We start from the raw sequence: 144,179 nt of genomic DNA on the forward strand, positions 1-144,179 counted from the left end.
TTTAACTATTTTAGATGAAGAGAGGGAGAGGGAGACACAGGGAGAAGGTAAAGAGAGAGGGGGATGGAGACAGTAAGAGAAGGTGATTGGAATGTAAAATTGGAATAATATGTATTTAAAAATAACAATTATCTTATTTTTTTAATGTAACCACTTAATTTTTTTTAAATATTATTTCCATTTTATTTTTTATATAACATTTTGAATAAATTACGTTTGTAGGGGATTTGGTCCTACAAGAAATGTGTTGTGTTTAATACCTATAAACAGAGAATGTGATATAATAATCTAAGTGAAGATCAAAAAGTACATAAAACCGGGCAGATCCAATGCATGTAATGATAGTATGTGGGTTTGGCACACAGTTTAAAGAAAGCTCTGATCTTTAACCACTTGCTTACTGGGCACTTAAACACCCTTCCTGCCCAGACCAATTTTCAGCTTTCGGTGCTCTCACAATTTGAATGACAATTACTCAGTCATGCAACACTGTACCCAAATGAATTTTGTGTCCTTTTTTTCCCAAAATAGAGCTTTCTTTTGGTGGTATTTGATCACCTCTGGGGTTTTTATTTTTTGCGCTATAAATGAAAAAAGACCGAAAATTTGGAAAAAAAAACGCATATTTCTTTGTTTCTGTGATAAAATTTTGCAAATTATTAATTTTTTTTTCATTAATTTTGGTAACAATTTATACTGCTACATATCTTTGGTAAAAATAACCCAAATTAGTGGATATTATTTGGTCTTGCGACCAGAACAAGCCAGGAAAGTACAAATACCCCCCAAATGACCCCTTTTTTGAAAGTAGACATTCCAAGGTATTTACTAAGATGCATGGTGAGGTTTTTGATGTTGTCATCTTTATGCCACAATTCTTTGCAAAATGAAGATTTTTTTTTTTTCCTCACAAAATTTTCAATGTAATAGGTTATTTCTCTCACATGGCATGTGTATACCACAAATGACACCCCAAAATACGTTCTGCTACTCCTTCTGAGTATTACAATAGCAAATGTGTGAGACTTTTACACAGCCTGGCCACATACAGAGGCCCAATATTGAAATAGCACCATCAGGCGTTCTAGGAGCATAAATTACACATTTCATTTCTCAACCACCTATTACACTTTTGAAGGCCCTGGAGCACCAGGACAATGGAAATGCCCACAAAGTGACCCCATTTTGTAAAGCTAACACCCCAACGTATAATCTATGAGGCATAATGAGTCGTTTGAATGGTTTATTTTTTTCCAGAAGTTTCGGGAAAATGTGGAAAAAAATTAAAACACATTTTTTTTAAGCGAAGTTGTCCATTTATAAGATATTTCCAACACATAGCATGTACATAGCAAAAATGACACCCCAAAATACGTTCTGCTACTCCTCTTGAGTATGGCAATACCAAATGTGTGAGACTTTTACACAGCTTGGCCACATACAGAGGCCCAACATGCAAGGAACACCATCAGGTGTTCCAGGGGCACATAGCATGCACATACCAAGAATTACACCCCAAAATACATTCTGCTGAGAAAAGAGTAAACAAAAGATTACCTGTGGTTTTAGCAGCGCAGTTGTCCACAGGATGATAGCACTGGTCCAGGCAGCAGGCAGGGACTTGGTCAGCAAAAGTGAACACAATTTTCCAGGCAACAGGCAGGTATACTGTCCATAGTCAATATAGGCAGCAGGCAGGGATACTGTCCATATACAGTCCAAGGTCAGTGAAGGCAGAGATCGTCAGCAGTGCCAAAATATTGGTCCTGGTAGTCGGCAGGAACATGGTCCATCCATGTGGTGTGGTCAGTTCATGCGACAGGCAGAGGCATGATGGTATAGGTCCTACAGGCAGCAGGCAGAAGTAGGGCCTCGTTCAGGACAGAATGGGGATAGGGGTAGAGGCTTCTCCCACCCAAATCTCTTTGAAGCCTCCGAGTCTCCAGACCCTAATCTAGAAATGAGAAAACAAATGAAATTGTCTTCTACATCCAAAAAAACTATTCTGGAGCCCCTCACATATGTGAGACCCCTGTTATGAATCCCACTAGTCCACTGATAGGGTACAAGATCAGTCCAAGAGTCAGGCAAGAGTCATGGTCAAACAGTCCAGGGTCAGTTCCAGATCAGGCAAAGGTATGTACAGAATCAGTAGGCAGAAGCGTGGTCGAATAACAGTCCAGGGTCAGTTCCAGATCAGGCAGAGGCATAAACAGAATCAGTAGGCAGAAGCGTGGTAGAATAGCAAGCCTGGGTCAGTTACAGAGCAAGCAGAGGCATAAGGGGTGTGAAGGTAAATGGCAGGAAGTGAGGGTTATGGTTACCATACTTCACTAATAATTCACTGAAGTATGGTAACGGTGGAAACAGTCACCTATGCAGAGGCCTGGTTGGGAAGGGCATTGGGCACAATGATAAGTGGTGTCTCTTCTCAATCCTCGTTTGCTGCACACCCGAAATTTTTTCTGATGTCTTCGGCCTGTTGGTATGGGAGGGATTTTATCAGGAAAGTGGCGTTCAGAGAGTCTGCTAATTACATCGGATCGAATGTTTTCTGGTGGGCCGTTGGGGTATAGATTTCCTCCTGGAAGCCAAGGAAGGGTATGGGTCTTTCTGTGGATTTACGATAGATTACATACGTGTTGTATATGGCCAAATTAAAGAAATAAATTGAAATTTTTTTATACCACTTGTATGTTCTTCTCGTGGCAAGGTAGGGTTCGAGCATCTGGTCGTTCAAGTCGACACCCCCCATGAACATGTTGTACTCATGGATACAAGTGGGTTTTTGTATTGGGCCATCCCTCCTGGTGATCTCAACAAAAGTGTTGTTGTGGATCGAAGAAAGCATGTACACATCCCTTCTGTCCCTCAACTTCACAGCCAAAATTTCCTTGTTCCGTAAACTCGCTGCTTCGCCTTTTCTTAACCTTTTGTTGACGAGGCTTTGAGGAAAGCCCTTCCGGTTAGTCCTTACGGTGCCACATGCTGGAGTTTGCTTTCTATGGAGGTTGCGGAACAGGGGTAAACTTGTGTAAAAATTATACACATAAAGATGGTAGCCTTTCTCCAGGAGTGGGTTTATGAGTTCCCAAACAACTTTCCCACTCGATCCGATGTATTCGGGGCAATTAGGGGGATGTAGCTGGGTGTCCTTCCCTTCGTATACCATGAAGGAATATGTATACCCTGTGGCTCGATCACACAATTTATACATTTTCACCCCATAGCAGGCCCTTTTGGAGGGAATAAATTGTTTTAGGCCCAGCCTGGCAGAAAATTTGATCAGGGACTCATCCACACATATGTGTTGGTCTGGGGTAAACAACTGGGGGAAGATCTCAGAAAAATAATTTATTAGCGGCCGAATTTTGTAAAGTTTATCAAAATTTGGGTCATTCCGGGGAAGGCACTGGGTATTGTTGTTAAAGTGTAGGAATCTCATTATCATGAGATATCTGGTCCGGGGCATTATTGAGGAAAAGATGGGCATGTGATAGATGGGGCGGGATGACCAATATTCACGTATTTCATTTTTATTGTTTAGTCCCATACAAAATGTGAGGCCCAAAAATTTTTTAAACTCCTCCACTGTTAGGGCTCTCCACTCATAGGGACGGGCATAAGAGGACGTTGGGTTGCTTTCAATAAATTGTTGGGCATATCGGTTGGACTGGACCACAATCGATGCAAGCATGTCCTCTGTAAAAATTAAGTGGAAAAAGTCCATCAGGGAAAAACTGTGTGTTTCCACCTGGACTCCTGGGTTGGCAGTGAAAGGGGGAACGTTAGCTTCTCCTGAGTTAGGAGGAAGCCACAAGGGGTTCTGGAGGGAATAGGGAAGGCTGGCATGGGACCTAACCCTTTGGGGCCGAGTTGACACACTGCTCCTTGGCCTTTGCCGAGGTACTGTGGTGCCGGTGGATGGCACTGGGTTGCCGGTGGATGGCTCTGCGGTGCTGGTGGATGGTACCGCCTCCTCACCAGTACGCCTTCGTCTGACGGGCGGACTATCATCTTCCTCCTCTGAGGCTGTTATTGTACCGCTGCTTAGGACAGGCTCGTAGTCCACGTCAGACTCACAATCTGAATATGAGGAGGAATCCGAAGCAGAGACCTCCCCGTTGCTCTCGTCGGCTGCAAGAATATCATATGCCTCCTCAGCTGAATATAATCTTTGTGACATTTTTATTGATCACAAATGGCACTGACAGGTGAAGCTGATCTGGCAGATGACACTGACAGGTGACGCTAACAGCACTGATCACAGGTGACACTGACGTGGCAGGTGGCACTGACGTGGCAGGTGGCGCTGATGTGGCAGGTGACACTAACAGCACTGATCACAGGTGACACTGACGTGGCAGGTGGCACTGACGACAGGTGGCACTGACAACACTTGGCACTGACAAATGGCACTGGAGGCAGATGGCGCTGACAGATGGCGCTGAAAGATGGCGCTGACAGATGGGGCTGGCAGATGTCGCTGGCAGATGTCGCTGACAGATGACGCTGACAGATGGGGCTGGCAGATGTCGCTGGCAGATGTCGCTGACAGATGGCACTGGGGCTGGCACTGGCAGATGGCGCTGGCTATTTGCTCTGGCTAATTGCTCTGGCAGATGGGGCTGGCAGATGGCACTGGCAGATGGCACTGGCAGGTGGCACTGGCAGGTGGCACTGGCGGCACTGGCAGATGGCACTGGGGCTGACGGCACTGGCAGATGGCACTGGGGCTGACTGTAATTGATACACTGTATCGCTTTCCTACTCACAGATCCTCTCTCTCCTCACACGCTGTCTCTGTGTGAGGAGAGAGAGACAGGGCAATGGGAGATGATCTCATTTGTTTACATTTGAGATCATCTCCCATTGGCAGCTGCGATCGCGCTGTAAACGGCCGCTTTTATTGGCCGTTCACGGCGATCTGTGTTTGCCTGTCTCTGGGAGACACGGGGAACACAAAACTTCCCCGATGCGTGCCCGCGGTGGTGCGCATTGCGGAAGTAAACACAAGGACGTCCAGGGACGGCCACCTAGACGAAAGCACCCGCTCTACGGCCGTCATTCGGCTATAGGGCGGGCGGGAACAGGTTAACATCCTAGTTTTTTTTTTTTCATTCTTTTGAACTTCCACTGCTGACAATTAACTGTGTACCTCTATTTGGTATACTCAGTATTTTCCTTGTCACTTAAGACTTTGACAGTCACTGTAAAGAAGTGGGGTAGTCAGTCAGTATGACATGGGGTGGGGGATGGGATGGACTCAGCTTTTCATTTGAAAAGAAATTGTAGCTAATGTTTGCCCTGCTTGAAAAAAATTGACTGCTTATTTGCATCAGGACATTTGTGTGCATCCTTTGCTTGTTTTTTTATTGTTTTGAAGAGTTGTGCTGATGGATACAGAATATTTCCAACACAAAGGGATTAACTTTGCTTCAGTGATTTACTCAAAAGAAAGACTTGAGTATCTGGAGAATGAATTTCAAGTTCTGGATGATGATGTCTATATTGTTACCTTTCCCAGATCAGGTAAGGTCTTATCTTATCCTATGTTTCCATTGTAGAGGAGTTTCGGTAAACTATTGTTTGCCAGGTTAGCTGGGTATATTATTTCCATTCAACCTGTGTGCTAACCAAAAATAATCTAACAGATCTCTCCATCCATGGTAAACAGTGAGGGTTGTCCAGACTTTGTAAGTGAAGCTCCCTCATCAGCTTCAGCAGCAAATTGTCACTCCATTGGTGTTGGAAACATTGCAAAACCTATGTGGATGGCAAGAAAGCATTGCCTCGCTACTCCAGCCAACCAGGGAGCGACATATGCAAGCAGGTAAGAGTTTTGCTGCCTTCATATGTCCTCCTAAAGCAAGGTTTCTCAACTCCAGTCCTAAAGTACCCCCAACAGGTCATGTTCTCAGGCTCTCCATTATTTTTGCACAGGTGATTTGATAAGTTTCCCTGCCTTAGTAATTACCACAGCTGTTTCAACTGAGGGAGATCCTAAAAACTGACCTGTTGGGGGTCCTCGAGGACTGGAGTTGAGAAACATTGCTCTAAACTAAAGCGATCCTGTTACTAGTATGTGATTGCCAGTGGCAATAGAGTGTGGCATTGCCCCTATAGCTTTAACAAATGACCCATATTGTGGTTCTTCTGAAAATGCTAGTTGCCTGGCTATTATACTGACCCACTTGGTTTAGTAATTTCTTAATCATGTATGCATACTTACTAGGAAACGCAAAGAAAAGTGAAAATATCTTATCGTCTTAAGCTGGCCATATACCTATAGATTATCTGCAGATTTTTTATGGTTAGATGGAAAAAGTGCAACAGATTTCTCCATGTTGTAAACTGTGTGGATGGAGGAATCTCCCACTTTTTCCATCTAACCATAGATAATCTATAGGTGTATGGCCAGCATATCTTTCCAGAATGAGAAATGAGCAAGAGCAATTTACATTTTTCTCTCAGGCTGGGTTCACACTATTGTGAATTGTATACAGATTCCCCACATCCGATTCACAATAGCAGGATATTTTGACCGGCGCTCTACATTTCTCTGCTGTGGCTCCAGCGCTAATTTGCACAGGAGCCCTGTGCGTCTTTTGTTCTGTTTCATGTCCGAATTCAGCCCAAAATTTGGGCTGAAATCGGACCTGAAATAGTGAACCAGATGCACCGGACCCCTACTGTGAGCCGCATGCGGCGATATTGTGAACCCAGCCTCAGGAAAGGCTTCCTTCAAGTTCCCCTCCCCCCATTCAGGAAGGAATGATAAACTTGGTGCCATAAATGATTTGCAAAGCAGTATCAAGAACAATCTTAAATATTGTCCTTTTTAAAAAAAGTTCTCATCTGAGGAGACGATATGTCACATACTCACCTCCTGTTTTAACCCTGTAAATGCCGCACCACCAACTTTTTGCTTGAATGGGTAGTGTTCCATGGCAGTACTGCCCATTGCATGCTACAGAAGTATAGATTTTGCCATGGCTGCAAAGGAAAGAACTGCAGTTACACCATACATATTCCCCTTCTGACTGCCTTTGCAGCTTAAGTGGAATGGTTGGGGGTAGTAAAAACATGGCTTAACAACCTGTTTTTACTGCTCCCCAACTGCTAGTGTAAACAAGCCCTAAGGAACTTACTCATTTAACTGTAAGGTTCAAATTAAAATAGTTATAATTTTTTATTTTTAATCACTTGCTGAGTGCAATACATACGTATATACGTTGTGGATTGCAAGTGGTTTACCAGGATTATGGTATTATTTTTTTCAACGGCTGGCTTTCTCTTGAGTGCCGTTCCTGCCGAAGAAGAGATTTGGGGTCATCCTTATTTGTAATACAAGGGATGTTTATATTCCTTGTACTATGAATCGTGAAAAAATAAAGAAAAATGAATAAACGCATATGTAAATGTTGTTCGCACCACACATGTGAGGTATCACCGCGAACGTTAAAGCGAGAGCAATAGTTCAAGTGCTAGACCTCCTCTGTAACTCTAAACAGGTAGACATTTAAAACATTGCAAAAGCCATTTTAAAGTGTGACATGTTATGTATTTGTTTACTCAGTGTAACGTCATCTTTTACATTATACAAAAAATTGGGGTATATATATATATATATTGTGGTTTTTTTATTTTTTTAATACAATGAATGTAAAATGTATTTTTTCCCACAAAAAAAAAAAAAAAAATGTTGTGCAAATACCGTTTTACATAAAAAAAAATTGCAAAGATCGCCATTTTATTCCCTAGGGTCTCTGCTAAAAAAATATATAATGCTTGGGGGTTCTAAGTAATTTTCTAGTAAAAAATACTGATTTAAATTTAAACAAAAAGTGCCAGAAAAGACTTTGTCTTCAAGTTGTTAATTAACCTATTTATCCTGGTGTGCATTTTTGTTTTCTTTAGACTTTTAAAGTGGTTCTGAGTGCTGAAATTTCTTTTTTTAATCTTAATGCATTCTCTGCACTAAGGTAAAAAACCTTCTGAGTTCAGTTCACCCCCTAAGCCCCCCCCCCCCATATACTTACCTGAGCCCCATCTTGTGCCAGCTCTGTAAACGCTGTATACAGTGGCTTTCATCCTCCTCATTGGCTCAGAGACAGCCACAGGAGCCATTGAGCAGAGAGCAGGGGGCAGCCTGAACCATGCTCTGTGTCAATAGACATAAAGCGCACGGCTTTATGTCTACGCAAATGTAAGTAAGTGGCTTGCGATGGTGGGCACTCATCACAGTGGGGAGGGGGGAGGAGCCAGGAGCACCAGCAGGGGACCCAAGAAGAAGAGGATCAGGGCTACTCTATGCAAAACTACCATCTGTCTTAACTATGCTGATTGGCCCTGTGTTGATCACATGCACTCTTCCAAGAACGAAAAAAAAAACTCTCTAGCAATACACACCAAACTGAGCATGTGCAGACTGACTCCAAAGGCTCTGACTTATCAAGAGATTGATTGGGGACAGTGGAAGTAGGGGAGGACCAGAGAAGACAGGATAAAACAGCCTTTATACACAATGCAGAGGATTAACTCCTTAGATTCTGCAGCGAGTATAACAAGCATGCTTTACTGCAAATACAGACTGATTTTTACTGTTGTAGGTTTAGTAACACTTTAAGCACAATTCGTTCTTGGTTCTCTCCTTAGCATTCTTTACTTGTAATCTTTTATATTTTTGTGCATTTTGTTTGCTTGGAAAAAACATATACATTAAAAAACAAACATATAAAAGACTTATATAAAAGAACCGACTTATATAAAAGAACAATATGAAACAAAATGTATACTTTTGTAAGAGAAGGCCCCTTTTAAGCAATTTTACATCGCAGTTAAAGAGAATTTGATTCTGTTAATACAAGATTTCTGTATGATTATAAATTACACTGGTTTAACCAGATATATGTCACTGAAAAGTACAGAAAAACTGATGCAGTACATCTCTACACAATCCTGCAAGTTCAGAAAAATATCCATTGATCATCTGCCAGAAATGCACTCAGCTAAGTCTTATTTTGTGCCGACAACACACACTTTGTTGATGGAGTGGTGTCAGCCCTCCCCAGATGTCTTTTGTTAAACTACTCAAACTCTTCCCTTATCTTATTCTCCACAACGTATGGACTAACTATTCAGTGGTCCAAAACCAGAACTGTGAGGGAGATGACACAGGACAGTTCTAAATTTCTGATATGGCCAGCAGTAGAGATGGCCTTGCGGTTCGCCCGGCGGTCGGTTCGCGGCAAACTTTGCTAGTTTGCGATTCGCCAAACTGGCGGACTTCTGGCACTGTTCGCGGCGGACATATTTGTTTACATTGTGAAGAACTTTGACCCATGACACATCCATCATGTGGTACAGGACAGCCAATTGAGAAATTTCAGCACATGGACATATCCCCTACCTTTATAAATAGACCTGATCTGGCGGCCATTTTACATTCTGTCTTTTGTCAGTGTAGGGAAAGGACACTGTGTGGAGCAGGGACAGTCAGTCTAATCCAGTGTTTCTCAATTCCAGTCCTCCTGGCCCACTAACAGGTCATGTTTTCAGGCTTTCCATTATTTTGCACAGGTGATTTGATCAGTTTCACTGCCTTAGTAATTACCCCAGCTGTTTCATCTGAGGGAAATCCTGAAAACATGACCTGTTAGTGGGCCATGAGGACTGGAATTGAGAAACACTGGTCTAATCACTAGCTATTACTATTAGGTCCACAAAAGTCCTTTTAAGGACTGGTATAGGTGAACAGTATGTATATAAGGTTGTAATACACTTATAATATACTTTCAAATATAGAAAGCATATTATAGTGCACTGCTGTGCTGCTGAGTGCTGACTGATTCTGCAGCTGTCTTTTCTCAGTGTAGGGAGGGACAGTTTGGTGTTCGAAGCAGGGACAGTCTGCAATTCACTAGCTACTAGGTCCACAAAGGTCCTTTTAAGGACTGGTATAGGTGTACAGTATATAGGGTTGTAATACACGTATAATATATTTTCTTTCAAATATAGAAAGCATATTATAGTGCACTGCATGCAGTGCTGCTGACCAATTCTGCAGCTGTCATTTCTCAGTGTAGGGAGGGACAGTTTGGTTTTTGGAGCAGGGACAGTCTTCAATTCACTAGCTACTAGCTAGCTACTACTAGGTCCACAAAGGTCCTTTTAAGGACTGGTATAGCTGTACTATTTGGTGTGCAGTATATAGGGGTGTAATAGATGTATAAAATAATTTCAAATATAGAAAGCATAGTATAGTGCATTTCCACTGTGCAGCATTGACTGCTGAGCGGTTTTGCAGCGATACTACAAAGAGTGACAAACGCAATTAGAAAAAAGTATTATAACTGGTGTGCTAGACCAGTGGCCCCCCAAAACGACAGATTGAAGCGGGGTGTTATATACCTTCTTCCACATATACTGCACTTCTCTAGAGGCTTTTGTCACAGGGTCATTTAAAAAATGACAGGCAGAGAAAGAGGCAGGCCCTTCCACAGGGGTGGTAGGGGTAGGGCAGGAACAACAGGCTTGAGCAAAAGTGGCAAATTGCAGAAGGGGTGTTCGATTACGTCAAAGGACGCACCTGACTTGGCTGAGTGGCTCACTCAGCCTTACTCTTCTGCACCCTCCTCATCCTCTCGATCTGCACTCTCTTCACTCTCTGCTGTGTGCACCCCCAAAGACACTACCACCAACACCACCACCACCATATACCCTCCGCTTGAGTCACATGAATTATTTTCCGATCTTTCACAAGACATTGCGGATGCGCAGCCATTCTTGGCATTGGACCAAGAAAAGGAGGTAGCAACAACCTCCACTCAGCAGTCTGACGAAAGTACCCAGATCAGCCCAAGGAGGTTGGTCCCCAGTGTTGCTGCCTACTCCGAGATCTCTAATTATAGAGGTGGGGAAGGTGACGTCGATGATGACGTGCCTAGTGATGTCACGTGGGTGCCCACAAGAGAGGAAGAGGAGGGGAGTTCAGAGGGATATATGGAACAGCAGATAGGGAGGAGAAGCAGGCGAAACTTAGATTACACAGGAGGGACAAACCAGACTGCTAATGTATCAAGAGCGAGGCATCAACCATGTATGGTCACATCTGGCGCTCCCAGGACGCCGGCACATGGCTCTGCAGTGTGGGCTTTTTTTTAACGTGTCCGCTGCTGACAATAGTGTTGCCATCTGCAGCGTTTGCAGTCAACGCATAAGTCATGGTAAGCCCAACACTCACCTAGGGATGACCGCCTTAAGAAGGCACATGAGCTGCCATCACCGAGCCTGGTGGGAGCAACAGAACCCACAAAGCCACACTCCAGGCTCTCACCATCCAGCTTCGTCTTCTACTTCTCCTTCTCCTCTCTCCTCAGAATTGTCCTCCACTCCACCTTCCATCATGCCATCCTCACGTTTTTCTGGAAAAAGGCAGGCTTCCGTAGGCCAAATGTTTGAGCATAAAAAAATGATGATGCCGGATAACCCTCTTGCCCAACGGTTGATGGCTGGCTTGTCAGAACTGATAGCCCACCAACTACTGCCATATAAACTGGTGGACTCTGAGGCCTTTTGAAAATTTGTGGCCATTGGAACACCACAATGGAAGGTCGCAGGAAGCAAGTATTTCTCACAGAAGGGCATCCCAGAGCTATATGGCTATGTTCAGCGGCAAGTGAATGTATCTCTGACACACAGTGTCGGTGCCAAGATACATCTGACCACGGACACGTGGTCTAGCAAACATGAGCAGGGAAGCTATATAACTTTTACTGCCCACTGGGTGAACCTTCTGACGGCCTTCAAGCATGTAACCTGTGGCACCCGTTTAGATTTGGTTTTACCGCCACAGATTGCATACAGGTCTGCCTCTTCTTCTCTTCTTCTCCTCCTCCTATTCCATCCTCCCTCTCCTACTCAGTTGACTCCTCCTTTTCCGCTGCTAGCGTCTCTTCCGCTGCGCCGCCCAAGATCACCAAAACCTATTCGGCATGCCAGGTGAGACGTTGCCATGCTGTGCTGCGTCTGTTGTACCTGGAAGCCAAGAGCCACACTGGCCCTGCACTCCTTTCAGCTTTGCATTCACAGGCAGATCAGTGGCTAACACCACTCAATTTTACAGTTGGTAAAATGGTGTGTGACAATGGTGCCAATCTGCTTAGCGTATTGAAACAGGGCAAAATTACACATGTGCTATGCATGGCACACGTCTTAAACTTGGTCATGCAGCGTTTCCTTGTCAAATACCCTGGGGTCCTGGACATCTTGTGGCAGGCAAGGAAAATCTCGGCCCATTTCAGAAGATCTTACACGGCCATGGCTCGACATTCAGCGGCGACACAATTTGCCGGTCAGTCGTCATTTGTGATTGCTCGACGCGATGGAACTCAACCTTCTATATGCTTGATAGGCTGCTCCAGCAGAAACGTGCAGTTAACGACTACCTGTATGAACTCTGTGGCAGAACAGGTTCTGGGGAGCTTGTTTTTTTTTCACTGCACCAGTGGCTGCTCATGCGCAATACATGCAGACTTCTGCGGCCATTTGATGAGATCACCAAACTGGTTAGTCGCAGCCATGGCGCCATCATGAACATCGAACCTTATGCCTTCTTTATGGAGCGTGCATTGCGTCGTGTCATTGATCAAGCCGTGGAGGAGCAGGAGCAGAAAGATGAGGAAGTCGCAATGCTGGATTAATTCCCAGAGGGGGCTACTCTATCTGAGACAAGTCAACAACAGGAGTCTGAAGAGGAGTCTGAAGAGGGGCCCAAAATTCAGGTGTTGGAGTGCTCAGACTTGAGTAGAAAACACAATACTGGGTGTAAGTGGCCAAGCTGTATCCTAAAAATAGGTGTCTCTGTCCCTTTAAGCAGTGGCCAGGAATTTGTGACCAATGACCTTTCACTACCAAGCAATCTGGGATTACTCCTCCTCTCATTCTCTGTCTGGATCTGGCGATGTCAGCTTTGGCTCAGGCATCCACCATGACAATATTCTACTGACCCAGTAAAATGACTAGAGGCACAGGATGACAATCCCCTATGAATCTGATGATGTCTCTGGGTATTACATTTGTTAGGCAGTTCCCAGCAGTCCTCTGTCCTCCCAGGCTGCCTAGCAGGCAATCAAAGTGCCTTCTGCAACATAGGGGAGTGGGTAGGCTCTACTCTGGCACTGTGTGGCTGTAAACAGCCTTAACAGAGTCCTGTCTGTCCTGTCCCCTCTCTCTCTTCATAGACAGGCAGCCAAGGAGAGGGAGAAATACTTGCGTTGGCAGCTGCAGAGGCAATGAAAGCCTCTGGTACAGTCCAGTCCATGCAGTGGTGGGCAGAAATGCTGTACATTGGCGCTACATAGACAACATCTGAAAATGTATATTGTGCCTAAACAGTACCCTGAAAATGTACTTTATGCCAGCATATCCTCCTAAAAATGGCAGTCCACTTCCTGTGCCTAGGCACTCCAGTGTCTACAGCCTCATTTCTGTACATTTTTATTCTAAGGCGGTGTGTGTCTGACTGAAAATCTCACAAAATGTGTACTTTGATATGTCACTATTTTGCTGCTCGCTGTTTTCCTTGCTGGAGAGGAATCTGTATACGAGGAACACAGTGCAAGGGTCTCCCTGCTTCTGCTTTAATCATTCTGTGTTACTTCACATCTGTTGCTATTTTTTGAATATTCACTCAGTACTCCTCATCGAATCACCAGACATCAGGGTGGCAGATTAAACATGATGAAGCAAATGCCTCTACCAAAAGGGCCACCTCTGCACTTGCAGAACAAGTAAAGTAGAGAAAAGGAAGACCATTGGAATATTTGGTGTCTTGTGGTTTGTTACTAGAAGAGGATGGAGATTTTTAGGTAGCCTTTAAGTCCGAGGGACCAATTTTGGGGCAGTCTCTGTGAAATCATGGAAAGAATTTGGAACATAAAGGCTCAGTTGTCCCTATTCTACACCAGCTTAATAGCCCAGTACACAATTATTCTATAATGTTGACAGCTATTTATTTTGTTTTGTATTTATTTTTAGGTACTAATTGGATGATGGAAATACTGAGTCTTATCCACAGTAATGGTGACATTTCCTGGTGCCATAAAGTCCCTAACTACATAAGAATCCCCTGGCTTGATGTCTGTGGCCCTGGAGTAAAGCTAGTGGATGAATACCAATCCCCTCGATTATTCTCTTCTCATTTGCCCATACAGTTTTTTCCAAAGTCTTTCTTTTCTTCAAAAGCTAAGGTAAGCATTTTGTATACAAAGTATTTTCTGGGTTTCCAAATAGTTTCAGTCAACACAAGAGATGTCATGAAATAAAATGTAATTTGTATGGGGTGTTTATGGCAGCAAATTCAATATTATTTTTTTATTTTCTATGGCAAAATGGAAAAGCAATGGTGTAAATTTTATTGGCTAAAATGGGTAATACAAGCACTTTAATGTCTCATTTATACTTGTGGTTGAACTGCCTTTTACCCCCCAAATTATCCCCCTTAAGCTGAAAAGGCAGTGGATGGGGGTGTTTTCATGGCAAAAATGCTTGTCATATGAGACTTATTCAACTGAATGCTGTGTGAATGATGATGACCTCCATCTCTGTTTTACAATTGTTACTTTGAAATTTAAACCAACATTCCCTAATGGACAGAGAATTTGAGAACCGTGATAAGAACATACTATCCAATAGCTTTCAGAGAAATAGTGATGGCTATTTACTTGAATCACATCTATTAGTAAATGGAAACAATTAAATAGTTTGGACCAGTTTGGCCCAAATTAACTTTTTAAAGTGAAAGAAAACCTGGAGTTAAGCTTTAAATTAAAAGTGGTTCAATGGTGCCATTTTTATATCATTCTACAGTTAAAGTGGTTCTAAAGCGTAAACATGTTTTACCTTGCATTAGGGTACCAAAAGTTTAGACATCAGTTTTTTCTCAGTCCCCCTTTTACTTACCTGAGACCTCATTCGATCCAGCACTGTGCACATCTGCAGAATTTCTCTACCCTCACTTCCATGTGTCACTGGCTTTGCTGGAGCATCGGGAACCATTTTCTCCTGTTGCTGTCAATCAAGGCCAGTGACGGGGACTGGGCTGAGTCCCATTGTCTGTGTCAATAGATGCAGCACCAGAGCTCAAGAGTGAGCATGCATGAGTTCCTTCCCATGGGGGCACTGGACAGAGAGGAGGGGCCAGGAGCAGGGTTCTATGAGCTATGTACAGAATGCAGGGATCTGGGGTGAGCTATGGACAGAGTGCAGGGATCTGGGGTGAGCTATGTACAGAGTGCAGGGATCTGGGATGAGCTATGCACAGAGTGCAGGGATCTGGGATGAGCTATGTACAGAGTGCAGGGATCAGGGATGAGGGATGAGCTATGTACAGAGTGCAAGGATCTGGGATGAGCTATGTACAGAGTGCAGGGATCTGGGATGAGCTATGTACAGAGTGCAGGGTTCTGGAATGAGCTATGCACAGAGTACAGGGTTCTGGGATGAGCTATGTACAGGGTCCAGGGTCAGAGATGAGCTATATACAGGGTCCAGGGTTCTGGGATGAACTGTGTACAGAGTGCAGGGTTCTGGGATGCGCTGCGTACAGAGTGCAGGGTTCTGGGATGCGCTGCGTACAGAGTGCAGGGTTCTGGGATGCGCTGCGTACAGAGTGCAGGGTTCTGGGATGCGCTGCGTACAGAGTGCAGGGTTCTGGGATGAGCTATATACAGGATGCTGGGTCCTGGGATGAGCTATATACAGGGTGCAGGGTTCTGGGATGAGCTATATACAAACTATATATGTATGCTGCATATAAAGTTGGCATGGCTTAAAGTATATGTAAAGCTTAACAACAAACGTCTCCGTCTCTTATTTGCTCCCTTTGGGTCTATTCAATATACCATTGGAAGCATGTTGTCATATCTGTTCTATAAGTGCAAAAAAAATACCTGCTGGCCATATAAAAAATTCAGAACTGTTCGGTGTCATCTCCCTCCCAGTTCTTGTCTTGGACCACTGAATAGTTAGTCCATAGTTGTGGAGAATAAGAGAATAAGATAAGAGAAGAGTTTGAGTAGTTTAGCAAAAGACATGGGGGCGGGGGGGGGGGGGGGGGGGTCTGACACCACTCCATCAACAAAGTGTGTGTTAAATAAGACTTAGCTGAGTGCATTTCTGGCAGATCAATGGATATTTTTCTGAACTTGCAGGACTGTGTAGAGCTGTACTGCATCAGTTTTTCTGTACTTTTCAGTGACATATACCTGGTTAAACCAGTGTCATGTATAATCATACAGAAATCTTGTATTAACAGAGTAAATTTTCTTTAATATTATGATAACATATTTCTAAAGAACCACAAACATTAACTGCAATATATACACACCAATATCTATTAAACATGTGACCCAAACCTATGAATAAATTAATCTAATTAGAGTTAGTTGATAGGTGAAGTGGGTTGATTAAGATATAGCTAAAATGTGTGGTTAAATGTGAGCGCACCACTAAGTATTCTAAAAAATAAAAAACAAAGAGACACAAAAATGTGTAAAAGTGGATGTGCATAAAAATATATATGAATATTATGGTAAAATATATATTTTTGGAAGATGCTCTCTGCAAAGACCTAAAAATTTAATGAAACATCCATTGCATATAATCAAAAAATTAAAAATACCTAATGTTGGATATTGAACCAAAGTGTATATGTGTTGGAATAAAAATACTAGATGTAAAACATATCCATATGGACATTTATATAGTGTAGAATGTGAAAATGAGGATATGTATTATAGAGACTACCATGAAAATAATATTAAAAAAGGTGAAAAATGTGAAATGGAATGATGTAATGGTAAACGAACATCCGTGTCCATATAAACATGCATATCTCCAGGTAAAGAACAGTAAGCATGTGAGCATGAACATACATGTGCGTGACTATATAACATAAAAATATGAGAGCATGAAAATGCCAATGACCACACATCAGAGACTTGTATTAAACAAAGGATGCAAATTCATTCAAGAAGTTGTCTTATGTCTGTAGCCTATATATAAATATGGAGACTTAATTAGTAAAACTATTACTGAAAATGAGTATGGTTCATATATATAAGTGGCTTCTAGATGTAGATTATTCAGAAAATGGCTACTAAATATAAAATTCTTATACTATTTCATACATAATTGAATGTACATAAACAGGCATATAATTACTAAAACATTAAATATTATAAACAAATATCACAAATATATGCACTAGCTTTAAATGTGTCTGTGTCTATTTATTTATCTAAGTGTCCGTATTTTTAAAAATCAAAAGTTTGTGTATGTGTACTTGAAATGGACAACTATAGAAAGACACGGAGAAAAATTAGGTAGAATTGAATGTTATATTCACTAAGAAATATATATTGATATACTAATGCCGCATACACACGACCAAAATTTTCGACGAACTAAGTCCGACGGTCATCCAGATGGACTTTTGGCGGAGGTCCGACGGACTTTCTGAACGAACGCACTTGGCCACACACGACCGGACTAAGTCCGCTCAAAAGTCCATTCGTTTCAAATGTGATGATGTAAACAGGACTAAACAAGGACGTTCAATAGCCAGTAGCCAATAGCTGCCCTTGCGTCGTATTTGGTCTGTCAGACTAGCACACAGACTAACGGTTTTCCCAATATTTAGTCCGTCGGACAGATTTGAAACATGTTCTATTTCTAGGTCTGTCTGATTTTTTTTTATATATATAAAAAATGGTCGGACTAGCCCGCACACGATCGGATTGTCCGATGGACTGATCCTGTCGGACCTAGTCTGCTGGAAAGTCCAGTCGTGTGTACGCAGCATTAGAAATATAGCATATTAACATCTACCCCAGACAAAATTGTATGTAAAATCGCATAAAAAAATCGCATATAGACAAAAAAAACCCCATAATTAATACCAGTAACCTGCATGAAAAATACACGCATATTACATGGGAACAACCCACAACAACCAAAAGTTGTAAAAAGCCTGTTATGTATGAACAATATTGTAAACAGCAAACTGATGGGAAATAGGTGCAAAAAGGAGGAAGGAAAGCAGCATCTCCATTTTCCGTGTTCTGTCCAAAAGAAGAGACAGGAAGACGTAAAGCAGGATTGGAGGCATGAGGATAAACACTATGAACAATATATAAACATATGTGTCATTTACTTAAACATGTCCTCATGTGTCCAAACAAAACTGTGCATTAGGGATGAGCTTCGTGTTCGAGTCGAATATACGTTCGACTCAAACATCGGCTGTTCGTCCGTTTGGCGAATACCGAACGTTATGGGCCGTTCGCGCCAAATTCGTGTGGTGCTCACGGCCCACAATGCACTGCGCCATCGCAGTGCATTGCTGGCTCATGATTGGCCAAGCATGCACTGTGACCCCGCATGCTTGGTCAATCACAGTGCTGGCAGCGAGGAAAGCCATGATTGGCCACAGGCAGGATGCCTGTGGCTAGGGATGAGCCGAACACCCCCCTGTTCGGTTCGCACCAGAACCTGCGAACAGACCTAAACTTCGTGTGAACTTTAGAACCCTATTAAAGTCTATGGGACTCGAACGTTCACAATCGAAAGTGCTAATTTTAAAGGGTAATATGCAAGTTACTGTCTTAAAAAGTGTTTGGGGACCTGGGTCCTGCCCCAGGGGACATGGATGAATGCAAAAAAAAGTTTTAAAAATGGCCGTTTTTTCAGGAGCAGTGATTTTAATAATGATTAAAGTGAAACAATAAAAGTGTAATATTCCTTTAAATTTCGTAGCTGGGGGGTATCTATAGTATGCCTGTGAAGGGGCACATGTTTCTGGTGCTTAGAACTGTCCCTGCACAAAGTGTCATTTGTGCAGGAAAAAAAGTCTTTTAAAATCACTTGCGGCTAAATTGTCGGCTCCCCGTAATACAGAGAACACTCCAATGAGTGTTCTCTGTATTAGCCGACAATTCATTCATTCATTGATAAAAAAAAGCGTGGGGGTTCCCCTAAATTCAATTACCAGGCCCTTCAGGTCTAACATGGATATTAAGGGGAACCCCGTGTCAAATTAAAAAAAAAAATTGACGTGAGGGTCCCCCTAAATATCCATACCAGACCCTTCAGGTCTGATATGGATATTAAGGGGAACCCCACATCAAATTTAAAAAAAAATTGACGTGGGGGTCCCCCTAAAAATCCATACCAGACCCTTTATCCGAGCACACAACCTGGCAGGCCGCAGGAAAAGAGGGGGGACGAGAGAGCGGCCCCCCCTCCCTCCTGAACCGTACCAGACCACATACCCTCAACATTGGGAGGATGCTTTGGGGGTCTGTGACCCCTCAAAGCACCTTGTCCCCATGTTGATGAGGACAAGGGCCTCATCCTCACAACCCTGGCCGGTGGTTGTGAGGGTCTGCAGGCGGGGGGCTTATCAGAATCTGGAAGCCCCCTTTAACAAGGGGACCCCCAGATCCCGCCCCCCCCTGTTTGAAATGGTAAGGGGGTACTTACCCCTACCATTTCACAAAGAAAGTGTCAAAATGGTTAAATAAGACATATCCATATATCCTGAAGGGTCTGGTATGGATATTTAGGGGGACCCCCACGTCAATTATTTTTTTAATTTGACACGGGGTTCCCCTTATATCCATGTCAGACCTGAAGGGCCTGGTAATTGAATTTAGGGGAACCCCCACGCTTTTTTTTTTTTTAATCAATGAATGAATGAATTGTCGGCTAATACAGAGAACACTCATTGGGTGTTCTCTGTATTACGGGGAGCCGACAATTTAGCCGCAAGTGATTTTAAAAGACTTTTTTTCCTGCACAAATGACACTTTGTGCAGGGACAGTTCTAAGCACCAAAAACATGCGCCCCTTCACAGGCATACTATAGATACTCCCCAGCTACGAAATTTAAAGGAATATTACACTTTTATTGTTTCACTTTAATCATTATTAAAATCACTGCTCCTGAAAAAGCGGCCATTTTTAAAACGTTTTTTTGCATTGATCCATGTCCCCTGGGGCAGGACCCGGGTCCCCAAACACTTTTTAGGACAGTAACCTGCATATTATCCTTTAAAATGAGCACTTTAGATTTCTCCCATAGACTTGTATAGGGTGTTCCGGCTTTTCGAATTTGCTGCGAACAGCCCAAATTGTTCACTGTTCGCTGAACAGGCGAACAGGCAATGTTCGAGTAGAACATGAGTTCGACTCGAACTCAAAGCTCATCCCTACCTGTGGCCAATCATAGCTCAGGCTGTGTAGTACACGCCCCACACTATATAAGGCCTCCAGCACGGTGGCCTTGTGTAGTGTGTTGGCATCTGTAGGAGTTAGTGGGTGTTCTGTGTACCTTCAACACAGTATACACCGTTCATTATCGGACGATTTTGCTTTCTTGCTCTTCTGTAGTGGTTGTTGTCTGCGTGCCCTGACCGCAGTATACACCATTATATCCACCTATATAATTAGCTATCTTGCTCTTTTTAAATAGAGCTTGCAGCCAGTTGTAGGAGATTGTGCCTGCTGTCTGCGTGCCCTGACCGCAGTATACACCGCTATATCCACCTATATAGCTAGCTATCTTGCTCTTTTTAAATAGAGCTTGCAGTCAGTTGTAGGAGATTGTGCATGCTGTCTGCGTGCCCTGACCGCAGAATACACCGTTATATCCACCTATATAGCTAGCTATCTTGCTCTTTTTAAATAGAGCTTGCAGCCAGTTGTAGGAGATTGTGCGTGCTGTCTGCGTGCCCTGACCGCAGTATACACCGCTATATCCACCTATATAGCTAGCTATCTTGCTCTTTTTAAATAGAGCTTGCAGTCAGTTGTAGGAGATTGTGCATGCTATCTGCGTGCCCTGACCACAGTATACAGTGCTGGTCGTGGATGCGGTGCATCGTCATCATCAGCACGTGGCCATGGGACACGCTTGTCCTTCTTTCCGGCAGCTGGAAATGTTGAGTCGCAACATGCCGGAGACTTGGTAGAGTAGATGACCAAGCCCTCTTCATCCTCCTCATCCTCTCTCACCCAGGCTCAGGGTACTAGCAAAGCAGCTGCCAATGCATCGTCTTCCCTCCTCTCAATGTCATCATCAGTGACTCCTTCCCTAGACCCACCACGTCCTCCTGAGGAGTCATCCTGAACTCTTTGAGCACCGTGTTGGGTACATGCTCCAGGAGGATGCCCAGTGTTTTGTAGGCTCTGATAATGATACTCAGCTAGAGGAAGGCAGTAGCGTGAGCGCAGAGAGAGGGGATGCTCAAGAAGGACAGCAATCAGGCAGTCATGTTCCACAAGCTGCAGCATACTGCCAGGTTTGCTCCAGCGATGAAGAGGGAGGGGATGATGAGGGCACTGACTCCACGTGGGTGCCTGGTAGGAGAGAGGAGGAGGAGGAGGCACATGTCCAATAAAGGGCAGGATGCCCTCCGGGGGCCAGCTTAGGGGCAGCATACCGACTGAATAACACCCCAGAGCTCCGCCTGTGCAGGGCGCTGCCTCTGTGCGTTATTCTAAAAGTTCTTTGGTGTGGGCCTTTTTTGAGACGAGTGCATCAGATCGCACCACTGCTATTTGCAACTTATGTCTCAAGCGTATCTCGCGTGGCCAAAACATCAGCCACTTGGGCACCACATGCTTGACCAGACATATGTTGACCTGCCATGCAGCTCGTTGGCAAGCGTACCTCAAAGACCCACACCAAAGAACAAAGCGGACCTCTCCTTGCTCCTCATCAGCTGGGATCTCCAACCCCACTAGACCTTCAGTCCTCTCTGAAACCTGCTATGAGAGGAATGAAGGTGTAGAATTAGGTGTGTCACAGCCAAGTGCTTCCGGGCACTCTGCTAGCAGTACACCCACGTCCGATTATAGCAGGCAAATGTCCCTGCCCCAGCTGTTGGACCGCCGAAAGAAGTTCACTCCCAGCCATCCACATGCCCAGCGGTTGAATGCTAGCTTGGCTAAATTGCTAGCACTTCAACTGCTGCCTTTTCAGTTGGTAGACTCGGCCCCCTTTCGTGAGTTTGTACAATGTGCGGTTCCTCAGTGGCAGGTCCCCAAACGCCACTTTTTCTCACGGAAGGTGATTCCGGCTCTCTACCGGCATGTGGAAGGCAATGTCCTTGCCTCGCTGGACAGGGCGGTCAGCGGTAAGGTGCATATTACCGCTGACTCATGGTCCAGCAGGCATGGACAGGGACATTACCTGTCTTTCACGGCCCATTGGGTCACTCTTCTGGCAGCTGGAAAGGATGCAGGACAAGGTGCAGTAGTGTTGAAGGTTGTTCCGCCACCACGCCTCCAAAATGCTACTATTGGTTGTGACACACCTCTCTCCTCCAACCCCTCTTCTTCTTCTTCCTCCATGGCCTCTTCCAGTGCTCTGTTCTCAGAACCAGCGGTGCTTCGTAGGCGTTCCAGGGGCTACGCAAGTACGCAGGCAAAACAATGCCATGCCGTGCTTGCGCTGGTTTGTTTGGGGAACAGGAGCCACACTGGGGCAGATGTTTTGTCAGCTCTGCAGGGGCAGGCCGAGAGGTGGTTGACGCCACACCAGCTTAAGCCAGGAATGGTGGTTTGCGACAATGGCACCAACCTCCTCTCCGCCCTCCGACAGGGACAACTGACCCATGTGCCCTGTGTGGCTCACATCCTTAACCTGGTGGTGCAGCGGTTCTTGGGCAGGTACCCGGGCTTACAGGATGTCCTGAAGCAGGCCAGGAAAGTCTGTGTGCATTTCTGCCGAACATTTAATGCCTGTGCTCGGCTGGCCGAGCTCCAAAAGGAGTTGAACCTGCCCAAGAACCGCCTTATATGTGACATGCCCACCAGGTGGAACTCAACGTTGGCCATGCTGACGCGGCTGCACACGCAGCAGAGGGCCATCAATGAGTACCTGTGCGACTACGGCACCAGGACAGGGTCAGGGGAGCTCGGTTTTTTCTCACCGCGCCAATGGGGCATGATCAGGGATGCATGCACTGTCCTGTCACCAATTGAGGAGGGCACAAGGATGGTGAGCAGTGACAGTGCATGCATCAGTGACACTGTACCTCTTGTCCACCTCTTGGAGCATATGCTGCATGGAATAATAGACAGGGCACTTGAGGCAGAACAGAGGCAGGAAAAGGAGGACTTCCTTGCCTCTCAAGGCCCCCTTTATCCAGACAGTGTTCCTGCTGTGCCACCCATCACCCAGGAAGAGGATGAGGAGGAGGAGGAGGATGATTGTGTCAGCATGGAGGTGGAGGCTGGCACTCAGCCTCAGCAGCAGCAGCAGTCTTGTAGGGATGATTTACAGTCCCAAGAAACCCGTGGACTTGTACGTGGCTGGGAGGAGGTAGCTGCGGATCATGTTGCCCTTAGTGACCAAGAGGATGACGGTCCGAATGCTTCAGCTAACCTACGCTGCATGGCCTCCCTGATCCTGCAATGCCTGCAGAAGGATCCTCGTATTTTTCGGATCAAGGAGAGGGACCATTACTGGCTGGCCACTCTCCTTGATCCACGGTACAAGGGTAAGGTTGCCGACCTTATCTTGCCGTCGCAGAGGGAGCAGAGGATGAGACATCTCTGGGAGGCCTCGCAGAAAGGTCTGTGCAATGCGTTCCCAGAGACTGGGAGGTTACAAACTCCTGGTCCTGGACAACGTGTTGCTGACGCATCGGTCAGAAGGAGCTATAGAGTAGGTGGCTGTCTGACCGATGCATTCAGACAATTTTTTAGTCCGCAGCCTCAAGGTATGATCGGTTCCAGCAACCATCGCCAGCGTCTGATTTACATGGTGCAGGAATACCTAGGGGCAAGGTCAGACTTGGACACCTTTCCCACCGAAAATCCTCTGGCTTACTGGGTGTTGAGGATGGATCACTGGCCAGAGCTTGCACAGTATGCAATTGAGCTACTGGCCTGTCCTGCATCCAGCGTTCTTTCGGAACGCACCTTCAGTGCTGCTGGTGGCTTTGTTACCGATCATAGGGTGCACCTGTCCACCGACTCAGTTGATCGACTGAACTTCATCAAGATGAATCAGTCTTGGATCACCCACAGCTACCAAGCACCTGAAGCTGATGTAACTGAATATTTTTTTTTTAAATATCACATCCCTTCAAGACTGCCTATGCTGATGCTGAGTGACTGTCCTGTTATGTTGATTGTCTATCCTCTTCCTCCTCCGCTGATATGTTGGAAGAACATTTTTGGTTCTGGGTGATGCCACCAGCCCAATTTTTCTGCCCCTGTTTAACAAGGGCGTTTAATTACAATTTTTGATGCAATGCTTTGCAGCAGGGCTCATTCCTGCACCACAACTAGAGTATATGGGAGAGGTTGCAGTGTCATGGCACCAGCACCAGTGCCTAAGGTCCAATTTTTCAGCCCCTGTTTAACAGGGGCATGTAATTAGAATTCTTGATATAATAGTTCACAGGAGGGCCCGTTCCTGTGCCCATCCAGAGTAACTGTGAGGACTTATAGTGTTGTGGCACCAGCACCACAACCACCAAAGATCAATTTTTCTACCACTGTTCAACAATGGCATGTAATTACAATTCTTGATATAATCGTTCAGAGCAGGGCGCTCCAGCGCCCACCAAGAGTCACTTTGAGGGCTTACAATGTTGTGGCAAAACCAACACCTTGTTCCGTCATTTCAGCAGAGCATATAGGGCAGGCCCCTACTTTCAAACATCCAACTTACAAACCTCTCCTACTTGCAAACGGAAGGAGACAACAGCAAGTGAGATGAAAAAAGACGGACGGCAAAACAAATTATACAGGGGTGATAACCCTTCCCTATGTTTTCCAAAAAGCTTAAAAATAGATTTTTTGACTGGAGCTACACTTTAAAAATGTACCAGTTGAAAATTACAAACAGAATCTATTTAAAGCGGGAGTCCGCCGGGAGTCCGCCGGGACTCCGCGTTTTTTTTTTTTTTTAAAAGCTAGCAGCTACAAATACTGCAGCTGCTGACTTTTAAAATAGTGACACTTACCTGTCCAGCGCGCCCGCGATGTCGGCACCCGAAGCCGATCTCTAGATCGTCACTCGGGTGCTGCCGCCGCCATCTTGGGTATGGGAATCAGGAAATGGAGCCTTTCGGCTTCATTTCCCGGTTCCCTACTGCGCATGCGCGAGTCGCGCTGCGCAATAAGGACGGTCCCCGCTGCCTCTGGGATCTGTGTGTTTCCCAGCAGGCAGCGGGGCACTTGCGGAAGGGGGCAGGCACTTGCGGAAAAGGGCATAATCTACGCCCCTTTCCGCAGAGAGCTATCCCGGAAGTGGGTGCAAGTACCTGGATTATCCAGGTAACTGCACCCCCCCTCCCCCCTGAAAGGTGCCAATTGTGGCGCCGGAGGGGGGGAGGATTCCGATGAGCGGAAGGTCCAATTTAGGGTGGACCTCCGCTTTAACACAACAAACTTACACAGTCCCTGTCTTGTTTGCACTGCCTGTATACTGCTGTTCTGATTATATAGGGCCTGAGTACAGGGTTCCCCTTAATATCCGTACAAGACCCAAAGGGGCTGGTAATGGGCAGGGGGGGGGGGGGGCTACCCATGCCATTTTTCTCAATGATTTTCATCCATATTGCCAGAACCATATATAACATTAAAACCGCAAGCAGTTTTAAATGACGTTATTCCCGTTAAATGTCATTTTGTGCAGGGACTGTTCTAAACACGGGAAACACGTGGCACTTCACAGGCCTCTGGGGCAGGAGCCAGGTCCCCAAACCCTTTTTAGGACAGTATCTTGCATATTGGCCATTAAAATTAGCACTTTTTATTTCGAACGTTCGAGTCCCATAGACTTCAATTGGGTTCTAAAGTTCGTACAAATTTTTGGTCCGTTCCAAAGCTCTGGTGCGAACCGAACCGGGGGGTGTTCGGCTCATCCCTACTGTGCATCCTGAAGCTGTCTACAGAACAGGTACACATATTGAAGGGCATATCAATATCAATGTTAAGCCAGCACACATCCATATGTAGAAAGGAGAAGAGAACTCAATCTTAAACCCATTGAAAAATGTAAAAAAAACAAAGAACCGGTATGTCAATGGTGATCTCAGATGGAATAAACAAAACTACTATATGGACGTGTGGTGACAGGACAAAAATGGATCTAAGCCCTGGAGCGAGATAGACAAATGTGAGGCAGAAAGCGTACCAAGGAATTAGGAGTGTAAAATTTATTTTTCTAAATAACTTCATCAATCATAATAGTGGGAAACATCCCACTCAAAATGTAACCCTATAAGAATTCTGGTAAGTTGTAAAAAGCCTGTTTTATATATGAACAATATTGCAAACAGCAAACTGATGGGGAAAATGTGCAAAAAGGAGGAAGGAGAGCAGCATCTCCATTTTCTATGTCCTGTCCAAAAGAAAAGACAGGAAAACTTAAAGCAGGATTGGAGGCACGAGGATAAATATTATAAACCCTATATAAACACATGTATGATATACTTAAACATGCCCTCACGTGTCCAAACAAAACTGTGCATCCTAAAGCTATCTATGAAACAGGTACACATATTAACCCCTTCCCGCCGAGCGTACACAGATATGCAGCCTCGGCTTTCTGGGGTTATACCAGGATGATGCCCACAGCTGCAGCCATCATCCCGGTACCGTTTTTTAGAGCGGGCAATCAGCTATCCAGGGATAACAACCAATGTGGCAAAAAGCCGCTCAATTGTTATCACCCCGCCGCCTTCTGCCACTCTGACCGGGCCTCCCATCCCACCGGGAGACCCGATCCTCGATACACCACTTCTGGTAACGGCTTTGTTCCAGTCTCCTGAATGTAAACATGGAAGCAATGTCACAACATCAGTTGCTGTTTGCTCAGCTTGCAATGGCGCTGGATTTAAAAAAAATATACAGTATTCAGATGGCCGTTTTTGGTCTTAGTGAATATAACATTTAGTTCTGCCTCATTTTTCTCTGTCTTTCTATGGTTGTCCATTTCAAGTACACTTACACAAACTTTTTATTTTAAAAAATATGGACACTTAGATAGATAAATAGACACGGAGGCACATTTAAATCTAGTGCATATATTTGTGATATTTGTTTATAATATCTAATGTTTTAAATTAAAGGTTTTAGTAATGATATGTCTGTTTATGTACATTCAATTATGTATGAAATAGTATAAGAATTTTACATGTAGTAGCCATTTTCTGAATAATCTACATCTAGAAGCCACTTCTATTCAGTTTAAACACTTTGTGGAATCCCTTCCCCAGCCGATCAGGTCAGAAGACAGCTTGCGTCCACTAGAGCAGCTGTGCGTGGCGACTGACCGTAGGAGAGGGATCTCGAAGATATATAACATTTTGAATGGATTAAAAATTTTGGAGCCCCCGCCATTTATTAAAAAATGGGATGAAGAGATCGGGACAGGAAGTACGGAGGCAGAGGTTTATAAAATACTAAGGATGACGCATGCGATTTCACCGGATTGTAGCTCACTGGAAATGAATTATAAGTGCATGGCACAGTGGTACATAACTGATAGATTACATCAATTTCAAAAAGAGGCAGGCCTCTAACCTATGCTGGAGGGGATGTGCAGAAATAGGATCCATGTTTCACATCTGGTGGACATGCCCTAAAATAAAAATATATTGGAAAGAGTTATTACTAGCAATTGAAGAAATTACCGGTTTCAAAATACCAGAAGAGCCAAGGGTTTGTCTGCTTCACGGGGTCAGCATGTCTATTACACAATATAGGAGAATATTGATACCTCGTCTCCTAAATTCAGCAAAAAATGTAATCCCCCACCAGTGGAAAGATCCTGAGAGACCCTCTTTAAAAAGCTGGTTATGTAAAATTAACAAAATCTATAACCTAGACCTAGAGCATTTAAAGTTTAGCGGTGAAATAGGAGAAGCAGGGTTCGAAAAAAGATGGAAAGACTGGGTAAAATATAAGCAATCACCAAGATACGATGAAAGGACGGCAGAAGTATTGTAGCACGAGTAAGGGCCAAATGGGTAGGACTTTAGTTATTTGGAGAGACCTAAGGGTGGGGTGGATGGGGTTGGGGGGGGATAATATTTTGCAAACACGTGTATATTGCGAACTGTGTTGTATGAAGTCTAGAGGAAAAAAAATATATATACATAAGCAAAAGATAAATGCTACAATGATGTTGAAACGAGATGGTTCAAGTCTCTCTACAGAGTTCACTGAAGTGGCAAAAAATAATAATAATAATAATAATAATAATAATAATAATATATATATATATATATATAATATGAACCATACTCGTTTTCAGTGATAGTTTTACTAATTAAGTCTCCATATTTATATATAGGCTACAGACACAAGACAACTTCTTGAATGCATTTGCATCCTTTGTTTAATACATGTCTCTGTAGATGTGTGGTCATTGGCAAGTAGTTTTTGTTATATAATCACGCACATGTATGTCCATGCTCACATGCTTAGTGTTCCTTACCTGGAGATATGCATGTTTATATGGGCATGGATGTTCGTTCACCATTACATAATTCCACTTCACATTTTTAACCTTTTTTTTCATATTATTTTCATGGTAGTTAGCGTCTCTATTTATAATACATATCCTCATTTTCACATTCTTCACTATCTAAATGTCCATATGGATATGTTTTACATCTAGTATTTTTATTCCAACACATATGCACTTTGGTTCAATATCCAATAGGGATGGCCGAACGGTTCGCCCGGCGGTCGTTTCGCGGTGAATTTCGGCTGTTCGCCGTCCGCCCGATCGGCGGACTATTGCCGCCGTTCGCCCAGGGGACTTCCGTGTTTACTGTGTAAAAGAACTTTGACCTATGATGACACATCCATCATGGGGTACAGGACAGCCAATTGAGACATTACAGCACATGGACACTTGGACATTCCCCCTAACTTATAAATAGACCCGATCCGGCGGCCATTTTACATTCTTTCTACTGTCACTATAGGGAGAGGTTGCTGTGTGGAGCAGGGAGAGACTTCAGTGACCCAAATCGCTAGCTATTAGATCCACAAAAGTTCTTTTAAGGACTGGTATCATGGTATAGGTGTTAGGTGTAGTTCAGGATATAGGTTTGAGGCAGTGCTGTGCTAGTGATTGTTGCAGCAGCCTGAGTGTCTTTTGTCAGTGTAGAGAAAGGGACAGGACGCTGTGTGCTGCAGGGACAGTCAGTTTAATCATTAGCTGTTACTATTAGGTCCACAAAAGTGCTGTTCAAGTTATTGTTCCAGCAGCCTCTGTTTTGTCAGTTTAAATAGGGACAGGCAGGAAGCTGTGTGTGAGGTAGTGAGGGACAGTCAGTTTAATCAGTAGCTGTTACTATTAGGTCCACAAAGGTTCTTTTCAGGACTGGTATGGTAATAGGCTTGTACATGTATAATATTCTTTCTTCCAAATATAGAAAGAATATTATACTAAACTGCTGCCCTTCTGCTGCAGCAATCCTTTATCAGTATAGGGACTGAGGTACAGTCTGCTAATCATTCACAACCTACTTGTTCCACAAAGGTCCTTATAAGGACTGGTAAGGTCTAGGGTACTACAGTACATAGGGTTGAGTGAGGTAGTCTGCTATTCCTTAAGGACTGGTATAGGTCCACAATACATAGGGTTGAGGTGCACTACTGCTGACTGTTGCCCTACTGCTGCAGTAGTCCTTTGTGAATGATTAGCAGACTGTACCACAGTCCCTATACTGATAAAGGACTACTGCAGCAGTAGGGCAGCAGTTAGCAGTAGTGCACCTCAACCCTATGTATTGTGGACCTATACCACTCCTTAAGGAATAGCAGACTGTACCTTACTCAACCCTATGTACTGTAGTACCCTATACCTTACCAGTCCTTATAAGGACCTTTGTGTTACAAGTAGGTTGTGAATGATTAGCAGACTGCTACTGGACTACTGGGTGGGTAGGCTTGACCTCTGGCCAGAGCTTGCCCAATTTGCAATCGAACTGTTGGCTTGCCCCTCGTCCAGTGTCCTGTCCGAAAGGACGTTCAGCGCAGCAGGGGGGATTGTGACCGATAAGCGTACTCGCCTAGCTCACGACAGTGTTAACTACCTCACATTTCTAAAAATGAATGAGACATGGATCTCGGAGGCATTCAACACATGTGACCAGTAGACCATGTATGTCTATAAACGATTTTTTTAATCGAGCACACAGACCTTCTTTCTTCATTTGGCTCACTTCCTTGTCCAAAAAAAGCACACCGTACTATATGCCGGTACCCTCCTGTTTGAAGAGGTTCAGCGGTGTCATATTTCTACTGGGGCTGCTTATTATGAGGGGCTCCCACCATCCCTGTGCTATGCTGACATTCTCCTAGGGCTGCTTATTATGAGGGGCTCCCACCATCCCTGTGCTGTGCTGACTTCCTCCTGGGGCTGTACCTCTGCTGTGCATATTATGAGGGGCTCCCACCATCCCTGTGCTATGCTGACTTCCTCCTGGGGCTGCTTATGGTGCAGGTGTCAGTGCTGTATATCACGGTGCTGGTGTCAGTGCTGTATATCATGGTGCTGGTGTCAGTGCTGTATATCACGGTGCTGGTGTGAGTGCTTTATGTCACGCTGCTGATGTCAGTGCTCTCTATCACGGTGCTGGTGTCAGTGCTGTATATCATGGCGCTGGTGTCAGTGCTTTATGTCACACTGCTGATGTCAGTGCTCTCTATCACGGTGCTGGTGTCAGATCACTCTATCACGGTGCAAGTGTCATTGCTGTATGTCAGGCTGCTGATGTCAGTGCTCTCTATCACGGTGCTGCGGTCAGTGCTGTATATCACGGTGCTGGTGTTAGTGCTTTATGTCACGCTGCTGATGTCAGTGCTCTCTATCACGGTGCTGGTGTCAGATCACTCCATCACGGTGCAGGTGTCATTGCTGTATGTCACGGTGCTGCTGTCAGTGCTGTATATCACGGTGCTGGTTTTAGTGCTTTATGTCACGCTGCTGATGTCAGTGCTCTCTATCACGGTGCTGGTGTCAGATCACTCCATCACGGTGCAGGTGTCATTGCTGTATGTCACTCTGCTGATGTCAGTGCTCTCTATCACGGTGCTGGTGTCAGATCACTCTATCACGGTGCTGGTGTCATTGTTGTATGTCATGCTGCTGGTGATCATCTCCTGCACCCTCTTCTTTGCCTACCCTGACCTTCCCTCTCCTCCATTGCCTTCATGCACTCCACAGTCCTGAATTGTCACAACAATTTCACATATAAAAAAAGAATGCTTGTAGTTGTCGATTCCAGATTCACCTCATACATGTGTTATGTCATTGGCCATGTGGTGGGACTATGTTTGCACAGCTAGTAATTATTTTGTGGCTGCAAATTTGACCTGTAGGTTTGCAAAGTTCTCCTCCCATTGAAGTCAATGGGGCCCGCCGCGAACGTTTCGGTTCGCAAACTATCAGCCGCGTTCGCGGTCCGCGTTCGCGAAACGTCCCGTCGGAAGTTTGTCCATCACTAATATCCAACATTAAGTATTCTTTAATTTTTTCATTATATTCAGTGGATGTTTCATTAAATGTTTTTAGGTCTTTGCAAATTGCATTTTCCAAACATATATATTTTTTTGCACATACACTTTTACATATTTTTGTGTCTCTTTGTTTTTTATCTTTTATGCTAAGGCCGGGTTCACACTATACTACACAACAGTAGTACAACTTTCATCCTACTTCGCTCTACGACATCAGTCCTACATTGGTCCTACTTTCATGAACAGAATACTACTTTTATCTGACTTTTCAGATAGTACAACTTGTCCTTTGACCAATCAAAACTAACACACAATGGGAGGGGCTACAACAGGGGGCAGGAAATAACACAATGTCGGATTGCCAAAGTTGGATGATTAGGACAAGGATCTGACTTTGATCCTACTTCAATGATATAAACAAAGGATTTGTTGCGCTCAATTGGAAACAAAAAAAAACAAAAACATAACAAGCTGCTCAAACAGTATTGCTGGATACAATATACATAATATGGGTTAAAGATGTGGTGCTCAAGAATAGATAGTGCAAATGCAATCAATAAAATAAAACCATCCAAATAAAAATTTAAAATTAAAATAAATAATAAATGTGAACAGTCCATGGGAAAGAAATTCCACCAAACAGGAACAAATCACCATCCACCATGTTAAATAGGAAAGTAGTAATGGGATCCCATCACCTTCACCCAATAAGACTGACCCTTACTGTCAGTGCATGGGTAATGCACATATAATAAAAATGACTCAGTTAGATGTAAGCCTCCTCACAACATAGGGCAAAGTCAGAAACCTCTAGACATGGCTCAGTAATCATGAAAATATAAAAAGACACCACTCATTGCGCAAACATCTTTAAGTAAGTTCAACGTTTTATTAAAGGTAAAAAAATACATTCACATTTTGTAGGACAGAATATGTGACCAGTGCTTCTAACCACAAGGTGGCCGCTGAGCTGTAGTCCCTTTGCATCCCGCGTCATACGTAGCTCCACCCAACGTTTTGTCATTAGAATGCGTCATCAGGGACCCTGATGAAGACACGTCGTGTGTCGTAATGCATAGGAGGAAATAACTGAAACACTGTGAGAACCAGAAGTGCTGTAAGAGGCGTTTGCACACCGCTATTATTACAAGCTCTGCTATTCATTTTATTGTTGTAAGCGTCCACTTGGCTGTTTGTTTTTATTAATAAATTCATCTGTTCATACATAATACGCAATAAGAAATTCTGCTTTATCCTCTATTCACATGTGCTATGTGTGAACGTCCATATTGAAAGGCAATTTTGGGCATATAAGATTAAAAAGAGAAGCCTACCATCACCATTAGAATTTGGGTAGACCCCACCACCGCTATACCTCTAAAGTTCATTACCATCCATTTAGAGGTAAGAGCATAGTGAGCACAGTGTGGCATGCACGAAGAACGCACATTGGAGAACCCACATTGAGGACAGTGATTGAAGCACTTTATGCACATTTTGCACAACTTCAAAATTTTGGCTATTTTGCATGTTTTGATGAACTGTTAATATTCATCACCTTGTTTATGATTTGATTTTTTATTTTCTATACTGCAAGTGACATGTTTACTTTGAATATTGCAAGTGATTGATTTATAGTAATGCAAGTGATTTATTTATATTATTGAGCACTAGTCACTTTAATTTGTACCACTCACTATAGTGGTTTTGGTTTACACTATTTCGTATTATTGGCACTTCAATTGCACAGAGATACGTATACTTATATGGTCATATCTGTTTGAGCCTGCTGCATATGTTTATTGTTTACAGTATCGCAGAGATCATTTGCACATAGATTTTTTTGCACAGTATATATATATTAGGATATATAATGGATTTCTCTTACATCTGTATAGAGATTTGCCCAGTTCTATATTGATATACCTCTTTAATTTAGCTTTATCAACAGCACTGATCATCCTCATTATTTATTTATCATTGGTGCATTGTATACACTATAGATCAAGCGGCAGTTGAGTGATACATTTTAGTTACTAGATTCACTTTGATAGCACAAGGCACCATCTATTACATATATAAAATAATGTCATCTGCGTATAGTCCTATAGTATCTACTCTCTCACCCATAGTGATGCCTTTAAAGAGAGGAGACTGACAAAATCTCAGTGCCAGCATCTCGATAGCGACTGCAAACCACAGCGGAGACAGAGGACACCCTGCCTGGTACCTCTTCGAAGCCTGTATAGATGGGAATAGGAGAAGATTATATTTAATGGTTGCTTTTCCATAATTTCTGTTTTTGTTCTATTTTAGGTTATATATACAGCGAGAAATCCAAAAGATGTTCTGGTATCTCTGTATCATTATGCCCATATGTCTTTTGTCATTAAGAAACCTAATAGCTTTGATGAATTCATGGAGGATTTCTTGGAAGGCAGAGGTACATGCAAGTGTGACACTCAAAAAAGAAAAATGATTACTAAACTATTGTATGTTAACTTGGTAGACAAAATAAAATTGTGAGGTACCATTTACTCGCTTCTGCCCCACAGAGCCTGTGTCTAAACGAGGATACTTGTATTGCCTCATGCCAGTTGGTCCTGTTAATGTGATGCAGTCTGGGGCAGACTGGAACACTGGGGCTCACTGGAGAAAATTATGCATTGCAACTCCGCTGGCCAAACCAGTGAAATTTTTCAATCCAACCACAGTGTTCGTCCAACAACATGGGATTCATTTGCAGCCAAAAGCTCTACTCTCCTTGTTATATCCTTAGTGCCCGAAAAAAGGCCTGTTTAGAAAACACTATCTGATTCAATTAATAGACCCTGAAATAAATGTTTTAATTCCCAGACAGTCCCAAGATAGAATTAAGTTTTAATCTGTAATTTAATTAGATAAGGATTAGTTATTAAAGTGGTTGTAAACTTCAGACATGGAATTTAAACCAATCATATCCCTCTATTGTGTGTACTCGCCTCAATCCAGAGCACTAACTGTAATTTCTGTCTGCTGACTCATTCCTCTACTATAATCATTGCTCACTTCTGACAAGTTTTCTTGACACCAAGAGAAAAATGGTGACAGAGGAGGGTCCTCCAGCATATTGTCAGCCTCAGTTGTGTTCCTGTATGATGTGTCCCTTCCCTGCACTCAGCTCTGAAACATCTCCTCATTGAGCTCTGCAGAGTGTAACTTCAGCTCTTTGCCCCCAATTTTCTGACCACTCAGACAAGCTTTATAAATTCTGCACTTTAAATGGATGTAGAGAAGAGAAGGCTGCTGATAAACAGGTATAACTTACGTAGGAGGATTTGTTTCATCCCTATGAATCACCTGAGGCCAGCTACTTCAGTGGGTATATGGAAGCGTTTACAACCACTTTAACTTACAAAAGAAGATGGTCACTGTCACATGTATTTTCCTGGATTCATTTGACAAGTTGAAGCTTAGTTAGTAACCTAAAAAAGATGATGGCCACCCCCTTCCCACAAATCCCATTATCAAATAAATGATCCAGTTCTCACACAGTGATATCATTTTTTAGGTTTTAGTAACTTGGTTAAATAATTTTAGGATTTGTTCTTAATTTATAAAAGATGCTGCCATATGTCCTTTCTTGAATGCCAAGCCCACACAACCGATCTACCAGCTCAGCAGGGCGCTCTACAGCAGCTTTCAGGGTTCACCTGTGAGGGAGGTTTTTATGCAGTTGATAGTGAGTGCTGCTGGGAAGAGAAGTGTCTAAACAGTGGTCCTTATGGAATTACGTAAACACAAAGAACAGGGAGAAGGTGCGCCAGACTAAGTGCAGTATAAAAGATAAAGTATTTATTAAAATAAAAAACATACGGCCAAATGGCTACTCACAAAGGTCAGAGTGATTTAGGCATGTAAATTAAATAGGGATGTATCCATGTCTCAATCCGGTCCACGGGGTTTGCAGAGCTGATGGAGTATTAAAGCAGACAGGGGGGGCGACAATAGGCTTGCCTCTGTGTTCCAAAAGCTGATTTGGAGCAGCACCTCTGTATTTCTAATGGTTTTCATCGGTTTCCAGCTTTGTTAAGCGTCCGGATGGTCGGATGGCCGGAACCAGAAGTGCGTTCCAGCGTGGAACGCAAGCTCTGGGATCCGGAAGTGACGCGTGGGCCAATCAGAAGACGCGTTTCACAACTTCAGTTGTTTCCTCAGTTCTAGTATTCTAAACAGGAAGTGATGCATATATATATACACAGAAGGAGGGGCTGACCTGTGTTACTATTGGACAACGGACTTGTATAGATATATTACCAAGCAAATAACTGAATGAAATCAGAATAAATAAAATTGACTGTAGCATCTCAAAATAATATTGAAACATTATACATATAAAAATATGTATAATATAATATATACATATAATATATGTATAATGTTTCAATATTATTTTGAGATGCTACAGTCAATTTTATTTATTCTCATTTCATTCAGTTATTTGCTTGGTAATATATCTATACAAGTCCGTTGTCCAATAGTAACACAGGTCAGCCCCTCCTTCTGTGTATATATGCATCACTTCCTGTTTAGAATACTAGAACTGAGGAAACAACTGAAGTTGTGAAACGCGTCTTCTGATTGGCCCACACATCACTTCCGGATCCCAGAGCTTGCGTTCCACGCTGGAACGCACTTCCGGTTCCGGCCATCCGACCATCCGGACGCTTAACAAAGCTGGAAACCGATGAAAACCATTAGAAATACAGAGGTGCTGCTCCAAATCAGCTTTTGGAACACAGAGGCAAGCCTATTGTCATCCCCCCTGTCTGCTTTTATACTCCATCAGCTCTGCAAACCCCGTGGACCGGATTGAGACATGGATACATCCCTATTTAATTTACATGCCTAAATCACTCTGACCTTTGTGAGTAGCCATTTGGCCGTATATTTTTTATTTAAATAAATACTTTATCTTTTATACTGCACTTAGTCTGGCGCACCTTCTCCCTGTTCTTTGTGTTTTCGAATTCTTTAGAGAGCCCTGCTTCTCCTCTCAAGACTGTTGCTGCCGACGGTGCTTCCCCTATATTATTACAAATGCTATTGTTATTGACATTTTAAAATACTCATACTCAAATAGAGACTATACAGTGACTGATTCTTTGCGCCATCTGATCCCAAATATCTCTCTATTCTTATGGAATTACGTTACCAGCACCTAGCAATGCAGATGCAACTGAAAAGGTAGAGAGTGGGTGCTTTGAAGTCAGACTAAATTGAGAAAATATCCTCTTTTGTTGGGATATGTGCTGAAATGAAACATGTGGATACCTTCTGTTCTAAGAAGGCTCTACTGTCCTAGTCATAAAACATTAAAAAGGACAAGTCTTTTGATATATTATGAATAGATAAACTTAATGGTCTCCTGTGTGTACCTTTCTGATTAGGTGGAGAGTTTCTAAAGGCTGGTACACTCTGGCCAATGTGTACAGCAGCCTATCCAAAACATGCCACCCTAATGTCTGGCTTCCATTTTTGAACGGGCATGTTGGAAAACCAGCAGCCGACTGGCATCTGATCAGCGCTTGAAGCCAATGGCTCAAGTTCTGATCAGTTGGTCCTGGCTGGCGGGGGGTGGGAGTGTCAGAACACAATAGCGCAGCAGAGGAGATCTGTAGTTTTTTGACATTCAACCTGCTGGGCTTATAGTGTGTACCCCGCATTAGCCATGCCATGGCCTAGAGCTGCCAGGAATAGTACATGGCCACCCGTGCATTGTGTTACAGAATATTAGAGACTTTCCAGTTTATACCAAAGAGGTTCTAGACTGCTTCCTTGCCTGCCAGTACAGGCTGACTCTTACTGTCTCTTTACAATGTGTATATTTTTTGGAGGCGGAAAATAAGGTATGTGCTTATAGTTCACCCACTATTTCTTGGAACTGAACTTGTAGTAGAGAGAGACAACAATTTCCCTACTCATATAGTGATCATTTTAGGCATTCTGGCAAAAGAGATGCATCTCCTTCATCCGTTCTGCCCCTAGTCTTTGTGTATTTGTTTAGCTATGTTGTATGATCCTATCACTGATTAAGACTTGTATTGTATTAAGACTAGCCAGTGAACTTTAGTATAAGCCAGGCACTGACGCAGCACTGTAAGCAAGTAGGAAAAAAGCCAGGATATATAGTTTAATGTGTGAATAAAATTAATTATAAGCGCTAACGTTCGAATATAATTTTTTACATAAGCTGATCTATTAAATTAGCAAAGTCCATGTGGCAGCTGCTTTTGCGGGGGTGCCAAAAGGGAGCCTGGAACCCATTTTCTCAAGAATTTTTTTTCAAACCTTATCTGCCATTAGAGCAATGAATCGGTATAGATTTGATGAAGGGGACATGGTTATAAAAAAATTCCCTGGACAATAAAAACAGATTTGTCCCTAAACACCATAAAAATGGTTATAAATAGTTCATGGTTACCAGCGACTATCAGCAAATGTGGCGTGACTGATTAGTAACATAGTGTTTGGAAATAATTGGGCACTATTGGAGCAAATGCAAGAGGATACTCCTTTGAGGATACTCCTTTAAGGAGACCAGCATCTATACCAATGACTCTTTATCGTTAAATGTTCAATGTATGACTTATTCATGTGCCTTCTTTTAGGAATTATGGAAATACATTTTCTTACCGACACAAGTACGTTGCATTTTTGGAATATTGCCTTGCTGTGTAAATTTGGTTATGCTAAGATCATAATTATGCTAAAAAAACAACCAAAGCTTGCATACGTTTTTCACTAATTTCTAAATCTTTTCTTCTAATGATATCTTGCAGTACCCTTTGGATCCTGGTTTGATCACATCAAAGGTTGGATTCCGTTGAAAGATAAGAGTAACTTCTTTTTTGTCACTTATGAAGATCTGAAAAGGGTAACTAAGTGTTGTGTGTATCCACTTTAATGTCCATTTCCTGTAAATACTAATAATGCACAGAAAAGATTGCAGTACTGTAAACTCAAAGTTTAAAGGTTATTTAAAAGATCTCAATGCAAAAAAACTATTGGGTTGACCAATGCGTCAGAGATGGCCACTGGGCAGTTTAACATAAATCACAAAACGGGGGTTACAAAACAGAGTAAAAATGAGGAAACAATAGCTTTTGGGCAATAGGGCTTGGGGAGCAAAGAGAAAACATAGTCCAACAGATTATGGCTAGGCGAGCTCCACCTACTATACCAAAATGGGGAAAAATTACCATATTTTTGTGAGTTGTGATGGAATGAGAGAAGTAAATACCTTTTGCTATAAGAATGCTCTGCTGTGCTTCACACTGGTTCAGTGATGGTTTTCTTGGTTTCTTTTGGGCCTATTCACCATAACCTGTTAATGATAAATTCTCTGCTGCTCCCCAAACCCTGTGCTGCAGATGCTATGGTTTCCATATACTGATGTTGGCTGACAAGCTAGAAGCAGTTTGCAATAAATGGTGCTATAATATTAGGCTGTATCTGTACTAAAAAACAGTGGTTCTGGATATAGAGGAATAAGTGAATGATTTGCATGGCTCCACCCACTAGGATCAAATGAGGAATAAACCAATTATTTTGTGGATTTGTAAGGGACTGAGACATGTGAATACCCTTTGTTCTAAATATACTCGACTCTACTTTCCAAAAAAAAAAAAAAAAAACATATAAAACCAAGAATATCCACTAAAAAAAATGAAGACACTAAGCATTTTTAAGGCTCCTTTCTACCTCTTCTACTATTTAACAATTTATTATAATTGTATTGTTTTAGGATCACAAAGGAACTGTAAAAAAGATATGTACATTCCTTGGACATGAGTTGGAAGAACAAACCATTGACTTGGTGGTGGAACAGTCTAGCTTTAATATGATGAAAAGCAACAGCATGTCCAATAATAGCTTAGTTCCAGATTACATCATGGTTCCAAAAAACAACAATTTTATGAGGAAAGGTAAAATTTTGTGTTTAATTATCATTATATATAGATTCATTATGAAAAATATATATATATTTTTTTTTTGTTTGGCATCTTGTCTTGCTGATCAGGCACATGGTATTTCACAGGCACTCGAGTCAGAGAACAGGCTGCACATGTTTTTTTTTGTTTTTTTTGTAATACCTTTATTGAACCATAAGTTGCATTATACATACCATACAAAGAGTATTGCAAAAATACAGTTGCATAGTTATGCTGGTAACATACACAGCATCAGAGCTACACCAGTAGTTTGACAAAAGAATGAGGTCTAAATTGCGTGGATGGGAATATATCAGAGAAGAAAAAACACACACAAACATCTCCAAGGTTCCCAATATATATATATAGGATAGCCCCAACTTAATGAAGCAATCTTATGGAAAATACAATGAGAAAAAAACGGGGTGGTAAAGGGGCCCCCGGTGGCCATTATATCCCAATGGAAACATGAAATGTAATAGCATACGGTAATCAGATACATAATAGCAGCAAAAAACTGCATGGAAAAGATTCCAGACTGACTGAAAGAGCATATAAAGGGAAGAAACAGAGAAAGAGAAGGGAATAAGAGGAAAAAAAAAATTGCGGAAAAGGAACTACAACATAGAGGGCCTGGGCTTATGCACAGAGCAGAGGGGAAAAGGACATTAAAGTGGTTCTGCACCTTTAAAAAATATATTAAATGCCAGCAGCTACAAATATTGCAGCTGCTGACTTTTAATAAATTGACACTTACCTGTCCCAGGGTCCAGCGATGTCGGCGGCAGATGATGAGCAATCGCTCGTCTCTCTGCTGCCCCCGCCGCTATCCTCTGTCAGGGAATTGGGAAGTGAAGCATTGCGGCTTCACTGCCCAGTTCCCTACTGCGCATGCGCGAGTCACGCTGCGCGTCTCTGCTGGTCCCCGCTGTGTCCTGGGAACTGTGTGTTTCCCAGAACACAACTGGGGGGGGGGGCATCTGCGGCGGTCTGTCCCGGAAGTGGGTGCAGATACCTGGATTATCCAGGTAATGGCACCCCCCTCCCCCTTGAAAGGTGCCGATTGTGGCACCGGAGGGGGGGGATCAGATGAGCGGAACTTCCACTTCAGGGTGGAGGACCACTTTAAGGAAACAACAAAAGCAGATTCTCTCACCCGGGGCCTCATAACATGTCCCAGAGGAAATTAACCAGGGTCCGAAACTTCCTGTAAATGGGCATCCTTAAAGACAAAGTGTTGCCAAGGCCTCCAAGTATCACCAAAGGACTACTCCCTGTTGTTGAGTGTAGCCGTAAGGTTTTCCATGTCCCTGAGTTCATTGATTTTGGTAAACCAGAGAGACCTCGAGGGCGGGTTCACAGACCTCCAACACAAGGGAATGCATGTCTTGGATGAATAGTAAGAAAGGTCTTGTATTTTATAATGGGCCTTCGAGAGAGTTGCAGCAACCACGCTGCAGGGTCGTCCGCCAGATCGACATTAGTCAAGTGTTTGATAGTACTGACCATGTCTTGCCAGAACAGTCTAAGCTTTGAGCACTCCCAGAAAATATGTATCATTGTTCCACAGAACTAGAAAGAGATTCCCCTAATGGTGGACTTTAGAGGCATGTACACCAGTGAATATAATAAAATATAAACATTTATTAATTGAATGAATAAAATTGTATCATGAAAACATTGGACTAAATATATACGATACAAACCATTGATGAATTATCCATACACAATCCAATTAATCATAGCATTTGTTTTCCTTACGCGTTTCGAAGCGTTGAGGATCCCCTTCTTCAGGGGAAGGTATATAGTATGGAGTGCAATTCTAATGAAATATAAACAGCAGAACATTAGGGCTATGGAATAGATTACAGAGAGGGAATATTATTCTCTATAATGATATACTTAGATATCAACAACTAATATTGTATACAGATGACATGATGTTAATTAAAAACAAATAGGACAGGTCACAAAATGTAAATAGTTCTCCAAATTCCAGGGCTTCCACTGCTTCAAGGTATTGAATAGAGGTTTTAAATTATAAGTTATCTGCAACCCATAGATATTAAAGGCCCCAAAAGGAAAGAGCCCGCTGACGTGTGTACGAGAGAGGCACTGAGGTGAAATGTCCGCCCCCAACCTTGAAAAGAAAAAAGATTAGTGGAATATAATGGGGAATTGATAAAAATATAATAAATGTAATCATATTAAAATATTGTCCATCACTGCTTGAAAGTCAGAGCAGCTCAATACAAAGATGTGTCTATACTGAGGGAAAAAAAAAAAAAAAAAAAGATTCCAGCGGTGGTAATCCACTCTTGCTATCCAGCGATGGCTGATCTCTTCTCCAGGGTCCAGCGATGGGTGATCTGATCTCTTCTCCGGGGTCCAGCGATGGGTGATCTCTCCCGATGGTCCAGCGCAGCGCATCCTGTCTCCACCGGAGACACTGCGGGAATCCCGGCTGCCTGACAGGTCTTAGCTGAGGAGGACGGACTACCCGTCACCTGACCCCGCCCCCTCTGACACAAGGGGAAACCCAGGCTTCCCCAGTGATGTGCCGGTGATCCCGCCCCCTCTGATGTAATGGGAACCTGTGTTACATAAGAGGGGGACGGGGTCACCCGTACATCACTGGGGAAGCCCGGGGGTTTCCCCTTGCATCAGAGGGCTGTGAGCTGGCCTCGTCCTCCTCAGCTAAGACCTGTCAGGCTGCTGGGATTCCCACAGTGTCTCCGGTGGAGACAGGATGCGCTGCGCTTGACCATCGGGATAGATCACCCATCGCTGGACCCTGGAGAAGAGATCAGATTACCGATCGCTGGACCCTGGAGAAGAGATCAGCCATCGCTGGATAGCAAGAGTGGATTACTACCGCTGGAATCTTTTTTTTTTTTTTTAATAAAGGACTTTTCCCAAGTCATTTTTGTATAGCCGTCATTATAGCCGCGAGTGCTTTTAAATAACTTTTTTTCCTGCAGAAATGGTACTTTGTGCAGGGACAGTTCTAAGCACGGGAAACATGCGCCCCTTTACAGTCACACTATAGACACCCTCCAGGTACGAAATTTAAAGGAATATTACACTTGTATTGTTTCACTTTAAGCATTATTAAAATCACTACTCCTGACAAAACTGCAGTTTTTTGCATTGATACTTGTCCCCTGAGGCAGGACCCATGTCCCCAAACACTTTTTTAGGACAATAAGGGCCGGTTCACACAGGGGGCGACACGAGGCGACACTACTTGTGAAGCCAAGTCGGATACGACTTGTATCCGACTTAACAGCGCGACTTGGGGCGACTTACAAGTCGCCTCCAGGACAGGGAACTGTACAAGTGAGCTTTCACCCCTTGTGACATCATTCCTGTTCCTGTCTTCTTCCTTGTTCCTGTTTTTGCCAGTTGTTCTGTGTCCAAAATGCTCTCTGTGCGTTACCTTATGTCAGCTGTCCTAACAGCTGGTTTGGCAGTACTGATGGAAGAGGAAGAAGAAGAAATGAAGCGGAGGAGGAGGATGGGAAGAAGACGTCGCTACTGGATCCATCCAATCATTGCCAATCGACATAACAGAGGGCAGTTCTGGGCTATGTATGAGAACTTGCGTAGTTTTGATGACAAGTTTTTCAAGTATACACGGATGTCGATCACAAGGCAAGTACATATGCTGTATGTCATTGTCCACTTTCCACGTCACTTGCCATACAGACTTGGCATACAGACACCTTCTCTCCCGAACAAAGCGTATGAGGGACTCATTGTCCACTGGTTCTCTCCTGTTCATAGCAGACATTTTGCAGGACTGAGCTCTTGGTCTGTGTGAGTTCAAGATAACCAGGAAAACGAAACTAATGTGTATGGAAAGGAGGGGCTGCCTGCAGTGGGGGCTGGGTGACTTCCTGTCAAGTAGCCTGCAAGTAGCCTACAGATGAACAGGAGAGGCGACTTACATTGACATGAATGGGTACAAGTCGCCTAGAAGTCGTTTCCAAGTAGTACAGGAACCTTTTTTAAAAGTCGGAGCTACTGCAGTAGTGTATATTAAGACAGCTCCATTGACTATCATTGTTTTTAATGCAGCGCGACCTGGAGGCGACTTGAGGCGACCTAGACCGACCTGAAGTCGGATCGCAGTCGCCCGCAGTGTGAACCGGCCCTAACTTGCATATTAGCCTTTAAAATTAGCACTTTTGATTTTGAACGTTCGAGTCCCATAGACTTTAATAAGGTTCTAAAGTTCACGTGAATTTTAAGGTCTATTCGCAGGTTCTGTTGTGAACTGAACAAGGGGGTGTTTGGCTCATCCTTAGCCAAAATTATAGAGGCTGTGATAGAAGGTGCAGAATTCTGCTTCTGTCCAGCAGGAGTCAGGATGTGAGGAATGTAGGTTCTGGTTCGGGGGCCCACATAATGCCAGGGCCAGCAATGTGCCTGGCTTGTTTGAAAATGAATACATGGCACGTCGGGCCCACAACCAATTTCTGGTTAGTCTTATGCAAAAGGAGAGCCTGAAGTTCTTCCCTCACCTTAAGGAGGTCCTGATAAGTGGAGTGTGCGAGACTCGCTTTGTGGGAGCATTCAAAACTATGCAGCTTCGACAACAGCTCATCTGTTTGTCTGGTATGTTCCCTCTTGAGGCGGGATCCAATTCTAATTAGAACACCCCTAACAACTGGCTTATGGGCTTCCCAGACCACTAAAGGATTATCAACCGAGTCAAGATCAATGGAAAAATACTCCATCAAGGTAGTCCGTAGCTCAATAATCCAGTCGGCTGATTGTAGCAGTGCTTCATTCAAACTCCAAGACGGAGGACTCTGGGTAACGAGGCCCAAATGAAGCATGATGAGAGAGGGAGACGACATCAATGTATGCAGAAACAACTCTGGAAAGGTCTTTATGTGTGACCATAAGGTAGTCCAGGCGAGAGTATGTATGGTGTACTGGAGAGAAATAGGACTAATCTCTCTCTTGGGGGTGTAGAAGCCTTCAAGGGTCTACCAAGTGCAGGAGTTGTAAGTCTGCCTTAAGACACTTCAGACGAGTGTAAGAAAGGTGGGAGGCACCGTGCAACACATCTAACAAAGGATTCATGGCACAATTGAGATCTCCACCTAAGACTAGGAGTCCCTCCGAGAATTCCAGCAACACCGGAAAGGTGGTCCCGCAAAAATTGAGATTGGTCCACATTGGGGAAATAGACGTTGACAAAAGTGACCTGTATATCCTAAATTTTCCCTTTTTAAGCAGAAGAAATCGACCCTGAGCATCCTGCCACAACGCATTAAAGGACCATGGCACTGACTTAGCAATGAGGATGCTGATCCTTTCGATTTTTTAAAAGGTGAGGTACTGTGGTACGCCAATGGAAAGTCTCTGTTGGTCAGTTTAGGGACACTGTCATTCCTAAAATGCGTTTCTTGCAGAAAAGCAACTTGAGTCTTACTTTTCCGTATGTTGGCAAACAGCTGAGAGCATTTCTCTGGGATATTCAGACCATGGACATTGGCGGAGTATGATGAGGTTGGAGAGATGAAGAGCCAAAAGATAAGGACTCCACCGCTCAGCCCTAGGTGAGAGAGAGACAAAGACCACAAAAAAACACAGAGAACGAGGGGGCGGAGGAGAAAGAGAAGAGGAGTACAGGGGGAAGAAAAGGGGTAATCTAGAAAACACATGTATCACTTGGGTCCCTAACAGAGCACACTAGTTACCCAGGCAGGGAAGAGTCCTATCGGGGGGTGTCTAAAATGCAGAGTAAACAAGAAAATGGAAATGCACAGAGCAGGGATACTGCAAGAACACAATAATAATCAAACGCATAAAAACCGCAAAATGTAAAGTAACCAGGGCAGTAGAGTTAAAACAATGTTGGTGCTCCAGGCGGAAATAGAGGCTGGGTGTGGCCCAGAGTAAATGGGACAGAAAAATGTAGAAGAGAGCTCAACTGCTGCCTCTCACATCCAACCCAATAGCACCAAAATCAGAGAACGCAATGGCCCAGCCAGAAGCGCAGGTAGAACACTAGTAAATCCCCTAAAAGCTCATGCTAGTTAGAGGTATAAGGTCATAGGGTGGGCCCCATAACCCCACCAGATAGGCCATCACCCCAACCGTGGAGAACTAAGAAAAAAACAATATAACAATAACATAAAAATCGAAAATCTCTCCCATGGAACCTGTGGTGAATAAGGGCACGAAAACAAAGGGAAGGGGATCCATCCATGACCTTTCACGATAATAGAGATCTAGTATGGGCATTGGTTGCCCACCCCCACCAAACAAGAAGGGATGGAAGAAGGCAAGCAAACATAACCTGACTCCTTCTGACCGCAAAAGCTCGGGTTTTCCAGAGCAATAAATTGTATTGAAGCAAAGCAAACCGGGCTGGTCTCCCCCAGTCCCCAAGGCAGAGGCAGAAAAGCCAAAAGACATGGCTTAGGGTCCTCTAGCAAGGCCACCAGACAAAACTATTAATCAACCAAAGGAGTTTGGGGACCAGCCGGGTCCCAAAAACACAACAATCAGGGTGACAAAAAATGCTAACCCAGGGGTGTCGCAGGCAGAAGATATTAATGCTAACAGATCAATTGCATACATAACACAAATGACAAAGTGAAAAGTATCAAAAATAGAGCCAGCAGACCAGGGGTATTTCTATAAAAAATAGATATATAACTGATCCAAGCTTAACGAGTCAATTAGAAGAACAAGGAAAACTTGTAGTCAGTCTTCAGATTCAGCTGGTGCGGATCTGCGAGTCTCTCTACTGGAGGCTCGGGAGCGGGAGCGACTAATCCGTTGTGGCCTTGGCAGGGAAAAAGAGAAGGCCACTGGGCACAGCAAAAAGAGAGCAGGTAACTGGTCGGGGGTGCGCAGATAATATTCAGACCCATGTTTCCAAATGATCAGGTGGAAGAAATGACCCCAGCGGTAGGTTGCATCTGCCTCACGAATTACCTCCAACAAGGGCTGGAGCATCGTTCGATTGGCTCGGGTTTGCCTGGAGACATCTGGATAGACACGATCAAGGGAACCATCAAAGTCAATGGAACCCGTGTCCCAAGCTTACGGAGGATCTTCTCTTTTACAGTGAAGAAATTGTCCCTGCAGAGAACATCACGCAGTAGTGTAGTGGGGCCATGAGCCACCTGAGATAATGGCGTGGCACGAGGACCCAGCACTCGGTGGACATGATCTAGCTCCAACTCAGCAGTTTCCCCAGAAATTGGTTAAGAATTGCCATGACTGTGATTCACAGTTCCAGGCCCATGGTGGCCTCTGGAATCCCTCTCAGGAACAAGTTGTTCCATCTGTTACGATTCTCACCATTGTCCAGCCGCAGCTGGACATCAATGAGATGATGGCGGAGGGCATGTTAATCAGACTCCAGAGGGGTGAGCTGAGTATCCCTGGAAGTGGAAGCTGACTCAAGGACCGTCACCTTCTCCTCCACAGTGTCCACTTGCTTACGGAGTTCATGCAGCTCCTTGGAAAGTGCATTAACAATATAGGCCATAGCTTGCAGGTCCTGCTTAGTGGGAAAATCTGCCATGATCTCCCTGAAGGCTTTCTCAGTACAGCTACCCAGCCCCTGTGGTAATGCAGAGCCAGACGGGGACTCTGTCTGTGGGAGGGCAGGGGAGATGATAGGTGAATCTGGCCGTGACTGAACCGCTCGGGTATCCCTAGTAGCAGTATCGGGCATTTGTGGGAGCTTCTTTGTGGAAGCTGTACCTGCGGGGTTGGTGCGTGGCGGCACCATTTTAGTGGAGGCTGAGAGAGAAGGAACCGGGTGTTGGAGGGGAAAGTAGTGAGTGATCCTCGATTCCAATGCAGTCTGTGTCAGCCACCTGTCTCCCGACATGTGAAAGGATCAGCGCAACGCGGCTCTAATATAGGTTCCCTGTCCTGGTCTGTGCAGAGCTCCGGAGTATGCGACTCTACTCCGCCATTGCCAAGCCACGCCCCCTGCACATGTTTTTTTTGTGGTTTTTATTTTGTTAGCGAACTGGGATAGGGTGAGGGTGAGACTAGGGACACTCCAATAAACTTCAACAACTTGCAGTAGGGGACACTAAATCTGAACTATTCCTTCTTGGTGAAGGATCCCCTTTAAAGTGAAGGAAAACTGGTACTAAAGAGGGACTCCTCAACAGGAGTATAGTTCTAGATGTACAAAAACAAAGCTCTCCCAAACTAGGTCAAAGAAAGTCTCTAAGTCCAGAAGGCTGGTGCTCACTGTTGAAATAAAATCAGTGCAGCGCTAAACAAAATGTGACTAGATATGCAAGAACATCTGAAACTCACTCATAAATAAAAACAACAGTACACTCTGTCTCATGAACATTACTGAACCACAGTGCAAGAGCTAATGAAACGTGAGAAACACACTATGATACAGTATGTGAAAAGTGAAAATATGAAAACAACACAAATACAAAATAAATACTGTATCAGAAACCATGAATCAGACCGAGACAGAAGTGCAATTAAATCACACTTGTTTATTAATAAAAAATAAAAAGGAAAATGGAGTAAGCGTAGTCAAAGCATAGCCAGAGTCCAGTAACCGGGTTGAGTAGTCAGCCAGGCCAGAGTTCAGTAACCAAATCGGGTAATCAGCCGGGCCAAAAGTCAGAGATCCAAGTAGGAACAGCAAGCGGGATAAGGAGCCAGAAGGGATGTCAGCAAGCCAGTCTTTAAACAGGAGCGCAGGAGATGGTTTGTGATGTGACCAAGGTGAAGGCAGAGATGAAGTGAGCTGGACAGCTTTAAGTAGGCAGGTCAGACGAGCAGGATCAGGAACAGCTGGGTAACTGTGGAGAGAGATGAGAGCTGGCAATTAGCCGACAGCTGAGCAAGCAGCCCAGAGAAGGAAGGGCTAAGCCAGCCCTGTAATACTGTTGTTCCAATACTCAAAATGGTGTAATAAAAATAAGTGTTCAGCCAACCAAGTGCAGTGAAGGGGAACAGCCTCAAGATGAAATTTGGAACATAGAATCCAGATGAGTCAGTTGGATGTCAGAAATTTCACTTGAATGTGGTATAAATGAAAGGTTGGGTACTCTTACTGAATACGGTGGACACACATACCATGCGGCAGTGGGTCAAATAGGCTCATAACACCTCAATGCCTGGTGTTGTAGGCAGTGATCCTACGACTCCAACCATGCGTTTATATCATACGTCAGGATGACAATGAGACCCACTGTCTGACATTCACACTGTTTGTAGTTGTTCCGTGACTCCAACCGTACGTCTCCAGACCATAGGACGTAATGGCAGTACAACCAGCAGCACAATAGACCAGGAACGTGGTATCATGGGAGGAACAAGGGGAACGTTATGCTCCAGTTGAAGACCCATAGAGTTGAACCACACCAGGTCAGCATTCTTTTGCTTCTCACATTGCTTTTATTTACATTTTTTATCCTGTGATCACTTTTTTTGTATCCTACATTTCTTTGTATGATATATATTTTTATTAAAATCTTTTGGTTGGCCTGCACCATATGGAGCCTATTTTTTTGCTCTTTTTCACGTTTGGATGACGGTGATTCCCCTTGTTCCTCCCATAGTACCACGTACCTGGTAGTAATACACAAGCTGGGCATTTTGATTGACATCTGAGTTTGATGTCACTTCCTGTTTTCTCTCTCCAATTGCACCCAGGAGAGAGGAAACAGGAAGTATGAGAGGAGCGGACCTCTCCATCCTTGCTGCGTAAAGATACCGCTGGAGAGGACAACACACAGCAAGGTAAGTAAAGGGGGAGGGGGTTTGATGTGACACAGGCAGGCTGCTGCATTTGGTGGTGACACATGCTGCTGCAATTGGTGGTGACACAGGCTGCTGAAATTTGGTGGTGACACATGCTGCTGCAATTTGGTGGTGACACATGCTGCTGCAATTTGGTGGTGATACATGCTGCTGCAATTGATGGTGACACAAGCTGCTACAGTTTGGTGGTGACACAGGCTGCTGCAGTTTGGTGGTGACACAGGCAGGTGAAATTTGGTGGTGGCTCAGGCTGCTGCAATTGGTGGTGGCACAGGCTGCTGCAATTTGGTGACACATGCTGCTGCAATTTGGTGGTGACACATGCTGCTGCAATTTGGTGGTGACACACGCTGCTGCAATTTGGTGGTGACACACGCTGCTGCAATTGGTGACACAGGCTGCTGCATTTTGGTGGTGACACAGGCAGCTGCAATTTGGTGGTGACACAGGCAGCTGCAATTTGGTGACACATGCTGCTGCAATTTGGTGGTGACACATGCTGCTGCAATTTGGTGGTGACACACGCTGCTGCAATTTGGTGGTGACGCATGCTGCTGCAATTGGTAACACAGGCTGCTGCATTTTGGTGGTGACACAGGCTGCTGCATTTTGGTGGTGACACAGGCTGCTGCAATTTGGTGGTGACACAGGCTGCTGCAATTTGATGGTGACACAGGCTGCTACAGTTTGGTGGTGACACAGGCTGCTGCAGTTTGGTGGTGACACAGGCAGCTGCAATTTGGTGGTGACACAGGCTGCTGCAATTTGGTGACACATGCTGCTGCAATTTGGTGGTGACACACGCTGCTGCAATTTGGTGGGGACACATGCTGCTGCAATTGGTGACACAGGCTGCTGCATTTTGGTGGTGACACAGGCTGCTGCAATTTGGTGGTGACACAGGCTGCTGCAATTTGGTGGTGACACAGGCTGCTGCATTTGGTGGTGACACAGGCAGCTGCGTTTGGTGGGATATAGGCTGCATTTTATGTGACACAGGCTACATGTAAGGAGGGACTCCGCTGGGGTATCTGATGTAAGAACGGACTCCGCTGGGGACACCTGATGGCATCTGGTGGTAAGTGACATGGCTAGTGACATGCTCAGGGCTCCCACTGATTCTGCATTATGGTGAGTTGAATGATTTAATTTTATATTACAGTGTAATGATAGAAATAATGCGCTTCAATCATCCTGACACCATAACAACAATGGTACCGGGATGATTAAAGTGCTAACACCAGGTGTTTGGAATATCTTTATCTGCTCATTGTTAAATTTTCTAGAATACTTTATCTGCTCATTGTTAAATTTTCTAGAATACACATATTTCTATTGTTGTGTAGGATCTGGGCCTGCTGTCCCTCCATCCCTCTCTTCCTCCATCCCTCGTTCATCTCAGACACTAACCACATCACCTTAGAGCCATGCCCACTATTTCGCTGAAACCATGCCCATTTTCACCAAGTGGGAGGGGTCAAAGAGGAAGGGCTAGGTCTTGCGCCCCTCCATCCTAAAACTTCACCATCTGCCACTGCATTGCATAATTTCACCATGCAGGAACTGGTTTGACCTTCCTACGTCAAGTACACCATGGCAACCATATTAATACTACTTTTACTTTCAGACCGTGCAAGAGGAATTTTATTTGCCACAGCATGCTTTCTTCCCCTCCTTCCAGTTGAGACATGCTATACAGTCTCAAATGCACATCCCCTGAAAGGGCCTGCTGATTTGTCACAGGTTCCTCTCCCCGCTAGTGCAGCAGCAACCAGGCACACCACAACATTCACTCTTCTGGCTCAATGAACAGTCTAGGGGTTGCCTTTTTTATATCTATTGCTGAACAAACATGGATGGGCCACAAGGAGCTGTGGGATACCAAAGAAACACTGAATTTAAAAGGAGGGCACTCTTCACTCAGCAGCTACTTCATTATTCAATACGATATGTATATTATGTCTGTGCTTATTTTGGGCGTACTATTGATATAAATTGTAATCATGTTGTACATTGTTTATTATGCTATGAATTTTATTATGATATGAATTATCAATCATGTTTTACCTACTTTGTATCATAAATATTGATTTATTAAAATGTATATCATTTACTGAACTATGCCAAATGTTGTCACTATTAAATATCATGTATAACTTATTGAATGTTTCATCCCACCCGAGTGGTGTGTTTCATATAAAGTCCCAATGCCCCTTCTGTCCCCAATTTCCCCTTTCTTATTCAACATAAAAACTCACTTGACTGTTTATTAGCTGGCATTTAATTAGGGGCACGGGGCGTGGCCAGCGACGGACATGTAGACAGAGTGTTTTGAGAGCTCCTCCGGCACCGAAGTATCGCGAATAGCATCCGAATGCAGCGATCTGTCTCTGTCCTCGCAGACACCTCCGGTAAAGTCCCCGCCACCATCGGGAATCGACAGAGTAGGTCGGAACGGCCTGGCCGGCCATAAAACCGCGTCGGAGCAGGCGGCATCACAGGCCACGAGCAAGACCAAAGATGGCGGTGGTGCGTCCTCCTCCAGTGGCAAGCTGCCGAAGAACAAGCCACACCTGAGGGGTGAGTCTGGTTCTCAGGCCTGCACACAGACATCCTCGGGCACCACCGCTAAGGCCAAACCACGACCACTATCAAGGAACATTTCGCGGATTCCCCGCACAGCCAGCGCACACCACCGCCAGTGGTGCCACATGCGGTGGAGGGCACAGAGCCCTGGGAGGAAACGGGTGCCTGGGCGGAGGATAGTGAACTGGGTGATCTATCACAGAGTGCAGGCCAGGAGGCAGTGGCTGAGGGGATGGTGAAGGGAGAGGAAGAGCTCACTTTAAAACATGTGATGGAGGCTATACATCGATGCCAGACTACATTAACAACGCAGATTGAATCAGTCAGACTGGATTTATCTATTGTTAAACATGACATGCAGAAGATCCGCTCTAGGATCTCTAATGCAGAACAACGAATCAGTGATATGGAGGACAGTATACAGCCTATGTCTGCAACAGGAGATTAAAGAGCATGCCACAAAATTAGGAGACCTAGAAAACCGCACGCGCAGGATTAAGACCTATAAGACACACCTCTGACATCCTGGCCGGGTGGAAGAATTGGCGGTGGGTCCATGTGCACGTTACTCCTCCGGGATGGAGGACTGCCCTGGAGCAGCTCCCCCCCTCCCTCCCCTTAGCAGGGAGGGGGGAATTTGGGTGTTTGAGTATGAGTTTCTTTCTCTATTTTTATTGCACGTACATTGCACGGAGGAGGGTAAGATTACGGAACAGATGTGGTCAGTATTTGGTTCATGTAAGAATTATCCAAAGTGTATTAATAACCAAGGTGGTGTGGAGACCTGTTTTTTACCAGGTGGTGTGGAGACCTCCCACCCCTTGTTGGTCCATAGACTCTCCATCCAACCGATGAGTTTTAATTGTATCACCAGGAATGTTAGAGGCCTAAATTCAAAGATTAAGAGATCTCTCATCTTTGATTATTTAAAATGCACTAAAGTGCAAATATTTATGCTCCAAGAAACTCATCTGGTGGGATCCCGGGTCATGGCCCTAAAGAAGCAGTACATTGCACATGCCTTTCATGCGACTTACTCTAGTTACTCTAGAGGTGTTTCTATACTTATACTAAGATCTTTGCTGGTCCAAATATTGGAGGTCAAGACTGACCCACAGGGTTGTTATATTGTGGTGGTTTTACAATGCCAGGGAGCATTATATACATTAGTGAACCTATATACGCCGCCACCCTTTGACCTACAAAGGCTACGGGATTGTATGTCTATAGTACTCCCCATGGTACAAGGTCACCTCCTTTGTAGGAGGTGACTTTAACAAGGTTATGAACGCTGATCAGGATAGGCTCCGATGCACTGGACCATCATCCCCGGTGTTAAGAGAATGAGCAACGTCCTATGATTTGACGGACATATGGCGATGGAAACATCCAGATCAGAGGGAGTTCTCTTGTGCATCGGCGTCCTATAGGTCTCTATCTAGGCTGGATATGTTCTTCCTCTCCAGGGATGTGTTGCAAGGAGTGGGGGGGATTTCCTATCTACCAAGAGCAATCTCATACCACTCTCCCTGCAGTTGACTATGAGAATATCTAAAGATTTGGGCAACCAGATATGGCGGATGAGTCCCTATTGGTTGCAGGAACCCATGGTGACATACACCTGTAAAGATGCAGTGACTACCTTCTGGCAGGAAAACAGGGAAGAGGCTCCGGAATTAATCACTTGGGATGCTTTTAAGGCGGTCTCCAGAGCAGCTTACATGAAAGGGGTTCTGGATCTGCGGAAAGCGAATGGGGAGCGAATACAAGAGTTGGCCTCTAACTTAAAGGAGGCGGAGGATCGCTATGTTAGGGATCCTTCCCCTCTTTGTTATCAAAACCTGCAAGGAGTCAGTAAGGAATATTAGCTGGCACTTCTTTTGAAAACTCAGAAAAAAACCCTGTACCAACGCCAGAGGATTTTTGACATGGGTGATAGGAGCGGAAAACTGCTGGCATTTTTGGCTGCACCGCTTCCTGACCCCATAATTGTCCTTTGCATTCATGATGCTTCTAACACACTTATAGACACGCGGGAGGAGATCCTGGAGACCTTCCAGAAATTCTATACAAACCTATATTTATCGCAGGCCCACTATACCATCCCAGAACTGTACGAATATATTGATACGATTTGAATTCCCTGTGTTATCCCTAGAACAAAAAATGTCACTGGAATCGCACATCTCTGTAGAGGAGATAATGCTAACTATTAGAAACTTTGCTAAACACAAAACCCCGGGCCCAGACGGTTTTCCCATTGAATGGTACTTAGAATACCAAGAAGTCCTGGTCCCTAGACTATGTAAACTTTTCTCCACCATTTTTACACAGCGATGTCTACCCCCATCGATGAAAGAAGCACTCATTGTATTAATCCCTCAAGCCCAATAAGGACCCTCTTTATTGCAAATCCTACAGGCCAATATCCCGGATTTGAAGATTCTATCAAAAATTTTAGCCACCCATATAAACGCTGTAATTACCACTCTAATAAATTCGGATCAAACCGGATTCATCCCGGGAGATCTACTTATAGCAACATACGCAGATTATTTACCAATCTCCAGGCCCCAAACGTACTAACAGTCCCTAGAGCAATAGTGTCTCTAGACGCCCATAAGGCGTTTGATTCCGTGGAATGGCCTTATCTCCTCTACATTATGGAAAAATTGGGATTCGGAAACAACCTTATTACCTGGATTAAAATATTGTATGATCAACCCATGACCCATGACATTTTAGGATTAATGGTAACATTTATAGACCCTTTAGAATTCATAGAGGCACCAGGCAGGGGTGTCCTCTATCTATTTTATTTGCGTTGGCAGTAGAACCCCTTGCTAGGTTGATCAGAGCTTCTGCGGAGCTACAGGGAATGTGGATAGGCTCGCTGGAAGAGCGTATATCATTATATGCAGACGATATGCTGCTTTACTTGTCAAACCCAAGCTGCTCCATCTAATCACTGATTTTGGTACATACTCCGTGCTGAAAATTAACTGGACTAAGTCCATTGTATTTCCAATAGATTCGGACTCTCCTGCTGATTTACCGCAGAACTGTCCATTGCAGGTTGTCACAAAATTCAAATATCTGGGAGTGATGGTTCAATTACCAATCACAAAGTATACACCAGATAATCTTCTCCCCTGTATAGACTCCCTTAAGATCAAATTTAAATAACTGGGTCAACCTACCTTTAACATTGATGGGGAGAGCTAATATATTTAAAATGGTGTTTCTCCCCAAACTACTAGACATGTGCAGAGTAAAATATTTCGTTTCGGAATTTTGTTTTTGTCCGAAAACTTAATTTAGTTACTCTCGAAATTCGTTTTTATTTATTTAGTTTTTCGTTCAAAAATTGCATTCGTCCGAAAATCCACATGAATTACGGTCGAATCTGTCTTTGAAGGCTTATGGTGTCTGTCGAATGTATAAAGAAGATTCGACAGAGCTAGTATATAGCATACTTTAGAACCCTATTAAAGTCTATGGGACTCCAACGTTCAAAATCTAAAGTGCTAATTTTAAAGGCTAATTTGCAAGTTACTGTCCTAAAAAGTGTTTGGGGACCCGGGTTCTGCCCCAGGGGACATGTATCAATGCAAAAAAATTTTTTAAAAACTGTAGTTTTTTCAGGAGCAGTGATTTTAATAATGATTAAAGTGAAACAATAAAAGTGTAATATTCCTTTAAATTTCGTAGGGGGGGGGGGGGTTGTCTATAGTATGCCTGTGAAGGGGCTCATGTTTCTGGTGCTTAGAACTGTCCCTGCACAAAGTGTCATTTATGCAGGAAAAAAAGTCCTTTAAAATCACTCGCAGCTATTATGAATTTTCGGCTCCCGTAATACAGAGAACACTCATTGAAAGTCATTGATAAAAAAAAAAAAAAATAAATAAAAAAAAAAGCGTGGGGGTCCCCCAAATTCAATTACCAGGCCCTTCAGGTCTGGTATGGATATTAAGGGGAACCCTGCCTCAAATTTAAGAAAAAATTTGACGTGGGGTTCCCCCTAAATATCCATAACCAGACCCTTCAGGTCTGGTATGGATATTAAGGGGAACCCCACGTCAAATAAAAAAAAAATTGACGTGGGGTTCCCCCTAAAAATCCATACCAGACCCTTTATCCGAGCACGCCACCTGGCAGGCCGCAGGAAAAGAGGGGGGGACGAGAGAGCGGCCCCCCCTCCCTCCTGAACCGTACCAGGCCACATGCCCTCAACATTGGGAGGATGCTTTGGGGGTCTGTGACCCCTCAAAGCACCTTGTCCCCATGTTGATGAGGACAAGGGCCTCATCCCCACAACCGTGGCCGGTGGTTGTGGAGGTCTGCGGGTGGGGGGCTTATCAGAATCTGGAAGCCCCCTTTAACAAGGGGACCCCCAGATCCCGGCCCCCCCCTGTTTGAAATGGTAAGGGGGTACAAAAGTACCCCTACCATTTCACAAAGAAAATGTCAAAATGGTTAAATAAGACAAACACACTTTTGAAAAATTCCTTTATTAAAAATAAAAAAATAAAAAAAAGATTAAAGCGGCGGTAATCCACTCTTGCTATCCAGCGACGGACGGTCATCTCATCCAGCGATGGCTCATCTCATCCAGCGCAGCGAATCCATCCTTCTTCTGTCTCCGTGGAGGAGACACTGCAAGGATTCTGGCTACCTGACGTTTCTTATATACGGTGGGCGGGGCCACCCGTCACCTGACCCCGCCCCCCCCTGACGCAAGGGGAAACCCGGGGTTCCCCGTGACGTATGGGTGACCCCGCCCCCCTCTGATGTAACGGAAACCTGCCTGTGTTACATCAGAGGGGTGCGGGGTCACCCAATACGTCACAGGGAACCCCGGGTTTCCCCTTGCGTCAGAGGGGGGCGGGGTCAGGTGACGGGTGGCCCCGCCCTCCGTATATAAGAAACGTCAGGCCGCCGGAATGCCTGCAGTGTCTCCTCCATGGAGACAGAAGAAGGATGGATTCGCTGCGCTGGATGAGATGAGCCATCGCTGGAGAGATGACCGTCCGTCGCTGGATAGCAAGAGTGGATTACCGCCGCTGGAATCTTTTTTTTATGAAGGGTCTGGTTATGGATATTTAGGGGGAACCCCACGTCAAATTTTTTCTTAAATTTGAGGCAGGGTTCCCCTTAATATCCATACCAGACCTGAAGGGCCTGGTAATTGAATTTGGGGGACCCCCACGCTTTTTTATTTATTTATTTATTTATTTTTATTTTTTTATCAATGACTTTCAATGAGTGTTCTCTGTATTACAGAGCCGACAATTCATAATAGCTGTGAGTGATTTTAAAGGACTTTTTTTCCTGCATAAATGACACTTTGTGCAGGGACAGTTCTAAGCACCAGAAACATGAGCCCCTTCACAGGCATACTATAGACAACCCCCCCTACGAAATTTAAAGGGATATTACACTTTTATTGTTTCACTTTAATCATTATTAAAATCACTGCTCCCGAAAAAACGGCCGTTTTTAAAACTTTTTTTTGCATTGATACATGTCCCCTGGGGCAGGACCCGGGTCCCCAAACACTTTTTAGGACAGTAACTTGCAGAATCTTTTCTCTCTGTCAAATCTTTTTTCTCCGTCGAATATTTTCTCTATATAATCTTGGACTAATAGAGGTAAGGTTAGGCACATTCGACCACAGGTTCTATAGACAGATTGTTATTGTAAGAGTCATGTCGAATCTACTATTCTATATCGAACTGTTGTAACAATGAAAACGAAAATAAAGCATTTATTTATGTTGGATCTTTTGTTTTTCGGATTTTGTGCTTTCGTTATCGTTTGTCAAAACGAAAACGAAAATAGCTGAAATTCGGACGAAAATGCATTCGGACGAAAACGAATGCACATGTCTACAAACTACTATATATTCTAGCAAACTGCCTGGTTTATGTGCCAAAGAAGATTTTTCAGGAGATTGATTCCTTAATATCAGCATTCCTCTGGTTCCCTAAGAATCCACGAATAGCGCTGACTACTCTACAATTACCCGTGAACAAGGGAGGACTAGCACTACCGAATTTGAGATTGTATTACTATGCATCACAACTGGTCTACGTCCACTGGTGGCTGTTCCCACAACTAAATAATGCTGCTACTGCAGCAGAAGCAGCCTTACGTTCCTTCTACGAAGCTCTAACTAATGTAATATTCAGGGGAATGGTTAGAGGGGGGGGGGGAGGCACAGACATGATCAAGGTCTCTCTCAAAATCTTTAAATTGTGTCAGATACTGGTTCCTGAGGTCCAACCCACAATCTCACCCAATCAACCCATATGGTATAACCCTTTGTTTCTGCACTTCCATGACTTACCTGATGCCGGTAGATGGGCGAGGAAGGGCTTAAAATATGTGCATCAACTGTATGAGGAAGGTACTTTTAAAACATTCCCCACGCTATGACAGGAGCTGGGAATACCTGAGACCTGGGGATTTAGGTACCTACAACTAAAACATGCCACCAGCTCCCAGCTGGGACTTAGGAATGTCTCCCTTCAGAACTCCACATTAGAAGGGGCATTAGCACGACCAGAACATGTAAAATTGATCTCCACTTACTATAAGGTGCTGAGTGAACCTAGATCTACTTGACTACAAATTTTGAAACAACATTGGACGAGGGATATACCTGACCTCTCGGAGGATAACTGGGAAGAACTCCTTAGTACATACTTTAGCACTGCTATCTCTGCCAGGGATAGAATGATACAGTTACGTATTTTTCACAGGATATATTACACCCCACTTCGACTCTTTCAAATGCGGAAAATACCGGGGGCGTGGCTACCGCGCGGCTGTATGGACGCATGAGACGGTAGCTCCGTTACACCGAGAGAAATACTCACTTTCCGGGGTGCTTTCGAGGTCTCATACTGGCATCATTTGACGACATTTCTCCACCTCATCCCGCCGAGATGACCCGCAAACACAAAAACTTACCGCAACTGAAGAAATTACCACAATTCTTCCCGCGGAATCCTCGAGGCCTACTCCAAGATGGCGCTGATGGCGCCTCGCCTTCGGCTTCCAGCAGCTCCGGATTGGAGGCCCCAAGCCCGGATCTCCACAACCGATCGCCGCATGGGTCTCCAGGGATGTCTACTCCTCTCTCCCGCAGCCCAGCAAAGTCCAAGCCGAGGATGACAGAGAACCCCGACGCAGAACAGGTTAGTGGTGAGGGTGACCAGCTGGAGGACACCAGGGAAATCTCGGATACTATAGACATGTTCCCCACATCCAATCAACCTGTATCCGACACTACTTTGAAGGACATGCTGGTCTCCCTACGTAGCACCCTACATAGTGATATGATGGACTGCATGAGGGGGTTCAAATCGGATATCAATGCAATGGGCGCGCGGGTCGACCATGTGGAGCACAAAATGGGCGAATTCGCAACTACCATTAACTCAGTAGTCGATGCCCAGAACGACCAATCGGAGGAGGTGGCATGGCTAAAAGCAAAAGTCGCAGATTTAGAGGATAGGTCCAGACGCAACAATATTAAATTGAGAGGCGTCCCGGAGCTGATACTACCGGCGCAACTTCTCCAATATGCTCAGGAAATGTTGGGTGCCTTCTTGCTGGACCTACCTATCTCTGATCTAGCGATCGACAGAATACATCGCTTACCAAAGCCATCACATCTCCCGGACAATATTCCGAGAGATGTACTGATGAGGATCCACTTTTTCCAGGTCAAGGAAAAGTTTACTTTGGCCTTCCGAACCAACAAACAACCCCCAGAACGCTATGCTAACCTCCAAGTTTTTGCAGATCTCTCACAGCATACAATGCAAAGGAGGAAAGCATTGCTGCCTATTACCAAAGCTCTTCGGAATCATGCCATTATATATAGATGGGGATTTCCATGCAAACTAACCATCACCAGGGAAGGCCAAACGACGATGATCAACAACTTAGAAGATGGCCTGGACCTACTCAAACTTTGGAATATTCTCCCCTCTCAAGCTGACACTACCCCAGTACCTCTGTCGAAAATTTCGTCTCAAGACTCCTGGCAGGTAGTGGCACGTAAGAAAAGGGCTCGAGTCACACTTACTAGGCCCCCGGATACTTCGATTGACATCGAATAATCTTTCTCATGAATCTCTCGGTACTTGCGGAACTGTGCGAACTTTGTTTTTCCCCCCAATTATATGACGGGCAGGAACACTGCCTACAGATTCACAGTTGAATCGTCCTTTTTACCTGTATGGCTAATGCCAAAGTTTTGGAACTCTCTCTTTGTCTTCATCTGTACTGTCTTCTTCTTCCCTTTTTTCTATGTTTTGTCTCATCCCTGGAACCTACCCTTTACCCTTTTGGGATGGACTCTGTGGTGCTCAGACCATACCATCTGGAGATGTGGAACTAAATCAGCTTGGACGCCTGCGCTTCAGCGGAACTGCTCTACAATCAAGAGAGGTATGCGGATCATCCTACTCACTATCTATTTTTGCTACCAATGCTTAATATAATTTCCTTTAATGTGCATGGGTTAAACCACCCAGCAAAGCGAGCATCGGTCTGGAAAGAAGCTCAGAGATTGGGGGCTCAGGACATGATGCGGATGTGAGAGAGGAGAGGAGGGGGGAGGGGCTTGACTGCGGCGTCCTCGTGGGAGATGGAAGAGGTCCTGAGTCGTAAGCCGGAGATGAGCGCAGTGAGAGAGCGCTCTGCTCCGGCGTGAAGACCGATCATCCGTGCTGACCCCCAACTCCGTCCTCCCCGATCGAGTAACCACCAACAGTGACTCGTGGGTTGCTGGCCGGCCCGTTTGTTTACCTGCCGGCTACTCAGTAGCAGGGCGGGAGCGACTGGAGGGAACAGCGGCACGAACGGCATGAACTAAGAATAACACTAAGGCGGACGGAAAGGAGGAGACTCGTTCGGAGACAGCGGAGCCTCTCCCGGACCCCCCCACGAACCCACCCCGGACCCCCGAGGAGGAGCACCTCCTCTCCGGTGAGGACTCAGAGGAGGGAAGATAAGGTCAGATCTTTTTCATTTGGCAACTGTCTTAATGTGATTGAATGCACTTATAGACAAACACAGTAACGGGACGGACAGTGTGATGAGAGAGGATAAGCAATACTGCTGAGGTCTGGAAGGGAGAAAGTGGTAATCCTGGTAATTCAGAGCCCGGACCCAGGAGGCAATGGTTAAAGCATAGAGGGACTAGGTACGTGCACTCCCCTGATCTTCTATTTCTTTTTGCTTTTTCTATGTACGGCTGTTTTATTTCCCCAAGGACTGCTGAAGTTATTTAAGGGGACAGTACCACATTTCAAGTGAGTTGTTGTAAGTATGGTATAAAAAGCCTGCTAAAACTGAGGAGCGGTGGGGACAGCATAAGAGAAACTCCCAGTCCAGGGACCGTTTAAAATAAGAAATAATAACGCAGAGGACCGGAAGGGAGAAAGTAGTATTGTCTGCAATTGAAAGTCAGGACCCAGGAAGCTGTGATAAAAGCACATTGGGTCTAGGTCTTTGCAATCCCTTTCCCTATTATGGTTGTTTAACCTTCCCGTGGTGGACGAGCGAAGGTAATTAAAGGGACAGTTTTATATTTTATTCAAACTGCTTTAACTACGGCTTAAAAAGACTGCAAATCAGAGGACGGGTGGTGACAGCATAAGAGAAACCCCCAGTCTAGGAATTTCTTAAAATTAAAAGAGAACCCTGGGGAAAAGAAAGTTAAAGGAGAACATGAGGGGAAAAAACCCCAAAACGAACGAGCCCAAAAACTCAAGGGAGAGTTTAAACACCAGTTCGATTCAAAAATATTTAAAAGAAACAAGTCAAAAAAGCCCGGGTCTCAAGAGAAATCAAAGGGGGGCGAGAGAGCGGAAGAAGGAGGTTGGAAAACCAGAGGGGGCAAGGGGAGACTCCTCTGGAGAGGATTTGGATCAGGAGAGTGGAAGAAGGCAGGAAGGGGATGCCCCTCAGATACCCACAAAAGGAGAAATGCAGGAAATGTTCCTGAAACTAGAAAACACAATTAAAGCTGAGATTCTAACAGTAAGGAAGGACATGGGGCATTTGAGGCGAGTGGAGGAAATGGAGGAACAAACAGGAAGACAGGCCAGGGAAATATTAGACCTAAAAACACAAGTAAAGAAATCGCAGGAAGCACACAGAGAGATCCGATATAAGATGGAGGAACAGGAGAATCAAAATCGAAGACAAAATCTGAGGATTAGATCATTACCAGAACAACAGGGAGAAGATCTGGGCGTAAAAATGGGAAAATTATTCAATCCCTTACTGGGAAAAGAAGAAGGGACAGAGCTAAAACTAGAGCGTGCGCTCAGAGTGAGGAAACCTCAGGGGTTGAGGGAAGAGGTCCCGAGAGACGTAATAATAAAGTTTCAGTTATATGAAGACAAAGCTAAGATCTGGAGTAAGCTCAGAGGTATACCTCCAATCCAATATGAAGGATCAACGCTACAGGTCTTCCCAGATCTGGCACCGGGAACTCTGGCGCGGAGAAGAAGATTAAAACCCCTATTGGACCAACTGAGAAGTGCAAATATAAAGTATAGTTGGGGTTTTCCGGCAGCTCTCCTAGTGCAGAAGGAGGGAAGGATGGTTAAGCTCAAACTCCTAGATGAAATAGAGGACTTTTGTAATAAAATAGGAATTCCAACCCCCCTGATCCCGTTAGATCCATGGGAGGTGTAGGGATAGCAGAGGGGTAGGAAGAGGGAAAGTATGAAACTTAGCTGATGTGTAACTGTTCTTCTTTGCTTTCTCTTTTCTGTGGGGTTGGGGGGGGGGGAGGAGGGAGGCGGGGGAGGGGAGGAATGGTTGGAGGGAAAAGAGGGGGATCGGGACCCCTGTGGGGGTAAGAAGAAGGGCCGCAGTCAAGGTCAAACCCCGGGAGAAAGGGCTTGCAGAAGGAGTAAAACTTACTATGCAAAGCAGAGGCCTGGACAGGGCCAGGGGGGGGGGGGAGGAGGGGAGGAAGGGATGGGGGGAAATGTTCCTGGTAGGAGAGGGGAAGAGGGAAGGTAAAGGAAAAAAGGAAGAAGAGAGAGGGGGTTCAAAGGTATGTCATAAGGTGCAGAATAAACTTTCCCAGGGTAGGATCGGATGACAGAGATAAAGTTTGTGACATATAATGTTAAGGGTTTGAATTCTCCAGATAAGAGATTCAAACTTTTAAAAGAATTACAACAATATAAAGCAGAAGTAGTATTTCTACAAGAGACTCCGAAAACTACCCAAATTGGATTTACGGAGATTCGCCAATTAGGAGGGCTAAGGGAGTGGCAATTGGGTTTGAGAAAGGTATAAAATTTAAGGTGTCCGATAGGCTGACTGACCCAGAGGGGCGATATTTGTTCTTGAATGGGAATATAGGGGATAGAAATATCACCCTAGCTAATATATATTGCCCAAATAAAAACCCAGAGAGATATATAATACAAATACTGGGGAGACTCGCGGAGTTTAAAAAAGGAGATGTAATAATGGCAGGGGATATTAATTTCTGTATGGACCCGGCTTATGATAGTACGTCCGGTGCAAAGGGGAAGAGTGGAAGGAGTTTAAAAAATGTTAGGCTCCGGTTGAGGCGATGCCAACTGATAGATGTTTGGAGGATTCAGCATGAAAAAATAAAAGACTACATGTTTTTTTCCCCAGTGCACGGGACGTACTCCAGGCTGGACTATATATTGGTCGAACACAGATTATTAGAGTCTGTTATGGAAACAAAAATAGAAATAGCAACCTTTTCAGACCATTGTCCGGTGGCAATGAAGATGAGGATACCCGGGATACAGAGACGCCCGTTTACATGGAGGCTAAATGAGGATCTGCTTTGGGATAAGAAAACTGCGGAAACGATACAGAAAGAAATAGAATTTTACTTTATGACAAATGGTACAGGCGAGGTGTCGGGTGCCGCCCTCTGGGAGGGCCATAAGGCGTATGTCAGGGGTATCCTCATCTCCATGGGGACTAGAAAAAAAAGGAAAGAAAAGAAGAAAAGGAGAAGCTGATGAGAGAGGTCCACAGACTGGAACAGGAGCATAAAAAGCAAGGGGGCCGACAACAAGAGATCTTCCACCGACTGATTAATAAGAGAGAGGAACTGAAAGATATTTACGACGAGGAAACCAGAAGGGCATTAATAGGGAGAGTTAGAGAAAGGTATTACAGGGAAAACAAGATAGGAAAAAGCCTAGCGAGACAGGTGAAAAGTAAGAGAGGGGTCAATTTCATAGATAAAATAAAGGATAAAAAAGGGAAAAATGGCATATACCTCTAGGGAAATAGCGGAAGTATTCAAACACTACTATGAAGCACTGTATAACGTGGAACAGAAAGGGGAACAGGGTAAAGGGAAAAAGGAGAAAATTAAAGAATTCTTGCAGAAAGCGAAAGTACCCCGAATAAAAGAGGGGGATAGGGAGGATATGGAGAGTCCCATTACTGAAGATGAAATTTATAAGGCTTTAAAAGAGACAGCTTCAGGGAAAAGCCCGGGCCCAGATGGGTTTGTGACCTCGTATTATAAAAAATTTAAGGAAATCTTATTCCCTCAATTATGCAAATATATAAATGGAATAGGTACAGAATATGATATGGGGAGAGAAACATTGCGAGCCGCGATCACGTTGATCCCGAAAGAGGAGAAAGACCAAACACTATGTGGCAATTATAGGCCGATAGCTCTGCTAAACACGGACGTAAAGCTATACGCCAAAGTATTGGCAGCAAGACTAAAAAGAAATATGACAGATTTGATACATCCGGATCAAGTCGGATTTATTCCCGAGAGAGAAGGCAGGGACAATGGAATAAGGGCATTGCTCCTCATACAAGCATTAAAAGATAATGGGTCCCCAGGGCTATTCCTGTCGATGGATGCTGAAAAAGCCTTTGACAGGGTAGACTGGGGACTCATGCTAGAAACATTAAAAGAGATGGGGGTGGGCCCGAGGATGTTATACTGGATCAAGGCACTATATAAGAACCCACAAGCGACGGTAAGGGTTAATGGAGAATCTTCCACACTGTTACAAATGGGAAATGGCACCAGACAGGGGTGCCCATTGTCGCCCCTGCTGTTTGCGATTTCCCTTGAACCTTTGCTGGCTGCAATTCGAAACAACTCAGACATCAAAGGGATTAGGATGGGAGAAGAGGAGCACAAATTAGCCGCATATGCGGACGATGTGCTCTTCTTTATTACAAACCCCAGGACAACGATCCCGAACCTGCTTAAGACACTCGAAGAATTTGGACAAATATCAAATCTGAAAATTAACCTCGAAAAATCAGAAATCTTAAATATAAATATTAGTAATCAGGAAGAGGAGAGATTACGAGCACAATTCTATTTCCCCTGGCGTAAAGAAATTAAATATTTGGGAATTCTTCTATCGAATACCTTAAGAAAAATATACCTGAAAAATTATATCCCTTTATTAGAGGAAATTAAGAGTGAGATAAATAAAATCTCATCCAGTCCCCTCTCGTGGTTAGGTCGGATAAATGTGGTAAAAATTATTTTAGTTCCGAAGATAATATATAAATTTCAAATGATACCCATTGCACTCCCTGCGACCTATTTTGCAGTTTTAAGGAAAATAATATCGAAATTTATTTGGCAAAACAAAAAACTGAGAATCTCGTTTGCGGTACTAAGGAGGGGGAAAAAACAAGGGGGGGGTGGCAGCTCCGGATGTAAAAAGATACTATAATGCAGTGGTTCTTTCATGGGTGGTAGAGTGGGCGAAAGAGGCAAATGAAAAGAGATGGGTAGGTATAGAAAACACGCTTTCTCAAACACAATTAGGGAGAATATGGAATCCGCCACAATATAGGACACTGGGCCCAAAAACACATGAGATAACACGACAAGTATTTAAACTATGGGATCGAATACACACACAAAATAAATGGGGATACAATTCACCTTTGATCTTTTTGAAAGATAACGAATATTTTCCACCAGGACAACAAGAAATAGGGGGAAATTGGATAACAAAAGAGAATGCACAATTAAAAGACATTTTAGTAAAAGATCATTTAAGCACTTACCAAGCACTAAGAGAAGACACAGAGTTGATGAGGATTGATGAATGGCGGTACCTCCAGCTACGTCAGTTTGTCATAAAGTTACCCCATCCATTACGGAGTAAAGAAGAGCTTAGACCTTTTGAACAGATATGTCAGAAGGATAAACCAAAAAAAAAAAGGAAAAACATTGGTTTGATATATAAAATACTCTCAGAGGGGGACGAGCTGGACGAACCGGTGTTTATCAAAAAATGGGAAAAAGAACTGGGGGTACAATGTAATTCCCAAAATAGAAAGAAAATATTTAAATAATTCATTACGCGGGGGGAGGGAATAAATTGATAGAAACAAACTACAAATGCATAGCAAGATGGTACGCCACCCCTGATAAACTTAGTAGGTTCAGAAACGATCAATCTCCGGAGTGCTGGCGAGGGTGTAAGACAACTGGGAGCATGGGCCACATATGGTGGGATTGCCCCACAATTAAAGAATACTGGAAGAGGATAATTGATATAATAAAGGTGGTTACAGGAAAAGAAGTTAGAGAAGACCCATGGATGGTGTTATTCCACGGGACAGAGGAGCCAATAAAACAATATAAATCATCATTAGTCCCCATATTACTTGATACCGCAAAAAGCCTAATTCCGAGAAAATGGCGAGAGAAAGAGAGCCCTAAAATCCAGGAATGGATTTTTCGGGTAACCGAAATTCAACATCTGGAAGGTGGGGAGGGAGGAGAAGAGGAATTAGCCATAAAGGAGGAGAGGGATAGGAAATGGGATCTCTGGGAAAAATTCAAAAAATCATGGCGATACGTAGAGGAAATAACACAATAGTAACAATGGGAAAGGAAATTTGTGATTTGTTGCGTGCTCTGGGTTTCCTTTTTTCCTTTCTTCTACCAGCATAGGAAATAAAAGAGGGGGGGGGGGGATTGGGGGGGTAAAATAACGTGAAGAAGCAGTGCGAGGGTTGGTACGGGCTAAATACTAGGGATAGTATAGGATAACGTGGCTCTATCTTTTTTTTAGTTTATATACATGAATGAATAAAGATTATTGTTGGTAATGATGAGCTACAATGATGTGAAGACGAGGAAAACAAAATGAACGTTAAGTTGATTGGAGCCTCGCAGATAAATTCGCTGATGTAGCAAAAAAAAAAGAAAAGAAAAAAAAAAAAAAAAAAAAGAAGCTCAGAGATTGCGTGCTGATGTACTCTGTTTACAGGAATCGCATTTTCTGGCTAGTGATCCGCCACCTTTTCACAACAAGAACTTCTCTCACGTTTTTTGCGCATCTGCTTCACAAAAACGCAAAGGTGTTGTGATAGCTATTAGAGATTAGATTGCTTTTTCGCATAGCCTCATAGTAACAGACCCTGAGGGCAGATATATAATTTTGGTGGGCTCTCTTAACAATAAGAACTATACCATTGTAAACCTTTATGCTCCCAATACCCACCAACTTCGATTTCTCAAGAGACTGCTCACAAGAATCAATGAAGTACGTCAAGGAGCCCTAGTACTTTGTGGGGACTTTAATTTTACTGTAGACTTCCAAATGGATACTACCACCAGCTCTCGTAGACCTCTTCCCTCTTTACAACGTTTGTTGCGGGAGGAGGGGCTCTACGACGTCTGGAGATGCCAGCACTCTAATGAGAGGGACTATTCATTTCACTCCTCCAGACACAATACGTATTCTAGAATCGACCTGATCCTTGTGGATAGATTTTTGTTGCAAGCAGTGTCCTCCTCCGCCATCCATGGCATCTCTTGGTCCGACCATGCTCCTGTCTCGGTAGAGGTGGCGGAGGGGAACACTCATAATGTGTCTGGGGTCTGGAGAGCGAGTGCTGGCGTATTCGGATCACCTGCACAGGTATTAGAAGTATCCAAAAGTCTTAAAGAACTTTTTGTAACCAACACTGGCTCTGTAACGACCCTATGGTTCTTTGGTGTGCACACAAAGCTTTTGTAAGAGGTATTCTGTTACAGGCTAGTGTAAGACTTAAGAAACAGAGGTCCATCAAATTGGACCAACTCCTGAAAGATATTGACCTACTAGACAAACAGAACAAGACGAATCCCTCCCCCACAGCGGCGCACAAACTGGGCACTCTACGCTCTGAACTCAGACTGCTGCTCTTAGAAGATCACAATAAATTTGTCCAATACCTCAAATTAACACACTACTCGGTAGGGAATAGAGCGGGTAAATACCTAGCCCAGCGATTGAAAGCCCAAAAATCTCGAACTACCATCCCCTATCTAATCAATTCCTCAGATAACAGTAAATTATTTAATCCCAAAGATATTGCTAATTCCTTCGCCCAATACTATTCCTCACTCTATAATCTTACGTCTGACCCCACCACCTCACAACCAACAGAAGCAGACATCCAAGCCTTTTTAGAGAGTATCTCACTGCCCAAACTTTCTGAGGAGCAACTTTCCACACTAAATGCCCCAATCTCACAGGCAGAAATACAAAAAATCATCAGATCATTGCCGTCGGGCAAATCTCCTGGCCCTGATGGCCTCCCCGGCGAATATTACTTAAAATTTGGCGATCTCTTAACCCCAACATTACAAGCAATTTACTCCCAAATGGCTACTACCTCCTCCTTCCCCTCGGAAATGCTAGGCGCATATGTTGTAACCATACCCAAACCAGGAAAATCACCAGATACTCCGGCCAATTTCCGCCCTATTTCACTTCTGAATACAGATGTAAAAATATATGCTAAAATTCTGGCCCAGAGACTGCTCCTCATACTGCCGACACTTATAAGCCCTGACCAAGCAGGATTCACAATGGGACGACAGGCCTCTGATGCGACTAGACGAGTGATTGATGTCGTGTGCCATGCAAGGACTTGTCGGACGCCTTCTCTGCTCCTCTCTTTGGATGCGGAGAAGGTGTTCGACAGGATACATTGGGGGTATATGAATTCTGTCCTTTGTAAACTTGAATTTGAAGGTCCTATCTTATCCGCAATATTAGCCCTATATTCCACCCCCTCCGCAAGGGTATATACTTCTAGCATCCTATCCCAACCTTTTAATATAACGAATGGCACGCGGCAGGAATGTCCATTGTCCCCCTCCATCTTCAACTTACTAATAGAACCCCTAGCTCAAAAAATCAGATCACACCCAGACATCCAAGGCTTTACCTTCAGAGGCAAGAACCACAAAATAAATCTATTCGCTGACGATATTATTCTATTCCTTACTTCCCCAACCCTTTCCTTAAAATACACTCAGACTATATTAGATGAATTCAGTAGCGTCTCTTACTATAAAGTTAATGATACTAAGTCCCTTATCCTCCCCTTGGATGTCCCGCTGCAGTTAAAGCTTAGTTTACAAAAATCTTTTCCTTACTCCTGGAAGGGGGACAGTATAACGTATCTGGGCCTGCAGATTACGGCTGACCCCAATAGATTAGCTGACACCAACTACACCTTGCTACTCCAAAAGTTAGCCACGGAAACCAAACGTATTTCTAAAACAGAATTAACGTGGTCAGGACGCCTAGCCTCTTTTAAAATGCTATTGCTCCCACAGATTCTTTACGTATTTCGTACACTACCTGTACCCATCAAACCCATTCACCTTAAACTACTTAATTCCCTTCTTAATAATTACATTTGGCAAAGGAAGAAACCTAGGTGCTCTAAAAGTTTGCTAATAAAACACAGAAAAGTAGGCAGCATGGGCTACGTGGAGCTACAAGATTATTTCAAGGCAGTTGTACTCACCCAGCTCAGTACTTGGTTTAATGGACAGGCCCCTGCCCCCTGGAAAGACATTGAACAATCCATGTCCCCGACAGGTGACCTCCTTTCTTTGCCTTGGCTTGACCGTCTGAGACCCTTTAACCTACGACGACTACCGTTGACGATCCAGGCCTCTCTTTGGGCATGGAGGGAACTTGGACCGATCGAACAGCTGGAAGGGGGAATGGTTGATGTCCCTATAGATATTGACCTTCAAAGCTATCCCTGACCTTGCTCTTCACAACTGGAAGTCCAAGGGTATCACTATTATTTCTGACTTATTATGTGACAAACAAATCAAGAACTTTAAAACATTAAGGGCTGAATATGGTTTAGGGGAAAGAAGGAAAATAGATGTGGCGCTATACCTTATAAAACTCACTAGAAAATATAATATAAATAAAAATATAAATAAAATTGTACAAATTTTCCAGCTTGCTGGCTAATATTTTAAAAAAAATTTTTAAAATTTTTTGAAAAACAGCAAGAAACCTTAATGGACTGTATAGTAAAATCTATAGTAAAATCAATAAATAATAATAAAGTGCTAGTGGTATGTCCTTATTAATTAGTAAATGCAAAGTGAATGTAAATTTTCCAGCCTGCTGGTTAATAAATGCAATGAAACTGTACGGTTCACTCAAATTAGGTAAAGGTGAATAAATAAATATTTAGATAAATAATAGTGAAACTATCATGAATCGATCAATACTTAGTAGTGAAGGCTACTTAGAGTTACTTGTGACTGTGATTGTAGCACAACTAAATGAATGGACACAAGGGGAACAATCAAACCTATATAAACGTGAATACTGGTGGGGTGGTGGGTGGAAACACACTGTGTCAAATATCAAAACATGCCAAAAAAATTAAGAAAATTCAAAAATAGAAAATTAAAACTAGTGAGGAAATGAAAAATAATAAAAAAATAATAAATAAAAATTAAAAATATTTTAGTCCAGAAAGTAAAAAGTAAAAAATCTAAAAAATCTTGCGGTGACAAGTCTAATATGAAAGTCCAATTGAATAAAGTTTATAGTTGATATTTAAACATGAAATGAATATTTGGTGGTGGAAAAAGTAAGTGAAGAAAGTGACATCGATATTCGTTCGCAGTGAACGTTTGCAGTGAACGTTTATGGATTTTACTCTCACCAGAGATATGACCCCGTCCGGGGTGGATCAGCCTCCACAGTATAAGCCACTGTGTCGCTTCTTGGGCTGTCTCTGCTATGCTGCTGGGGAGATCCTTCGTTCTTCCGTGGGGATGTTGTACCTCGTTTACATGTGATAGAAAAGAGGACTGCCCATGGTGTAGTATGTTTGAAACTCAGTTTATTTGAAACAACCTTAAAAATACTCACATTTAGTACGAAAAAAACGAGTATTGTATTAAAAGCGTTCGGAATATCCACTCGGCTGACACGCCGTTTGTGCTGAAGGTGTACGTATCTGGCCACGCCCTACGCGTTTCGTCATTCAGACGTCATCTGGAGCGGCCATCTTCATACACCTTTCCACTTTTATAGGGTATAGTAACCAATCGCGCATGTGCGGGGTCACAGCCGCCATGTTTGTTAAGGTAATTCTCAATGTTAAGCCTATTATTATGCCGGCCCGGCCGCCATGTTGGTTGGGGGAAATTGTCTATACTAAGCCTGTTGTTATGCCGGCCTAGCAGGCAGTATATCATTGCGCCTGCTGTTGATTGTTAAACGCAGATTGGACACTATTCCTACTTAAGTGGAATATATGCTATTATGACACCTTTATGCACACACATAAAAATTGATGTAACCATAGAACAAAGATAAAGGATAAAAATAACCATTACAATAATTTGACAATATTTACGGGATTACAATAGTTTAGCAATATTTAAAATGAAAAATAAAAATAAAAATAAAAATAAAAATAAAAATTGAATTAAAAATAACCATAAAAATCTATAAAAAGGAAACTGAAAATCAGAGGAGAAATTTGAAGGAAGGACTAGAAGGGGGGGACTAGTCTTATGTGTATATATCTTATTATGGAATCTGAAGGTAAATTAAATCGGTACTGCCTAAATTAAAATTAAAATTAAAATTAAAATTAACCTCAAATTTATATTAGACTTCATCTCAGATATGGAGGAGGCTAGTTGGGTTCCAGAGATTTTTGAATGGGAAAATTTTATATTTGACGTGCTTGGATGTGTTATTTATGAAATATTGGACTATATGCTATGTTGCCCAAGAACTAGAATGCTTGGTACATTTAGAGGAAGGGAAAAAGAACTCTTTCGTCCAAAGCTATCGATATATGAAACATGTTAAAAATTATATATTAAAACCATGTATATTAAAGAACTTTTTTGTTAAAAACTTTTTGTTAAAAAGGTAGAATAGAATGTGGTTAACGATAGAATAGGATAGGAATGTTGCTATTTTTGCATTGGGTAGGAGAATTAAGATGTTAGGGACATTAGGGTAATAGAACATAGAACATAAGTTCTTAAGTTTTTAAGTTTTTCATTAAAGACCTCGTTGATTGTGTGGCATTCGATCTCCACACGATGTGTAAAGACAGGAGTCGATTAAAAATTGGTTAAAAATTGGTTAGAAAGCAATTGAGGTCCAAGTCTATGTTCATTCCATCTGGTTGCATTGTTTCCATATTAAAAATCCATCTGGTTTCGTTTTGGGAAATTTTCTTGGTCATATCTTCTCCCCTCCAATGTCCCTTGATTTTATCTATTGCATAAAAAATCATCTGTTTCGGATCTTGGTTGTGAAAGTCTCTAAAGTGACGTGAGACACTGTGTTTGTCATATCCTTTCCTAATATTCTTGATATGTTCTTTGATTCTCACATGCAATTCTCTTGTGGTTCTACCCACGTATTGTTTATGGCAAGGACATTCTATAATGTATGTAACGTGCGTACTTTTGCATGAAATGAGTTCCTTAATGTTGAATTCTCTCCCGTTGGTAGTTGAAGTAAATTTTGTAATTTTTCTACTGGTTTTCTTACTTGTACGGCAGGGTAGACATTGGCCACATTTAAAAAAGCCTTTAAGATGTTCGGCAATTTTGATTTGTCGTGGGGGGTCTATCGTGTTTTTTACTAAATTATTTCTTAAGTTGGGAGCTTTTTTGTATATGAAAGAGGGATTATTGGGCAAGATTTGTTTTAGTACGTCATCTGTTTTTAAAATAGGCCACCGTTTTTTAATAATCTTTTCTATCTCTTTGTGTTGTCTATTGAAACCTGTCAGGAAGGCGGTTTCCATATTCCTGGTCTTCTTGGTATTTGTTTTGCTCTCTAGCAATTGTTTCCTGTCCATTTTTAATACACTATCTTTGAGAGCCCTTAGTTGGGTTTCTTTATATCCTTTACTGATGAACCTATTAATGATGACCTCGGCCTGTTTGTTAAAATCTTCTTTTTTTGTACAATTCCTGTATAATCTTACAAGTTGTCCTCTAGGAATGTTACTAATCCATCTTGGGTGATGGCAGCTTGAGGTAGGAATGTAGCCATTTTTTATCCGTGGCCTTGAAAAAGGTTCTAGTGCCCAAGGATCCATCCATTTTAAAAATCTGTAAGTCCAGATAGTCCACGCTCTGGTTGTCCCAACTTCCTGTGAACGTAATATCATAAATATTTTGATTTATCTCCTCTAAAAATTGCTGTAGTTCCAAGTTGGTGCCTCCCCAGATGATTAAAATATCATCTATGTACCTTTTGTACATCTTGATATTTTTTCTAGTGACTCCATAAATTTGTTCTTCCTCCCAATGGTCCAGGAAGAGGTTTGCCACGCTGGGTGCGTATTTAGCCCCCATTGCTACTCCTTTAGTTTGGACATAGTGTTTGCCTTTATACCAAAAATGGTTGTGGGACATAGCCAGCTCAAGTCCTTCAAGTATATAATCAATCTGTTCTTGTTTTAGTTTGGATCTATTATGGAGGGCCCACTTTACTCCATTTAGTCCATCTTTCTGCTTAATGTTTGTGTAAAGAGAATTTACGTCAATTGTTACTAATATGTCCTTTTCTTCTATGTTAATGTCCTGGAGTTCCTTTAGGAGTTGTCTGCTGTCTTTCAGATATGACTTGCCTTCCACTACCAGTGGTTGTAGGAATCCATCTACGTAAGCCCCTAGTCTTGAAAATAAGGAATCTATCCCACTCACTATGGGTCTTCCTGGGGGCTGTGTTTGATTTTTATGTATCTTCGGTACATAATATACATAAACAAAGGAATACTCAACAAGAAGGAATCGAGGTATCTCATACCCAAGGCACCGAAAATTCCAGTGATATATTATGTACCGAAGATACATAAAAATCAAACACAGCCCCCAGGAAGACCCATAGTGAGTGGGATAGATTCCTTATTTTCAAGACTAGGGGCTTACGTAGATGGATTCCTACAACCACTGGTAGTGGAAGGCAAGTCATATCTGAAAGACAGCAGACAACTCCTAAAGGAACTCCAGGACATTAACATAGAAGAAAAGGACATATTAGTAACAATTGACGTAAATTCTCTTTACACAAACATTAAGCAGAAAGATGGACTAAATGGAGTAAAGTGGGCCCTCCATAATAGATCCAAACTAAAACAAGAACAGATTGATTATATACTTGAAGGACTTGAGCTGGCTATGTCCCACAACCATTTTTGGTATAAAGGCAAACACTATGTCCAAACTAAAGGAGTAGCAATGGGGGCTAAATACGCACCCAGCGTGGCAAACCTCTTCCTGGACCATTGGGAGGAAGAACAAATTTATGGAGTCACTAGAAAAAATATCAAGATGTACAAAAGGTACATAGATGATATTTTAATCATCTGGGGAGGCACCAACTTGGAACTACAGCAATTTTTAGAGGAGATAAATCAAAATATTTATGATATTACGTTCACAGGAAGTTGGGACAACCAGAGCGTGGACTATCTGGACTTACAGATTTTTAAAATGGATGGATCCTTGGGCACTAGAACCTTTTTCAAGGCCACGGATAGAAATGGCTACATTCCTACCTCAAGCTGCCATCACCCAAGATGGATTAGTAACATTCCTAGAGGACAACTTGTAAGATTATACAGGAATTGTACAAAAAAAGAAGATTTTAACAAACAGGCCGAGGTCATCATTAATAGGTTCATCAGTAAAGGATATAAAGAAACCCAACTAAGGGCTCTCAAAGATAGTGTATTAAAAATGGACAGGAAACAATTGCTAGAGAGCAAAACAAATACCAAGAAGACCAGGAATATGGAAACCGCCTTCCTGACAGGTTTCAATAGACAACACAAAGAGATAGAAAAGATTATTAAAAAACGGTGGCCTATTTTAAAAACAGATGACGTACTAAAACAAATCTTGCCCAATAATCCCTCTTTCATATACAAAAAAGCTCCCAACTTAAGAAATAATTTAGTAAAAAACACGATAGACCCCCCACGACAAATCAAAATTGCCGAACATCTTAAAGGCTTTTTTAAATGTGGCCAATGTCTACCCTGCCGTACAAGTAAGAAAACCAGTAGAAAAATTACAAAATTTACTTCAACTACCAACGGGAGAGAATTCAACATTAAGGAACTCATTTCATGCAAAAGTACGCACGTTACATACATTATAGAATGTCCTTGCCATAAACAATACGTGGGTAGAACCACAAGAGAACTGCATGTGAGAATCAAAGAACATATCAAGAATATTAGGAAAGGATATGACAAACACAGTGTCTCACGTCACTTTAGAGACTTTCACAACCAAGATCCGAAACAGATGATTTTTTATGCAATAGATAAAATCAAGGGACATTGGAGGGGAGAAGATATGACCAAGAAAATTTCCCAAAACGAAACCAGATGGATTTTTAATATGGAAACAATGCAACCAGATGGAATGAACATAGACTTGGACCTCAATTGCTTTCTAACCAATTTTTAATCGACTCCTGTCTTTACACATCGTGTGGAGATCGAATGCCACACAATCAACGAGGTCTTTAATGAAAAACTTAAAAACTTAAGAACTTATGTTCTATGTTCTATTACCCTAATGTCCCTAACATCTTAATTCTCCTACCCAATGCAAAAATAGCAACATTCCTATCCTATTCTATCGTTAACCACATTCTATTCTACCTTTTTAACAAAAAGTTTTTAACAAAAAAGTTCTTTAATATACATGGTTTTAATATATAATTTTTAACATGTTTCATATATCGATAGCTTTGGACGAAAGAGTTCTTTTTCCCTTCCTCTAAATGTACCAAGCATTCTAGTTCTTGGGCAACATAGCATATAGTCCAATATTTCATAAATAACACATCCAAGCACGTCAAATATAAAATTTTCCCATTCAAAAATCTCTGGAACCCAACTAGCCTCCTCCATATCTGAGATGAAGTCTAATATAAATTTGAGGTTAATTTTAATTTTAATTTTAATTTTAATTTAGGCAGTACCGATTTAATTTACCTTCAGATTCCATAATAAGATATATACACATAAGACTAGTCCCCCCCTTCTAGTCCTTCCTTCAAATTTCTCCTCTGATTTTCAGTTTCCTTTTTATAGATTTTTATGGTTATTTTTAATTCAATTTTTATTTTTATTTTTATTTTTATTTTTCATTTTAAATATTGCTAAACTATTGTAATCCCGTAAATATTGTCAAATTATTGTAATGGTTATTTTTATCCTTTATCTTTGTTCTATGGTTACATCAATTTTTATGTGTGTGCATAAAGGTGTCATAATAGCATATATTCCACTTAAGTAGGAATAGTGTCCAATCTGCGTTTAACAATCAACAGCAGGCGCAATGATATACTGCCTGCTAGGCCGGCATAACAACAGGCTTAGTATAGACAATTTCCCCCAACCAACATGGCGGCCGGGCCGGCATAATAATAGGCTTAACATTGAGAATTACCTTAACAAACATGGCGGCTGTGACCCCGCACATGCGCGATTGGTTACTATACCCTATAAAAGTGGAAAGGTGTATGAAGATGGCCGCTCCAGATGACGTCTGAATGACGAAACGCGTAGGGCGTGGCCAGATACGTACACCTTCAGCACAAACGGCGTGTCAGCCGAGTGGATATTCCGAACGCTTTTAATACAATACTCGTTTTTTTCGTACTAAATGTGAGTATTTTTAAGGTTGTTTCAAATAAACTGAGTTTCAAACATACTACACCATGGGCAGTCCTCTTTTCCATCACATGTAAACGAGGTACAACATCCCCACGGAAGAACGAAGGATCTCCCCAGCAGCATAGCAGAGACAGCCCAAGAAGCGACACAGTGGCTTATACTGTGGAGGCTGATCCACCCCGGACGGGGTCATATCTCTGGTGAGAGTAAAATCCATAAACGTTCACTGCAAACGTTCACTGCGAACGAATATCGATGTCACTTTCTTCACTTACTTTTTCCACCACCAAATATTCATTTCATGTTTAAATATCAACTATAAACTTTATTCAATTGGACTTTCATATTAGACTTGTCACCGCAAGATTTTTTAGATTTTTTACTTTTTACTTTCTGGACTAAAATATTTTTAATTTTTATTTATTATTTTTTTATTATTTTTCATTTCCTCACTAGTTTTAATTTTCTATTTTTGAATTTTCTTAATTTTTTTGGCATGTTTTGATATTTGACACAGTGTGTTTACACCCACCACCCCACCAGTATTCACGTTTATATAGGTTTGATTGTTCCCCTTGTGTCCATTCATTTAGTTGTGCTACAATCACAGTCACAAGTAACTCTAAGTAGCCTTCACTACTAAGTATTGATCGATTCATGATAGTTTCACTATTATTTATCTAAATATTTATTTATTCACCTTTACCTAATTTGAGTGAACCGTACAGTTTCATTGCATTTATTAACCAGCAGACTGGAAAATTTACATTCACTTTGCATTTACTAATTAATAAGGACATACCACTAGCACTTTATTATTATTTATTGATTTTACTATAGATTTTACTATACAGTCCATTAAGGTTTCTTGCTGTTTTTCAAAAAATTTTAAAATATTAGCCAGCAAGCTGGAAAATTTGTACAATTTTATTTATATTTTTATTTATATTATATTTTCTAGTGAGTTTTATAAGGTATAGCGCCACATCTATTTTCCTTCTTTCCCCTATTTTACTGTTCCATCCATCTGGATGGAAACATAATAGAGGCTGCTCTTACCTTACATTACACTACAGACTCTCTGTATAACTGATTCCATAGCGCACCCTATCCTTCTGTTTGAATATGGTTTAGAGTTGGATGAGCTGTACAAATATGGTCAAGTATCACACTTTTTGCGCTCACTGCCCACATGCCGAATTTATATGCGGGAAGATGTCTGGAAGTTTTATATGAAGAAACACACGTTAGTAAGGGGAGTCTCATTTTTTTATGGCCTTTTTCAGCACAAAAATGTATTTACTAAATCCTCCCCTTATTTAAAGTGGGAAGGAGACTTGGGGAAAACATACCCACTGAAACAGTGGTACCAAGCCATTAATTCAATTTACAAGGCATCTCGCTGTGTTAACCACTGGGAATTGTACCAAAAAATATCCTTGCGGTGGTACCTTACCCCATATAGGATGTCTAAATTTTCCAGGGAAAACTCTAACTTGTGCTGGAGGGGCTGTGGAGATGTGGGCTCTCTTAAACATATTCTTTGGTCATGTAAGCATTTGACCAGTTTTTGGAACAGCGTATTTAGATTACTAGCTTCCCTCACGGGAATAATTTCTCCCTCTGAACCAGGGCTGGCCTTATTAAATTTGGGTATTGAGAAATATCCTCCCCAGTACCGAACGGTGGTGACACATGTTCTTCTAGCTGCCAGATCACTCATAACCCAGAAATGGAAAACAGCTGTAGTTCCCAATCTCTCTGAAGTAATTACTATTGTGAAAACTAACTGTATATATGAAACTTCACTATCTTACAGGTTAAGTAATGGTATGAAACGTGCGGAGGTTTGGAAAGTATGGAGAGTTAAATACCACTAACCTATCTCTACACTCCTTGTATGTTGAGAGTCATAGGTCCATCCCAAAATCCCTAACCCTTAAAACCTTTCCTTCCCCCCCCCCCCCCCCTTGTCCCCTTCCTCCCCAACCACTATCTTCTGCTTGTCTTAAGGTTAATGCCTTCTCTCTCTTCTTCTATTCTATCCGCTCCTCTTCTGCCTCCTCCCTATTTTTTTTTTTTCTTTTTCTTTTCTTCTTTTGTCTCTTTTCTTTTTCTCCCTCCTCAATATTGTGGCTTTCTATAGTCCCAATTTACCCTTTCTTCACTGAAAGATCGAAAGGATAGCCTACGTATGCTGAAAGGGGTTTAGTTATAGTACATAGAATGATATCCTAAGTTCTCAACACTTAGCTAAATTTACGACTGGATATATCATTATGTTCCTTTTTATTCACTCGGATTGAGTTTGTAAATGGTAGATGTCATTGTCCTATTGTAACTCCTTTCATATACAAGATGTATGTTACTGTCTATTTTCTGTATCTGTGAAAAATCTAATAAAAACTAAATTAAAAAAAAAAAAAAAAATGCGGAAAATACCTAGCCCAGTGTGCCATAAATGTGGTAGAGGGGTGGGGGACTTACTGCATATGCTATGGGACTGTGAGAAAATAAGACCGTTTTGGTCCCAGGTGACCCACTTTATTGTGGTCACTTTTGTTCTGCCCAATATTTGTAGTCCTAAATGGTGTCTCCTCTCAATCTTTGAAGAAGTGTAACTTAGTAGTTATCGCAAACAGCTCCTTCGCTTTCTGTTATACTATGCTAGGAAGTCTATACTTCTACAATGGACACAATCAGCAATGATCTCCTTAAACCACTGATTAATCAGGACATAGATATGTACAAAATTACATATGAGACCAGGGGAAGTGCAGGGAAATTTCTAAAAATATGGGGAGACTGGGTTGAGAAGGTAGCCACATGTGAAATCCCTGAATACTGAACCTGACCACACCAAGAGTAAAGCTATAGAAGATTTTATAGGGCCTGTGGAGATGGGTCTGAGATTATTGGTAATGATAATCTGATTGTCCCAAATATTGTTTGGGGAGTGGGGGGAGGGAGGGGGAAGAAAATACACACTTAATGTATAAATGAAGAGCAGGTATAATAATAGTTAAAGGTACTGTGTTAGAAGAAGAATCTTTAATGGTAACCATTTTACGATATGTGATTGTTCTACAACATGATGTTGATATGTAAAATGTATGTTGTACATTACCTGTCTGAAATGATTGTTAATAATAAAAGAAGTAAAAAAAAAATAGGTGAATACTTCTTCTCCTGACAGTACTAGATGTGACAGAGCTCCGGTTAAAGCTTTTGGGAGGGTTTTTCTGAGTGTCCAATGAGACTACAAGACCCCTGACCTTCTGTCTAGACAGTGCTGATTGGCCCTGTGCTGATCACATGCACCCTCCCAAGAAAAAAACCTCTCTAGCAATACACATCAAACCGAGCATGTGCAGCCTGACTCCATAGACTGTTATCAGGAGCTTATTAGGGGACAGTGGAAAGAGGGGAGGATCAGAGAAGACAGGATCAAACAGGCTTTTTACACAATGCGGAGGATTAACCCGTTAGGTTCCAGAGGGAGTATAACAAGCATGCTTTACGGCATTACAGTAACACTTTAAGTGTGAACTGGGAATTACACAGATCAGTCAACTGTAAGTTTGTGTTTAACTGTACTGTCCATAATATACTCAAAAGGTTAACCCACATGCTCGTGCTTGATATTGGTATTACAAGTATTTTGGAACTTTGACCAACTTGGCATATGTGAGAGTGGACTGGTGTTTTAGGTATACTGTTATTTAAATGTTGGAGTATCTTCCTTTTACAGCTTTGCATCATTTTTCTTTCCTGGAAAGCCACTTTAAAACATTTATAATGTCCAAGAGGTAGGGAGGCCAAGGTGACTATATTCTGTTCAAGATATTATCTATCTTTCTGTTGTGAAAATGCTTTATCACATTCTTGTAATGTGATCTATGTCACTTTCTTCACTCTACTATCTATTTAACAAACAAAGCAATATTTGTCTTTGTTTCAGTAAAAGTTTTAGTCATTAAGGCTCTGTTCAAATCTAATGCAGGTATGACAGAGCGCATGCGTTTTTGAGTGCATTGTGTTTAGGGCAGCCCACTAATTTCAATGGCCTGCCCTACGTATGAAAATGCACAAAAGAAATGCATGACATACAGTGGATATGTGTCTGTTTACAGCTGCTGACATCCGATCCTATCCACTAAAAACAGACAGCTGGGGGATCTACAGTATATCCCATCCTTCTGGCAGATTGGATCGGATGACAGTAGGATGTAAATGGACAGGCGATATGTTTACATTAAGCCATCCATAAAGGTAAGCAGGGTATGTCTGTGTCCACTCTGACTTGTCCGCCTGTTCAGCGGGGTTCAGGGGACAGATTTCCGCTGAGCAGGCAAATCCGCTGGCGGAGTCCACCCATGTGAAGGAGCCCCAAGTGACAGGGATACTGTATTTCTGGCAAGATCAACAGGTATGTACTTGCTGAAAATGTTCTTATGCCGGCCATACACGGTTCGAATTTCAAAAGAATTTTCTTTCGAAAATCGTATCTAAGAATTTTTGTATGAATTTCGCACCATTAGTGGGCTGTAGCAACAGCCAATTTTAGTGTGGAAATTAAATTTGAGAAATTGGACATGTTGGAAATTTTTTGAAAAATAAACGATTTTCTAATCAATGATGGGAGAATCGTGCTATAAATGTAATAAGAAAAGAAAATATACGGAGAGAAAAGAAGATTCCCGGCCACTAAAATTCTTTTCTGTAGCAACATGAGGTGAAATTGAAGGCTTGGTCGGCCGAATTTCGAAAATCAATGGTGGCATTGTTGGATCACAAAAAAAACAAAATTTTCTGATTTTGAAAAGAAAATTCGTTCGAAATTCGACCATGTATGACCTGCATTAGCCACAAAAATAACGAATGCAGCTGCCACACCTGAGGACAGGTAAGCTGCTGTATTTTTTTAGCTTTTTTTTTTTTTTTTAGCATTTTTTATGTTTTTAAGCTTAGATATACTTTAACCCTTTTACTGTAACCGCTGTTTTTCTCACGGCAGTGGCAGTGGGGGTTTTATACAATCGTAAACTCCACAAGATGAATTTAAAAAAATTTTGTGCCCCACTTGCACATTCATGCCCTAAAATTAACTTTAGTCTATTTTTACTGAAACTGTGCGCTTGATAACAATTATAACTAACAACATTTTATTTTCTAGGGTCTGTGATTTCAGAAAATATGTAACATTGGGTTTTAACTAATCTGCAGGCCTAATATGACTTTTTAAACAGTTCTGTTGAATTGGGTCAGACTGCCAGAGTGGAAAGAATTATACAAAGGTAATGATCTAAATGTCTATAATTTTTTTTATTATTTTTTAGGAATTATTGGAGATTGGAAAAACCATTTCTCGCAAAAACAGAAGGAATACATGAATACAGTTTACCAGGACAAAATGAAAGATCTTAATGCTAAATTTACTTGGGATGAGACTGACAGTTTATGACATAAAAAAAAAAAAAATTCACCAACAAATGTATGATAGAACAAATGAGATGAAAAGGTAATAAACAGGTGAAACTTGAAGGATATTGCCTAAGCGCTTATTTTTCAACGCTGTTAATATCTGCAACATTTCTGTAGAATTCATTGTACTTTATACATTTACAGTTTTGTTGATTCCCTGGGATTATAAAGGTAGCCACTGAGTTTCTTTTAATCAAAATAAATACAATATTTTTTTGAATACAACAAAAAAATTTTTTTTTGCGGTTACAGATCAATTAGCCATAAGAAGATGGTCTACTTGTCATACATCCCATAATAGGTCAACCATGATAAATGGTAACAACACCCGTTTCAATATTGCCATGGTATATACTAATGCATAATGTGGTTCAAGTGTCTTTGCTAGTCATCAAACCACATGAATTCGTTTCAAAAAAGCCATTCTGGGAAATATTACCCACTCAGAGCAGCCGGCGCAGAGGAAAAACACTGTCCACTCAGGAAAACTAATGTTGGTAACATTTGAGGGGCTTTGAGCAATATAAAATGCCTGATCTATCTGCTATCTAATCGATCTGGATGGATGTAAGCTGATTGTGCCTTCAAATGAATTATCTATATTGATGTTGGTTCAAGTCCTGGGTTAGGGCACTGTGTGAATGCACAGGGCCGGTGGATGCAGGTTTTATGTTTTTTTTTTTTATACATTTTTATTTAATCAATTGTTGTAATAAATAAAATACATGTTTTTATTACGATAAAACTAAAAAAACTCAGTGGCTACCTTTTATAATCCTAGTGAATCATTACCTCTATAGTTGCATATATATTTAGGGATGATGGTAATGCCCATAGTTACAACAAACACCTCATTTCTAACATAAACCTTTAGGCTGGGTTCACCCTAAAGTACAAGTCTACATAATATATATTATGTAATGATTCAAAAGAGCAGTTAAGAAAGAAACAGATCTCTTGCCAGGCTCTCCTACATAAAAACTGTAGCATTTTATGGTAGCAAATTAAAAATCTCTATTAAAGTGGTTGCAAACCCGCCTCTACAACTTTACATCAATGGAATCTACATAGCACTGGCAGCTAATCGCTGCCTGTGAAAGTGCACTCACATTTGTCTTTGTGATGCAAATCGTGTTTATCGGTCCTGTGATGTTGCCCAAGCTTGCGCACTAGGTTTCTTCATTAACGGCACACAATGGGGTTATTTACAAAAGGAAAATCCACTTTGCACTGCAAGTGCACTTGGAAGTAAAGTTGCTGTAGATCCGAGGGGGACATGCAAGGAAAATAAACAACAGCATTTTAGCTTGCACATGATTGGATGATAAAATCAGCAGAGCTTCCACTCATTTCAGATCTACCCCTTAGATTTAGAGCAACTTCACCTCAAAGTGCACTTTCAGTGCAAAGTGGATTTGCCTTTCGTAAATAACCCCCAATGTGTGCCGTTTCAGATTCCTCTGACTGCTGTGTCATTATCTGACACTCAGAACGGCACAGAGGAAGCCTTGCGATGCTGCAGCATGACCCCCTCCTTCCTGGTTATCCCCCTTCTCATTGAGAATGCTCTGTTGTAGTAGTAGTATGAGATTGAGGCTTGGTTACGCCGATACGGCGCATACGTAAGATTTCGGCAGGGATACGAACTAAGGGCGGAAATGAGGTCTGCATCAGCTTCAGTGAATAGGAGAGAAGATACTAAAAAATCAAACTCATAAAAAAAAGGTACTTCTAATGCTTGTTTAGGACTAATTTATATATCTCTTGCTTGGCACGGAAAAAATAATTTAAATATTGAAAAATAAATAAATATTTTGCGGGGTTTACTTCCTCTTTAAGAGCCTGTTCACTTTAGCATTTTTGGCTGCAGTTTCTGTGCAGCAGGGGGCAGTGTGATTCATGTTTTATCGCATTATACAACTCTTCTTTTTTTTTTGAGTGACACTTCATTCATGTCACTGCAAACAGCTTTGCTTGCTGTAATGCAGTACCAGTCAGGGGAAGTGCAATATTATGAAAACATGTTTCTTAATATTGCACAGCTTCTGAACGCAGACAAAAAACACATTGTGGTGTGAACATGACACACATAAAACTATTGTCTTCTCTGTGTCATTGCAGTTACCTGCATTTATCCATGAGGAAAAATGCAGGTAACTACGCATAGTGTAAACAGCCTCTAAAACACAATTTTTTCCAGGATAACGGTTATACTATTTATCAGTATACATATCTAAAGTCCCTGCAACTAATTCAGAAAGAGTTGCACTGCGCCGTACCTGCGGTGCAGATAAACCACAGCGCATCTGTGTGAAAGCAGCCTTAGGCTTCATGTACATGGGACGTTCAACCTCTCCTGAACGATTTAACTTGACAGCTAGAAACCAGCATCCAAAAACGGTCATTTAACTGCATTTACATGCTGCGTTTAGCCACGTTTACTTGCATTTGCGTCTAGAAGTGTTTGAATTTTTTTTTTTTTAAATGGCCAAAAATGAAAACCGCCGGTAAACGAAACGAGGCTAAACACGAGTTGCCACGTTTAGCGTTTGAAATGCCTCTAAACACAGCTTCTGAACGCATTTTTTTGGGTTCCAAACAAAGCCTCTAAACACAACTGCCTAGAAATTACTATAAACGAACCAGTGTACTGTACATGTACTGATAACATAACATAGAGGAGGGTTCAGAAGCAGTTGAAAAAATGCCCAACTGCTCCTAAACGTCCATTTACCAGCAGCAGTGTGTATGAGGCCTTAGAGGGGGCTCAGAACAGCAAGGGTTCATTTGCATTTGCAGTTTGGGGGGTGGTAAAACCCTATAATTAAGATGTGTTTTTATCACCCCCACCTCAACCGCACCCCTTTTAGTTGCAGTGGAAAGGGGTGCACACATATCACAGACGTGGCAGGAGTTATACACCCTGTCATGGTTGGTGGGTGTAGGATCTGCCAAGCATGACCCATTCAAGTGAATGAGGCTGCTCTGAAAGTGCCCTGTAACCTTGTGCAGTGCAGAAAACAAGGAGTTAAAGCAAGCAGCGTTGTATTGATTTCTAACCACCTGCTTTAACCCCTTGGACCCCGCAGAAGCATGCATCTGCTAGGCTCTTGCAGAAAAATCCCATTTACTTGAATGGGTCACGTTAGGCAGGTGGGAGCACCCACCAAAGGCAACAGGGAGTTTAATTCCTGCTTCAGCATGTGTACACCTTTTGACTGCTGCCTCAGCAGCTAAAGGGGGTAGGGATTGGGGAAGGCAAAACCGTGACTCAACCACAGGATTTTACCACCCCCAAAATTTGTGCGAACGGGCCCTAAGCCCGCCGCTGTCGAATGCAACTAAGGATTCATTCACAGCAGGCACTCCTATTCTTCTGAAAAGCGATCAGAGTGTGTTTTTTTTTTTAAGAAGTTTTTATTGATATTAGTCAAGTATACAATAGCAAAAACATTGTATTAACAACAGTTCTATAACGAAGGCAACTAGTAAAATACATGCTGTTACAGGTAACAAATAACATTGTCGTAGAACATGTAGCTTCTGATTTTAGCCTTGATTCTCGGGCCTTGTCGAACAGCAACGTCAAGTGGCTTGAGCTACTGAGCTTGTTGAACCAAGAGAGATGGTAGGATCAGTTATGAGACCCCTTGAGAGGATGCGGGTGTCACATTAAATATTTTTGAAGCTGTGACACAGATAGGTAAGCAAAGCAGTCTAAAGAATACGACATCCAGTCACCCCTATTGGGATAATGCTGTGACTGGATAAGATATATATACGTATAGGTTTAAACTGCAGGAGAGTTTAATCTCATGTTTAAATTGTAGATAACTTGCTACAACTGCAAGATTATGATTGAAATAAACCGGAGATAAACAGCCCAACATGTGTCGATATCTGGCTGGATCTACCATTCTAATGAAGGTTAAATACTTGTAGTGGGGCCTGTGTGGCCGCCTTATGATAGGGGAGGAGAGGGAAATTGGAGAATGAGTAGTGTGGAAGAAATGAATGAATCAGGAGTGCTGTACACAGGTATGTTCCAATATGTGAGGAGTGGAGAAACATCGCCTGTCAGAATTCGTTGTACAAAAATACCTATATTACTTAACGAGGGGATCTGCAACTCAATGTATTTGAATGTCGAAGGTAGGGAGAATGAGAGAAGGGGGCCAAGTGAGGAAGAAGGGATAGGGACATGGGTTTGTCCCGATAGTTATTTAATAAATTTATTGTAGGTAGGGGGTTAATAGCTCGCATCAATTAAGCAAATATTGATATTCTTGTGTGGTGGTGAAGTGTCGCCAGCAGGACCACGTGTGTAGAAATTTGGAAGGTGTGTCTCTTGCCTGATGGATTAATTCTTCCATATCCGCTGTTTTGTGAATGCGTTCAAACCAATCTCGTATTGTTGGTGGGTAGATAAGCGCCATCTGCTGGGGATGCACATGTTTGCTGCCATGAACATGTGCATAGTTAGTGAATGAAGGTATGTTTGTGTTGGTTTTGCGTGGTAGTGTAGAAGGAATTGAGCCGGCGTATATTCAAGGTGGTACGTGGTAATGCGTTGAATCAAATCGTGGATTTTCTTTCAGAACGGTTGGATCTCATGGCAAGACCACCATATGTGGAGCAAAGAGCCTTGTTCAGATCCACATCGCCAGCATAATGAGGAGATTGATGGATAGATATGGTGAAGTTTAAGGGGCGTTCTATACCATCTGGATATGAGCTTGTAAGCATTTTCCTGTGCTTAAACATTCAGGGACCCCTTGTGGGCAATTGTATATATTGACTCCCATTCGTAAGGTTAATAGATAAATCATTAGACCATTTCTTCGTGGTCCAATCATTCCAGTGCATTGAAGTTGGGAACAATAATGCATAATTGAAGGAAATGAGGTGTCTCTGGGGTTCCGATTTTTGGCATATGTCCTCGAACGGGGTGAGAGCTCTGGACCAATTAGGTTATTGATCATGCGTATTGAGGAAGTGTTTGATTTGGATGTAGGTCCAGTGTGGAAGTATGTGTGGTCGAAGGTGATTTGAAAGATTGGAATGGGAGATTAGGTTGCCATCTTTAAAGAAATGATGGGCCCGGACGTGTTTGTGTGGCCACTGAATCTTTGATAAGGGGGCGTGCATTCCTGGTACAAAGGCTGGATTTAGCGTGATGAGAGTCATCGGGCCCGGGACGAACGAGAGCTTATGTTTGGAGCAGGCCTTTTGAAATGTAGAACGTGTAGGGTGGATCAAGGAATGTGTTTTGCATATGTTAGGGGTGTGAGTAGTCGGTATCCAAGGCGACTGTGCTAGAGGGATGTGAGAAAAAGAGTTTTCCAATCGGACCCAATCTTTGGTGGAGTCATGTAGGTTCCAATCTACGATTCTCGTGAGGTGTGCTGCTTGATGATATTTCTCAATATCTGGGATGCCAAGACCTCCACTGAGTTTGGGAGATGTAAGTTTGAGGTAATTCAGTCTGGGGCGAATTGGACCCCAAATGAATCTGGTGCACAGTGTACGATACGTGGAGAAGAACGTGGATGGGAGTTTGATGGGGATTGTTTGGAGAAGGTATAATACCCTAGGGAGGATGTTCATCTTGAGTATGGTCGATCTCCCAAACCACGAGAAAAGTCCAGAGGACCATTTATTAAGGTCATTGGTAAGGGTACGTAGCAAGGGTCGATAGTTTGTGTCATATAGATCTGTCAGAGAAGTTGGTAGTTGGATACCTAAATAAGTGATGGTATGAGTGTTCCATTTAAACGGGAAGTTGCTCTGGCATTGTGAGCACAGTTCAGGGGGTAAAGTAACATTTAAGGCTTGTGATTTTGAAAGATTAATTTTGAGATGGGACAATTGATTGAAGTGGTTAAGTGTGTTCAACAGATTTGGTAAAGTAGTCAAAGGCTCTGAGAGGAATAGGAGTATATCATCCGCGAAAGCAGCCAATTTGTAGGGATGATTTTGTATGTTGATGCCTTTGATATTCGGGTTATCTCTGATTCATCTAAGGAGAGGTTCTAGGGTGAGTGCAAATATAAGTGGGGACAGGGGGCAGCCCTGTCGTGTGCCGTTGGAAATGGGAAAGGCGTCCGACAGGTGGCCGTTAATGTGTACTTTCGCTGTGGGATTGGAATATAACATGAGGATATAGTTGAGCATACGTTCTGGGAGACCAATGGCTGGTAAGGCTTCCAACATATAATCCCAGGCCACTTTGTCCAACGACAAAAAGAATCCTTTTTGGTAATTTTCGGTGAGCCAATGGTGGATATTGATGGCTTTGAGGGTATTATCCCTCGCCTCTCTGCCCGGTATGAAACCAACTTGGTCGAGGTGAATAAGGTCAGGGAGTAGGGGGAGCAATCTGTTGGCCAGGATTTTAGCGTACCATTTGAGGTCGACGTTTAGTAGGGAGATTGGTCTATAATTCGGGACTAGTAGGGGATCCTTTCCAGGTTTGGGGATAACCGTAACATGTGCCATTAATAAGTCTCTAGGAGGTGAAATAGGTGTGGAGTATGCGGCAAATGTGGTGGTAAAGATAGGTGTCAGCAATTTGTGGAAATATTTATAGTAACTGACGGTCAGCCCCATCGGGTCCTGGACTTTTGCCCGGTTTCAACATCTGTAGAGCTAAGTGAGCTTCTTCCAAATTTATGGGCTTGTTGAGGTCTTCAGCCATGGCGTCCGAAATGGGGGCAGGGCTATATTGTGCTAAAAATTCCTTAATTAAGGATGTTCGGTGAATAGACGTCGCGGGGGTGTCCAAAGAATTCAGGTTATACAATTTTGAATAGTACGTTAAGAACTGTTGAGCTATATCAGGAGTGGAGTGAACTTTACGTCCTTGTGAGATTGAAATGGCATGTACTGTTGTGTTGGCTTTTTGGGAATGTAAGGCTCTCGCTAAGAGTTTGCTAGCTTTATTTCCGTATTCGTAGACGGATTTTTGAGCTAGAATATACCTTTGTCTGATTTGTTTGCCTAGTAAGTGTGTTAATTCCTTCCTGGCAGTTATTAAGGAGTTTAGGGCGTCTATGGCGAGTGTTTGTTTGTGTAGGTTTTCAAGTAGTTTAATTTTATGAATCAGGGTTGCTTAAGTTTTCGTCTCTTGGAAGCTGCAGCAATGAAGATGCCCCTGATCACACATTTATGAGCTTCCCATATGATTTGTGCTGAGGTGTCGTTGATATTGTTTTCAGCAAAGAATTGTCTTATCCCGTTTTCTATGTCTGAGACAATGGTTTGGTCAGTGAGTAAGGAAGGGTCCAACTTCCATGAGTGGGAGCGGGGGTGTATTTCAGGGAGTGTTAGCTTTATTGATATTGGGTGGTGGTCAGAGAGATACATGGGATCAATGGAGGCTTTCTGAAGAAAGGGAAGGGCAGATTGGGATAGGAAAAGGTAATCGATTCTAGAATATTTGGCGTGTGGTGGTGAAATGAAAGTATAATCTTTGCTATCCAGATAGAGTATGCGCCAGGTGTCGTGGAGTAAGTGAGACTGCAGTTTAGTTTTAATTGCTTTGAGGGCGGTGTACGGTAAAGATGAAGCGCCATTCGATGTATCAACCAGGGGTGTCAGTGGGGTGTTGAAGTCACCACCTAGTATAAGTGTGCCCTCTTGAAAATCTATCAGGCGTCGTGTTAGGTCACGGAAGAAGGGGACCTGTCCACTGTTCGGGGCATATATGTTAACCAGGGTAATTTTCCGGTTTTGGCATGTGCCCTTCAGGAAAAGGAATCTGCCTTGGTCGTCCGCTAAAGAGCCAGTAATTTGAAGGGGGGTATGTCTTGCCAGGAGTATAGAAACTCCTTTTGTTTTTGACACTGTATTAGTGGAGTGATAGACTGTAGGGAATTGAAAATTGTGGAGTTTAGGAACAGAGTCCATTCGGAAGTGAGTTTCTTGTAGGAAAATTATGTCCACGTGATTTCGTTTCATATTTAGGAGGAGTTGAGATCTTTTTTCAGGGAGGTTTAGTCCCTTGACATTCAAAGAAATGAGCTTGAGTGGTATCGAGTTTGGTAAAGGTAATTTGGGTGTCATTATACAGTAGGGTGTAGAGTTTAGTAAGGAAGATTATATGTGAGGCGATGGATGGCTAAATATTGTCCTGGGATAGAATTGCAGGGGCGTAAGGTCAGTTATGCTGGACAGTCAGGTTATCAGATCGTATAGCTCTCCTGATTAGGTGTATGGAAGGGGGTTTGTCGGGCACTGGGCTGCCGAGCAGGTAGGTGGTGCGGGATGGGCAGTAGGTGATCCGGCTATAAGTGAGAACCAGCTCACCTATTTAATTGGAAAAGGGGAGAGCCGGAAAAGATCAGTGGTATCGAAAATGTTTGTAATAAGGTGAGGGGTGTCAGAATAGTGTACCACTTTGTGGGAGGTGGTTTAGTCAAGGAGGAGTGGAATCAGAGAGGAATTGTCAGACTGTGTGCCTAGGGGCAGAATGTGTTGGTGCGTTCCGGGAAAAGATAGGGTATGTAGAGTGGGGGGTTAACCCCTTATGATATTTACATGGAAGGGGGAGATATAAAGAGATGTTGGAGTTTGTTCTAGTAAGGGAAATATATAGTATGATACTATGGGAGTTACCGACCCAGAGTTATGGCAATATAATAAAGACAGCATAACATCAAACATTAGAACCAAATGGTGTTATCATGGACATATGACGCTGTCCGCTTTCTGTTAGACGAGCAATAAAGGAACATATATAGGTCGTTGTGAAGGCAAGTTAATCTCAAACAGATATAATAAAAATCTGCAAACCGTAGCATAACCTTAAAACTAGTAACAGAGGCATAAAAATAACTTTAAGGTGTAATCAGACATCATGGCAATGTATAGAAAAGCTACTGGCAGCTTACCAACTGTGATAGCTGAAACTATAGGGGAAGATATCTGTAGTCTCCTAAAACAGATTAAGAGCAGGTAATAGTGCGGATAGCACAAGAAAAAATAAATAAATAAATTGTCGTAGCAGGTAGCATAGGAGCTGGTTAGACCGTTGCTTCAGGACAGGTAAAAGGGTACAGAGGGATAACCTACAGATGTCTTTATAATAGTGAGCCTAGGTGTCATCAGCATATATGGGTCCTCTGCCGAGGAGCTTATGAGCATCTATAGGACCTTCAGTGCAGGTATAGTTCATTCTAGCCCTTGTGTACGGTTACCATACGTAACCTGTTACTGGAAAAAAAAAAAAAAAGGGGGTCAACGCCCGGCTAAATCACAGCACATGCGGCTATCTGTAGTCTTGATAGACAATGGTAAATTCCTTGAAAGTGACATCTAATGTGAAACAGAAGGGAAGAATCAAAAAGGTGAATTGGAGCCATAGGGATAGCTGCCCCATAAGTGTTCAGGGTAGCAGTAGTAAATGGTAAGTGTGACTCCTTGTGGTGTACTACCCAGCCGGTCAGCGCAATCTCAGAATTGGGTTACTAGCTGCAGGCCATATTTGGAGGGAGTCATCGCCAAGGTAAGCAGTTAGAGTAACTTATGGGCATAAGACTAATTAACAGGGAATTAAAATGTCTATATAAATTTCAGCTATATATCCGATCCGTATAAGGGTTATAAGGACAGAGTAGAATAAGATAAGGCTGTCAGCATAAGGAGAGCATAGCATATATGGTCTTACCAGGATGCAGCACATCCCCAGTGGGAATGCTATTTTAATGCAAGGATGTCGTGTTGTGTGCTTACACGACGTCTTGTCCCCCAGAGGATAATAACCTGTATAAATATTTGTGACAGTTAAGTATCATATGCTTATCCTCAGGAACTTTAGTGTGTCCCGAAAGCTCAATGTAGGTCCTCAATGAAATTAGATAAACAGGACAGCATGGGGAAAAAAAAAAAAGGGATACATATATCACCCGCAGTGATAGGTAGATATCAAAGATGACAATAAGGAAGCATCTAATGATCTCTACGTGCTCTTCTTGACAATGGAGCCGAAGTGGGACTGTATTGGTGTAGATGAGAGGCTGCATTTGGGCCTGATCTTATGGCGGAGGGAGAGCGACGTCTGCGGAAGTGTGAGGGCTGCGCATCCATGTGGTCATCACTCTGTGTGTTAGCAGTCGGGCTGGAGTGTGGAATTCCGCATACCAGTTCGAGACTGCAGTAAATGGGATGTCAAGAGCTCGGCAAAAGGAATCTAAATCTTCCGGGACCCTAAGTATAGATGTGCATCCGCGATATGTTGCTGATAAGGCAAATGGAAATTTCCATCGATATGGTATGCCGTTCGCTTGTAATACTTCCAGAAGGGGGGCGCAAATCCTTTCTATGTCGCAGAGTTATGGCCGACAAATCCTGGTAAATAGTTATTTTGCTTCCTTCAAATTCCAGTGGTCCGGTGGTTCTAGCCTGTTTCAGAATATTTTCTTTCAATTTATAATCATTAACAAAGCAGATTATATCCCTAGGGGGGTCGGACTCCTTGCCGCGCGGTCTGAGTGCCCTGTGAATACGATCCATCTCGATAATTTCAGTATCTGGTCTGCCAAGCAGGGAATTGAATAAAGCGGAGACCGTGGGGAGTAATTGAGAGTTATCTACACTTTCAGGCAGACCTCGTACTCTGTGGTTGTGTCTCCTCCCACGGTTATCAAGGTCTTCCACATGCCTTTGCATTTCCCTCAAATGTGCCGTGTGTGTATTCACTACAGTGGTGACCTTCCGCAACGCTGTGTGCTGTATGGCTGATTGTCTCTCTACCTCATGGATTCTTCCCGCCATAGCCTGCAGTTCATGGCGGAGGTCCGAAATTGCTGCAGTAAAGGTGTCTTTTATATCCATCGTGACCGCTCTGAGATCTTGTAAAGTCGGATGCTGGGACGGAGGGGGACCCGTCGAGGTGTCGGTAGGTTGTGCGGAAGCCGGCGCCAAAACTATTTCATCTCGGGCCTGTGAGGAGGCTGAGGTGACGGCCGCCATGTTCGCTCTGTGCGTTCGGAATAGCTCCGGGATGTTATGGGTGGTTTGGCTTCTGCTACCTCTCGGGGATCTCGAGCGTGAAGCAGAGTTAGTGCGGGATGCAGTCCCCATACTCGGTATCGCTGAAGAGAGAGTGAGGTTCCCGTTCTAGCTGAGTTTAGGCCACAGTCTGACAGAACTGATGAGTTATGCTGCCATCTCTCTTCAAGGCTAACCACGCCCCCAGAGTGTTTAACTGGTGGTGAGGAGGTGATATGTTGCCTCCTCACCACCTTATTAAACCCATGATTGCCATGCAATGCACACAATTGTGACATGGTAGTATGGCAATTAGAGGTTTAAATCAGGTGTGAGGAGGCGACACTGTGCCTGGTGATCTTTGACTTCTCCAATGTTGTTCAGGTAGTTCTCCACCTCTTTAAGGCTGACTACCCCTGGTTAAGGATGAGCCGTAAACCCCCCCCCCCCCTGGTTCGGTTTGCACTAGAACCAGCAAACAAACCTAAACTTCATGTGAACTTTAGAACCCTATTAAAGTCTATGGGACTTGAACGTTCAAAATCTAAAGTGCTAATTTTAAAGGCTAATATGCAAGTTATTGTCCTAAAAAGTGTTTGGGGACCTGAGACCTGCCCCAGGGGACATGTATCAATGCTTAAAGTGAAACAATAAAAGTGTAATATTCCTTTAAATTTCATACCTGGGGGGTGTGTATAGTATGCCTATGAATGGGGCACATGTTTCCCGTGCTTAGAACTGTCCCTGCACAAAGTGTAATTTCTGCAGGAAAAAAAGTCATTTAAAATCACTCACGACTATAATGAATTGTCGGCTCCCCGTAATACAGAGAACAGTCGATGAAAGTCATTGATAAAAAAAAAAGTGTGGGGTTCCCCCAAATTCAATTACCAGGCCCTTCAGGTCTGGTACGGATATTAAGGGGAACCCCGTGTCTAATTAAAAAAAAAAATTACGTGGGGTTCCCACTAAAAATCCATACCAGAACCTTTATCCGAGCACGCAACCTGGCAGGCCGCAGGAAAAGAGGGGGGGGGGGACTCAACATTGGGAGGATGCTTTGGGGGTCTGTGACCCCTCAGAGCACCTTGTCCCCATGTTGATGAGGATAAGGGCCTCATCCCCACAACCCTGGCTGGTGGTTGTGGGGGTCTGCGGGCAGGGGCTAATCAGAATCTAGAAGCCCCCTTTAACAAGGGGACCCCCAAATCCCGCCCCCCCTGTTTGAAATGGTAAGGGTTTCCGTTACATCAGAGGGGGCGGGGTCACCAACACGTCATTGAGGAAGCCAGGCTTCCCCACTTGCGTCAGAGGGGGCTGGGTCAGGTGACGAGTGGCCCCGCCCTCCTCATAATAAATGTCAGGCTGCCAGGATCCCCGCTGTGTCTCCACCAGTGGAGACAGAGGATGGATGGACTGCGCTGCACTGGAGGGAGAGATCACCCGTCGCTGGATCAGATCAGCCATCGATGGACCCCGGAGAGATGATTATCTGTCGCTGGATAGCAAGAGTGGATTACCACCACTGGAATCTTTTTAAAAAAAAATTATTTTTAATAAAGGGCTTTTTCAACGGTGTGTGTGTGTCTTTTTTAACATTCTTTTACACTTTCTTTGTGAAATGGTGGGGGTACTCTTACCATTTCAAAGGGGGGGGGGGGCGAGATCTGGGGGTCCCCTTGTTTAAAGGTGGCTTTCAGATTCTGATAAGCCCCCCGCCCGCAAACCCCCACAACTACTGGCCAGGTTGTGGGGATGAGGCTTTTGTCCTCATCAACATGGGGACAAGGTGCTTTGAGGGGTCACAGACCCCCAAAGCATCCTCCCAATGTTGAGGGCATGTGGCCTGATACGGTTCAGGGGGGGCGCTCTCTCATCCCCCCTCTTTTCCTGCGGCCTACCAGGTTGCGTGCTCAGATAAAGGGTCTGGTATGGATTTTTAGGGGAAACCCCACATAATTTTTTTTTAGATTTGACGCAGGGTTCCCCTTAAAATTCATTCCAGACCTGAAGGGTCTGGTATGGATATTTAGGGGGAACCCCACGTCATTTTTTTTTATTTGACTCAGGGTTCCCCTTAATATCCATACCAGACCTGAAGGGCCTGGTAATTGAATTTGGGGGAGCCCCACGCATTTTTTTTTTTAAATCAATGACTGTTCTCTGTATTACGGGGAGCTGACAATTCATTATAGCCGCAAGTGATTTTAAATGACTTTTTTTTCCCTTCAGAAATGACACTTTGTGCAGGGACAGTTCTAAGCACGGGAAACATGCGCCCCTTCACAGGCATACTATACACACCTCCAGGTACGAAATTTAAAGGAATATTACACTTTTATTGTTTCATTGTAAGCATTATTAAAATCACTGCTCCCGAAAAAACTGCAGTTTTTTTTTGCATTGATACATGTCCCCTGAGGCAGGACCCAGGTCCCCAAACACTTTTTAGGACAATAACTTGCATATTAGCCTTTAAAATTAGCACTTTAGATTTCTCCCATTGTACAGGGTGTTCCACGGCTTTTCGATTTTTTTTTTTTTTTAACAACACGGTTGGTTTTATTGAGAAGACAAAACATAACAAGCAATATGCAGACATCTCAGCAGACTGGTACAGCACAGAAGTAATCCAAAAATTAACACAACGTAGCAAACGAGCCAGAACAGCAAATCTACATAAAAAGAGAGTGGTCCCATACAGCAGGCTCACAGATAGACCCATAACATACCCTTACCAACAGTACAAGTACGGAGGAAGGGGGAGAGGGGGAGGTAGGGGGAGGTGGGGGGAGTGGCAAAGGGGGGTGGGGGGGGGAAAGGGGGGGGGGGAGGCCCAACGTCAACATCCCAAGAATTCAAAACTGTTCCACCCAAGGTAACCATACCCGGTCAAACTTCTGCGGGCACCCTCTAACCAAATAAGTCAACTTGTATAGGGGGAGGACAGCATTAACCGCAGCATCCCACAATTCCACCGTAGGGGGCGAGGACGATATCCAGCGCCGGAGAATCTCCCTCCGGGCGTAAAACACCAGGAGGGAAAGCAACAGCTTACTGTACCGTGGGCGCTGTTCATCCTCCTGAATCCCCAGGAGGGCGAACTCAGGCGTCATGGGAACTGTTAGTTGCAGGCGAATGTTTATACAGTCGAAAACGTCCCTCCAGAACTGAGCAATTCGGGGGCAATCCCAAAACATGTGTAGAAAAGTGCCTTCAGGGTAATGACACCTGGGGCATTCCGGGGACCGATGAGGATAAATTCTGTGCAGCCTCTGCGGCGTAAAGTACACGCGGTGTAAAAATTTTGTGTGTATCAGCCGGTCCCTAGAGGAGATCAGCAGCCGGGACCCATCCTCAAAACACTCTTCCCAATCCTGCCTATCCAATCCAGGGATGTCCGCCCGCCATTTGTCCCAGAGGGTGTTCATCCTAGGAGAATCGGAGCGCAACAGAACCTGATACAGCGTGGTAAGGGTCTTTTTTAGAGATTCCTGCGCCAGGGCATCTTCTACCGGGTCCGCACACAGCACAATAGGCCTGAGAAACTGTGCCCTGGCCGCATGGCGCAATTGATAATAACGAAACAGCATGAACCCAGGAAGCCCCGATCTTTCCACTAGACTTCTAAAGGGCAGCAAGGACCCCTCGGCATAAATATCCCTGAGGGTCCGAATATTGTACTGGGCCCACAGCTGCGGGTCCGGAACCGACTGGAAGTGGGGGAGACTCGGGTTACCCCACAACGGAACAAAGGGCGAGTATCGATCCTCCCGAAGGAAGCGCCTTCTAGCCACCGCCCAAGCTCGCAAGGTCGTCGCAGTAGCCAACGGAAGAGAACGATACGCCCTAGGACCCCTGTACACCAGATTCCCGAGCTCTCGCATGGACCCCAAGGCCGCCACCTCTAGGCCCACCGCCGCATTAGCCCCCGACTGTTCAAACCACCATCTCACCGACACTAGAATCGCCGCCCAGTAATACACCTGCAAGTTCGGCAAAGCCAAGCCCCCGCACCGGACCGGCAACTGCAGGGTAGCTCTGGCCAGTCTAGGGGCCCTGCCACTCCACAAAAAAGTGCTCAGGTAACCCTCCAGCTCCCTAAAAAAGGAACTAGGGAGCCACACCGGGCAGTTGCGGAACATATACAAAAAGCGCAGGAGGAACATCATCTTAAAAATATTAATCCGACCCAATAGGGACAGGGGTAAATCTTTCCACTTAACACAATGGTCCTTAAATTTCGCCACCAGGGGTTGAAGATTAAGCCGACAAAACGTCCGAGTCTCCCTCGCGACCCACACTCCCAGATACTTGAACTCGTCTACCCAAATCAGCGGGGACGGTGTCTGCACCGCCCTCGCCTGCGAATCCAGAGGGAATAAGACAGACTTAGACCAATTAATCTGGATGCCCGAATATCTGCCAAATTCAGTGAAAATAGCTAGGGCAGCCTGCAACGAGGCCCCCGCATCCTCTAAATACAACAGGGCATCATCTGCATATAGCGATATTTTCTCCTCCAGAGGGCCCACCCGAAGACCCTTGACCGCCGCCGAGTCCCTAATTAAAATCGCCAAGGGCTCAAGGGCTAACGCAAAAAGGCTGGGTGACAACGGGCACCCCTGCCGGGTGTCCCTCTGGAGGAGAAAAAAAAAAAAAATCGGAGAGGGTGTCGTTCGTACGAATCCTGGCCCTCGGACTCCCATAAAGCAATCATAACCAACCTAAAAAATTTAGGACCCAGCCCAAACCTCCGGAGCACTTCCCAGAGGTAGGCCCACTCCACCGAATCAAAAGCCTTCTCTGCATCCAGAGAGGCTATGACTCTAGTGCCCGTGTTGTCATGAGACATGTCCAAGTTAAGAAAGAGCCTGCGAATGTTGATATCAGTGCCCTTCCCCGGCATGAACCCCGTCTGGTCCCGGTGGACTAGGTCCTCCAGCACCTGCATCAATCGGCATGCTAAGATTTTTGCTAGCAGCTTAGCATCTGCATTAAGCAGCGAGATGGGCCGATAAGCCGCACAGTCCTCAGGATCCTTACCGGGTTTGGGCACCAACACCACCACCGCCTCAGACATGGAATCTGGGAGAGAGCCCAACTCCGCAAACTGGGAAAAAAGGGAGACCAACCTCGGGGCCAATAATTCCTGATGAGCCGAATAAAATTCGATCAGGAGACCATCTGGTCCCGGGGCCTTACCCGCCTGCATACACCCCATCGCCACCTGCACCTCCTCAAGAGAAATATCCCGCTCCAGGTCCTCCCGCCGACCCGGGCTCAGGCATGGGATGTCCACCCCATCCAAGAACCCAGCCAACTCCGCCTCCGAATAACCGACCCTAGAGGAATACAGTCCCCGATAATAGTGCAGAAATCGGTCGTTAATCGCCTCAGGGGTGGTCAGGGGGGCACCCCCGGCATCCCTCAAGCGCCCTATGTGGGTCACCGGACACTGTCCCCTGGCCAGCCAGGCCAAGAGCCGCCCCTTTTTATCTCCATATTCGAACACCCTCTGGGCACTGGATAACATGGACTTCTTGGTCAGGTCAATCCTGAGCAGCGATAACTCCCGAAGGGCACCCTGCCAAAGGGAGTAGTCATTAGGTTGCGGGTTGGCGACAAACCTCTCCTCCAGATCTCGCGCTCGTTCCTCTAATTGCCGCAGAGACTGCACATATTCCCTCTTTCTTTTACCAATCCTTCGCATGTATTTGCCCCTAACCCAGGCCTTGAATGCATCCCAGACACATAAAGGGTCAACCGAACCTTCATTGTGTAACCAGAAGGCGCACAGCGCCTCTGGGATCTCATCCCGGATGCCCACCTCCTCAATCCAGTACTTCGACAGCCTCCACAATCTCGGTCCCGACGCCCTTTCCCTGCCAAATGACACCAACAAGGGAGCATGGTCCGATATACCCCGGGAGAGGATCTCCGCAGAGACCGTCTCCCGAAGCACAGCGGAGGACGCAAAAGCCATGTCCAACCGGGACAGTGTCCGATAGGTGGCGGATAGGCAGGTGAACTGTGCATCAGAAGGGTGGAAGTGCCTCCATAGGTCCGTTAACCCAAATGCAGAGGCCCAGTTGGACAATCCACAACTGGACACAGGGGAGGGATGAAGTCTATCCAAGGTGTTAGACATAACTAAATTGAAATCCCCAACCAGTAACACTCTCTCCACCCCCAACTGGGCCACCACCCTCATCACAGTGTAGAGCAGGGCACTATCCGCCGAGGGGGGGGGGGGGGGCAAATACAGGCCCACGATAACGAAGGGGATGCCGGCAATCAGCGCATGAATCAAAACATAGCGACCCTCCGGATCCGTTTTGATCAGCATAGGCCGAAAGTCCAGTGATTTGTGCACTAACACACTAACACCTCTGGCATAGCTAGAGTAGGAGGCATGGTAATGCGCTCCCACCCATGCCTTCTTCAAACCTAAGATCTTGGAACCAATAAGATGCGTTTCTTGGAAAATGCAGATTTTGGGAGTGTATCTGTGCACAAATTTAAAGACCAGGGAGCGTTTCACGGCGGAATTGAGGCCACGGACGTTCCAAGAAAGAACTGTCAAATCAGCCATGATCTCCGCTCCGCCATCTGATCAGGATCCCCCACCTCTTAGCAGGTAAACAGCCTACATATAAAGCCCACTCATGTCGTCCCAAACCAACCAAACTAATAAAACAGAACTTAAACATTCCCAAACCCAGTAACCCATGGGTCGCAACAGGCGTCCCCTCCCACCCCCCTCCCCGTGCACCTCCCAACAGTGGAGGGCACATACACCCCCGAAAAACAAACATGAACAAGTTCAGATGGGGTTAATGGCAGCGTATTCGCAACCCACTCAGGGTTGCACCAACAGTCTCAACCACAGAACAGTGGAAGAATGTGAAGATTCAGTCAACATCTCCGTCCCGAGATGCTGGAGTACGGAGAAAAAAAATAAGAAAATACAAAAGCATATAAGTGGCATGAAAAATAAAAGAAACCAAAAGAAAATGTCTCAGTATGCCCAAAAAAAAAAAAAAAAAAAGTCCAGAGAGACCCCCAGGAGTAAAACAAAAGCTCCGGGGCGATAAGTCCCAGACAAAAGTACGTAATCAGTGCCACCCCAGGGAGCCCATCACAGCCAGAGTAGGGAGCAAAACAGGAGGGCAGAACACAAAAATAGAAGGCAGTCCGAGAAGGCTGCTAGGCCCCACAACTAAAACATAAGGGGGGAAAAAGGTAAGGCACCCTCCAGAACTGAACGGGGAAAATAAACAAAATGCAAAACATCCCTCCAAGGCAGTCAGTGTCCAGCTCATCCCAAGTGTAGAAAGAAAGCAGATTAAATCCCGACACTCCAGCTACAGCTCACCCACGAGGGAGGGTATCCAGCCAGGCACTAGCATCTTTGGGGCTGGTGAAGTTCCGCACAGTCTCACCGTCAACCACTCGTAGCTTGGCTGGAAACAGGATGCTGTACCGAATGTTCTTGCTCCTCAGGGCGGCCTTGACCGCATCGAACGATCTGCGTTGTCGCTGTGTCTCAAGAGTGTAGTCGGGGAACAGCATAAGCTTGACATTCTGGTAAGAAACGTCGCCCGCCGCTCTGGCCGCACGAAGAAGTTCATCCCTGTCGCGGAAGTTCAGCAGCCTTAGGATCATTGTACGCGGAGGGGCGCCCTCCGGCCCAGGCCTCGGTGAGACCCGGTGTGCTCTCTCCACGGTAAAGTACGGAGACAGTTGCGCGGTCGGAAGAACCGAACGTAACAGGTCCTCAGTAAAGACGGTCGAATTTCTACCTTCGACTCCCTCCGGGAGCCCCACAATACGAAGGTTGTTACGACGGCTTCTGTTCTCGGCGTCCTCCGCTCGGTATTCCAATGCTCTGACCTTCGTTTGAAGCGCTCGTATGGAAGCCTCATGACTGGTCACCGCGTCCTCCGTATCACCAATCCGCTGTTCCGCCGCTGAAATCCGGGATCGGATTTTGTCAATGTCTTGTCGCAGCAGCCCAACGTCAAGCTGCACGGCCTTGATTTTGTTCGTCAGGGCAGCCTGGCACGCCGTAATAGCCGCCATCACCTCCGGGATCCCAGGTGGAGCGTCCTCCACGCGGTCTGTCTGCGACGCCATATTGCTCAGGCACACTGAAGCAGGCCGCTGTGTCGGGTCTTCTAAATGCTCAACGGGCGGGAGGAACTTCAACTTCTTGGCCCTTCGGGGACCCCCCGAGCTTCTTGAAGGCATACACGGGTTTCTGGCAAAAATTAGCACCGCAAACGGATGGTTAAACGGATGATTCTCCTGCAGAGCTCAGGCAGCACGTCTGCTCAGTCCACCATCCCGGCCACGCCCTACGGCTTTTCGAATTTGCTGCGAACATCCCAAATTGTTCACTTTTCGCCGAACAGGCCACAGTGTCGAACAGGCAACATGAGTTCGACTCGAACTCGAAGCTCCTCCCTACCCCTGGCGTATACAATTGTGACACAAGTCATATTGTAATTGGATGTTTATAAAATTACCTTTCATGTTCAATCTGCAGCTCTTTAATTTTCTGTAAACGACAATGCAATATGGCTACATGGAGGCCAGAAGCATGCACTAAGGCTGGATTCACAACTATGCATTTTTTGTGCTTTTTGCATTTTGCATATTTACCGTATATACTCGAGTATAGGCCGACCCGAGTATAAGCCGAGGCCCCCAATTTACCCCCAAAAAACTGGGAAACCTATTGACTCGTGTATAAGCCGAGGGTGAGATATGCCTGTCCATCCCTGTGTGTGTGTCCATCCATCCATCCATCCCTGTGTGTGTGTGTGTCCATCCATCCCTGTGTGTGTGTGTCCATCCATCCATCCCTGTGTGTGTGTCCATCCATCCATCCATCCCTGTGTGTGTGTGTGTCCATCCATCCATCCATCCCTGTGTGTGTGTCCATCCATCCATCCATCCCTGTGTGTGTGTGTGTCCATCCGTGTGTGTGTGTGTGTGTGTGTGTGGCCTTGTGTGTCCAGCCTACCTGTGTCCTGAGCCTCCGTCCGGTCCCGAGCCTCCGTCCGGTCCCGTCCCGTCCCGAGCCTCCGTCCGGTCCCGTCCCGTCCCGAGCCTCCGTCCGGTCCCGTCCCGAGCCTCCGTCCGGTCCCGTCCCGTCCCGTCCCGAGACTCCGTCCGGTCCCGTCCCGTCCCGAGCCGAGCCTCCGTCCCGTCCCGTCCCAGGATCACCGCTCTTCGTCGGCGCCCATTCCCCTGTTCAAATGCCGCGCCTCCCTGTCTGTGATAGGCGGAACACAATTTCCCAGCAGCCTGTGTTCCGCCTATCACGGACATCGTCTCATCCTCGTCCGTAGTACGAGGATGAGACGATGTCGGTGATAGGCGGAACACAGGCTGCTGGGAAATTCAGTGTTCCGCCTATCACAGGCGAAGGCGGAGCCGGAGGCGCGGCTTTTGAATTATAGAATGGCCGCTGTCTGTCTGCTCGACACGCTGATCGAGCAGGCAGACAGCGATGACTCGAGTATAAGCCGAGGGGGGCACTTTCAGCCTCAAAAAAGAGGCTGAAAATCTCGGCTTATACTCGAGTACCGTATATACTCGAGTATAAGCCGAGATTTTCAGCCTCTTTTTTGAGGCTGAAAGTGCCCCCCTCGGCTTATACTCGAGTCATCGCTGTCTGCCCGCTCGATCAGCGTGTCGAGCAGACAGACAGCGGCCATTCTATTCAAAAGCCGCGCCTCCGGCTCCGCCTTCGCCTGTGATAGGCGGAACACTGAATTTCCCAGCAGCCTGTGTTCCGCCTATCACGGACATCGTATCATCCTCGTACTACGGACGAGGATGATACGACGTCTGTGATAGGCGGAACACAGGCTGCTGGGAAATTCAGTGTTCCGCCTATCACAGGCGAAGGCGGCGGCGCAGCTTTTGAACTTTACAATGGCCGCCGACGAAGAGGGCACGGGACGGCACGGCACGGGACGGGACGGGGGCAAGGCAAGGCACGACACGGGACGGATGCAAGGAGGCAAGGCACGGCACGGGACGGAGGCAAGGAGGCAAGGCACGGGACGGAGGCTCGGGACAAAGGTAGGCTGGACACACACACACACACACACACACACACACACACACACACACACGGATGGAGACACACACAGGGATGGATGGATGGATGGATGGAGACACACACACACAGGGATGGATGGATGGATGGATGGAGACACACACACACAGGGATGGATGGATGGATGGATGGAGACACACACACACAGGGATGGATGGATGGATGGACACACACACACACAGGGATGGATGGACGGACACACAGGGATGGACGGACACACAGGGATGGACGGACACACAGGGATGGACGGACACACACACAGGGATGGACAGGCATGTCTCACCCTCGGCTTATACACGAGTCAATAAGTTTGCCAGTTTTTTTGGGGGTAAATTGGGGGCCTCGGCTTATATTCGGGTCGGCCTATACTCGAGTATATACGGTATATACGGTAAGTAAACAGCTATATCTTCAGAATGACAAAAAAGTAAAAATATGCAACAAAGTTACCTGCGATGCACACTGATCAGCCAGAGGAGAATGCTTCTCGCTTAGCAAAAGTGGACTTACTCTTTAAGCAGGTAATTCGAGATGGCCTTGCGGTTCGCCCAGTGGACGGTTTGCGGCGAATTTTGCGTGTTCGCGATTCGCCAAACCGGCGGACTTCTGGCGCTGTTCACCTGGCGGTCATATGCATTTACATTGTGAAAGAACTTTGACCTATGATGACACATCCATCATGGGGTACAGGACAGCCAATTGAGACATTTCAGCACATGGACAATTGGACATTCCCCCTACCTTATAAATAGACCTGATCTGGCGGCCATTTTACATTCTGTCTTATGTCAGTGTAGGGAGAGGTTGCTGTGTGGAGCAGGGACAGACTGTAGTGACACAAATCACTAGCTATTAGGTCCACAAAAGTCCTTTTAAAGTGGTTGTAAACCCATGGGGGGGAAAAAAAAAAAAAAAGCAACCTGCAAGGCAAAGGCATAATGAGCTAGTATGCATAGCATACTAGCTCATTATGAATAACTTAGCTGAGAACGAAGCCCCCGAAGCAGTCCTCCATCTTCATGTCTGCCGCTGCCATGGATCCCGGAGTGACTTCCGGGTCTCGCTGCTCCGGCGCTGTGATTTGCCGGAGCAGCAATGACGTCACTCCCGCACATGCACACGGGAGCCGACATTTGCGGCATATCGCCGCGATCTGCGGCCTGCCCAGTGCGGTGGTTGTCTTTTTGTAAATATCTCCTAAACTGTATAGGTTTAGGAGATATTTCTTGGACCTACAGGTAAGCCTTAATCTAGGCTTACCTATAGGTCAGAGTGGTTTGTAAGGGTTTACAACCACTTTAAGGACTGGTATAGATGTACAGTATATAGGGTTCTGGTGCACTGCTGCTGACTGCTGTGCTGGTGATTGCTGAGTGCACTGCTGACCGATTCTGCAGCTGTCTTTTGTCAGTGTAGGGACAGGACGCTGTGTGGAGCAGGGACAGTCAGTTTAATCACTAGCTATTACTATTAGGTCCACAAAGGTCCTTTTAAGGACTGGTATAGGTGTACAGTATATAGGGTTGTACACGTATAATATACTTTCAAATATAGAAAGCCTATTATACTTCACTGCTGACCGACTCTGCAGCTGTCTTTTATCAGTGTAGGGACTGAGGGACAGTCTGCAAATCACTAGCTACTAGGTCCACAAGGGTCCTTTTAAGACCTGGTATAGGTGTACTATTTGGTGTGCAGTATATAGGTGTGTAATACACGTATAAAATACTTGCACATATAGAAAGCATAGTATAGTGCATTTCCACTGTGCAGCATTGTGACTGCTGAGCGGTTCTGCAATGATACTACAAAGAGTGACAAACGCAATTAAAAAAAAGTATTACAACTGGTGTGATAGACCAGTGGCCCCCAAAAATGACAGATTGAAGCGGGGTGTTATATACCTTCTTCCACATACATACTGCACTTCTCTAGAGACTTTTGTCACAGGGTCATTTAAAAAATGACAGGCAGAGGAAGAGGCAGGCCCTTCCGCAGGGGTGGTAGTGGTAGGGCAGGAACAACAGGCTTGAGCCAAAGTAGAAAATTGCAGAAGGTGAGTGCGATTACGCCAAAGGACGCACCTGACTTGGTTGAGTGGCTCACTCAGCCTTACTCTTCTGCACTCTCCTCATCCTCTCGATCTGCACCCTCTTCACTCTGCTGTGTGCACCCCCAAAGACAATACCACCAACACCATATACCTTCCGCTTAAGTCACAGGAATTATTTTCCGATCCATCACAAGACATTTCCGATGCACAGCCATTCTTGCCATTGGATCAGGAAGAGGAGGTAGCAACAACCGCCACTCAGCAGTCTGATGACAGTACCCAGATCAGCCCAAGGAGGTTGGTCCCCACTGTTGCTGCCTACTCCGAGATCTCTAATTATAGCGGTGGGGAAGGTGACGTCGATGATGACGTGTCTAGTGATGTCACGTGGGTGCCCACAAGAGAGGAAGAGGAGGGGCGTTTAGAGGGAGATATGGACCAGCAGATAGGGAGGAGAAGCAGGCGGAACTTAGATTGCACAGGAGGGACGAGGCAGACTGCTAATGTATCAGGAGCAAGGCATCAACTATGTACGGTCACATTTGGCACTCCCAGGACGCCGGCACATGGCTCCATTGTGTCCGCTGCTGACAATAGTGTTGCCATCTGCAATCTTTGCAGTCAACGCATAAGGCCGCGTACACACGCGCGGACTGTTTGCCCAACCTTGTTCGTCAAACAGTTTGGGCAAACAGTCCGCTCAAAATTTGCATGAGCGGACTTGCCCACACACGAGCGGACTGTTTGACGAACAAGGTTGGGCAAACAGTTCGCTCAACTTTTGAAATGAACGGACTCGCCCACGTAAGGAGGAGGCAAATCCGCCCATTTCGAGCGCGTGTACAGGTAGGCGGGGCCCGCGAAGGAGACGTCGCGGGCTCCGCCGCCTGGAATGGGCTTAAAGGGGAACCCCAACGCCGAAAAAAATCGGCGTGGCGGTTCCCCCCAAGTCCACACCAGACCCTTGTCCGAGCACGCTACCCGGCCGGCCAGGAAAGGGGGGCGAGCGAGCGCGCCCCCCCTCCTGAGCCGTACCAGGCCGCGTGCCCTCAACATGGGGGGGTGCCTTGGGGAAGGGGGGGCCGCGCGGCCCCCCCACCCAAAGCACCTTGTCCCCATGTTGATGAGGACAAGGGCCTCTTCCCGACAACCCTGGCCGTTGGTTGTCGGGGTCTGCGGGCGGGGGGCTTATCGGAATCCGGGAGCCCCCTTTAAGAAGGGGGCCCCCGGATACCGGCCCCCCACCCTATGTGAATGAGTATGGGGTACAATGTACCCCTACCCATTCACCTGTGAAATAAAGTACAAAAAAAAAACACAACACATGGAAAAAGTATTTTATTGCACAGCTCCGGGGGTCTTCCGTCTTCGGGGGTCTTCTCGCCGGACTCCTCCGCTATGTGTGTGTAGCTCTTTTACTAGCGGAGGAGTCCGGCTTTCTTCCTCCCCGCCGCCGGCCTCTTCTCCCGACTTCGGGGGTCTTGTCCCCCTCTTCGGTTCTTCTGCCGGGCCACCGCGCCTGGTCCGGTGGCCCGGTCTTCTGTCGCCGTCTTCCGTTCTTCTGTCGCCGCCTTCGGTTCTTCTGCCGGGCCACCGCGCCTTCTTGTAGCTCTTTTACAGGCGGTGGCCCGGTCTTCTGTCGCCGCTGTCGTCGCCGCCGCCGCCGCCGCCGCCGCCGCCTTCCGTTCTTGTTCTTCTTCTTGTTCTTCTCCTGGAGATGTTGACTCGACGATCTCTCCAGCCGGAATGCCAGAGCCGCGCTGTGCGGTCACTTATATAGTGACAATGGGGCGGTGTCACATGGTATATGTCACATGGGTTGGTCACATGGTGACCCCGCCCCCTTACGATGTCATAGTCCCCATGTGACATCAACCCATGTGACCAACCCATGTGACATATACCATGTGACACCGCCCCATTGTCACTATATAAGTGGCAGCGGAGCGTGTCCCTGGCATTCCGGCCGGAGAGATCGTCGAGTCAACATCTCCAGGAGAAGAAGAAGAAGAACAAGAACAAGAACGGAAGGCGGCGACGGTGACAGAAGACCGGGCCACCGCCTGTAAAAGAGCTACAAGAAGGCGCGGTGGCCCGGCAGAAGAACCGAAGGCGGCGACAGAAGAACGGAAGGCAGCGGCGACAGAAGACCGGGCCACCGGACCAGGCGCGGTGGCCCGGCAGAAGAACCGAAGAGGGGGACAAGACCCCCGAAGTCGGGAGAAGAGGCCGGCGGCGGGGAGGAAGAAAGCCGGACTCCTCCGCTAGTAAAAGAGCTACACACACATAGCGGAGGAGTCCGGCGAGAAGACCCCCGAAGACGGAAGACCCCCGGAGCTGTGCAATAAAATACTTTTTCCATGTGTTGTGTTTTTTTTGTACTTTATTCCACAGGTGAATGGGTAGGGGTACATTGTACCCCATACTCATTCACATAGGGTGGGGGGCCGGTATCCGGGGGCCCCCTTCTTAAAGGGGGCTCCCGGATTCCGATAAGCCCCCCGCCCGCAGACCCCGACAACCAACGGCCAGGGTTGTCGGGAAGAGGCCCTTGTCCTCATCAACATGGGGACAAGGTGCTTTGGGGTGGGGGGGCCGCGCGGCCCCCCCTTCCCCAAGGCACCCCCCCATGTTGAGGGCACGCGGCCTGGTACGGCTCAGGAGGGGGGCACGCTCGCTCGCCCCCCTTTCCTGGCCGGCCGGGTAGCGTGCTCGGACAAGGGTCTGGTGTGGACTTGGGGGGAACCCCCACGCCGATTTTTTTCGGCGTTGGGGTTCCCCTTTAAGCCCATTCCAGGCGGCGGAGCCCGCGACGTCTCCCTCGCGGGCCCCGCCTACCTGTACACGCGCTCGAAATGGGCGGACTTTCCGAGCGGGAACAGTCCGCTCATTTCGAAAGTACAGCGGACAGGCCCACACACGGGCGGACTGTTTGCTCAAACACAGTTTCAGCGGACAGTTTTTCGGAATTTCCGAAAGACTTTGTCCGTCCAACTGTCCGCTGAAACTGTCCGCTGAAAGCCCACACACGAGCGGACTGTCCGCCCAAACACTGTTCAGCGGACAAGGTTGGGCGAACAGTCCGCCCGTGTGTACGCGGCCTAAGTCGCGGTAAGCCCAACACTCACCTAGGAATGACCGCCTTAAGAAGGCACATGAGCTGCCATCACCAAGCCCAGTGGGAGCAACGGAACCCACAAAGCCACACTCCAGGCTCCCATCATCCAGCCTCGTCTTCTACTTCTCCTCTCTCCTCACAATTGTCCTCCACTCCACCTTCCATCATGCCATACTCACATTTTTCTGCAAAAAGGCAGGCTTCTGTGGGCCAAATGTTAGAGTGTAAAAACATTATGACACCGGATAACCCTCTTGCCCAACGGTTGATGGTTGGCTTGTCAGAACTGATAGCCCCCCCAACTACTGCCATATAAACTGGTGGACTCGGAGGCCTTTCGAAAATTTGTGGCTATTGGAACACCACAATGGAAGGTCCCAGGAAGGAAGTATTTTTCACAGAAGGGCATCCCAGAGCTATATGGCCATGTTCAGCGGCAAGTGAATTTATCTCTGGCACACAGTGTCGGTGCCAAGATACATCTGATCACAGACACGTGGTCTAGCAAACACAGGCAGGGAAGGTATATAACATTTACTGCCCACTGGGTGAACCTTCTGACGGCAATGAAGCATTTAACCTGTGGCACCCGGGTAGTTTTGGTTTTACCGCCACGGATTGCATGCAGGCCTGCCTCTTCTTCTCCTCCTCCTACTCCATCCTCCTCCCTCTCCTCCTCAGCTGACTCCTCCTTTTCCGCTGCGCCACCTAAGCTCCCCAGAACCTATTTCAACATGCCAGGTGAGATGCTGCCATGCTGTGCTGCGTCTGTTGTGCCTGGAAGCCAAGAGCCACACTGGCCCTGCACTCCTTTCAGCTTTGCGTTCACAGGCAGATCAGTGGCTAACACCGCTCAATTTGACAGTTGGTAAAGTGGTGTGTGACAATGGTGCCAATCTGCTTAGCGCATTGAAACAGGGCAAAATTACACACGTGCCATGCATGGCACACGTCTTAAACTTGGTTGTGCAGCGATTCGTTGTCCAATACCCTGGGGTCCAGGACATCTTGCGGCAGGCAAGGAAAATCTCGGCCCATTTCAGAAGATCTTACACGGTCATGGCTCGCCTTGCTGACATTCAGAGGCAACAAAATCTGCCTGTCAGATGTCTTATTTGCGATTGCCTGACGCGATGGAACTCAACCTTCTATATGCTTGATAGGCTGCTCCAGCAGAAACGTGCAGTTAACGACTACCTGTACGAACTCTGCGGCAGAACAGGTTCTGGGGAGCTTGGTTTTTTTCACCGTGCCAGTGGCTGCTCATGTGCGACGCATGCAGACTTCTGCGGCCATTTGATGAGATCACCAAACTGGTCAGCTGCAGCCATGGTGCCATCAGCGACATGGTACCTTACACCTTCTTTATGGAGTGTGCATTGTGTCGTGTCATTGATCAAGTCGTGGAGGAGCAGGAGCAGGAAGATGAGGAAGTCGCAATGCTGGATGAATTCCCATGGGGGCTACTCTGAGACAAGTCAACAACAGGAGTCTGAAGAGGAGTCAGAGGAGGAGGAGCAAGAAGAGCATGCTTTAAACCTTTCTGGGATCCCTGTTGTGCATGGATGGGGAGAGGAGAATGAGGGGGGGGCGACATTATCCTGGATGATGAGCAGGAGCCAGGCCACCACACCGCTTCCAGTTTAGTGTAAATGGGGGCCTTCATGCTCCAGTGTTTTAACAGGGACCCCTGTATAAAAAGCATAAATGTCAAGGACCAGTACTGGGTGGCAACGTACTTAGACCCCCCCGGTACTAATACAAAATGGCGGAAATGTTACCACTGTCACAGAGGGCTGTCAGAATGGAGCACTTCCAGGCCTTGCTTCGAGAAATGCTGCATTCTGCTTTTGCGTGCGCTGGCAGAAGAGGAATTCCCACTTCCAGAGAAAGAGTTGCGGGTACCAATCCAACAGTGCCTGCAAGAAGAGGGCGGTTTTAAGATGTGTTGGTGACTTCTGATACGAGGTCATTCTTTCAGCCGACCCATCGACAGGTGTCATCCGGACCCAGCATCAGGGAATGCCTAGACCAACAGGTGTCCGACTACATCAGGTTAACGGCCGATGTGGACGATCTGAGGAGTGATGAACCCCTGGACTACTTGGTTGGCAGGCTTGACCTCTGGCCAGAGCTTGCCCAATTTGCAATGGAACTGTTAGCTTACCTCTCATCCAGTGTCCTGTCCAAAGGGACGTTCAGCACAGCAAGGGGGGTCGTGACCGATAAGCGCACTCGCCTAGCTCACGACAGTGTTGACTACCTGACATTTATAAAAATTAACGAGGCATGGATCTTGGAGGAATTCAACACGTGACCAGTAGACCATGTATATGCATAACAATTTATTTAATCGAGCACACGGACCTTTTTTCTACCTTTGGCTGACTTCCTTGTACAAAGAAAGCACACCGTACTATATGCCCGTACCCTCCTGGTTGAAGAGGTTGCGCGGTGTCATATTTTTGGGTCCCGCAGCAAGTTGCTGGTATCAGTGCTGCTGTCAGTGCTCTCTCTCTATTTTGGTGTTGGTGTGGTGTCAGTGCTTTCTATCTCAGTGCTGGTGTGGTCTCAGTGCTCTCTATCACAAAAGAGAGGTTATGACAGGGTCACGTAAATTTGTTGTGCCACATCCTAAAACATCACAACAAAGAAAAGGGGGTCCCCTGGGGGGTGGACTTTTAAGGCACGTACAAATTATAATAGTATACAAATTATTTTATTACATAAAACCAAACGGTAATTGAATATACAGTATATATTAAAAAAAGTACACCAACAGGTATATATACAACCAGTATTGATGCTATGTCGTATCATTCATTTGAACAGAAAACACCCTACGCGTTTCGGAGCTTGGAAAAGCGTGTCCTTCAGGGGTGTGTGGATACAATGTTTCTGTAGAATCTAATAGATGGCAAGGAACAGGGTAGCACAGTTATATAGTATCTAAACAGGTGGTGACACACGGGTACAAAAAATAGTTAGACACAATTTCAGAATACTTACAATACTGTTAACATATATGACAATAGCCGCTGGGCACCATTTTATAAAAGAACAAACAATTGTACAGGACCATATGGGTATATTTGACTCCGCCAATGCTCGAGGTATATGCCCCAGTCTATTTCTATTCAATAAATTGTTGTAGAGATCCTGCAGGAGTGGTGTGAAAACAGGTCTGCAGTCCCCTGTTGGGGAAGAAGATTTTTTTCATATGAACTGGGACTTTTATAGTTGTTTTACCCAGAATAACACCTGGATAGAAAAAATGAGAAATAAAAAGTAATGATAGTAATTTGAATGGGTTAAACATTAAACAATGCAAAAAAAAAAATATATATATATATATATATAATGAAATAATAAAAAAATAATAAATATAAAATAAAAATAAAAAAGTAAAAAGTTTGACCCCATGGGGTGGGCGGTGCAAGTGGGGAAACACTGGGGCTGACAATTACAGTGCAGGGCAGAAACTAGCACCTCATTTAAAAAGTACAAATAAAAAAATTAATTAAAGTATAGGTTGCATCTGAGTAAATTAAAAGATGACAGCCAGCAATGTAGTAACAAAAGGTTCGGCACTGACAGTGCTGTAAAAGGGGCCGCCCTATATATTATGTGTATCAGAAAAATCTGCTTATTATGTAATGGAGTAAAGAGTAGGGAATGAGCCGAACACCCCCCGGTTCGGTTTGCACCAGAACTTTCGAACGGACTCCAAATTCGTACGAATGTTAGAACCCCATTGAAGTCTATGGGACTCGAACGTTCGAAATTAAAAGTGCTAATTTTAACGGCTAATATGCAAGATACTGTCCTAAAAAGGGTTTGGGGACCTGGCTCCTGCCCCAGGGGACATGAGTCAATGCAAAAAAAAAAGTTTTAAAAACGTCCATTTTGGCAGGAGCACTGATTTTAATGACGATTAAAGTGGAAAAAAAAAAGTGAAATATTCCTTTAAATATGGTGCCTGGGGGGTGTCTGTAGTATGCCTGTGAAGTGCCACGTGTTTCCCGTGTTTAGAACAGTCCCTGCACAAAATGACATTTAACGGAAATAACGTAATTTAAAGCTGCTTGCGGTTTTAATGTTATATCTGGTTCCTGCAATATGGTTGAAAATCATTGAGAAAAATGGCATGGGTAGCCCTCCCTGCCCATTACCAGCCCTTTTGGGTCTTGTACACATATTAAGGGGAACCCCGTACCCATATTAAAAAAAGGAAATGCGTGTGGCCCCCAGGCCCTATATACTCAGAACAGCAGTATACAGGCGGTGCAAACAAGACAGGGACTGTGTAGGTTTGTTGTGTTAAGTTGAATCTGTTTGTAATTTTCAACTGGTACATTTTTAAAGTGTAGCTCCAGTCAAAAAAAAATGTTTTAAGCCTTTTGGAAAACATAGGGAAGGGTTATCACCCCTGTATAATTTGTTTTGTCGTCCATCTTTTTTCATCTCACTTGCTGTTGTCTCCTGTTTGCAAATAGGAGATGTTTGTAAGTTGGATGTTTGAAAGTAGGGGCCTGCCCTATATGCTCTGCAGAAATGGCGGAACAAGGTGTTGGTTTTGCCACAACATTGTAAGCCCTCAAAGTGACTCTTGGTGGGCGCTGGAGCGCCCTGCTGTGAACGATTATATCAAGAATTGTAATTACATGCCATTGTTGAACAGTGGTAGAAAAATTGGCCTTTGGTGATTGTGGTGCTGGTGCCACAACACTATAAGTCCTCACAGTTTGTCAGGCTGGCACTTACCGAACCGGTGAGTCCGCTTGGACAGAGGGTGGTCTCCCCCGTACGTGTCCGACTTACAACCCCTGATAGAGCAGACAGGTGGCTGAGAGTGCGGAGTGGTAAGAGAGCCTGTGGTATGGCTCCAGGAGCAGGAACTTGCAGGAAACTTCCAGCAGCAGGTGTGTAGGTAGGACACAGGCAAACTGGGTACGGAGCAGGAGCAGAGCAGGCAGGTCCGGGTGCAGGCAGGGTATGGTAACAGGCGGGCAGCAGAGGCACAGAAAGAGCAGGCAAAAGAGAGGTCAAACAGGCCGAGGTCAGGTGCAGGCAGAGGTCAGAGGTGTCTAAGGAGAGCCGGGTCGTCAGGAGATCAGCAAACAGGAACACAGGATACGGACAACGGGACAGGAACCGAGAAGCTTTTGATCAGGAAGCACCTGAAAGATGTCAGCAGCAGACCTAAATAGGCCGATTGGCGCCAAGCACCGCGCACGTGCACCCGAACGCCGGCAGACACACCAGCGGTACCCGAAGTGCCCACAACAGTGCGTACCGGCGCGCGCAGACGCGCACCGGCGCCAGCAGGGGCACGCGAGGGCACACACCGACGCGCACCAGCGCCCACAGGAGCGCGCGCAACACCGCGCGCACAGGAACACGCACCCCAGCACGCACCGCAGGACATCGGCGCACACCAACACGGGCAGCACCGCGACCATCCAGGTAACGACCCTGACACAGGAACGGGCCCTCCTGTGAAATATTATATCAAGAATTGTAATTACATGTCCCTGTTAAACAGGGGCAGAAAAATTGGGCCTTAGGCACTGGTGCCACGACACTGCAACCTCTCCCATATACTCTAGTTTTATTGCAGGAATTAGCCCTGCTGCAAAGCATTGCATCAAAAATTGTACTTGAACGTCCCTGTTAAACAGGGGCAGAAAAATTGGGCTGATGGCATCACCCAGAAACAGAAATGTTCTTCCAACATATCATTGGAGGAGGAAGAGGATAGACAATCAACATAACAGGACAGTCACTCAGCATCAGCATAGGCAGTCTTGAAGGGATGTGATATTTAAAAAAACAATTATTCGGTTACATCAGCTTCAGGTGCTTGGTAGCTGTGGGTGATCCAAGACTGATTCATCTTGATGAAGGTCAGTCGATCAACTGATTCGGTAGACAGCCGCACCCTGTGATCGGTAACAAAGCCACCAGCAGCACTGAAGGTGCGTTCCGAAAGAACGCTGGATGCAGGACAGGCCAGTAGCTCAATTGCATACTGTGCAAGCTCTGGCCAGTGATCCATCCTCAAGACCCAGTAAGCCAGAGGATTTTCGGTGGGAAAGGTGTCCAAGTCGGACCTTGCCCCTAGGTATTCCTGCACCATGTAAATCAGACACTGGCGATGGTTGCTGGAACCGATCATACCTTGGGGCTGCGGACTAAAAAATTGTCTGAAAGCATCAGTCAGACGGCCACCTTCTCCACCGCTCCTTCTGACCGATGCCTCAGCAACACGTTGTCCAGGACCAGGAGTTTGTAACCTCCCAGTCTCTGGGAACGCGTTGCACAGACCTTTCTGCAAGGCCTCCCGGAGATGTGTCATCCTCTGCTCCCTCTGCGATGGCAAGATAAGGTCGGCAACCTTACCCTTGTACCGTGGATCAAGGAGAGTGGCCAGCCAGTAATGGTCCCTCTCCTTGATCCGAAGAATACGAGGATCCTTCCGCAGGCTTTGCAGGATCAGGGAGGCCATGCAGCGTAGGTTAGCTGAGGCATTTGGTCAGGAGTCCTCTGGGTCACTAAGGACAACATGATCCGCAGCTACCTCCTCCCAGCCACGTACAAGTCCACGTGTTTCTTGGGACTGTAAATCATCCCTACAAGACTGCTGCTGATGCTGAGTGCCAGCCTCCACCTCCATGCTGACACAATCATCCTCCTCCTCCTCTTCCTGTGTGATGGGTGGCACAGCAGGAACACTGTCTGGATAAAGGGGGCCTTGAGAGGCAAGGAAGTCCTCCTCTTCCTGCCTCTGTTCTGCCTCAAGTACCCTGTCCATTATTCCACGCAGCATATGCTCCAAGAGGTGGACAAGAGGTACAGTGTCACTGATGCATGCACTGTCACTGCTCACCATCCTTGTGGCCTCCTCAAACGGTGACAGGACAGTGCATGCATCCCTGATCATGCCCCACTGGCGTGGTGAGAAAAAAACCGAGCTCCCCTGACCCTGTCCTGGTGCCGTAGTCGCACAGGTACGCATTGATGGCCCTCTTCTGCGTGTGCAGCCGCTGCAGCATGGCCAACGTTGAGTTCCACCTGGTGGGCATGTCACATATAAGGTGGTTCTTGGGCAGGTTCAACTCCTTTTGGAGCTCGGCCAGCCGAGCACAGGCATTAAATGATTGGCAGAAATGCACACAGACTTTCCTGGCCTGCTTCAGGACATCCTGTAAGCCGGGGTACCTGCCCAAGAACCGCTGCACCACCAGGTTAAGGACGTGAGCTACACAGGGCACATGGGTCAGTTGTCCCTGTCGGAGGGCGGAGAGGAGGTTGGTGCCATTGTCACAAACCACCATTCCTGGCTTAAGCTGGCGTGGCGTCAACCACCTCTCGGCCTGCCCCTGCAGAGCTGACAAAACATCCGCCCCAGTGTGGCTCCTGTCCCCCAAACAAACCAGCGCAAGCACGGCATGGCATCGTTTTGCCTGCGTACTTGCGTAGCCCCCTGGAACGTCTACGGAGCACCGCTGGTTCTGAGGACAGAGCACTGGAAGAGGCCATGGAGGAAGAAGAAGAGGAGGGGGTGGAGGAGAGAGGTGTGTCACAACCAATAGTAGCATTTTGGAGGTGTGGTGGCGGAACAACCTCCAACACTACTGCACCTTGTCCTGCATCCTTCCCAGCTGCCAGAAGAGTGACCCAATGGGCCGTGAAAGACAGGTAACGTCCCTGTCCATGCCTGCTGGACCATGAGTCAGCGGTAATATGCACCTTACCGCTGACCGCCCTGTCAAGCGAGGCAAGGACATTGCCTTCCACATGCCGGTAGAGAGCCGGAATCGCCTTCCGTGAGAAAAAGTGGCGTTTGGGGACCTGCCACTGGGGAACCGCACATTGTACAAACTTACGGAAGGGGGCCGAGTCTACCAACTGAAAAGGCAGCAGTTGAAGTGCTAGCAATTTAGCCAAGCTAGCATTCAACCGCTGGGCATGTGGATGGCTGGGAGTGAACTTCTTTCGCCGGTCCAGCAGCTGGGGCAGGGACATTTGCCTGCTATAATCGGACGTTGGTGTACTGCTAGCAGAGTGCCCGGAAACACTTGGCTGTGACACACCTAATTCTACACCTTCATTCCTCTCAGAGCAGGTTTCAGAGAGAACTGAAGGTCTAGTGGGGTTGGAGATGCCAGCTGATGAGGAGCAAGGAGAGGGCCGCTTTGTTCTTTGGTGTGGGTCTTTGAGGTACGCTTGCCAACGAGCTGCATGGCAGGTTAACATATGTCTGGTCAAGCATGTGGTGCCCAAGCGGCTGATGTTTTGGCCACGCGAGATACGCTTGAGACATATGTTGCAAATAGCAGCGGTGCGATCTGATGCACTCGTCTCGAAAAAGGCCCACACCAAAGAACTTTTAGAATAACGTGCAGATGCAGCGCCCTGCACAGGCGGAGCTCTGCGGTGTGATTCAGTCGGTGTGCTGCCCCTAAGCTGGCCCCCGGAGGGCATGCTGCCTCGTTGGACATGTGCCTCCTCCTCCTCCTCCTCCTCCTCCTCCTCCTCCTCCTCCTCCTCCTCCTCCTCCTCCTCCTCCTCCTCCTCTCTCCTACCAGGCACCCACGTGGAGTCAGTGCCCTCATCATCCCCTCCCTCTTCATCGCTGTAGCAAACCTGGCAGTATGCTGCAGCTTGTGGAACATGACTGCCAGATTGCTGTCCTTCTTGAGCATCCCCTCTCTCTGTATTCACGCTACTGCCTTCCTCTAGCTGAGTGTCATCATCAGAGCCTACAAAACACTGGGCATCCTCCTGGAGCACGTACTCAACACTGTGCTCAAAGAGTTCAGGAGACTCCTCAGGAGGACGTGGTGGGTCTAGGGAAGGAGTCACTGATGATGACATTGAGAGGAGGGAAGACGATGCGTTGGCAGCTGCTTTGCTAGTACCCTGAGACTGGGAGAGAGAGGATGAGGATGAAGAGGGCTTGGTCATCCACTACCAAGTGAAAAGAAGGACAAGCGTGTCCCATGGCCATGTGCTGATGACAATGCACCGCGTCCACGACCAGCACTGTTGTCTCTAGACACAGAGCCCTCTTTTATCGGCTCGCGCCTGTCTGCCTCTCCTTGCTGGCCTTCCAGACATGGTAATGGCCTGAAGGGAGTTGGGTAAGAAAGCAGTTGGGTAGTGTATATTGTGCTACAGGCACACAACACCCACTAACTCCTGCAGATGCCTTTATTATAGAACACCAGAGATAAAGGGGTATATACAGATGTGTGCTGTGCTGGAGGCAAACACAACTTCCAATAACTCCTTCAGATGGCAAGTGGGCTCAAATAGAGAAGAGCTATGTAGGTGGATATAGCGGTATGTACTGGGTACAGAGCACGCAGACACCACACACAAGCTCCTAACACTACTGACTGCAAGCTCTATTATAAAAGATAGATCACTAGCTATATAGGTGAGGTGAATATAGCGGTGTATACTGCGGTCAGGGCACGCAGACAACCACCACTACACAACAGCAAGATCGAAAATCGTCCGAAAACGATCGGTGTGTACTGTGTTGAAGGTACACAGAACAACCACTGCTTCAGACGCCAACACACTACACAAGGCTGCCGCGCTGGCGGCCTTATATAGTGTGGGGCGTGCACTACACAGCCTGAGCTATGATTGGCCACAGGCATCCTGCCTGTGGCCAATCATGGCTCTCCTCGCTGGCGCTGCGATTGGGTCACAGTGCATGCTTGGCCAATCATGAGCCAGCAATGCACTGCGCCATTGCAGTGCATTGTGGGCCGTGAGCGCCACACGAATTTGGCGCGAACGGACCAAAACGTTCGGACTTCGCCGAACGGGTGAACAGCCGATGTTCGAGTCGAACGTATGTTCGACTCGAACACGAAGCTCATCCCTAGTAAAGAGTATTGGGATATCAGATATCATCTGTGTAAATAAACAAATATACACTGAATAGCACAAGCAGAATTCCTTAGAAGTATAGAACAGGGAAAAACTATACCTGCTGTGATCAATATTACATAGGAGTAAAAAACGCAGGGTGGACCACACTTTGATAACTTACTTCACCATATGGAGTTATGGGAGAGGATGAGAGGTCCGTCCAGCAAATAAGGTCTGCAGACACCGGTCAGGGCGGCTCTGATAATAAAGGCCCCTTTAACTATCAACAGCTGATGCTGATTGCAGTGCATCAGCTGTTGGTGAGCACGTATCTCCCTGCTACAGGTCAGCCCCCTGGGCGGTGTGCGCGGGGCCACGCCCCCCACACCAATCCACAATCAGCGCCGGGCCGGGGACCCGCCCCCCGCGCCACTGAAATGCCAATCCTGGGGACGAGACAAGTTCCCCCGGGAGTGGCAAAACGGCGCCGGGCTAAGGACAAGCCCACCACACCCAGCGCCATCAGAGCATCCATCCCGGGGACAGCGCATGTGCCCCGGGAGTAGCAAGATGGCGCCGGGCCGGGGACACGCCCACCACACCCGGCGCCATCAAGACACCACCCCCGGTGGACAGCGCATGCCCCCAGGGAGTAGCAAGATGGCCCGTAAGCGTCGGAGCGAGGCTCCGTCCACTCCCCCCCCACCGGCACAGAAACTCCAGCGGGCAGGGGTGTCTGCAGGAGAGACAAGATAGGCGATAGGCAGCCCAAGAGCACAGGCAACCCCATCACCATCTTTTCGGCCGCCCGTAGGAAAAAATTCCCGGGCGGCCGGATGTGCCGGGCGAACCCCACCCGCAACCGCACAACCACCATGGAGCGAAAAAAAAAACATTTTTTAATTAAAGTATGGGTTGCATCTGAGTAAATTAAAAGATGACAGCCAGCAATGTAGTAACAAAAGGTTTGGCACTGACAGTGCTGCAAAAAGGGGGGCTCCCTATATATTATGTGTATCAGACAAATCTGCTTATTGTGTAATAGAGTAAAGAGTATTGGGATATCAGATATCATCTGTATAAATAAACAGATATACACTGAATAGCACAAGCAGAATTTACCTTAGAAGTATAGAACAGGGAAAAATTATACCTGCTGTGATCAATATTGCATAGGAGTAAAAAACGCAGGGTGAACCACACTTTGATAACTTACTTCACCATATGGAGTTGTGGGAGAGGATGAGCGGTCCGTCCAGCCAGCGTCCTGCCAATAAGGTCTGCAGACACCGGTCAGGGCGGCTCTGATAATAAAGGCCCCTTTAACTATCAACAGCTGATGCTGATTGCACAACCACCATGAAAAAAAAAAAAAAAAAGTTAAACTTTACTGATGGTAATGGTAATATTTATGAAAGCTAGTATAATAGCTTAAGACAAGGGGTAGTAACTAGACATGTGCATTCGTTTTCGTCCGAATGCATTTTTGTCCGAATTTCAGCTATTTTCATTTTCGTTTTGACAAACGATAACGAAAGCACAAAATCCGAAAAACGAAAGATCCGACATAAATAAATACTTTATTTTCGTTTTCATTGTTACAACAGTTCGATATAGAATAGGAGATTCGACATGACTCTGACAACAATCTGTGTCTATAGAACCTGTGTTCGAATGTGCCTAACCTTACCTCTATTAGTCCAAGATTATATAGAGAAAATATTCGACAGAGAAAAAAGATTTGACAGAGAGAAAAGATTCTGCAAGATACTGTCCTAAAAAGTGTTTGGGGACCCGGGTCCTGCCCCAGGGGACATGTATCAATGCAAAAAAAAGTTTTAAAAACGGGCGTTTTTTCGGGAGCAGTGATTTTAATAATGATTAAAGTGAAACAATAAAAGTGTAATATTCCTTTAAATTTCGTAAGGGGGGGGGGGGGGGGGGGTTGTCTATAGTATGCCTGTGAAGGGGCGCATGTTTCCCGTGCTTAGAATTGTCCCTGCACAAAGTGTCATTTATGCAGGAAAAAAAGTCCTTTAAAATCACTCGCAGCTATAATGAATTGTCGGCTCCCGTAATACAGAGAACACTCATTGAAAGTCATTGATAAAAAAATAAATAAATAAATTAAAAAAAAAACGTGGGGGTCCCCCAAATTCAATTACCAGGCCCTTCAGGTCTGGTATGGATATTAAGGGGAACCCTGCCTCAAATTTAAGAAAAAATTTGACGTGGGGTTCCCCCTAAATATCCATAACCAGACCCTTCAGGTCTGGTATGGATATTAAGGGGAACCCCGCGTCAAATTTAAAAAACAATTGACGTGGGGTTCCCCCTAAAAATCCATACCAGACCCTTTATCCGAGCACGCAACCTGGCAGGCCGCAGGAAAAGAGGGGGGACGAGAGAGCGGCCCCCCCTCCCTCCTGAACCGTACCAGGCCACATGCCCTCAACATTGGGAGGATGCTTTGGGGGTCTGTGACCCCTCAAAGCACCTTGTCCCCATGTTGATGAAGACAAGGGCCTCATCCCCACAACCCTGGCCGGTGGTTGTGGAGGTCTGCGGGCAGGGGGCTTATCAGAATCTGGAAGCCCCCTTTAACAAGGGGACCCCCAAGATCCCGCCCCCCCCCTGTTTGAAATGGTAAGGGGGTACAAAAGTACCCCTACCATTTCACAAAGAAAGTGTAAAAAATGGTTAAATAAAACAAACACACTTTTGAAAAATTCCTTTATTAAAAATAAAAAAATAAAAAAAAGATTCCAGCGGCGGTAATCCACTCTTGCTATCCAGCGACGGACGATCAACTCTCCAGCGATGTCTCATGTCATCCAGCGCAGCGAATCCTCCGTCCTTCTTCTGTCTCCGTGGAGGAGACACTGCAGGCATTCCGGCGGCTGGCGTTTCTTATATACGGAGGGCGGGGCCACCCGTCACCTGACCCCGCCCCCCTCTGACGCAAGGGGAAACCCGGGGTTCCCTGTGACGTATGGGTGACCCCGCACCCCTCTGATGTAACACAGGCAGGTTTCCGTTACATCAGAGGGGGGCGGGGTCACCTATACGTCACGGGGAACCCCGGGTTTCCCCTTGCGTCAGAGGGGGGCGGGGTCAGGTGACGGGTGGCCCCGCCCTCCGTATATAAGAAACGTCAGCCGCCGGAATCCTTGCAGTGTCTCCTCCACGGAGACAGAAGAAGGGTGGATCGCTGCGCTGGATGAGATGAGACATCGCTGGAGAGATGACCGTCCGTCGCTGGATAGCAAGAGTGGATTACCGCCGCTGGAATCTTTTTTTTATTTTTTTATTTTTAATAAAGGAATTTTTCAAAAGTGTGTTTGTTTTATTTAACCATTTTTTACACTTTCTTTGTGAAATGGTAGGGGTACTTTTGTACCCCCTTACCATTTCAAACAGGGGGGGGGGGCGGGATCTGGGGGTCCCCTTGTTAAAGGGGGCTTCCAGATTCTGATAAGCCCCCCGCCCGCAGACCTCCACAACCACCGGCCAGGGTTGTGGGGATGAGGCCCTTGTCTTCATCAACATGGGGACAAGGTGCTTTGAGGGGTCACAGACCCCCAAAGCATCCTCCCAATGTTGAGGGCATGTGGCCTGGTACGGTTCAGGAGGGAGGGGGGGCCGCTCTCTCGTCCCCCCCTCTTTTCCTGCGGCCTGCCAGGTTGCGTGCTCGGATAAAGGGTCTGGTATGGATTTTTAGGGGGAACCCCACGTCAATTTTTTTTTAAATTTGACGCGGGGTTCCCCTTAATATCCATACCAGACCTGAAGGGTCTGGTTATGGATATTTAGGGGGAACCCCACGTCAAATTTTTTCTTAAATTTGAGGCAGGGTTCCCCTTAATATCCATACCAGACCTGAAGGGCCTGGTAATTGAATTTGGGGGACCCCCACGCTTTTTTATTTATTTATTTTTTTATCAATGACTTTCAATGAGTGTTCTCTGTATTACGGGAGCCGACAATTCATAATAGCTGCGAGTGATTTTAAAGGACTTTTTTTCCTGCATAAATGACACTTTGTGCAGGGACAGTTCTAAGCACGGGAAACATGCGCCCCTTCACAGGCATACTATAGACAACCCCCCCCCCCTACGAAATTTAAAGGAATATTACACTTTTATTGTTTCACTTTAATCATTATTAAAATCACTGCTCCCGAAAAAACGGCCGTTTTTTTTTTTTTTTTTTTTCCATTCAAAATTTTTATTAGAAAAATGTAATGGTTACAGCAACAGTGCACGTAACGTGCGTGCATAAACAGTACAGTACAGTACATAACATAAATTGAAATAAAGCACTCTCATTATGCATCCAACTTCGTCTTGTTTTTGTGAATGAGTGTCTGGAACAAAACTCGTTAACAAAGTGGGAAGGTTAAACATTCTTCTATAGCGTATAATGCTGCTAATCCCTTCCCAGCCGTTTAGTTGTCATTAGTAATGCTGACATGTTTCGCTGGGATAGGCCTGAGTAAAAGAACCTCTGTCATGTCCATGAAACAATATAGGGTTTTGTCTTAAAGTAAGTCGGTTGTCAAGTGTGAGGTTGTTTGTGAGCGAGTTGTTATACCGTCTAAATTGTCATAGTTCACTGAAAGTGTGAGATGAGTAGCTGTGCATTGAAGGGGAATTAATTGTGTGGATAAATAGAGGAAGGGAGAGTGGGGGAGGGCGAAGGGAGGGGGGGGGGATACAGAAAAAGAAGGAATGTAAAGGAGGGAAGGGAATAGAGGGTATGTTTGCCTCTCCGGCTTCCGCCGTCCGTGGTGTTTGGGCCCAACCTGTTTGGTTCTCTGTAATTCTTACATGGAGGGGGGAAGGTGTGTTTCCGATTCTGTCCTAGGCTAGGAAAGAAAGGGACAACGTCTACATGACTATCCAAATACAGCGTGCGGGTAGTAATATGCGGGTCCTTGGTATGATGCTGTTTTTACTGCTTAACTCGTGGGCCTAAGGATCAGTTTATATCTCTCTGAGTTTTTAAAGTCATTCCATTGTCCCCAAGTTCTGGCGAACTTATGTGGGACGTCTTTCGCAATGTGAATTAATTCTTCCATTTCTGCTATCTTCTCGATACGTTTAAACCACTCTGATATAGGAGGGATATCCGGGGATCCCCAGTGAGCTGGTACGCATAATTTGGCTGCGTTAAGCATGTGCATATACAGTGATTTTTTATAAACTAGAGTAGGTATATCAGAGTGGTGAAGCAGAAATCTCGCAGGCGAGTAGTCCAGCTGGGCACTCGTGACTTGGGAAATGATGTTGTGGACTTGTATCCAAAAGGTCTGTAGTTTGGGGCAAGACCACCAAACATGGAGGAATGTGCCTATCTCAATGTTGCATCTCCAGCACCTGTCCGTGATCTCTTTGTTGTATTTATTGATCAGTGCTGGTGTCCTGTACCACCTTGAGATCATCTTATAGTTGTTTTCCTGTGTCGTGACATTTAATAACGCTTTATGTGCAAGTATGAATATCTTTTCCCAGTTTTCCTCTGTTAATTCTATCTGTAAGTCCCTCTCCCAAGCTCTGCATGCTGTCCCCTCTTTCGGTGAAATTGAGGAAAAGAGAAGTGAATATGTGACTGAGATTACATGTTGTTGTGGCGTGGTTTGGGAACAGAGATTCTCGAATGGGGTGAGTGGGCGTCCAAGTGAAGTGTCTGTGTTTGTTTTCTGTAGGAAGTGTCGGATTTGAAAGTAAACCCAATGGGGGAGGGGGTCTACTTCGGGTGTCTTGGGCAGTGCATCGCGATCTAATAATATACCTCTTTGGAAAAATTGGTGAGCTTGTATGTCAGTAAACGGCCATCTATTCCTGAGGAAGTGAGTAGACATTCCCGGTTGGAAGTCCGGGTTGAGAATGATAGGGGTGAGGGGTCCAGGGTTTGAAGAGATATTGCCCCGTGTAGCTGCTTCTCGGAAGCTGTGTAACGTTGCGCTTATAAGTGGGTGTTCCTTCAGTGATCTAGAGATACGGTGTGGGGCTATCCAAGGGGTGTCTTTGATTTGGAGTTCCGTTAGGGAGTCTTCTAGTTTCACCCAGTCTTTAGTGTTACTGTGAACCGCCCAGTCCACTACTCTACATAGGTGACAGGCCTGTGAATATTTTGTGAGGTCTGGTAGACCGATGCCCCCTTTTGGTTTTGGTTTAGTAAGTTGAATATAACTTATTCTGGGGCGTTTATGATTCCAGAGGAAGTTTTGGGTTAATCTCTTCATTATTTGAAAAAAGGAATGAGGAATTCTAATGGGTATCGTTTGGAATAAGTACAGGACGCGAGGAAGGACATTCATTTTCAATATAGCCGCGCGGCCAAACCATGAGAAATGTGATTTGTCCCAGTTGCGCAAGTCTGATGCAATTGCCTGAGTAAACGGACCGAAATTCTTCGTGTAAAGATCGGACAGGCGTGCGGGGAGCATTATCCCTAGATATTTAATTGAATCGTGTTTCCATATAAATGGGAAATTGTTTTGACAGAGTGTGACGACATCTTGCGGGAGAGATATATTAAGGGCGTGGGACTTGGAAAAATTGATTTTTAAGTTAGAAATATAATGGAATATGTCGAATTCTTTCAGTAGATTGGGAATTGAGGTCAGGGGGTCTCTGAGGAACAGCAGTATATCGTCCGCAAAAGCCGCTAATTTGTATGAGTGGTCAGCGATGGGTATGCCTTTGATGTTATCGTTTGCCCGTAAGCTATTTAGGAGGGGTTCAAGCGTGAGTATGAATAGTATAGGGGATAGGGGACACCCCTGTCTCGTTCCGTTCCGGACGGGGAAGGCGTCTGACAGGTGGCCGTTGACTCTAATTCTCGCCGTTGGAGAGGAATATAAAGATAAGATGTAATTTAACATGTGATGGGGTATGCCCAGATGACGTAGTGTCGCTTCCAAATAGTCCCAGGCCAACCTGTCAAACGCCTTCTCCGCGTCCAAGGAAAGGAAGAAGCCCTTCATCTTGTTGGAGGATAGCCAGTGGTGAATGTTAATTGCCTTGATAGTGTTGTCTCTGGCCTCTCGTTCAGGGACAAATCCTACTTGGTCTTTCTCAATCCATAAGGGTAGGAGGGGGAGGAGGCGGTTAGCTAGGATTTTAGAGAAGAGCTTTAAGTCTACATTCAATAGTGAAATTGGTCTATAATTCGTGACTGAGGTGGCATCTTTACCTTCCTTGTGTATGACCGTTATGTGTGCTGCAAGCGTGTTAGTGGGTGGGGTGGGAGAGTTGGCTAGTGAGTTGAGGGCTACGAGGAGCGGGGATGTGAGAATTTCAGAGAAAGTAATATAATACGGGGCTGACAATCCATCTGGGCCAGGGCTTTTGCCCGGTTTCAGCTGTTTGATTGCCCTTTTCAGTTCCTCCTCTGTTATGGATTTGTTAAGATCACTGGCTGTTTCGTTTGACATAGGGGAAGGGCCGAACTCTTGTAAGAATTTCTGAATTAGGGCTGCTCTGGAGTTGCTCCCTGATAAGGTGTTCTGTTGCCCAGATATATGATAAAGTTTCCTGTAGTATTTTTCAAATTGGGCCGCTATATCTATAGATGACGTGTGCGAGACACCCGCTTGATCTTTTATGGAGTGTACTATTGTGTTGGTTTTCTTTGACTGAATAGCCCTAGCCAGTAGCCTCCCACTTTTATTTCCCTGCTCATAGAAGAGTTTCTGGGTCAAGATAAATTTGCGTCTGGTTTTGCAGTTAAGGAGGTCAAGGAGTTGTTTTCTAGTGTCCGTGAGGGTCAGAAGAGTTTCCTGAGCATGCGAATGCTTATGTGCAAGTTCAAGTTTTTTAATTTTACTAATCAGGTCATTAATAGTCCCTGTGAGAACTTTTTTCCGAATAGCTTTGAGAGTCATAAACTCGCCCCTGATCACACATTTATGTGCTTCCCAGACCGTAAAGGGGGAGAGATCCGGGTCAGTGTTTTCTCTAAAGTAGTTGGTAAGACTAGTTTTTATGTAATTTATGTCAGTCTCAGAGGACAGCAGGGAGGGGTCTAAGCGCCATATTTTGGTGGTTGTCTTCGTCTGTGGGAGTGTCAGGGTAATTGTGATCGGGTTGTGGTCCGAGTGTATAAGAGGTTCAATAGTTGCTGACTGTAAGAGTGGTAAATCTTTTTGAGAAAGAAAGAGATAGTCTAGGCGTGAGTATTTAGTATGGGGGGCCGAGAAGAAAGTGTAATCTTTCTCATTTGGGTGTGCTAAGCGCCAGGAGTCGTGGAGACAAAGAGCTTGCAAATGGGATTTAATCTTGCTCAGAGATCTATAGGGTAGCGATGAGGTGCCTGAAGAAGAGTCTAACAGAGGCTGGAGTGCAACATTGAAATCTCCTCCCAGTATAGTAATACCCGCCTGGAATTCCGTCAAAAGTTCTGTTATTGCGCGAAAGAAGCCAACCTGGGCTGTGTTTGGGCTATAGATGTTTGCTAATGTGCACCTATGGCCATTAATACGACCTTTTACAAATATGTACCTGCCTTCTGGATCCGTCAGGGTATCTTCTAGCTGCCATTGAAGGTTTCTAGATAAAAGAATGGACACCCCCTTCGTTTTGACCAGGGGGTTCGTGGCATGGAAGGCGGTGGGAAATCTGTGGTTGGACAATTTAGGAATTTTGTTTGAGTGGAAGTGCGTTTCCTGTAGGAACGCCACGTCCGATCTTAGTTTCGATAGCATATTCAGTATTTGGGACCGCTTTTCAGGGATGTTTAGTCCCTTAACGTTTTGAGAGACTACTTTCAGTGTTACGTCTTGGGTGGAGGAAATATTAGTAGGCATGATCGTGTAGTTTAGCTTAAGTGGTGAATGCGTGGAAAAATCACACTCTAACCTCCGTGGCCTGGATGTTCGAGACTCCCGTAATCTATGAGTGTGTGTGGCCCGTTCCCGATTGCCAGGGTATGGAAATCTCCGAAAGGGAACTATAGTTCTCACGCCGGTGAAAGCCGGAGAGGCAATAAAGGAAATGTGCACTAAGCTATCTACAGGTTAAGGGGGGGGGGGGGGTAGGGGGGGATATCAGAAAGAAGGGCTAGGGGTAAGGGTCAAAGGGACAGGGATGGTAAGAGTCACTATACAATACCGGGGGTGTGTAGACCTGCTACCTTACCCAAATGTACCTTGACGTCCGGTGTAAGTCAACGAAAATAAATTCTTTGTCGTTTTGTGGAGGAGTGGGAGGTCGTCCGATGTGTGTACTTGCGATGTCCAGTCAGTGTCGAGACCATATGAAACTTTGCATTTTCAAGAGTTACTTGCATACTGTAGTAGGGGGAAAATAGAGAGTGAGAGTGGAGAGGAGAGGTTTGTTAAACAGTAAAATACCTCAACAAATGGCAGGCCGTGAATAAAGCAACAGGAACTTAGGCCAAACTATGACATCATAACACAAAGTAGGATCTAGTATTCTGCAAATATTCGTTTCTAAGCTTTTCTAAGATGCTAATAGTAAAGACAATTTCCTGCGTAACCCAAATATTCTGGAAAATAAGAAAAGGGTAGGGGAAGCGAGAAAGCTAGAGGGTCGGGAGGAGGGTGTCGAGGCGTCTAGTAAGCCTCCGCCCCGGCTCTTCATAAGGCATCAAGGGTCCTGAAATCTGCAAAGGGGTAGGCATCTGTATGGCACGCCGTTCCCCCTCGTGGGAGCGGAGTACCTGTCTAGGGGGAAGGAGGCCAGTGCCATACTTATAGGCCAGGTGGCTCTTAACAAAGGCCTGACAGTCTTTCGAGCCTCTAAGACGAAGTAGTGCGTCAAGTAGGCACAACAGTGAGGTCATGTCCCCAGGACCCAGATCTTTTCTCTCCTGAAATCAAGGAGGCCCTCCTCCCGCTCTCCTGTTCCCTAGAAGCACATATTAACAATAATGACGAATGAGTCATAAACCACAAGGAGTAGGGCCCTTTCATCATGTAAACCACCCCCCATATCTATTGGTAACAGACAATGCCCCAGTAGTCTTCTATCTATGTTCAGGAAAGGGCTGAGGGGATTTCACAGACCCTTCAAGGTGGTTCTGATTGAATCAAAAACCGTAGCGCCTCTGGCCTGGGTATCCGTGCACCAACATTCAGAAACTGCTGCCGGGTTCCAGCAAGTTCGCGGGAGAGGAGGGAGGACCACCATTGTTTACAGCAATAGCAGTGTCTATCCCTTACCGTCTGAAATGAGCGGGCTATGGGTACTTTACCGTAGGTGGTAGAGGGTGTCCGTGTTGCCCCCCCTGTATAGTAGGTCTGGAGGAGAATATGGGGCTAGTGGGCAATCGCATAAGAGACTGTGTTACTTAATCTCGCTGTTGTAGAAGCCAGGGGGGTCGTATGCATTGGAAATGATGAGGGGGGGGGCAGTAATAGTGTTTTGGTCATGACAGCCAAGTGACCAAGCGGGCTCATGAAATGTGGGGTCATTCAGGAGCTGTCCGGTCTTGCACGCCTGTGTGCAGGGGATGATGTCGGGCTGAGATGTGGCCTTTCCCTACGTTCCCTCTGAGGTGGCGGTCTTGGAGAAGTGGATCTTCGTCTCCGAATTTGGAAGTCGTCCCGTTCTGGTATGGTATCCATGGAATTTGACCTCTGTAGTCGCGGAGTGCGGAACGCTTTGTACCAGTCTGGTAAGTCTATCAGGGGTATCTGGAGCGTAGAACAGAACTCTCGGAGATCTTCTGGTATCCTGAGATGTGCTGTACGTCCCGCCACTGTGGCCGATAGGCAAAATGGATGCCGCCAGCGATATTGGATTTCCTTGCGGCGTAGGACCTCCAAGAGAGGGCGCAGGTCCCTTCTATGCTGTAGGGTAATTGGGGAGAGATCTTGGAAAAGTTTTATTTCTGCTCCTTGAAAGGTCAGGTTGCGTCGGTCTCTGGCCCTTTTCAGGATGTCTTCTTTCAGTTTGAAGTTTACCACACAGCATATTACATCCCTCGGGGGGTCTGAATCTCTACCCCTCGGTCTAAGAGCTCTATGCAATCTCTCAAAATCAATTGGGGTCTCTGGAGGTCTCCCCAATAAGTCATTAAAGATGTGAGTAGTGGCCTGGGTAATATGCTGTTGTTCAATTGACTCAGGTATGCCTCTTACCCTGATGTTATGGCGACGTCCGCGATTGTCCAAATCCTCCATGTGTCTGTGGAGTTCCCTGATGTGTGTGCTGTGCACATGGGAGACCTGCTGCAGATGTTGAATAGCGGTATCATGGCGGGCTGCGGCCTCCTCTAATTCCGTCGTGCGGATATTCATGGCTTGAACGTCCCTCCTCAGGTCAGCTATCACAGATGTGAGGGATTCTTTAATATCAGTAGCTACTGATCGTAGATCTGCCATTGTAATCGTGCGTGCTGCGGGCGGGCTGGCCTGTCGCTGGGTACTTCTCCTCTCTGAGGGACTTCTGCTGGGCGATCGTTCTTCCGAGTAGGCCGCAGATGGAGCCCCGGCCTCGCGTGATTGCGCTCGAAACATATCCGGGATATTGTGCCCGGATCCGTGTTCGGGTCCCCTCGGGGAGCGGGATTGGGAATTCATCCCCTTCTGTTTCCCCATAGTTGCGGCGCTGTGGCTCTCGGCTAGACTGAAATCTGGGTCTCTGGCTGCTGGAGCTCTGCAGTTAAGCGGCCATTCCGGATCGGCGCCAAGCCACGCCCCCACGGCCGTTTTTAAAACTTTTTTTTGCATTGATCCATGTCCCCTGGGGCAGGACCCAGGTCCCCAAACACTTTTTAGGACAGTAACTTGCAAATTAGCCTTTAAAATGAGCACTTTAGATTTTGAACGTTGGAGTCCCATAGACTTTAATAGGGTTCTAAAGTATGCTATATACTAGCTCCGTCGAATCTTCTTTATACATTCGACAGACACCATAAGCCTTCAAAGACAGATTCGACCGTGATTCATGTGGATTTTCGGACGAATGCAATTTTTGAACGAAAAACGAAATAAATAAAAACGAATTTCGGGAGTAACTAAATAAATTAAGTTTTCAGACGAAAACGAAATTCCGAAACGAAATATTTTACTCTGCACATGTCTAGTAGTAACCATGAGCATAGGCAGGGTCAAGTACAATCAGAAAAGAGATGAACATTTTTTTGAAAACAATAAACAATAGAAATTATAACATTAAATATACAGAATCCACTACTTCAAATTTAGTGGACCAGAATAGGAGAATACAAAGTTTTGTAGAAACACACAGGTACCCTCTAAATAAAGAGGTATTACAAGAAATATTTATTTAATGGCCTATATATTATTGTTCCCTCCCCCCTGATACAAAGCCCTCCAGGAAGGGTTTGAACCAGATGGAGTCATTGAGGCCAGGGGCCTGAGTAGCTTTTAGATAATGAATCCATCTTGATTCAATCTGCAAGAGATTTTTATTCCAATCGCCACCTCTGGGGTTAGGATGAACCCTGTCTAAAATAAGAAATTTAATTTTTGGAAATTTCCCCCCATGAACTAATATAGTATGGCGGCCCAGAGGAAGATCTGGGTCGCATGTACGCATGCTATTGATGTGTCTATATGCCCGTTTCCAGAACTCCTGTTTTGTTTTACCGACATAAAAACAACCACATTCACACAATAGCAGATAGATTACCCCGCTGGTGCGACAATTCGCAAAGTGTTTGGGATGAAATATTTTGCCATTAGGTAAAAGTGGGTTCTTTTGTATCATCATATATCTACAGTAGTGGCATTTGCCACACATGTAGGTACCTTTGTATTTACAATGTGCAGGAAGAGTGGCATCACAGAATTCACTTTGCATAAGAGTGTCCCTAAGGGAAGTAGCATGTTTAAAGGTGTATGAGGGTTGGGCAGTCACTATTTTTCCCAAGATAGGGTCACACGTAAGTAAATGCCAGTATTTGGCAATTATTTTTTTGACCTGTTGATGCTGTGTGCTATATTTGGTAATAATTCTAACCTAATCAGTTTCCTTTTTTGTTTTTTTACGGTAGATCAGGTTCTCTCTCGTATATGAGTTAGCACGTTTGAAGGCTCGCTTCAGGGAGGTGTGAGAGTAGCCTCGCTGAAGTAATCTACAGCGGAGCTGATTGGCCTCCTCCCGGAATATGGCCTCCTCGGAGCAATTGCGCCTTACCCGCAGGTATTGGCTATATGGAATAGAGTCAAGTGACGGCTTTGGATGAAAACTTGATGCAAACAGAATAGAATTACCCGCAGTGGGCTTTCTGAAAAGTTTGCTTAGCACAGTGCCTGACTCCCCCCTATAGATCTCCACATCGAGAAAAGTAATTCGATTCTGGTCAAAATTCATAGTGAACTGTAAGTTGAAATTATTCTTGTTGATTCTCAAAAGCCACTGTTCCAGCAGATCCTGGGGACCGTCCCAGATGATGAAGATGTTGTCGATGTACCGGTAGCAACAAATAATGTGGTCCGAGTGCATCGACAAGTCCTCATCATCCAGGACACTTGCCTCCCATTCCCCCAGATACAGGTTGGCATAGGACGGGGCACAACATGTCCCCATTGCCACCCCCTGTATCTGGAGGAAATGGGAGCCATTAAAAGTAAACACGTTATGCTGTAGAATAAAGTCCAATAGTGAGACGATAAATTCCCCATATTTGGGGTCGACTCCAGAGTTCTTAGATAGAAAATGTTGAATAACAAATATCCCTTTATCATGGGGGATAGTATTATAGAGGGATTCCGCATCTACCGTAACAAAGACAGCATGATCAGAGATGGTTAGAGTATCAATGATTTGCAAAAAAGTGCAGGGTATCCTTAACAAAAGAGGGGAGGGACAGAACAAATGGTTTTAAAAATTTGTCCACCAATTTACTAGCATTATCGCTGAGTGAGCCAACCCCTGATATGATCGGTCTACCTGGGGGGTTGATTGCATTCTTGTGGATTTTCGGTAGGGCATAGAAGACAGGCACACGTGGAAATTTGGTTCTAATGAAATCCCTAGTTTGTTGGGTAATAATTTGATTTGAAAAAGCTGCATCTATGATGGCATAGAATTTCAAAGTATACGTTCTTATAATGTCGCCTGGGACTCGACAGTACCAGTCAACATTATTAAGTATCTTATTGCACATGTCTACATATGTTGTATTGTCCATAAGGACAATATTGCCCCCCTTGTCAGATGTTTTTATTGTAATGCTTTTATTGCGACGAAGCTGCTGAAGAGCGCTATGTTCTTATTTGCTCAGATTAGATGGGGTGGATGTCCTAATTTTGAGTGCTTCTAAATCGTTATGAATCAATTTAAAAAATGCAGCAGCATTAGGGCAAGTACTTGGCGGACGGCAAAAATCTGATTTTTTTCCTAAGCATGGACTTCATTGGTTGGGTATTAGTATCTTGAGAGTTCCCGGAGTCTGTCAGCAATAAGGATAGATCCAGTTGATCGATAAGATCAACGGGGTGATTTTCTTCTAAAAGAGTTACTAATTGATTAAGAGCTTGTGTCTCCTGTGAAGTAAATGTAGATGGAGTTACCTTGGTAGAAAAAAGTTTTTTAAGTAATAATTTACGAACAAAGAGCTGGAGATCCTTGTATATCTCAAACACATCCATATCTTGGTTGGGGCAGAAGTTGAGGCCCTTTCCAAGGACCTCAATTTCATCACTGGAAAGTTCATAAGAAGATAGATTAACTATAGTTAGGTCAGGTACTGCCTCCAAAGGAGGTGTTAGAGAGCTAATTGGGTATATGTGTTGAGACTGTCCAGTACTGAGGGAGTGCCTGCTAGAATGCGTTCTAAAAAAGACGGGTCGTTGGAGATAGTGTCAGTGGAGGTTTTAATAATAGGGTTGTGGGATGTGGTGTTAGTGTGGGTATGGGAAGGATCCCCTGCAACTGCTGGGGGTATCGACTGCTCAGAAAGTGCTACAAGAGAAGGTATACATTGGGAAGAAGTGGTCATATCAAAAGACCTCTCATCCTCTCCCATAACTCCATATGGTGAAGTAAGTTATCAAAGTGTGGTCCACCCTGCGTTTTTTACTCCTATGTAATATTGATCACAGCAGGTATAGTTTTTCCCTGTTCTATACTTCTAAGGAATTCTGCTTGTGCTATTCAGTGTATATTTGTTTATTTACACAGATGATATCTGATATCCCAATACTCTTTACTCCATTACATAATAAGCAGATTTGTCTGATACACATAATATATAGGAAGGCCCCTTTTACAGCACTGTCAGTCCCGAACCTTTTGTTACTACATTGCTGGCTGTCATCTTTTAATTTACTCAGATGCAACCTATACTTTAATTAATTTTTTTATTTGTACTTTTTAAATGACGCGCTAGTTTCTGCCCTGCACTGTAATTGTCAGCCCCAGTGTTTCCCCACTTGCACCACCCACCCCGTGGGGTCAAACTTTTTACTTTTTATTTTTATCTTATTTATTTTCTATTTATTTTTTTATTATTTTTTTTTTTATTATTTTATAATTTATTTATATATATATATATATATATATATATATATATATATATATATATATATATATATATATATATATATATATATATATATATATATATTTTTTTTTTTTGCATTGTTTAATGTTTAACCCATTCAAATTACTATCATTACTTTTTATTTCTCATTTTTTCTATCCAGGTTTTATTCTGGGTAAAACAACTATAAAAGTCCCAGTTCATATGAAAAAAATCTTCTTCCCCAACAGGGGACTGCAGACCTGTTTTCACACCACTCCTGCAGGATCTCTACAACAAATTATTGAATAGAAATAGACTGGGGCATATACCTCGAGCATTGGCGGAGTCAAATATACCCATATGGTCCTGTACAATTGTTTGTTCTTTTATAAAATGGTGCCCAGCGGCTATTGTCATATATGTTAACAGTATTGTAAGTATTTTGAAATTGTGTCTAACTATTTTTTGTACCCGTGTGTCACCACCTGTTTAGATACTATATAACTGTGCTACCCTGTTCCTTGCCATCTATTAGATTCTACAGAAACATTGTATCCACACACCCCTGAAGAAGGACACACTTTTCCAAGCTCCGAAACGCGTAGGGTGTTTTCTGTTCAAATGAATGATACGACATAGCATCAATACTGGTTGTATATATACCTGTTGGTGTACTTTTTAATATATACTGTATATTCAATTACACTTTGTTTGGTTTTATGTAATAAAATTATTTGTATACTATTATAATTTGTACGTGCCTTAAAAGGCCACCCCCAGGGGACCCCCTTTTCTTTGTTGTGCTCTCTATCACAGTGCTGGTGTCAGTGCTTTCTATCACGGTGCTGGTGTGGTGTCAGTGCTCTCTATCTCGCTGCTGGTGTCAGTGCTCTCTATCACGGTGCTGGTGTCAGTGCTCTCTATCACGGCGCTGGTGTCAGTACTCTCTATCTCAGTGCTGGTGTCAGTGCTCTCTATCTCGGTGCTGTGTCAGTGCTTTCTATCACGGTGCTGGTGTGGTGTCAGTGCTCTCTATCTTGGTGCTGGTGTGGTCTCAGTGCTCTCTATTACGGTGCTGGTGTGGTGTCAGTGCTCTCTATCTCGGTGCTGTGTCAGTGCTCTCTATCTCGGTGCTGGTGTCAGTGCTCTCTATCTCTGTGCTGGTGTCAGTGCTCTCTATCTCGGTGCTGGTGTCAGTGCTCTCTATCACGGTGCTGGTGTCAGTGCTCTCTATCACGGTGCTGGTGTGGTGTCAGTGCTCTCTATCTCAGTGCTGGTGTCAGTGATCTCTATCTTGGTGCTGGTGTCAGTGCTCTCTATCACGGTGCTGGTGTCAGTGCTCAGTCTCTATCGCGGTGCTGGTTTCAGACAGTGAGAGAGATAGCAGTGGAGAAGCCAATCAGCAGGCAGTGGCAGCACCATGGCTGAGGATCAGCACTGGACTGGCATCTCCGGACCACCGCAGTGGAGCCCTGCATAGGTGGGGCAAGGGCCGCAGAGGGAGGGGCTCAAGCACAGGTTGGCACACTGGGACACTGACACAGGACTGCACTGCCCTGACTGTGGCACTGATCATCTCCTGCACCCTCTTCATAGCCTGCCCTGACCTTTCCTCTCCTCCATGGCCTTCATGCGCTCCTGAATTGTCAAAATTTCACAGATAAAAAAAGAATGCTTGTCGTTGTCGATCCCAGATTCACTTAATACTTTTGTTATTTCAGTGTCCATGTGGTGGGACTATGTGTGCACAGCTAGTGAGTATTTTGTGGATGAAAATATGACCTGTAGGTTTTTAAGGTTCGCCTGCCATTAAAGTCAATGGGGCCCGCAGTGAACTTTGCGGTTCGCAAACTTTTGCCCGCGTTCACGAAACATCCCGTCGGAAGTTCGTCCATCACTACTGGTCATACACCGCTCCAATTTTGGCTGATTTCTGCTGCTTCGGGCAAAATTTGAACAAGGTCTGGACCATGCTGGTACTGCTCCATTCAACAAAAGTCAGCTGTTGATCCCACTTTTGTCATAGGAACCTGTAGGAAAAAAACAAAAATGCTAAATGAAATCCATGCGTCCGGCGCCCTGCATGTAGATTAGGGGGGCGGGGCCCCTGTGCTCTTAATGGATGGGCCGTCACTGATTTTCAATGTAACCAAAATACATCCTTGCCAAGAAATTCACATTAAATACCTCTGCTGCTGTGCTTAACCACTTGAGGTCCGGGCCATAGCCAAATGATGGCTACAGCACGGACCTCAATTTCCGGGAGGCCTTCATAGGACGTCCTCCCCTTTCCTTGTTCCCTTGGACACAGCCAGTCACAGATCCATGTAAATGGCCAATCACAGCCGCCGTTTACAGTGCGATCAGCGTGGCCAATGAGAGATGATCTCAAATGTAAACATATGAGATCATCTCTCATTGCTAGCTCTCTCTCCTCACACAGAGACCGCGTGTGAGGAAACAGAGGATCTGACAGCGATCTGTGCCTTCATTAAATTAAAAAAAGAAAATGACAGTGAAAACAGTGCCCTAACAGTGCCCCATCAGTACAGTGCCTATTTTGGATTGGTGACCACCTGTGCCAATCTATGCCCACCTGTGCCAATCTGTGCCCACCTGTGCCATTGGTGATCAGTGTCCAGACATCTGTGCACATCTTTGCAATCTGCACACCTGTGCCACCTCATCAGTGCCCGTCTGTGCCGCCTCATCAGTGCCCATATGTGCAATCAGTCAGTGCACATCTGTGGCGCCTCATCAGTGCCCATCTGTTCTGCCTCATCAGTGTCCTTCTGTGCCACCTCATTAGTGCCCATCTGAGCCACCTCATCACTGCACATCTATGCAATCAGTGCACATCTGTTCTGCCTCATCAGTGCCAATCTGTGCCACCTCATCAGTGCATATCTGTGCCATAAATCAGTACCCAGCTGTGCCGCCTCATCTGTGCAATCAGTGCCCATCTGTGCAGCTTCATCAGTGCCCATCTGTGCAGCTTCATCAGTGCCCATCTGTGCTGCCTCATCAGTGCACATCTGTTCCGCCTCATCAGTGCACATCTGTTCCACCTCATCAGTGCCCCTCTCTGCCACCTTATCAGTGCCCATCTGTGCACATCAGTGCCACCTCATCAGTGCAGGCTTAGCACTCACCTCTGTAGTCTCATCACCACCAGCAACCATGTCCAAAAGATGCTTTTCCACCGAGGAGGCATACCAAATACTTTTGCCAGGCCGACGAGAGCAATGGGGAGTTCTCTTTATCGGATTCCCTTTCAAACTTCGATTCTGATTCGGACGTAAATTATGAGCCAGTCCTCAGTAGTGGAACACTGAGTGACTCAGGAGGAAGATATTCGACCCGCCAAACAAAGGCATTCTGGTGGGGAGGTAGTGGTATCCACCAGCACTGCAGTGGTATCCACCAGCACTGCAATGCCATCCACCAACACCGCAGTACCTCGGCAAGAAAGACCAAGGACCCATGCCAGCCTTCCCTATGCTCTTCAGAACCACTTGTGGCTTCCTCCTTATTCAGGAGAAGCCAACTTTCCCCCATGGAGAATTTTCCCCCAATTTCCATTTTTTTTATTTAATTTTTACAGAGGACATGTTATCAACAAGCCCAGTGCAAACTTTATGCCCAGCAATTTATTTTAAATAATCCAACGTCCTATTATGCTCATCCCTACAAGTGGAGAGACCTAACGGTGGAGGAGTTGAAGGATTTTTTAGGCCTCACATTTTGTATGGGGCTCAACAAAAATAACACTTTGAATTCCTATTGGTTAGGGATGAGCTTTGAGTTTGAGACGAACTCGTGTTCGACTCAAACATTGCCTGTTTGCCTGTTACGCGAACAGTGAACAATTTGCTGCAAATCCATCAACGTAAACCTTTGAAATTTATATGGGGATCTTCCCGTCCTCGAATCAACAAACAGACATTGTACACCAGGCGGATTAGGGGGGTCCTTCGGTCCCCAATCTTCAGGCGTATTATACAGCGGCAAACATTGCCCCAATTACCCGCCTTCACGACAACTACCAAATGCCATTATGGGCCACTATCGACCTGGTCGACTCGCACCCTATACCCATTTAGTCCGTACCATAGCTCCCCCCCTTGAAGCGTCCGAAAGGACTTGGGCCATGTATGGTCCACTTGCTATGTCTCTGGGACTCGATAAAATATACAGCGGGTCTCATGTCCCCTCACTTGCCTCTACTGCGCCTTGCCCACTGCCCATTATTCCCCCCCAGTAGCGAAAATCCTGGACAGTTCTCTTGGTGGGCAGATAGTGGATTCACAGATGTCCATTCTCTGCTCACCCCTACAAGAATAGTCACATTTGATATGCTTCGTTTCTCCCATGACATTCCCCTGCGGGAACATTATAGCTACCTTCAAATAAAGCATTTTCTCCAACAACTCATTTGGGCTCAACCAACTCTATACAATCTGACTCCCTTTGAAAGAACATGTAGGGCTACTCCTTACTCCCCGGGGACAATATCCCTACTATATTCCTCTATCATTTCTATTAGCAAACCCTCTGTGAGCAAATATAATCTCCAATGGGAAAAAGATCTAGGGACACAGTTGGACTCAGCGGACTGGCAGACTATGACAATATCCCTCACAAAAAGTTCAAGGAATGTTCTTATCCTAGAAAACGCATATAAGGTCTTTTATAGGTAGTATTATACGCCCGACAGGTTAGTGCGATTCATTCCCTCTTATTCTCCTTATTGCTTTAGGGGCTGCCCAACATCAGGGTCCATGGCTCATATTTGGTGGACATGCCCAAAGGTCTGCAGACTATGGGTCAGGGTCTATGCCCTGTTACGAAATATGTTCCATACCAATCTGAAAAGAGACCCATATGAAGCCTTATTATGCAAAACCATTCATGAGCTCCTTCGCCCAGAACGTCAATTAGCCCAACACCTCTTTAATGCAACAAAACTGATCATTGCGCGGCCCTGGAAAACTCCTGTACTCAGTTTTGAGGCAGTTAAAAACCGCATGAATGACATCATGATTAACGAGAAATTAACGTCCCTGGCTTCTGACACACTTAGTAAATTTCTCAGAACCTGGTGACCTTGGATATCTTGTAATCAACCTCCCAGATTTAATAGTCAACTTTTGTCAATCTAAAGGCTCTGTGTGCACCCCCTTCCCCTAGTGAGACGGACTCTCTCCCCCCCCCCTCCTTTGTCCTCTCTTCTCTATCTTCTCTGCTCTCTTTCTGCCCTTTGCTACCAATTCACTCTCTTCTTTTCTGTCTTTTTGCGTACTCCTTATGACCTCATTTGTGAAGGAGCAAACTCAGTCCTGATGGTTATGGCAGTTGGAAACAGCCAAACCTGACCGACCGCATTATATTTTTATTTTTTTATATATATCTACCTTTTGTTCTACCCACAAGCTTTTGCTTCTTTTGGTCGTTTTTCAGAGGTGGAGGTATGACAATGTGCACTCTTTTATGCTGCACTTTTTGCTATTCACACTTCAGATATACATGAGAAACAATATAATTTGGTATAAGGTATGCATGGTATCAAGGAAATTTATCAATGATTGTTCCTTTTTATATTCACCTAGTCTTTAAACTTCTCCAGCATTAGCATTGTTGTACACGGTACTACATATGTAACATTCCGCTGTCGGGATTTCTCTTTTGTTTGGTATTCACTGTAACCAGCAATTACTTGTATTCTCTTGTTATATTTCATTTTTCAATAAAATGCTTGTAAAAGAAAAAGTCCTTTATTAAAAATAAAAAAATAAATAAAAAAGATTCCAGTGCTGGTAATCCACTCTTGCTATCCAGCGACGGATGATCATCTCTCCGGGGTCCAGCGATGGCTAATCTGATCCAGCGACGGGTGATCTCTCCCTCCAGCGCAGTCCATCCATCCTCTGTCTCCACTGGCAGAGACACTGCGGGGATAAGAAATGTCAGGCTGCCGGGATACCCGCAGCGTCTCTGCCAGTGGAGACAGAGGATGGATGGATGCGCTACGCTGGAGGGAGAGCTCACCCATTGCTGGATCAGATCAGCCATCACTGAACCCCGGAGAGATGATCATCCTTCGCTGGATAGCAAGAGTGGATTACCACAGCGGGAATCTTTATTTTTATTTTTAAAAAAGAACTTTTCAACGGTGTGTGTGTCTTTTTTAACATTCTTTTACACTTTCTTTGTGAAATGGTAGGGGTACCCCTTACCATTTCAAATGGGGGGGCGGGATCTAGGGGTCCCCTTGTTTAAGAGGGCTTCCAGATTCTGATAAGCCCCCCTGCCCGCAGACCCCCACAACCATGGCCAGGGTAGTGGGGATGAGGCCCTTGTCCTCATCAACATGGGGACAAGGTGCTTTGAGGGGTCACAGACCCCCAAAGCATCCTCCCAATATTGAGGTCATGTGGCCTGGTATGGTTCAGGGGGGGCGCTCTCTCGCCCCCTCTTTTCCTGCGGCCTGCCAGGTTGCGTGCTCGGGTAAAGGATCTGGTATGGATTTTTAGGGGGAACCCCATGTAATTTTTTTTTTTTATTTGACGAGGGGTTCCCCTTAATATCCATACCAGACCTGAAGGGCCTGGTAATTGAATTTGGGGGAACACCACACTTTTTTTTATCAATGACTTTCAATGACTGTTCTCTGTATTACGGGGAGCCGACAATTCATTATAGCCACGAGTGATTTTAAATGTTTTTTTTTTCCTGCAGAAATTACACTTTGTGCAGGGACAGTTTTATTTATTTATTTTTTAAATTAGTTTTTATTGAATTTTTATCAAACAAAGAAAGACAAGAAGTGTACACATTACACTGCATGTACAATAGCAATACACAAATTAAGAAGAGATGTATATGTTTAGCATAGTAAGTTTACATACATACATGTAGTTCCTATCACGGTATGGAAAACATAATCCATCGCACAGAAAACGAAAAGAAAAAGGGAAAAGGAAACATAAAAGCAGAATAAGGGTGACAATTGGAGAAATAAAAGCAGGGGAAATACAGAGAACTCGGTCCAATGGAGATACAGACAAGGAGGCTAGCAATGCAGTGCAATACCTTAAATATTTCTTTTAACGAGAAGTAGCAAGAATATATTCGTAATCAGGAGCAACAAAAGACATCCGGACATCAATGATTCAATTCAAACCAGTCAACCCACATTTTCCATTTACTATCAAGTTTCTTTCGAGTTCCATTTCTACTGGCTATCAACGACTCGAAGATGTGGTTCTGTCTAGTTAAATCTAGCACATCAGAGAGATTGGGAGCCTTATTGGACTTCCAGTTTCTGGCAATCAATAGTCTAGCAGCTAATAGGACGTGTATGATAACCGTGCGGCAGCTATGGGGAAAATGCTGAATGCCCAGGTTTAAAACTGCAAGTTCCGGATTTAGTGGAGTTAATATCCCTGTGATGCGTGAGATGCAACGGAACACAGTATTCCAGAAACTGGTAAGGTGTTTACAAAACCAAAACATATGTGAGATGGTGCCCACTTCGCCACATCCCCTCCAACACAGAGGGGAGTTGGACGATGAGAGTTTTGCCATAAGAAATGGTGTCCAGTACCATCTCAAGGCTATTTTATGTGAAAGTTCCCAATGATTCACGCACTTGGTCGCTTTATGGACAGATTGAAATGCGACCTGTCAGTCTTGCGGGGCAAAATGTTTATTAAAGTCCGACGCCCACTTAGCGAAAGGGCCAGAGTTAGTGAATGTAAATTTGTGTTGAAACTCATAGTAAAAAAGGGAAATCCCCTTAGGGGAGGGCAGAGACTTGGTATAAAATTGCCAAATTTTATTTGGAATAGGAACGTAAGGGGAGCGTAACGTTTTGAGAAGGTGTGCTATTTGTAAATAGCGGTAGTATTCCGTAGGAGGTAAATCAAATTCTACTCTAAGTGTATCAAATGGTTTAGGTGAATCGCCTTGGTATAGATTCTCAATGAGGGAGATACCCTGGGCTTTCCACCTCGAGAAATCTGTAAGTGGGATCATGTGAGCTAAAATTTCTACAGGTACAGGAATATTAGTACCTGAGGATGATGTGTCATCTAGGCTACATACATCCCTCCAAGCCATCAAAGAGGCCTGAAGAGTCGGAGGAAGGCCGCGTAAGGAGAGGGGTCTCCATGCGTCCAGAACTAAAAGCAGACGCAAATCCTTTGTTGGACTGAGAGTTTGTTCTATTCCACACCAGAGAATATCCGGCGAGGGAGAGAACTAATATTTAAGTGAAGTGAGTATGGCTGCTCTATAGTAGTCTTTTAAATCTATCATACCCATTCCCCCTACAGACCTATGTTTAATTAAAAGAGTTCGGGGGGATTTAGGTCGTTTACCCCCCCAGATGTATTGTCGGAAAATACGGTTAAGTGTTTTTAAATGGCTATTTTTAAGAGGTATGGGCAACGTACGGAACACGTATAATATCTGAGGTAGTAAGAGCATCTTGAAAGACGCTAGTCTACCTGACCAGGAAAGTTCTGTTTTTGCGAGCCTGTTCGCCTCTTTTTCTATCTTGGCAATAAGTGGAATATAATTGGCATCAGCCAATTTTGATGAGTCAGACGTTATCTGTAAGCCTGGATAAGTAATACTTGTGTCAGCCCATGAGTAGGGGAAACTGTTTTTTAAACTAAGTTGTAGTGGAGGTGGGAGATTAAGGCCTAGGATGAGGGATTTCGTAAAACTGACTTTATAATATGATACACAACTAAAATCATTGAGGATGGAGTGAGCATTGGGCAAAGAAGTAGATGGGGAGGAGAGGAATAGGATGACGTCGTCAGCAAAGAGGCTTATAGTATGGGACTTACCAGAGAACTTGAATCCTGATATATCAGGGTGGGTTCTAATTTTTTCGGCAAGGGGCTCTATCAGCAAGTTAAAAATGGAGGGGAATAGGGGACAGCCCTGCCTAGTGCCATTTGAAATGGAAAATGGGGAAGATAACATGTTGGAGGTATATACCTGGGCACAGGGGGAAGAATACAAAGCTAGAATTGCCGACAGTATGGGACCTGAGAACCCAAACCTACCCAGAGTCTGAGTCATATATCCCCAGTGGACCCTGTCGAACGCCTTCTCCGCATCCAAAGATAACAGCAGAGAAGGCGTCCGACAGGATCCAGCATGGTAAACTACATCCACTACCCTCCTAGTGGCATCTGATGCCTGTCGACCCTTTGTGAAACCAGTTTGCTCCGGTCAAATCAGGGATGGCAAAATAGGAAGGAGCCTATGAGACAGGATTTTGGCGTATAACTTCAAGTCAGTGTTTAATAATGATATCGGCCTGAAGTTAGCCAGGGTAGTAGGCTCCCTCCCAGGTTTCGGAATAGTAACAATAAATGCGTTAAGCATTTCAGGGGGGAATGAGGCAGAGGACACAGCAGCTGAAAAGACCGCTTCTAGAGCTAGGGACAGAATTTCCGAGAAGTTCTTGTAATAACAGTTCGGGAGTCCATCAGGTCCCGGGGACTTTCCGTGAGGAAGACTTTTTATAGCCCGTCGGATCTCAGGCTCCGTGATCGGCGAATTAAGGGAGTCCAGCTGCTCCTGTGATAGAGTAGGAAGGGAAAGGTCGGCAAAGAATTTTTGAATGTCAGCCATAGTAGGTTGTGGTGTGGCTGAATCATTCCTAAGGTTATATAAGGAAGAGTAGTATTCTGCGAAGGAATTTGCTATGTCTAGAGGATTGTATACTTTACCATTATCATAAGTGCGGATTAAAAATGGGATAGTGGTTTTGATTTTACTGTTTTTCAGTCTCCGAGCCAATAATTTACCGGCTCGGTTACCAGATGCATAATGAGATACTTTCAGAGAGTGGACATGTTTGTCATATTGTTCCAGTAGGAGGAGCCTGAGATCCGAACGTAATTTGGATAGACGTTGCATTACAGTGGTATTGGGATTGCTTGAGGTTTTGTTTTGGGTTTCTAATTGTTTAATTTCAGAGAGAATGGAATCTAGTTTTTGTGTCCTCTGCCTCCTCACCCGCGAGCTGAGCTGAATAAGGATACCTCTAATGAAAGCCTTATGGGCACACCATACAGT

At 44.8% G+C, this 144,179-nt stretch overlaps 1 protein-coding gene across 1 annotated transcript; it reads left to right on the top strand.

Annotated features, from left to right (window-relative positions):
* Positions 1–5,390: 5,390 nt before the first annotated feature.
* On the top strand, positions 5,391–82,450 carry LOC143934095 (sulfotransferase 2B1-like). The gene is made up of 6 exons (XM_077457408.1): positions 5,391–5,532; positions 14,041–14,252; positions 33,883–34,009; positions 38,388–38,482; positions 39,353–39,533; positions 82,283–82,450. Exons 1-6 carry the CDS (start codon positions 5,397–5,399, stop codon positions 82,405–82,407), a joined length of 876 nt encoding a protein of 291 aa, XP_077313534.1. The 5' UTR covers positions 5,391–5,396; the 3' UTR covers positions 82,408–82,450.
* Positions 82,451–144,179: the final 61,729 nt, after the last annotated feature.

The sequence above is a fragment of the Lithobates pipiens genome, unplaced genomic scaffold (assembly GCF_037356315.1).
Source record: "Lithobates pipiens isolate NorthernLeopardFrog02 unplaced genomic scaffold, aLitPip1_a1.2 Scaffold_27, whole genome shotgun sequence".
In the NCBI taxonomy this organism is placed as follows: Eukaryota; Metazoa; Chordata; class Amphibia; order Anura; family Ranidae; genus Lithobates; species Lithobates pipiens.

Coding starts and splice junctions, on each gene's coding strand:
- LOC143934095 (XM_077457408.1), top strand. CDS start 5,397: ATGGATACAGAATATTTCCAACACAAAGGGATTAACTTTGCTTCAGTG. Junction 14,253..33,882: donor TCTTTTCTTCAAAAGCTAAG/GTAAGCATTTTG, acceptor GTTCTATTTTAG/GTTATATATACAGCGAGAAA. Junction 39,534..82,282: donor CAACAATTTTATGAGGAAAG/GTAAAATTTTGT, acceptor ATTATTTTTTAG/GAATTATTGGAGATTGGAAA.